The sequence below is a fragment of the Amphiprion ocellaris genome, chromosome 1 (genome assembly GCF_022539595.1).
Source record: "Amphiprion ocellaris isolate individual 3 ecotype Okinawa chromosome 1, ASM2253959v1, whole genome shotgun sequence".
NCBI lineage: Eukaryota > Metazoa > Chordata > Actinopteri > Pomacentridae > Amphiprion > Amphiprion ocellaris.
This window is the reverse complement of record NC_072766.1, coordinates 9,307,810-9,416,148: the sequence shown is the minus strand read 5'-3', so window position 1 is coordinate 9,416,148 and position 108,339 is coordinate 9,307,810. Positions and strand designations below refer to the sequence as shown.

Genomic DNA, 108,339 nt, shown 5'->3' with positions numbered 1-108,339 from the left:
GACTTCTAGTCTGTCACACACCACAACATCCATCCGTCCATTAGCTATACACCACTTAATCCTCATTAAGGTTGCTGGGGAGCTGGAGCCTATCCCAGCCCAGGCTGGTACACGAACCATGGATCTTCTATAGCTATAAGACAACAGAGTTAACCACCAAGCCAATTTGCAGCCCACACCACAACATTGCAAAGAAATATGACAAAATAACACTAATAAGCTAATACATGTTAAAATATTTGAATCAATGCCAAAATAAACAGAATCCTGAGCATTTCTGATGGCAAAACATGAATATAATCATTTTTTTCACAAACAGCTTTTTGTATTTACAATAAAAGTATTGGTTTTATTTCAAAATGATATGTGTCACCAAGTTTTATAGGTGAGAAACAAATTCCAAACCTGTAGTTTGGTGCAGGCATCACACTCTGACCAGCTACCATAAGGCCCCCACTGACAATGAACCCTCTGGTGACAAAACCTAGTAATTCAATAAATGAAAACAAATAAATTTTGTGAAAGCAAGTAATCACAATATATGCGTGCTGCTAATGGTGAAAGAGCAAAGCAAAAATAGATTTACCCTTTTGTAGTGAACAGGAAGAGCAGCCATGGCAAGACTCCTGCACAGATTTGTGCAATATTCTGAGAAGAAGAAGAGAAGAGAAGAGAAGAGAAGAGAAGAGAAGAGAAGAGAAGAGAAGAGAAGAGAAGAGAAGAGAAGAGAAGAGAAGAGAAGAGAAGAAGAGAAGAGAAGAGAGAGAAGAGAAGAGAAGAGAAGAGAAGAGAAGAGAAGAGAAGAGAAGAGAAGAGAAGAGAAGAGAAGAGAAGAGAAGAGAAAAAGAGAAGAGAAGAGAAGAGAAGAGAAAGAAGAAAGAGAAGAGAAGAGAAGAGAAGAGAGAAGAGAGAGAAGAGAAGAGAAGAGAAGAGAAGAGAAGAGAAGAGAAAGAAGAAAGAAGAGAAGAGAAGAGAAGAGAAGAGAAGAGAAGAGAAGAGAAGAGAAGAGAAGAGAAGAGAAGAAAGAAGAGAAAAGAAAACTGCATGGTAACTAATTCTGATGCAACTAAGACAGAATAAATACAAAAACACTTTCTCACTGAAATCAGAAAATAACTATACTGCACTACATATGACATGTTATGCATAAATTAGTATTTTCCCTGTTAGTAAGTGCAAAATCTACTTGCCTTCATGGTGATCGAAGTGCAGCAAACAGAATTATAAGCAGGCTTTGCAAACGGATGATGTTAAGTTAGGGAGGGAAAACGTTGGAAGGACATCCCATAAATTTCTCTGGGTTCCATGTGGAAAATAAAATGATGTGTGTACGTGTGTGTGTGTGTGTGTGTGTGTGTGTGCGTGTGTGTGCGTGTGTGTTTATGCTTTGAAAGTTGTGAAATATTTTTGTAGCACCTCCTGCCAAAACGCTCCTCCATAAAGTCATTCTGAAACTAAAAGTTAAGATCCCTCTTGGAGAGAAACTCACCAGACAACATTCTGACCTTTTTCACAGCACAACATTTCCACACGTTTTTGCAGGAAAAAGCACAGCTGCTGCTGGTTCATGCCAAAGAATTAGTAAAGATGGGACATGATCCGGTCAGTGTAATACCTAGTTGGAATGCAGCCATTATTTTTTAGTTACACTCATGTTTGACAAGTTAAAATGTCTGCTGTGAGAAAGGACTGTTCCTAATCAAGGTGAAACTTTCCAGTTTGGGACCTTAAACTCTCAGTGTCGTCTGGATGTTTGGCAGGTTTGCATGTTGCTGTCCGCATCAAGAATAACTTTAACTTTCAAGCTCTTATCCTGATCACAAGAAGTAGGGGACTTCCAGTATATTCTTGGAGACTTTGAACTTTGAAGTGAAGCCTGTTTCCATATTTATGTGGATAAAAAAATAGCTTGTATCTGCAGAATTCAGCTACATCTGTCTTTTTATATGTACAAATGCCCCAGAATAAGAGAGTAATTGAAAAGTGCTATTTCTGGTTCATAAAACTGCCAAACCTTACTGAAATCGGTGTGGCTTGTATCTCCCTAACATCTCATTAAACATGTAAAACAGTTACAGGATAATACTTCTTCATATGTAGCTTTGCAACATTCTCAGCGCAGTCTTATTCAGTTACACATAGCTCTAATGGTTTGGGTCCGTGTATATTTTGGCAATTGGATTTTCCGTTCTGAAATGGATATTGAAAAACCAAAAACAAGTGGTTATTTCATTTTCGTTTTAGCATACAAAAATTAATATTGAAATACAGGGCGTTTTTCCCTTTCATGATCAAAAAGGGATATACGAATTTTTTAAAATGCTTTGATTTTCATTTTATATTGAGAATAACAAAAAAAAGTAAAATCAGTAAGAGCCAGAAACGGAAAAAGGTCCGTTTTTTCATTTTCTGAGACCGGAACTGGTCATCAGCATGTGTGGAGCCAAACACAACAAGATTCTCTGAGGGCGGAGCCAGAGAGCAGCGATTGGTCAGACCATAGAGCTACAGAGGAGACAGCGTGCTAGCGTATCTAGTCTTCTATCTGTAGCTGTGGTCGGCTCGTCTGGTAGCATCTCTGGTTGCTGTTGATCTTGTTTTTGGAGTAAAACACGGTAAGAAGATAAATACTTCTAATCAGTAGTGTCGTTTTGTTGTACGTTAAGTCAGCGACTTGTGAAGACTTGTGTTTGTCGTGTTTGAGCAGTTGGTCCGGACGCGTTAGATAGCTAAGCGGCTAAGTTAGCTAGCGGGCTAATCAACACAGGTGGCTAACTTACCGCTGAACACCTGTTAGTTGCTGCCTCAGCTGTCCGTCATTATTAGGCTGAACTTCTCAACCTGTATTTCTCTGCTGTGTATTTTAGCTTTTAAAAAAACTTGTTTTACTTTAAGGTTAACTGAAACCCGTTCAGCTGCACTGAAGTTTAACATTCAGCTGGTTTGAATTAAACCATGCTTAACTTAACATTGTGCAACATTACCTCTCTGAATCTCCATAATTTCATTAAATTCCTTCTCTCTTTCACTGCTCAAGTTCCATCCAGTATATAAAGTGACATTAATAGTGAATAAACTAACAACCAGCCATTGTATTTATTTATTATTGCATGTATTTGTAGTAAAAGATGAGATGAAACGTCCTACTTTCGGATCTAGAACTGCACAAGCCGTTCATTTTCAGTCACCTGACGAGTTAAACTCCCCTTTTTATGTGAGGTTGAAGCAGAAAGTCTGAGTTAACAAAGTTCTTTATAATTTGCGATACCTGCTATCTCTGACTGAGGCTTTAGTTTTTGTTGAGCCGATTTACATGTAGAAATTTTGTTCAGGAAGATTTCTCAGTAGCTCAGAGGACAGGCTGCTTTTTACACAACCTTGAAAGAGAATGTTTGTCAACGCTTTCAGCAGAATTTAGAAACACAACACTTCCTAAACAGATATTTTGAGGCTGTGAGGTTGAACGTTTGAGAGTATATCAGTGTGTTTGTTTGTGGTCTTTCTGTTTCTAGGTGGAAGCTGAATTAGTGAGGATGACTCCTGCTCCTGTCATCTCTAAGCTCCTCACACATCTTTACCTGCACATGAGGAAAATCACTCCTGTAGAATGCAGGTATGTTTGTCATTATTATAAAAAGATGTTGCCTGGTGACCTGTCAGAAACCCATTATACAGAGTCAGCCAAAATAATGTTTACACACATCAGGAAAAGAAAAACTTGCATAAATAGTTCAATACCAAATTTAATCAGACATCACAAGATTAGTAAAAGTTATCTTTGGCCTCTACAATTACAAGAGGTGCTCAAAGTGGTGGCCACTGGCTTCCAGACATTTCTGTTGTGTTGTAGACGTCAATTGTTGATTCTCCATTCATGAGGGTAGCGCCATCTGTTGGGAAAACATCATACAACAGGACACAGAGTTATCGTGATTTGATCAAACTTAGAAAGAGGAATCTATATGTATAGAAGTACTTCTACAAATGAAATATTTATAAAAGTTTTTCTTTTCCTGATGTGTGTATACATTATTTTAGCTGACTCTGACTCTGAGAACTTAATGAGAACAAAACTGTCATTTAATTGTTGCTCTGAAAGCTTCTTTAGTGAAAACTGGCTGGTGTTCTGCTTTGAAACAAACTGCTGTTGAGGTCTGTGTTTTTAGGTTTAACCCCACAGTTTCTGAATGAACTGATTGGGTTTTTTTTTCCTGATCAATGTGGACGTTATAATTGATGGTAACATTTACTGATCATATAATCTGCATGACAATATAACAGTATAACATTCTGACCACCTGACTAATACTGTGTTGGTCCCTTTATGCTGCTAAAACTCCTCTGACCCAGTGGTTCATCAGAACCTCTGGGGATGTCCTGTGGATTCTGTGGGTCCTGTGGGTTGCAGGGTGGGTCCTACCTAGACCAGGCTGATCCTGGACCATCCCACAGATGATCAATCAGATCTGGATGTGGGGAGTGTGGAACCCAGGTGAACAGCTTAGCTCTGTCGTGTTCCTCGGACCACTCCTGAGTAGTTTTAATTTGTCCTGCTGAGGGAGGCAGCTGGCATCAAGGACTGTTGTTGCCATGGGGACTAGGAGGTTGTTTGTCCTGCAGTTTTTAGGTGGTGGTACATGTCAAACATCCACATGAACATCAAGGTTTCCAAGCAGAACGTTGCATTAGAACAGTGGTTCTCAAATTTTTTCTGTCGGGCCCCCCTTCGGAGGACAAAAAACTTTCGTGCCCCCCCCAATAACTTTGTGTGTGTGTGTATATACACACACACACACACACACACACACACACACACACACACACACACACACACACACACACACACACACACATATATATATGAAACTGTGAAAACATGAATATGCAGGGCTGTGTTATTTTATCTGATTCCATTTTGTTGTTTTTCACAGTAAAGATCAGGGGTGTCAAACTCATTTTAGTCCAGGGGCCACATAAACCCCAATCTGATCTCCAGTGGGCCCGACCAGTAAAATCACAGCATAATAACCTATAAATAACCACAGCTCCAACTGTTCCCCTTTGTTTTAGTTAAAAAAAAGTACATTCTGAAAATGTTCACATTTAATGAACTAACTTTTTACAAAATATTATGAACCTGAAATTTCTTAAGGAAAACAAGTTCAATTTCAACAGTAGCCTATTATGCCTGAGTTCATCATTTACACATGCATGGTAACTGCCAGATAACAGTTTATCTACAAAAACAAAAACATTCAGTCACAGGTATCTGGAACTGAACAATCTAGTATTTTACTTCATGATCAGAACAACTTGTCAAGTTCTATAAATTATTTAAAATTTACAGTTTTACAAATTTACAATTTACAGTTAATGTTGTTGTAATTTTTATCATTTGTAAAGTCGTCCTGCGGGCCGAAATGGACCGTCTGGTGGGCCGGTTTTGGCCCACAGGCCGTATGTTTGACATTGCTGGTAAAAATAATCGGAGCAGATGAGCCGAGTACATGATGTGATCAAGTACGCTGGTGTTCCGACTGCACATTAACGATGCGTTCTCCCGTTCTCAGGAGTCTGTACTTCGGAGTCTCAACCGCCAGTGCATATACCATAGATATATATAGAAGATCATTATTATTAATATTTTTTTTATATCTATGGCATATACAGTCTATGGGCCAGCACAATTTCAGTATTGTTGTACGCCGCGAAAAACAGGCCGACGTTACAACAATAGTTCAGCTAATTAGTTCCGTGTTGAAGGACCTTTTCCTCCCGGTCGCCTGCGCCCCCCCGACATGCCTCTGCGCCCCCTAGGGGGGCGCGCCCCACTATTTGAGAAACACTGCATTAGAACAAGATGGTGGATGTTGTTCTCTTCAGCTGTCAGTGGTCAGAATGTTGTGGCTGATCATTGGATCTGTCTGCCTTTACTCTGACATCCAGAGTTACACAAAAGTGTAGTATGTGTGCAGTGCAGAAGACATTTACTTTATTGTATGCAGTTTTTTTGTTTTTTTAAGGAGAGCATTTTTTTTATCCACCTGAAGAAGACCTAATCTTTCCCTTCAAAGGATAGTTAATAATTACTACAGCTTCCATAGTGGTCCCATCAGAGAAAATCATATCCATATACAGATTTTTATTAATTCCAGGGCTGGTTCAGTAAAGATTATAATTATAACTACATCAGATAATTCTTTGTCACAGTTGGAGTTTTGCAGCCTGAGAGATGGTTGAGAAGGTTTCAGTTCTTGTTTTAGCAAATATGTTATAATAGAAGACCTTTATTGTCATTGTACATGAAATTATCTGCAAACCAGCAAAGTGCATCAGTCTGAGGTATCTAAAAATAAATAAGTAAAGAAAAATGCTTCTAAAGCCAATAATAAACAGAATATTTTGAGGAAATATTGTAAAAAGGAAAGAAAGGCTCCATTCTCACTCCTCTCACGATAAACTGTCATTAAAATTGACTTTAAATTTAGCTTCAACATGAGATAAAAATATTTACTTTCATTACTGATATTGTCAAGTTTTAATAAAGTTCATGCTACTTTTATAAAATGATGAAAGTGAATAAATTGTATTTCTGTGATCTGTGTTTGATTTCTGTCTTTTCTCCTGTAATCCAGATGTTCAGAGGGAGATGATGCCACATCTGGTCCAGCTGATGGAAGGTCTTGAAGTTCTCTGACTGGCCTCGACTGAAGATGGTCCTCTCACTGGATTTAAGGTTCAGATGCTCAGTAATAAACTCCACCAATGAGCCAACAGGGAAGCTTTAGGTTTATTAAATGTTGCTCTGAAGGTATCGCTGTTTTTCTTTGTGAATGCAATGTGCTCCAACTGAAACTTGAATTAGAACTTAGAAGTAAATCCTTCCATCTGAAAGGGTTTACTTGCATTAAAACCTCATAACATTCAAATTTTTATTCCAGTCTTGGTTGGAAATAGAATCTCTGTATTGATTCAGGTAAAAACTGAACTTCACAGCATGTTGGAGCAAAACAACCAGATGAAAACTGTGATGGTGTTGGATTGTCAGACCGTAATGTTGCAGCTCAAAGCAGCTTTTCTAGCTCAGTTCATTCTGAGATTCAGCTATGAATCAACACAGCAGATGGTGATCCATGCTGTGGAAGTCTCACATCTCCTGATTTAATGGAGCTGCTTTACACTTTTTACACTGTTTATTCACCAACACTTTATTTTATGAAAGTCCCATCTAGTTTTTATGAGGAATGTGATGTTTTAATTTCTCTGTGAATAACTGCAGTCTAATGTAACAGCTGGAATTGCAACATCTGTCCTGATATTGATCATGAAGTATTGATCAGAATACTTATGGTTAGCAGTCGTCCCTGAAGTTTTACATTAAAATCTTTACTTGTGTTGTGAACTTTAGTAAGAAGCAAAAACTTTAGCGTTGCCATGGACACGAGTGTTAAATTCTGTCCAAAATTTATGACTCTGCACTACAATATTATTTATTATTTAAATGTACATCATTATTACAATATTTAGGGTCAGACCTTACAGTATTGAGATTAAGAAATCAAATATTCTTTAAAATGTAATTACACTGAACTCATTTGGATATATTTAAGTGAGACTACAGTATTGTAGTAAATCTATCTAAATCAAAATTTTAATAATTTTCATGCCAAACATTTACTGGACTGATTTAAACATTAAAAGCACTCCTTTCTAATCCTCTGCTGTACGTTCAAACCTGAGGCCTTAAATCAAAACACAAGTATCTGATTGAAGGAACTTCTGCAGAGTCCTGGTTCCAGAACATGATGATAGAATTATAGACAAACTTTAACAAAAGCTTCCTGAGAGTTTACAGGTTTTTATGTTAGATTTCTTTAGTAATTTAATGAGTTATCAGCAAAAATCAAGTGTTCATTTGATGAACTTCATTTCCTAAAACATCCAGAATTGGAGCTCATATCTTTGGCAGCTGGAAAGTTTCTGCTCCTTCAAAGTTCACAACACAATGAATGAATTCCTAAAACACTCTCAATGCTGGAGAGCGTTTGTGATGCTGAAGCAGTGATCAGTTTTTCTGTTTCTTCTCTGGAGATGCACAATGAGGGACGTCTGCAACGACTGAGAAAGAGTCTCACCACATCCTGACATGAGGAAAAAGACTTTTTTGAAGACTACAATGAGAAAAACTATCAGACAGCAGACGGCTGCATTCAAGGTGAGCTCTGAACATTTGATCTGGAACAGGAATTCAATAACGGCAGCATGAGCTTCATTTCAGTCTGTAGCTGCTGAATTCATGGATGAATCATCTGGCACTAGAGAGGAAGACCATCAAACATCCACGTCAGCTGATGGAGGTCCAAGAGTCTCACCCAACAAACAACCTACAGAGTGAAGACCTCGAATCTGATTGGACGGCCTCCTATTCAGCCACGTGTGAACAAATGCCTCTAAGCTGATTTGTTTTCTAAAATAAATCTAGTTTGAGTCCTAATCTATGCCTGTGTGCAATGTTCCCTGTAATTTTTCCTGAGTGTGAGCAAACACACAAACTCCCTGAGCGTCCCTTGGACCACTGTGAGCAACATCAGACGTGTGCACTGTGGTCACACCAGCATCACATCCATTCAAGTTACATGGTTCATTAAAAGAATCAAATTACAGCATTTACATTTCTGTTAAAACACTTTGACAACAGGAGCCAGTTGAAGGCTGCAGTGATTTTAGTGACACTACAATGTATAACAGTGAAGTTATTGAATATTTGTCTCTCTTTACTGTTACAGCGGTTTTGCAAATTGCAGACGGACCCTGTTCACTCCACAGACACCAATGTTATTCCTGTAGCTTGAAAGACAGCTACTTTTGATAAAACTGGGCTTGTAGCACATTGTCTGCCTTGCAACAATGGGAAAGAGGCACCGTTTATGTTTTGACAACCTATATCTAATGAGTTATTGATGCTGGAAGTCCGAATCTGTGAATATCTTTCCAACTTTACTGAACTTGGGGCCACTACCACCTAAGGAGTAATATATTTAATTTTGAAAAAAGCATTTAGCCATACTTAAAGCTTTAAGTGCTTTATTAACACGGAACTAAAAATTTTGTATTGTTTTATTATCACAGGTTCTGTCTGAAAAGAGGTGGCATCATTTTAAACAGTGAAATCAAACTAATAAAATGTAATGACCAACCAGTGAGTAATACTGGATTCTGCAAAAACATAAACAACTTTTTTTTAAAAAAATCTAAATCTTATCTTAACACAGTTAATGTATTAACTTATTTTTGTGTGTATGCATGTATTTATTGATTTATTTAGTACTGTTAACATATCAGAGTTCTGAGTGAGTTTTTCTTAAGATAGACAAAGGCCATTTATTGATTACATATAGGCTGTTAAATGTTTATTAAAAACTGAAAAGCATTAAAAAAAAAAACAACTTAGGCATTTATTGAGTCACTAAAATACTGTAGAGTACAGACCACATCAGCATGATTCTAAGCATCCTCTGGTAAATTAACAACCAGATACTGATGTCTCTCACCATATGGACTTCAGGAGATGACTGGGGGATGATAAACTGTGACCTACTGGTTGGGTTCTCTCTGTTCTCATGTTTCTTACATGTTTGTCCCCTGATAGCCGGGTCCTAATGTTTTTTGAGCAACACACCATACTATGATGTTTTTACAATGATGGTTCTACTATGGAACCAGTTTGACATGTTCAGGTGTTCTTTGTGTGAAAACTCAGAGATTTCAGGGATCAGAAGGCGGTTTTCAACTTTCTTTGTTAACTTTCTGCTTCAACTTTAAATTAAATTTCCTTCACTAACCCAGCCCTCTGGACTCCCAGTAAGCTGTGTTCCTATTGGCTGTCCAGGTGGCTGCTTGGTGTTGTCAGGAACACCTGAGCAGCTTGGTGTTATCAGGAACACCTGAGCAGCTCAGTGTCTTCCTGCTTTATTTAGCTGCAGACAAACATTTCCTCTGCTTCTCTTCACCACAGAACCGGGTTTGGCTTCGTTACTTTAGTTTGTTCTTTAGGCGTTGGCTTGCAGCTTCCAGCAGTAAAATCGTCTTTAATGTGTTTCTTGCTGTGTTTTAGGGCTTTGTACTGGATAGTTGTCTTGGTAAATGTGGTTCTTTAGCCACAGTTAGCACATGGTGCTAATGTGTGCAGTGATTAGTGGATTTGGTACAACTGAGTTGTGTCTTTATCTTGGCTGTAGTGAGTCTTTAGAGGTTTTTGGTCAGACACATTCTGTATTCTTGTTTGTGAACCAATGTCGGTTGTCCAGAAGGTAAGAGTTCCTGTCCTGATTCTCTGTTCTCAGAGGTTCTCTGGTAGGCTGCAGGAGACTTTAGCATTTGGGTTGTGTTAGTTTGGTTTTTGTATGGTTTCATTTGGACGACTATCTTGAGGCCCCTCCATGTGGTTTAGTGAGGTTTTCTGCAACAGTTCTATAAAGCAACCTGCAGCAGAAGAGCCTTTGAGAGTTTTTAGGAAGTTCTGGAGACCAGACTTTAGAGCAGCAGAAACATTTGTCAGTAGTTTGAGCAGGAGAAGGTGAGCTTCAGAGTAGAAATGAGACGGAAACCTTCTTGACCCGTGTGGTGAGGTCCTTTACCAAGAGTTTGAGCAGGTTGTGAAGAGTCTGTAGTTCTTTGGTCTAAAAGCACAAGAAAAGTCGACTCATTAAAGGAGAAAACAGGAGATATTGTTGGTTCTTCAGTTGCTCTGCAGTTTCCTTAGACTGAATATCAAGTTTATATATTAAATGATTTCCCATGTGAGCCCAAGAAGACTTTCAATAAACTCCCTCCATCCCCTGGACACAACATATTTTATTACCATGTTAAATGTTTTTTTTTTTTTCATGTTTTTGAGTTTTAATCATAGTTTTTTCTCTTTGCTCGTTTAGTTTTGTCATCTGTGTAAAAGGTGCTAAACAAATAAAGTTGAATTGATAAACTGAATAATTGACTAACTCATGATTGTGACAACAGAAGTATTTTCATTGTGATTTAAGGGTTTATTTCATTTTTAAGGTTGAGGTTAAAATCTTGACAGAAAAAGAAGATTAAAGAAATAAACTACATAACAAAAAGCAATTAAATCAAACAAAAAAAAATTAATACAATAAAACTTTTAAAAAGTTTTATTGTTAAAAAGATTTAAGAAATTTAAGATGTAATTTTCTAATTAAACATTTAATTTTTTAATTAAATGTTTTGTCTTTTTAAAGGTTTAATAATCTAATTAAATGTTTTGCATTTTTAAAAATGTTTAACATTCTTCTTGTTTAATTGTATTTTTTAAATGTTTAATGATGGAAAATACTTTATCTGTAATTTCTAATATTTGTATTTTAAAAATTTTGTTTAATTTCATAATGACATGTATTGTATCTTGTTGAATTATCTAATTCAATATTTTGTCTGTTTAATAGAGTTAAACATTAAATACAATTAAATTATATGTACATATACCACCTTTTAATGTTTAATTTTCTTTTTAAATGCTTCATTGTATTTTCTGTTTAATTCCTATTTGAAGTTTTATTGTCTTTATGATGTAATTTTCTAATTAAACATTTAATTTTTTAATTAAATGTTTTGTCTTTTTAAAGGTTTAATAATCTAATTAAATGTTTTGCATTTTTAAAAATGTTTAACATTCTTCTTGTTTAATTGTATTTTTTAAATGTTTAATGATGGAAAATACTTTATCTGTAATTTCTAATATTTGTATTTGAAAAATTTTGTTTAATTTCATAATGACATGTATTGTATGTTGTCGAATTATCTCATTCAATATTTTTGTCTGTTTAATAGAGTTAAACATTAAATACAATTAAATTATATGTACATATACCACCTTTTAATGTTTAATTTTCTTTTTAAATGCTTCATTGTATTTTCTGTTTAATTCCTATTTGAAGTTTTATTGTCTTTATGATGTAATTTTCTAATTAAACATTTAATTTTTTAATTAAATGTTTTGTCTTTTTAAAGGTTTAATAATCTAATTAAATGTTTTGCATTTTTAAAAATGTTTAACATTCTTCTTGTTTAATTGTATTTTTTAAATGTTTAATGATGGAAAATACTTTATCTGTAATTTCTAATATTTGTATTTTAAAAATTTTGTTTAATTTCATAATGACATGTATTGTATCTTGTTGAATTATCTAATTCAATATTTTGTCTGTTTAATAGAGTTAAACATTAAATACAATTAAATTATATGTACATATACCACCTTTTAATGTTTAATTTTCTTTTTAAATGCTTCATTGTATTTTCTGTTTAATTCCTATTTGAAGTTTTATTGTCTTTATGATGTAATTTTCTAATTAAACATTTAATTTTTTAATTAAATGTTTTGTCTTTTTAAAGGTTTAATAATCTAATTAAATGTTTTGCATTTTTAAAAATGTTTAACATTCTTCTTGTTTAATTGTATTTTTTAAATGTTTAATGATGGAAAATACTTTATCTGTAATTTCTAATATTTGTATTTTAAAAATTTTGTTTAATTTCATAATGACATGTATTGTATCTTGTTGAATTATCTAATTCAATATTTTGTCTGTTTAATAGAGTTAAACATTAAATACAATTAAATTATATGTACATATACCACCTTTTAATGTTTAATTTTCTTTTTAAATGCTTCATTGTATTTTCTGTTTAATTCCTATTTGAAGTTTTATTGTCTTTATGATGTAATTTTCTAATTAAACATTTAATTTTTTAATTAAATGTTTTGTCTTTTTAAAGGTTTAATAATCTAATTAAATGTTTTGCATTTTTAAAAATGTTTAACATTCTTCTTGTTTAATTGTATTTTTTAAATGTTTAATGATGGAAAATACTTTATCTGTAATTTCTAATATTTGTATTTTAAAAATTTTGTTTAATTTCATAATGACATGTATTGTATCTTGTTGAATTATCTAATTCAATATTTTGTCTGTTTAATAGAGTTAAACATTAAATACAATTAAATTATATGTACATATACCACCTTTTAATGTTTAATTTTCTTTTTAAATGCTTCATTGTATTTTCTGTTTAATTCCTATTTGAAGTTTTATTGTCTTTATGATGTAATTTTCTAATTAAACATTTAATTTTTTAATTAAATGTTTTGTCTTTTTAAAGGTTTAATAATCTAATTAAATGTTTTGCATTTTTAAAAATGTTTAACATTCTTCTTGTTTAATTGTATTTTTTAAATGTTTAATGATGGAAAATACTTTATCTGTAATTTTCTAATATTTGTATTTGAAAAATTTTGTTTAATTTCATAATGACATGTATTGTATGTTGTCGAATTATCTCATTCAATATTTTTGTCTGTTTAATAGAGTTAAACATTAAATACAATTAAATTATATGTACATATACCACCTTTTAATGTTTAATTTTCTTTTTAAATGCTTCATTGTATTTTCTGTTTAATTCCTATTTGAAGTTTTATTGTCTTTATGATGTAATTTTCTAATTAAACATTTAATTTTTTAATTAAATGTTTTGTCTTTTTAAAGGTTTAATAATCTAATTAAATGTTTTGCATTTTTAAAAATGTTTAACATTCTTCTTGTTTAATTGTATTTTTTAAATGTTTAATGATGGAAAATACTTTATCTGTAATTTCTAATATTTGTATTTGAAAAATTTTGTTTAATTTCATAATGACATGTATTGTATGTTGTCGAATTATCTCATTCAATATTTTTGTCTGTTTAATAGAGTTAAACATTAAATTACATTAAATTATATTAAACAGACAAAATATTGAATGAGATAATTCGACAACATACAATACATGTCATTATGAAATTAAACAAAATTTTTCAAATACAAATATTAGAAATTACAGATAAAGTATTTTCCATCATTAAACATTTAAAAAATACAATTAAACAAGAAGAATGTTAAACATTTTTAAAAATGCAAAACATTTAATTAGATTATTAAACCTTTATAAAGACAAATCATTGGTACCTCTATAGCTCAACGGGTTAAGCGGGTGACCCATATACAGAGGCTGGTCCCCGACGCAGCGTCCCGGGTTCGAGTCTCGCTTGTGTCCCTTTGCTGCAATTCTTCTCCCTACTCTTTTCCCCTGTTTCCTGTCTGTCTCTCGCTACACCTATCTAATAAAAGGCCAAAAAAGACAAAACATTTAATTAAAAAATTAAATGTTTAATTGTTGTGTTTATTTTATTTACAATTTAGGTTGGATTTTTTTGTGCACAGCGCAAATTTTCTGTGCGCGGAGACCGTGTCAGCAGTGCGGAGGGAACAGTGGGTGACATGGAGTCAAGTTAGTGATATTGAAGTTGCAATCTATGAATGCTGACAATAATTAACAGAAATCAGACTGTTTGTAATCTTTAAATGAATGCCTTTACTGCCTTTAAACTTTTTCTCCTTTGGAGTTGCTGTAACGGGGACCTTTCCCCACTGTGGGTTCTGTAAAGTTTATCTTATGGTAATTCTTACATGAATACAGGAATGGGTTCTGAATCAGATTACAAGCCCCAAATGTAGCTTCCTGGTAGTATTTTTTTAAAATGACATGTTCGGTTTTAACCACGAAAACAAAACACAATTCATCTTCTTTTGTATACAGTGTATGGCAATACATGTTGAAAACTGAGATCTTTATTCCAACCACAGGCTGGACAGAGAACTGTAAAGTTTCCTCCCAGTAAGCCAGGAACTTCCCATATACAGGCAGTATTTATCAAAGTAATTCCACTTTGTGACGGATGATTGGTCACCGTTTAGCACATAAATATTTTTTTCTAAATTTGCCGCATAATTTGCTCATATCAAGCAAAGCTAAAAGCGATTCCGACGAGAGAGCTAATGTCATGCGTTCTTTGTGCCGTTAAAGGTGGACTCTTATTTTGAAATAAACTTGCGCATGTTCGGAAGCAGGGAGCGGCGTGTTTGCCGTTACCTTGATACGGCGCAGACCTGATGTTTGGTAGGCAGTGAATCGTGGACAGCGTGATACAAAACTCGCGTCCAGTGTTACCAGGATCCGGTTAGTTGTATTAGAAGGATTACATCCGTCCTCCGCAAGGAGAGGGAGACGCCACGTCAGTCTGACAGCAGCCGGTGATGTCCTCTCATCTCCGGCTGCTAGCTAGTGTGAGTGTGCGGCGGTTAGCTGGACGTTAATGCGAGCTAACACTAACGGCAGGTCAGAATCAAGATCATCATCGGAGCTCCCGTTTGACGGAGATTTTTGTGATTAGACGAGCTCCGGACTCCAGTGAGTGCAGGTCCTGGAGGATTTATGAGAGAAAAACAAAACAAGAAAAGCCTAGCTGAAGGCTAACATTAAATAGCGAGCTGTGGGGTTTATTAGCTGTGCTCAGTGCCACGGCGCCGTGTAGCTGTCCACGTCTCGCCTCGTCTGCTGTGTTTAACGCTGCCAGCTGAGCTAGGCCACGTCCCTGCGGGCGGATTTCACCCACTAACATTGGACGAACTGCGGAGAAGATGCCCAGTGTGCGGAAGGAGGAGGAAGGAGAGTGAAGCTGGGTGGAAATGTGAAAAAGCCTTTTTAACATTCATGACTGTCTGTGTGGCGTTTGATTTCGCGAACGGTTGCCGCATATCCACGGCATGTCACGTAGACGGATGTGTGTTACACCGAGAGAATCCTCTCACTGAGCTCAGTAGGTAACAACCTGAAGCAACGTTACACTCGGTTTCTGAAATGGTCGGGTTTGGTGCAAACCGACGGGGAGGCCGCCTCCCGTCCTTCATCCTCATCTTCTTGATGGTGATCATCGCCATACTGTCTTTCAACTACTGGACAGTGTCCAATAAGCACGGCCGCCTGCTGGATGAGCTGGCCGAGGTGCAGACGCAGGTGAAGCGGACGGACGCGGCGCGGAGTCGGCTGGAGAAGCGCAACTCGGAGCTGATCATGCAGGTGGACACGCACAGGAAGCAGATCGACCAGAAGGATGGAGACTACAGCGTCCTGGAGGGCAAGCTGCAGGCCCGGGAGACGCTCATCAAAAAGTGCACTGACGACAAGGTAGATGGAGTTTAGAGGTTTCAGTGGAGCTGGGAAATGTGAGAGTAGGAGAAATGCTCCAGTTATCCTGCTCATACAAACTAATCAAACAGTAGAGACCCTCTGACAAAATTATTCTTTATTAAAACTACACTGTACATTTTTAAAAGAAGTTTTTAAGCTGTATTTTTCTAAACATTGTCAAGATATTTTGTAGATTTCACACGTTTTGGTAAATGACTGACAATAACTAGTAAAATTACAGCAAAAAAAGAAAACAAAAAACACCATCATTTTACAGATATTTGCCGTATTTGGAAGCATTTTTTTCTTTTTTTGTTGCAGATTTTCCATGTTTTACAATTTTTCCCCCACTTTTACAAAATGGCTAAAATTGTTAAGTGTCCACATCAGAAACAAACAAAACAAAAAAATCAATGGTAATATGTTCTTTTACATTGTGTGACTGTAAAGTTGCTGTCAAAAAAGCTATTTTAAAGATATTTGCTTCCCTGTTTTACAAAATTACAAAATCACAATATGCTCTTTTAGTACTTTAGATTGTTTGCCATAAATATGGAAATATTCACATCATGAAGGTAGAACTCTGATCATTAATAAAGTTACTGGAGATGAAGAACCAGATGGTTCTGAGGAGATCAGGAAGGAACTTTAGTTCTGTTTGTTTTTTTGGGTTTTTTTGTGCCAAATTTGGGTTTTTGTCACAATTTCACCTGTTCTCTGGTAGTTTTGGTCCTTTTCATGGTAAATTTGGCCGTTTTTGTGCTGATTTTTCATGTTTTTGCTGGCATATTTAAATGTTTCAGGGTAATTTTGGCTCTTTGGGGTAATTTTGCATGTTTTTTGTGCCAAATATAAATTTTTGTTGCAATTACACCTGTTTTGTGGTAGTTTTGGTCCTTTTTATGGTATATTTGGCCATTTTTGTGGTGATTTTCCATGTTTTTGCTGGCATATTTAAATGTTTCAGGGTAATTTTGGCTCTTTGGGGTAATTTAGCAAATTTTTTGTGCTGAATTTGAGTTTTTGTCACAATTGCAGCTGTTTTGTCGTAGCTTTGGTACTTTTTGTGGTTATTTGGGGTATTTTTCCTGGCATATTTGAACTTTTCAGGGTAGTTTTGGCTCTTTTTGAGGTGGGTTTTTTAATTTTGGCCATTTTTGTGATTATTTCCCAGATTATTTCCCAGCTTTTTTAGTTATTCCCCCTCCCCAAATGTCATGAGTCCATCCGCTATTCCATTTGAGCATTACTGTATTCTACTGTTTTTAACAGTTTTCCTGGCACCCTTGCTGCCAGATGTTCACAATTTTTGAAGTGTAGCTCGACAAAGTCGAGTATCAGAGTTGTTTATGACTGCTGTATTAATCTTTGGTCCGTGTTATCGGTATGACTGACTCTCACACAATGTTTAACAAGGAGGTGGGTGTCACACTTTTCATGAGAACAAACAGTGATACGGATATTATGAGTATGAAGAAGGTTCTTTGTTCATTAATGCAAAGGTCGGCTTGGACACGTATCACTTACCACTAATCCAACTAGGAAAAGACAGTATTCCTATCTTACCACAATATTGCACAAGCTAAAATGATAGCACCCTATCTAGTCTAATCACGGGTATTCTATTGCTTTAATTTCCCCAGACTATGTCAGAGGGAGTATTATTATGTGTATCTTCCTTAAGGAGGCAATGTGACGAACAGGAGAACATGAATTGTCTTGTGTGAAGCGGAAGATGATGCATGCAACTTGTCCTTGACCGGAAACTCATTCACCCACACAGTTTCATCCATCTCAACTGCTTTCAACTGCTCCACCAACAATATTTTATAGTGCGTTTCAGCAGAAAATTATGTAATGATGGTGGCTGACAGTGCTGATGTCTATAAGCCACTTAAAATGCGTTTAGGTGTGGGTGACATTTGTTGGAGCATTAATCAGTGCTGGACTGAAACCATGTGCTGTCAGTGGATTCTCTTTTTTTTGCCATTAAATTTACTCAGGAAATCTACATTTACTCCACAAACAACTGACTTTTGGTCAACTAAAAATGACTCATTTTCAACTACCATTAGTCTTTAGTTCAGTGGCTTCAGATCCATGTCTCAAAATGACTCCCAGCTGCTCCCAAGAGCTAAAAGTGTAACTAACAGGCACAGTTGCAAACAAAAGCAAATTGAGCTCAATCTCCTCGTGTTACATTGCTATTTTATGTATTCATGTAATCGGCACATTTTCATACATTTGTGGGGATTTAAGTATTCACTGTGAGTGGCACATCAATATGCTCTACAAAGTTGTTCCCGTCTCTTGTCCTGTGCAGTGACCCAGCCAGCATTTCATTGGCTTTTGTGTCCCAGCACCCTCTGAACCTTGGTGTGCGTCCAGCTGCCCCGGGAGACGCTTAGACAACAGACAGGGTGAAGTTTTCCTCTAATTTGCATCCAGCATAACTTGCCCATTTTAAATGAAGAGGCACGCATTGGTTTAACTCGTGTTTATCCTGTGCGGGGTTTAATGTCATAGTCAAACCACTGCTGCTCTGAATCTGCACTGAACAGATGCAGTTTCCATCGAGTTCAGCTATACTGGGACGCATTAGACATGATGTCTCAGGAGTAGATGCAGAAGATGACTTTAAGAAATTTGAGATATCACTACCCTTCGACAGGGAATGGCTTTTACACTAAAAAGCTGTCTTTTCAAGGAAATATGCAGGAATATCAGGTTGGGGGAAAGACATGACTAACAATTTCTTGCTTTTCTGAGCATTTAGTGATAAGTTGCACTCAATCAGAAGGAATACAACTTTCTACAAGCTTCTTGAGTGGAGATACTAGTAGTCAATTAGTGACCAGCGAGATAGCACTGCCTGTAAAAGGCAGTATAAAGACACATACGCAAACAAGTAAATTAAAACCAGCCAGTCCTGTTTTACAAATGAGCACCTGTTAGAATAAAAGTGACATTAAATGGATAATTCAACAAGCGACAGCTGTCAGCCTAATGAGGAGACTTTTTCAAATGGTTCCCCATTCTGAAAACATTCCTCCTGCCGACAGTCGCGCACTGTTTGTGAATTCCCTGTTCTGCAGCCTAGTCAAATCATAGCAAAACAATGGCCCTGCAACACTTTGCCTTCTGTTTAGCTTCCTGTCGAGCTCACACTGTTTCATATTCTACAAACCAAACCTGTTTGTTTTTATTGCACATTTATTCATCATTTTTCACAGTAAAATACCTCCTGGCAGCAAAATTTCGTGACAGTCAGAAATTCAGCTTTGTTTGAGAGTAATAATGTGACTGGTGCTGAGATTGTTCTTCGAGTTGTTCTGTTTAGAATAGATAAAGAGTGGAATTATGAAGAATCCAAGCGTCCTCTTTTCTTGGTTGTTCTAAGTATCCAGGTCTATGTTCCTATAATCAAGATCAAAGCAGGTGTTGAGTAGCAGTTGTTCCACTCCTTTCTTCTCTCAACAGCCCAGCCCTGTTTGAACAGAAATGCAGGCTACACACAGTGAGAGGCCTACAATGCAGAGAAAATTGCGACAGTTGAGTTTTAAACGGCTTCCATGCATTATAATGTAGATACTCTTGTACACATAAAATGCAAGACTGAACCATGCAAGCTCAGTTAGCTCTTCGTTCAGTCAGTGAACAGTCTGGCTGTGTTGTCTTCCATAGAGTCGGTTTCTGCAGGCGGCACAGGGAAGCCATTAACCACTTGTGAGGGTGTAACAGGATAAAGCTTGAGCCTTGACAGCAGTTGACTCTGATGCTGTACTTCCTGTGAACTCTTAGTGCACTGACCGCTCTCTTCCTCGATTACGGCTCAATCAAGACTCGAAAAAAGATGACATGCTCCATAGAATTCTCTTGCAACATAATCAACTTTACCCGTTTATTGATCTCCTCTGTACATTAACATCGTCATTTTCCATAGATGGATAAATACATTTTCTTTTTCAAATCTATCCCCCAGATTGTGCACGTTTTCATCTGTTTTGACAGAACAATTTTGTAACTGAATAAAGCTGCAAGCTTTTGTGGACTTTTTGATGATTTTTGCTTTAAAAAAAAAAACAAAAAATAAAACACCACCACTTTGGGCTGTGAAGCAGAAAAACAAGACAAACCAGTTCCCTAGCTTTCCCTGCCTGTAGGGCTGGGCGATAAATCAATTGTATCGATTAATTCGACTTTGTACTTAATGTCGATTTGTTTTAATGAAAATCGATTTTCTCATCAGCATCCGCCATTAACGCCTGCCTGCTGGGCTCCCGTAGTTCAGAGTGCGCCCCCCCCCCTCCCTCCCGCGCATGATACACAAACAACATGGCGGCGAGCGGTGCAGATCTAAAGGCGCGTGTCCACTAGATGCGATTTTCCCGCTCGGCAACGCACCGCATCTGAAAATCGCACGGATGGCGGGCGGTCACTAGCGGACCACAACATGGTCACATGACAGCGCTGAGCAACAGCAGCCGCTACGTGGTGACGTCACCGAGCTTTCAGCTGGACAGTCCTGCAGATGAGTCAGATAAACACAGCGGCTCGGCCGCAAACTTTCCCTTTTATTTTAATAAACACATCAGCGAAAAGTATTTCTGAAAGCATTTGAAGCGAGAAATAATCTGCAGCAGCTGAATCTGTCCTCGTTTTATGTCACCGACGCCTAGTTTAGAAGTTTGAGGACAGTTTCACGATGCGTGGAATCTCCGCACGCCGCATGCAATTTGCATAAAGTAGAAGTCAGTCTGCTTTATGCAAATGAGCTGCAGCCCTCTCCGGGTAAACACACCGCAACCGGACCACCATGCCACATGCAGCGCATTTCCAGCTGCGATCCAGTGTGTTTACCTGGAGCTCATTTGCATAAAGTAGACTGATCTCCGGCGATTAGGTAGGGGGTAAAAAAATTGTAAAAAATCGGATAAATCGTGAATCGGGATTTTTTTGTGAAAAACTCAGAGATTTTTTTTTTAGGCCATATCGCCCAGCCCTACCTGCCTGTAATATTGACATTCTCTGCCAATTTAACAACCAGTTGCACAGTTTAGATGCTTACCTAAATACACTTTTGTTGAACAGTTTTTTTCAGTATGGGAGAGTTTCTCAGCTGTTTAGACTCCTGAATGTGTTTTTCTATCCTTACAGATGAAGCTGCAGAATGATGTCACAGCCCAGATGACAGAAATCCAGAGGCTGAAAGGTAAGACTGCAGCCTTTCCTGGCCAACAGAGGGCACTGTCGAGCAGCACACTGGAAAATCCCCCAAAAATGGATATTTAATGATGAAAGTCCATTTAGCGGATGAGAAGTGAACCTCTTGTTTTTGTGTTATTGTCCTTGCTGGTGCTACTGTAAACAGAGCAGCTAAAGGAGCTGAAGCAAGAATTCATGAAGCAGGAAGAGCAGCTAAAAGAAGTGAAGAAAAATAGCACTACCTTGGAAAGAAAACTGGAGTATGAAAGGTATGTCGGTGTCTTTCTCAGCCTCAATGACTGCCCTTGAGGCAATTACTTCACCTCAAAGAGCTTTGAAATGATACAAAAAGACCTTTCTCAATGTGAATTTTTGCTTTTCAAATAATTCATTATTATTACAGTCACTGAATATTCAATTGAATTTTCACAATAATCAGGTTAAACTAGGTCACTGAGTGTCTTTTTTTCCTAGTTCCTTGTCTGCTTCTCACTGGTATTTCAAGGTTTTTATATCAAGCTCTTTCTTTTTGCAGTTTTTAAGATTAATTTGTGCGAAATAAATCTCATATTACGCACCTGAAACTTATAATGAAATTATGTTAACTAGTTTACAGTGTGGACGACAGATTGCACAACTGAAAGACGAGTATGAAGAAACAAAAAAGACCCTGGAGGAAGAGGCATCCAAGCTAAGACAGGTTAGTATCGATGCATCTCTACCAACGGGATAGCAATTATTCTTGCGACTCATGCACATTGCATTTATTCATCATCACTGTAGAATATGTTCATTACTCTTGGATTTTTGACATAGATGTATTGACAACAGAAACTCAATTCATTTTCCCCGTGTTTATACTCCTTTTTGAAGCTTAGCTATTCATTAAACAGAGTGTCGTCTTCTCCTTTTCCCACCTGCTACTTGATAATTCTTCAGAGTGTAATGGATGGCCAAAAGGGTGTAGTAGCAGGTAGACATGCAGATGGAGCACCTGGTGTGGAGATGGGTGGAGAGCGCCATACAGTGGCCACTCACCGACATGACAGACAGTCGGATTTAAAAGGTACGGTTGATGTCAACCCAAGTATGTACTGTCCTGACCGTTCCATGTTGTGCCCTTGCATGCTGAATGTACGGTTTGTTAAATAGAACCAAATTTGCATTTATCAATTGCTTATATAGATTTATTCAGAATTTTATTTTAAACGGCATCAGGGTATCAGGGATCTCTCAGGAATTCACCTCCTATTCATTGTCCTCTGTTACAGAAGAGATGGGCAAGCCTGGCAGTGATGCTGGTATGCCTGGTATTGAAGACAGTGAGGTGGGGAAAATCGACGACATGCAATTTGGTAAGCACTGAGCATAAACTTTGGTGAGCAATTTTTAGTTTGGCTAACCCGGTGATTTATTTAAGAAGAGAAATTCTACAATTACAATGACATATGGACGTATTCATGGGGCAGTTTGAACTTATGGCTCATTGAGGTGACTACAAACAGATGGCTTGAGGTTGCTTCCTGCATGAAATTCAAAACTCCCAACACTTACATACAAAACTACAATGAAAACGCCTGTGAAAACTCCTGATACAAACACCACAACAGGGCCAAAGAGCGATAGCTGAACTCTTCATTCTCCTCTGTGGTTCCCCAGTGGTGGAACAAGTTACCAAACTCTGTTATATCTGCAGAATCCCTGTCAGTCTTTAAGAGAGCGCTAAAAAAATCCAGCTCTTCACTGAACACCTTTGACAGAGTTGACAGACTACAAAAAAAAAGAAAGAAAAAGAATTCCTATTACCTCCTGCACTGGCACCAAGGTCTTATCACACTTGAACTTTATGGCTCTTATCCAGGTTGTTTTCTCCTGACTAAACCCATGCTTGTGTTGCATCTGCTCGTATCTACTCTCAGATGTACGTCACTTTGGATGAAAGCGATAAAAGAAATAGTAGAATTGTAGATAACAGAATGTGTATGCCTCACAATCACTTACAGTGCTCTGGGAGGCTCAGGAAATGACACTTCCTTATGTCATGGAATGCGCTGTCTTACAACAACACCTTTTTCTGGAGTCATTGTTCAGAATTTCTTCAGCAAAATTCCCCCAAAATATCCTGCTTTGTGGCCTTTCTCTCGTTGCCCCTTGCTTACAGCCTTGAAGAAACCAGCCATCACTCAGAAGCATGATGAGGCCCCTGATTTGGTGGTCGGAGCTGGTGCCGGACCTGGACTCGGTGCAGCTGATGGACCCGGGGGCCTGTTGCTGGACCAGCCCAGACTCCAGCAGGACAGAGTGGACGGCCGAGTGGCAGTGATCGCACCCCCAGGCGCCAACAAGGCAGACAAACCAGTAGTGTTTGAAGAAGACAACAAGGCAGGTATCAAGGCAGACGAGCTGGGAGAGCAGCAAAGACAACTTCGAGGTATAGTATGCACCACATTGATATAATTCTATTTATTATATTGGTCTTTTTTTTTTTTTAGCCTTCAGGCATTTGATAATTGGATGTCAGGCTTCGTTGAAACACAGCTTTACTAATTTAAAGCTTTATGTTACTTTTGCTGAATTTTAAGTGAGGGAAACGGCAGGGAACTGGTATCTTGGTACATGATTTGTTGTCACTTTCTCAGTTTTTAATGAGTTTTCCCAGTCGTGTGTAACAGCCTTTCAGAACTTCAAATGAAGCATTAGAGAATACAAATGTAGTGTGGGCTTTGAGAACACCAGGTCGTAATAAGGAATGGTTAAAAGCCAATCATTTGTCCGCGATTGTGAAGCAGTCCTGTTGTAAGTGTCCTTGTTATTGTCAGCTCCCGATAATGTCAAAGGTGACAGCGAACACTTGAAGAGGATTCCTCTGCCGCCCAACCCTGCCCAGGTGCCCAATCCCATCCAGCCTCACCACGCCAAAGACCAAGCAGAGCCAGTACACCACCGCCAAAGTGAGTTCCTCTTGCACATTTTGAATAATACCATAAATGGACATGGAAATAGTGGTTGGAACTGTGCGTTTTTCTAACTCATGGGTAATAGCAGTTCTTGTTAGCCCTTTCTTTGTGCTTCCAGCTCTCTGTGATGTGTTTACACAGAGAGTATAATACAATGTGCTGTGGGGCCATCTGTGTGAATTTTGCCCATTGTTAAGTGGATACACCCCTACCCTCAACATAACACCTTTTCATGAAATTTAAAATTTCTGAGCATGTGAATCTAAGTCATGTCTGAATCTGAGTAGGAGCACAGTCAGGGAGCAGAGAGGCGGCTCAGTTACAGAGGAGAGGAGACAAATGACACACACCTGGCTCCCAGATGATCCTTTCCTGCTGCCTGGCTTCTGCTCTGCTCTGCTGCCTTTTCTCCCTCCTTCTCCACCGTTCTGTAAATGTTCCATTCCTTCATCTCTCCTTCGCATCCACCTCACCGTCTACAGTCCCGCTGCATAAAAAACACCTCACTGTACTCAGTTCATGTCTTAATTTTGTTTTTCCTCTAATCTTCTGCCTCTGATTGTTTTCTACTTGTGTCTTATTACGGCAAATTACCACCCGGCACCCACAGAATGTGTCATTTTTGCCTAGTGTCTGGTGCTCACTAGACTCTATCAGATTAAAGACTGGCTGCCTGGCTCAGTGCATCTCGAGGCCCACCCAGTCACGTTATAATTTCAAATCTGAACATGAACTGCCTCAGACGTTTGTGTAAAAGAGATTGCAGCAATGAAAAACACAATTTGAGTTAAGTTTATTTTTACAGCGTGTATATTTTATGAGTGTTTTTTCTAATTGACAAGTTTAGAAATGTTGATTCAAGTAATTTACTCATCGCAAATAGAACTACTGTTATCTCCTAACATCTAAAATTAAAATGACCAATCCAAACAGGCTTGTGAAGCTGGAGTGGATTGGGGATTTATAATACTCTTCACATAAGTTACAAGATTTAGCAGCACAGTGGAAACCGTATGTTTACTGTATTTGTAGCTTTTTAAAACAATCTGCAAACAAAAACTAAACAGAAGACAGGATTTATGTAGGGCTGTTGCATTTGATTAATTTATCCATTCAGATGATCCAACCGGTAACCCAATTAGTGCTCAGTCCTTTCCAGACTTTAAACAATTCCTATTTATCTCCTATTGGCTCTTTCTGCTTTCAAGTCCACAATTGACTTTTCTTTCCTTTTCAGAAACACTCATCTTTAAATTAAAATCTGTCACCTTGTATTCACCTCATCTTTTGTCATCTTCGTCATGCAATGACTTCCTCCTTCATGCATTCATGGTGCAGTATTTCACCTCCCTGTCTCCTTACAACTGCCTCCGCTTCCCTCCCTTCCTGATGAGGCCCTTCTCTGCCTCCTGCAGGCCGGTTCTTTGATGAGAACGAGTCCCCAGTAGATCCGCAACACGGCTCTAAGCTAGCGGACTACAATGGGGATGATGGGAACGTGGGTGAGTATGAGGCCGACAAGCAGGCCGAGCTGGCCTACAATGAGGAAGAGGATGGTGATGGTGGGGAGGAAGACGTTCAAGGTGAGCCAGGCCGGGGGGCTGGACAGCTTGTCCAGATGTGTATCCACCATTCCTCCCTTGCTCCCACCCTCCACCCCTGTCCTGCCTCTGCCCCACTGCATTTGTCCCAAGTAGCTCACAGTACCCTGAGTTTGGTCCTTGAACCCACCACAAATACAGATATTCAAGAATTCTGACAAAAAATACCTTCAGGGTCAAAGCAGGACTGCTGTGTATGCAGTTCAGGATGAGTAACTGTTATTGTTAAACTTGCTTGGAATGGTTACAATCTTTGGAGCCTTTTCTCCTATGTATTAGGACAACTTGACCTAGGAACTTACGGTTCTGTGAGAGTAATTCAGTTGCCATCTAGTATTTTCTGTCCTGCCTGTGCTTCGTTTTAGATAACCACCTGTCTGTGCCCACCAAGCATCTGACCCACATCTAGACCAGTAGATATATATAGCTCACTGTGTTCCTAAATGTGTCTGTGTTCTCCTTGAAATATTGAAATGCATGTTTTTTTTCCTTTGTTGTGATTGTTTCCTGCCATCAGTTCTGACTGCCTGTTAGACTTGAATGTTCATGTTTTATACATGTGCTACAATGCTGCATTTAGAGAAAAAATTTTGTTTTAATCAAAGAAAAATAATTTCAGCCACTACAGATCAGTGATCAGAGTATGGCTCTGGTTGTCCTTTTTATATATTATATCCATCATATTCATATACATATGTGGTAGTTTGCTTGTTTATAACTCTGATTTCAGTTTTAAAATAGGATGTATTTGTTATTTAAAATATTCAAATAGGGAATTTAATATGCTATATAAATGTAGGAAATGTTACCTCTCATAATGTATTAATCCATACACTGTTGCTGAATCAAGGGACATAAGGAGAATTCTGTCTGACACTGTTTACATGTTTCAGCATGTAATTATGGTGCCATTGCTTCCTTTCAAATCCTTTTATGCCGAAGAATATCCAAAATAATGGTAAAATGCATTAAATCTTGATATTTAGTGCCCTGTATGTGACCATTTCCTTTAAGCATGTAGTAGAAGTAGCATAAGGCAAAAAATATCAGTTTCCTTCTGTGGTAATAGAGTATGGCTGCAGCACAACATTAGGTATGTTACCAGTTTCATAATCACTCATATTTGTGTTGATTTCCTTTTTTCCCAGATGACGATGATCGGGACATGCAGGGAGATCGGGCCGTGGATTATGGGAAAAGACATCAACCCAATGACATTCTTTGAATGGGAACTCACTCAGCCCGTAACTCATTAAAAAACATTCAGACCTTCCTCTACAATCGAAGTCATTCTTGACAACATAGTTTGAAAGATTCCGTATGTCTAAGAATTTCTAGGGGGCATCCTCAATGTCATGGACTATTTTGAAGAACAGACATTGCAACTAATAAATTAATTCTGAATAATATAACATAATACAAAGAAAAAACATGATGGCATTCTTTTCTGAGCTGCTGTTGATTTGCTAATGGTTGTAAGTTATGACAGTAGACATAATATACTGTACATTGACTGTTTTGTTTTTTGATAACTGCCTCAGTTCATAACGGAGTGGTCTGAAAGAGCCCTGTTGATCACATCTGAACTTCAAGGTCAAACCGTGATTTTCTTTGTTTGTTTTTGCTACTTTTCTGTTCACTTTGCTGTTGCTTGATATAAACAAACTCTTTGCTTGAGATGTTTATGAAAGAGACTAATTCGGCATTCTGCCTTTCTAACATCATTCTGGGACTCTTAATGGAACACTACTTTTTTTGTTTACAGGAGCGGGAATACATTACAAATGCCAAGGACTTTGCTTATGGCCTATTAAATCTGCTTCTTTTCTTTTGTGACAAGACACTCCAAGTGCTCCTCATTCAGTTTTTTTTTTACGCGATGCCATTGCATGCATTTGAAACTTTTTATTAATCAAATTCAGCAAAATACTGATGCTTAAGCAATACTTAGAGCAATGTTAGTATCCTCCGCAGTGTGCAACGATTAACCGAGCACACATGGGACTGACATACTGTACACATGCTTCCATTAATGAGCTCTCTTGTATATACTGTAGTTGAACTGTTACCATTTGTACCGAGGACACCTGATTCCTCACCTTTAGGGAAATCTGTGAACATGAAATCAGTTCTGTTTGTGCAACCAGGAAAAATTGATTTCTCATGGAAAGGCACATTGAATGTAATTTAATTTTATTAAAGGTGATGCTTCGTGTCATTTGTCACTTGTTATAGTGCTTTAGTGTAGATGCCTAAATGATAGCTTGTCACAAGTAGTGAGTAGTTTAATCTGGGTTATTCTAGCGCCTGAATGGCTACAATTGATAATTGCGATTGCCGTCGCTTTTCATTAGTGGTAAAACATATACAGCAAGAATTGATCATCAGAATACGCAGTTATTTACTGTCAGCTTGTATATGAGGAGCCATTAAGACGCACAGTCTACCTTTATGAACGCGCGCAGAAGAAAGAGGTGAGGGGAGGCAGTGTTGTTCGCGGTAGACTGGCTGGTGTTTTTGAGAGGTAAGGGGGTGTGTCTGTGTCCCATACGGGTATCTGCTTCGGAGAGACCGAGCAGAGGCGGGAAATGGCGCCTGGTAACACAACGGTGTGTCATTTCGAAGACGGCCCTTGAGTAGATACACAGAAAAAGTCGGACCGTATCACGAAAACAACCAGCGCCTCTGTTGTGATGGTTAATCGGACCTGAGTCGTTGTGTTCAGACACTGCGGATCACTGTAAAGTAAGTCGGCTACGTTAACCAAACCCTGTCCGTGCGTTTTTCTTCTCGGGGGCTTGCGTTTATGTAATGTTGTGCTAACGACAGGATAAATATTTTCCTTCCCTGCCTATGCACATCTGTTAGCCCGGGGCAGTTTTCAAGAAGGCTAGGTAGGGTCAACGCTAACCTAGGCGCTGCTAGGCTAGGTTACATAGCTAAGGGCAGCTAAAACACGGCCTACCGCGGACCAGGCTAATTCCTGGTCGGCCTCGAGATTTTATTATAATGTAAGCTTTCATCTACACCTTGTGCAAAGCAGTTTAATAAACGCTTGCTAGGACGTTCAGCGTACAAAGTGTAACCGTTTACACCTATATTAAATCAATGGACAGTTCACGTAAAGTGTCGCCAGGTTAGGTCTGCTAGCTTGCTTCGAGGCTACCGTCGTCCAAATTTGGCATTCCACAGCTGAAGTTTGCTAGGTTCGCATTAGCACGTTACCCCCGTCTTTTCCATTTAATATCATTTTAAAGGGTGTTGAGCTTGACATACTCGCATACCTCAGCTGATAAATCAAATCACATCGAGTGTGTAGTTAGCTAGAGATAACGTTAACTAGATTAGCAGATAAGTTGGGTAGCGCTACTGTTTTGGCTGTTTTGATTAACGATGTTTGACGAGTTTCTCTGTCAGACAACGCAAACACTAACGTTGTTCATAATGCACTCTAACAGTCGAGTCAAATCACTCACCACACTTCATTCCAGCTAGATAATTAATGCCTTTGCTGTGGCTAACTTGCCATTTTCACGTTATTTCGCGAAACTGGCGATGCCGCACTGGATTGCTAACGGTAAGTTAGCCGGTTTGGGCTTGGCTTCTTGAAATGCTAACGTTACCTTTAGCGAACTGCAGTGTCAGGTCCTGTTAACAATTTAACGTTACTTTGCAACTTGTGAAAATGGCAATGTGAAAACGATCTGCACTAAAACAAAGTTGTGTTGCATGCCGTCATAAACGGCAACACACGACCTGTTGTACTCTGTTTGGTTGGGTAGCTTAACCGAGTTAGCTGCTCGATTAGCCGCAAAGCTTGGAAATCAACACTATTTAGTGCCACTTACACAAACGTTTGTTTACGCATGATCGGGACACCTGGAGCAGATGTGCAACCTAGCCAAATGTTATTTATTTGCCGTCGATTCTGAATTATGCTTTGCCAACTTGATAAGCAACTTAGCTAACCTTAGCCTCGGGGTAAATTTTGCAGTGAACGGGCTGTCGGAGGGGCCTCACTCGTTTCTCCGCTGTGTTAGCGTTTGCTAGCTTGCTCATACAGTCTCGGTTGCATGCATGTTCTTATTTCCCGCTCACTTGCTCGTACCTAGCTATGTGCATGATCCTTGGTTAGTGGCTGATTGCCTAGAAACGTGGATGTTCACCAGCTATAGTGTTGCTGTCACTCGAGCTTTGGCGGGGTTTGATCATACAGTAATCAGAACGGGCATTTTATTTTATTTTCATTTAGAAAGGCCGATGTGTTGTACATACTAACGTGTTCAATGCGTACGACCAAGGAAAGATAGACGCGACACATGATATAGCAACAAAGTATAAATTATACACATTATGTAATGCATTCTCTATGAAAAATGTCCAGGTAAAATAGACTTTTAGTTATTGGCATTACAGGAGAAATCCTGTGCAGTAGAGAATGAGACTGAATGCCAATTTGCAGCATCTGTCAGTTCTCACTCCTAACATTATAGGACGGAATGAGAGCTTAGAAAAGTGTCATAAATGTGAGGTTATTTATCAGAAATTGCACAAGGACAGCATCGGCAAACTAAGTTAAGACAACTAGTGGGATTTTGGGATGAACAACACTTAATGCTGTTGCTTCTAATATCCACGTCACTGAAATGCTGTCTCTGATTATCTGAACAACAACAAAACAAGCTTCTCCAAGATATTTACTGCAAGGCTTTGAAAAACATTTATCCTATTATGCCAGTCTATTGTGTTTAGTGAAAGGATTTTCTGTTATCATTGCTTAATCTAATAGAAATGAGAAAACAACAGGGTCAGTGGTTGTAGTAGTTTGAGACAATTCAGATTGCAGTCAAGCTTCTTCCTTCTGTTTTAATAGTTTAAGAAATCGTATAATCTTCCCAGACTTACTTTATACAGCCATATTAAGCATAATTCGTTACTACGGATCTTGTAAATGCTATGATGTTTGATATCCAAATAGTATTGGATAGTTGTATGTAAAGGGGCCAGTGGTTTTGAGAGGTCATCTCCTACACTGAAGTGCTACAGATAAGAAAACACTATGTAACATATGCAAGAGTTGTTCACTGGATATTTAAGAACATTTAAAAACACTTAAAGGCATATAGCTAATAAAGGATAACTGCTGAATGATTTAATGCATTCATTGTTAAGAGAGTTTTCTATACAGCAATTTCAGATGGACCAAAGCACATCAGCAGACTCTGACCTAATCACATTTGTAAGTCTCAAAAGTACATGAGCTGTTTGTTTTTTTCAGTGTTATCAGCGAATCTTCAATATTGAGTCTTGTGAAATTGGATTACAACCTTCACTTCAAGTTGTATTATAAAGTCCCTCTTCATAGATGTTCTACTTCATCTGACATTTTTTAAAAGCACACAGGTTTAAAAAAAAAAAAAAAAAAGAAAGATTTGAGGGCTTTTTGAATGCTTTGATAAATCACTGAGTGCATCCATCCTTATCTAGCACATTTACACTGATGTAATTCCACTGTCTGCATCTGCTGTTATTTGATCCTCTGAACAGTCAAAGCTTTCAGGCTTGTCCCACTTTTCCTGCTAGCCTGTGACTTTAATTTTACCATGTACTCTGACACTGCTTGTGTGTGTGTGTGTGTGTGTGTGTGTGTGTGTGTGTGTGTGTGTGTGTGTGTGTGTGTGTGTGTGTGTGTGTGTGTGTGTGTGTGTGTTTTCTGTGCGTGGGATTGGGCAACAGCACTTACACTTCTGGTGTGTTCATGGATACACCCCTTTTGTAAATGTAAAGCAGATGTAGTGAAGGACATTTACAGTATGTGAGATGTACAGTATGTAATGAGAAGGCCCTGGTGTGTGTTGAGGGTTCCTGACAGTCTGTGGATATGTCCAGACACATTTTTAGTTATGTAAGCGCGAGCGGCTGGCATGCTCCACAGACAATTTATGTTCACTGTTCACAATTGTTTTTAGTTTTGACTGTGCATTCTCAAGAACAATGGCAGCAAATTAGATAACTTTAGATCATGAGCCTTTTTTTAAAAACAATTTTTTAGATATGCTTAAGGTCAGATCAGATATATTTACTTATTTGTCTAAGTCTTTGTCAGTGGCTCCATTTTTTTCAGGTTGTGTGTTTTGTTGTCATATCACTCATGAAATAGCCAGTGTTTGGGAGTGCTTGAGTGTGTGCATGTATTGTCAGGTCCTGGGTAATGCTTTTTTAAAAATGTACAAATAGAAGTAAAGCCAGCTGTGGCTGCCGCTGTCCACTGATGTAAGTGAAATGGGATCTTGAATGCATCCAGATGTTGGCACAAAATGCACCAGTATTACTCCTCTACACACAGATACACTCCACAGACTTATCCATTTTAAAAGTTACACAGAGTGTTAGGGCAACCTGTTTGTCCAGTATTTGAATTCATTTCCTTGACTGTAAAGCCGTACACTTGTTTCCCCATTTCCCCCCTGTGTCTTATATATTTCCTTATGTCTGTTTTTTTCTGAAACAGCCTTACATGTGACTGCTAAAACAATGAGGCTGAGAATGCGTAAGGCGTCTCAGCAACCGAACCCCACTCTGGCAAGCCGCCCGTCCAGAACCAAGCGGAGGCATTCAGAAGTAGAAGAGGACACTCCTACCAGTGGAGGGAGGGGATTGTTCTCAACCATCAAGAAGTTCATCAGAGGAAATGCTGTTAAGGTAACTACCCCTTGTGATCACATCAACCCTACCTTTTAACTATCTTCAGTGCAAATATGAGCGTGGTGTCCCATCTAGGAACTCTGAAAATACTGTAGCTGGAGTAGACGTTGTCCTCCTCCTTCTCTATGTTTGCTTTAACAGTGTTAAACCAAAGCTTTTTGGCACTTTGCAGTGTTAAGGCTGTATTTAACAATGTGCTCTCCAGGTCTCAGAGTTAAATACAGTGTTTCTTCATGTGGAGTGTCATGTTTCCCAAGAAATGTCTGGTGGAATGCAACAGCTTGTCTGAGAACTCGGACTCTCGTCTAATTTTAGCATCTGGCTCACGGAGTTGGTGTGCAGGGACAGGAGGTAGTAACAAGTGGAAAAGTCAACTCGGCTAAAACAAGTTTTTCCTGTGGAAAGGCAAGGGGACTTTCTGATAGTTTTGCATATTGGCAGTTCCTGTTTTCTGTATTTTCTCATTAAACAGTATGCATAAATTGGGGCTTAAAGTTTCATCAGAATTAATTTAATTCCTTTATGAGTTTAGTGACAAAATGAGTACTTAAATTACTGCCCTTCTGGCTATTAACACCCAGTGGTCTCTATTTGCTGGTTTTGTAAATTTATTGCATATCACACTAGTCAAGATGGGTGTCATCGAATGTTGTTGAAGGCAGTGTGAAGCTGTATGGCATCAGTGTTAAGGTTGTGCAGATTGCCCAGTGTGTCTGGAGAATTGTTTTGCTATGATACAAACCATATAAAAGACCAGTCAAATGTTTTCAATGTGTTGGAAAACAGAAAAACACTTTTTGACAATATTATTAAATTATTAGTTGCTGGCTTAAAATGACAACACACTGGTTGTAAAGGATTTTCCTTTACAACCAGTGTGTTGTTATTTTAAGCCATGTTCTTATTGAATGGTTTGTAGGCATTGATCATAGCAGCCTGTCTTTAACCACTGAAGTTTTACATCAGCCATTTGTAGATGTGTCTCACAGTGTAATGCATTTTGGATTCCGGCGTCAATACGAGTTGCGGCCTCTTCAATAGCTCCGTCCATGTCAGAGTTTTTTTTAAGTGTTTTTCCTATCATTTTACTCTTTTCGATTTTTTTTTTTTAACACACGTTAGACCTTTAATGCATTTAATATTTCTATAGATTTTAAAATTAGAAGTGTTTTCTATAGAATTCTACAGCAGGTTTTTCGAAGTATATACAAACTTGATGTTAATGTTACTAACCTGCCTGTCTTGTCTGTTTATTTCTGTTATATGTAAACTGCTGAACACTTGAATTTCCCTCGGGATTAATATAGTATCTATCTATCTGCTTTGGTTGGAGAACACAAATGCAGATACCTTTTATTTTATTTTAAAGTTCATTTAAAACTGTTTTGTTTTTTATTACACCTGTTTATTGTATGACGTCTTATCAGGTGCAGCAGGAAAGCCCAGCCAAGAAGACACGCCTCCACTGTGATGTGGACAACAACCTGATCACCTCCACACCCTCAAACACCAACACCCCTCGAAAGACTATAAGCAGAGTCGGCAGAAGAGGCTCCGTCAATGGACGTGAGTGGACGAATTATTAGTCTCTGTTTTCCACTTGTCACTGTCACCTCTCTTAAGTCTGTCTAATCTCCTCCACAGAGGCAACTAATCATGACAGGAGTAAGGAGAAACCCAATGGTAGTCTGGAGGAGACGACAGCCGTTGAGGTGACCACCAGCCCCCCCAGAACGACCCTTCTTGGGACCATCTTCTCTCCTGTTTTCAACTTCTTCTCACCAGCTAAGAATGGTAAGCAGACGATAAAGTAGCCTGTTTGCTCTGAGGCTAGAATTGTAAAGCAAGACCATGTTTAACTTTTAGTTTTATTCATTAAGTGCAGTTTTTAAAGACTTTTTTAAAAACTTTTTTTTTAATACCAAATAAAGTTAGAATGCATTTCTTAGCGATTTATGGGAACAAAATGTCGTGAGGCTGCTTGTTTTACATTTTTTGGATGCAATTAAGACCACATACATGACAGATTCACTGCAGTTATAAATTGTGTTTTGTTGCTGTTTGATGACATTCATACTATTAATTAGATGCTGTACCACCGTAATATAGTGTAGTATGCTAGGCTTTATTTTTTAACCTTATAGAGGTGGTGTACAGTATGTGCTTTTTGTCAGTTATGTCAGGATAGAACACATCTTAATTGCCTCTTTGTTGTATTTGTTTTCAGCCTCTTCTGGTTCAGACTCTCCAGACCAGGCATTGGAGGCCGAGGAGATAGTCAAGCAGCTGGACATGGAGCAAGCGGTGGAGACTCCCACCAGCACAGCTACATCCACACAGGAAATGTGTGTTCCCACCAACTTCTACTCTAGTGTATCACAGCTGCCATCTCTGCGGCCTCCCCACATCCTCGAGGCATCTCCTACAACAGAGGAGGGAGAGCTTGATGCTGATGCTGACCTTCCCCCTCTCACAGGTAGATAACTAAGAACACATGCTTCTGAAACATTAAGATTTTCGTTTTGTGCTGATGTAATAATGACGTATGTGCTCCTGTGTTCCATCTTGTTTTTTTCAAATGCTTTCGCTGTGATCCAAGCTCCAGGCTCCAGTCCAGAGATGGCATATGTGGACGCTCCTCCCACCGCAGTACCACCAGAGGCATCCTATGAGGAAGACTGGGAGGTCTTTGACCCGTAAGTAAAACCACAGGCATATAATACTTTAGCCTACAGGCACACCTCACTAAATGGAACAGATATGTGGAAAACATGGAGAAGTCGGATTGGAAGTAAAAACTAGTGGTCAAGGTAACTGATATCCAGACCACCAACCTGGCATCCTCACCCACAGTTTGACCTGTTGCTCAGGTTTCCAGTTTGACCAAACATAAGTAGGACATTGGTTGGTAACAGCAGGCAAAATCCAAGGTGACTGAATTTGACGTGGGTGAAATTTTAAAAATATATCAGTTTCCTAACAGCAACAGTTGTCATACATCATTGATAGTTACATGCAACCTTATTCTTAGCAGATGCTTACCTGAACTGCATGTTAGATTATATTTACCTAATGAGAAGGACAGCAGATGTATTTCTTGGTGAACAAAATCAGAATATTGTTATTGATTGGTTGAATGGCTTTTGACACGTTTTGGACGTGGTCTCCTGCATATGTTTTAACTGCTACATCTGTTTATCATGATCTGTTAGTCTGGCTGAAGCCGTCAGTATTCCACTTTGCTCAGAATATTGTTCACTGTGAATGTTGGTATTTTAATTTGCTCAAAGTATTTGTGATGTTTTGATCTGTAGGTACTTCTTCATCAAACATGTCCCTCCACTGACAGAGGAGCAGCTCACTCGTAAGCCAGCCTTGCCATTGAAGACACGCAGCACGCCTGAATTCTCTCTCGTCCTAGACCTGGTCAGTTACTGACTTAGAAAGTATATTTTTATTAATTAGGAGTTTTTTGAATTACTGGAACTGTCTGGACACTTTGAAGCAAGTCTTAAGATTCTCGTATTTTCTCATTGCATTGATTAGGATGAAACGTTGGTCCACTGCAGTTTAAATGAGCTGGAGGACGCAGCACTTACCTTCCCTGTCCTCTTTCAGGATGTCATTTATCAGGTATGTCCTTCCCTTACAGGATTGCTTCCTTTTTTCCATGATGCCACTAGAGGGTAGCAAAGTCATACTTCAAAAGAGCCTCATGGAGGAACTGTTGTACTTGAAAGAGGAAACAACTCATACATTTGGACAACTGTCCGACTAACAAATTGACCAACACCAATACTGTTTCGAGTATTATATGACATTGGTTTTGGATGTATGTTATAAAGTTGATGTGCTTCTACTCTCTCAGTGATGATCTGCATTTCTCCTTTCATATCCTGCCATGTGTCGATGAGAAAGTTTTGCTAACCCACGGTGTGTTGTCTTGTGCAGGTGTATGTGCGATTGAGGCCGTTCTTTAGAGAGTTTCTGGAACGCATGTCTCAAATATATGAGGTAAATATAACCTTACTACTCCTGTTAATTGATCCAAGTGCATCAGATTTGAAAACACTGACCTTTATTCATCTCTCTTTCCTAGATCATCCTTTTTACAGCCTCTAAAAAGGTGTATGCAGATAAACTGCTCAACATCTTGGACCCTAAAAAGCAGCTAGTGAGGTACGATGTGTTTTGTGTCATTGCACAACGAAACATGAAAGCTGATGCGTGCATGAATGAGTAGAACCCAGAAAGCACCATTGATGTTGCCGTGTGCTGCTGTTCAGGTGTCAGTGTTGTGGTTTTTCTGAATTATTGATTTTGCTGACCTTGTCACTGATTGATTTTTTTCTTTTCTCCCCCCTCTTTCCTTTCATCCCTTACTGTAACTGTAGACACAGGTTGTTTCGTGAGCATTGTGTCTGTGTCCAGGGAAACTACATCAAGGACCTCAACATCTTAGGCAGAGATCTGTCCAAGACCATCATCATCGACAATTCACCGCAAGCCTTTGCATATCAGGTATTGTGACTAAATACACAGAAAATGCTGTGGGGAATAAAATGAGAACAAAATCCCTTTTTTGTGTTTGTGTCGCTAGTTTTTTGTAATGCAAATTGTGGCCACAGGATGAGGCTGATGTCTTTTTCAAAATAATCCATCCGTTGTCCCACACATAACAAAAAAACATACGGGGATACAGACTTATAACAAAAATGAAGTAAAGCAAAGACAACGACAAATTAATGCTGACTAGGTTAAACCTACTCTAAAGTGCTACTGTTTTAGAAAAATACTTTCTAGGCATAGCCTGTCATAAAATGCATGTAGTTAAAGAGCCTGTTTTTAAAATGCCTGATTTTAAAGTGCCTGAATTCCTGAATGTTCACACAGACTGTTCATGATCACAGCAAGATTCAAATTAGCTCTATCATCAGTATGGTGCATGACTGGGAAAACTCCTAGTCTGCAACAGAGCAGGTTGATTTTTTTCTAGACAAAGTCCAAAACCAAATATTTTCCTTTTTCTCCATGTCCTTGTGCCTCTCTGACTAGTTATTGCCAAGTAAACAAAGGTTGTTACTGATTAAATGATAAATTTACTCACTTGATGACTCTCCTGTCACTGATAACATATGTGGTAGATATGTATGTGTTGAGCTTGTTTTTTACTTTTCCTGAAACTTAATACTTTATTTCATAAAAGTGCAGCAGTATCTTCAAACAATAACAGAGGTGTTCTTCTTTTCACTTTCTGTTTGTACATACCAAAGATGTCACTCAGGTTCTCACAGTCAACTCACTTTTGTGTCTCTACAGTTGTCCAATGGGATTCCCATAGAGAGCTGGTTCATGGACAAGAATGACAATGAGCTGCTGAAGCTGGTGCCCTTCCTGGAGAAGTTGGTTGAGATGGTAAGGTGTCCTACTGTTCCCGTTACAAGAGCAGAATAACAATGGACCATTTCTGTAAATGTAGTCTAACCTGTTCATTACTTTCCTCTTGTCATGGCTGTCCCACCTGCTGCGCCTGTCAGAATGAGGATGTGCGGCCGCATGTTCGGGAGAGGTTCCGGCTTCACGACCTGTTACCTCCCGATTGAACTCGGCCGCGGGTCTCTCTGAACGGGACAACATGAAAAGACTGAAAACAACATGCGTGTAAAAAGCCTCTCTTTGGATTACAAACTACAACATTGCCATTACTTTTAAAATTTTAGCCTTTTTTTTTCTTTTTTTGTTTTTAAATACACCATTGCTTTTTAAAAACTTCAAAAGAAAAAAACATTTTTAAAGATCTGGGTGAAATTTTCTAAAAATCTAAATGGATAGATAAAATCACACTTACTGTGCACAAGCCCAGGCAGACTTGTCTTTTTGAGTGACTCTCCAGCTGTGGAGCTAGATGCTGGCTCCACGCTAAATTCTGAAGTCTTGGTGCTGGTTTAGTGGATATGAAAATGCCACCTGGTAAAAAGGAACTCCACCCTGCAGAGTCCCTGAACCCAAACCGACCCCCTGGTGCTCACGCTGTTGACACTGACGAATAACGACACTCTGCGGCTACAGACCATTTTAACAGGAATGACTGGCCTGTAAATCAATCTGTGCATGTGTGTATGTTTACTTCTAGCCACACACACACTCACTGATTTGGTGTTTGGGCAAAAACCTACAATCTGTAGCCTTTAAAAATCATATGCATTCCTCTGTAGCGCTGTCAAGTTTTTATTGTTGGTTGCAGTTTTTTTCTGGTAAAACTGGTGTTTCATTGTTTATAAAAAGAAAAGATAGCCTTTCCAAAATGTTTTACTTCTGTTTGTAAGATATGATATTTTAAAAGGGGTCATGTAAGTTTTATTGTAAGCCTTTTTCCAATTAGGAGAACATGGGTGCGTATGAATGACAGTCCACCGCATAGTCAAATGAAATGGAGTGAATCCAGGACAAGTATAGTTTGTTCTCATTCTGACAAAATCAGTGTGTTGGCTTCACTGTGGACACATCATGGCTCCTTAATTAATGTTAGGATTAAGAATCTTCTTACCTGTAAATCTGACATATTGTAATGGTTTGAGGGCATTCATTTTCAAAGTGACATGTCAACATTAACCTTTCTTTATTAATAGTATTTGATTTGTCATTCATGTGTAATCAGTATTGTCTCTTACTCCTAATCAAGTATTCTGGCTAAATCAGAGCTGTTTCTTTTAGTTGTAATGTGTAATTCGATGGCTATATCAGTAGCATTATGACTAATGTAGCACATCTCTACCAGTGTGTCATGAAGTCTACCCATGGTAGAAGTCTATGACTAGACCCTGGACCAGCCATATCTGGAACCAGCAACGTACTATTTCTGTCAGCTTCACTGACTGCCCCTCTACCTGTCTGTTTCATACATTTTTACTTAGTACTTTTAAACATTTGTTCTTTCTTTTTGCTTAGCACAGTTTAAGGTATCGTGTTTCAAGAATGGTAACTATATGAATGTGTTGTTGCCCAACTGCAGGCTGGACTCTCAAGCCAAACTTGACATTTTCCTCCTCTGTTGTTTCAACTTAATTTATTTGGTAGTGAGACACAGCAGGCCGAAGTGTAGATGTGTTGGCCTGAACACAGGAGGTAAAGCGAGAAAACTCTTAATGCCTGTTTTTTGGTCAGCACCCAAACCCTCGAGAGTTAACTTGAATCTCTGTGACAATTTGGCATGCATTGTTGAACTTTTTCTTTTCAGTTCTTGTTTGAAAGTGCATTTTATGTTAAAGCAAAAAGTGAGTGTTTGGGTTGCCTGTACAGTGCCATATGATTCCTCTCCTCACAAGTTCCTCCCTGTGGCATCTCCTATGCTCTCACCCTTAAAATGTTTCGATGGAAAGAGACAATCAGACCTCAAAGCTCTGCAGATATAAAAACATGGAGACACCCAGCTTTCCCCTGTTTTTTTTATTTTTTTTATTTCCGTGCGTGTTGTGTAGTGTGACTCTAATGAGTTGTACCCCTCCCCATGTGTAAACTACGCCAGGTGAATCCTGCTCTGCCCAAACAATCCCTGCTGCTCACTTAGCACAGGTTCTGTTCAGTGGTGGTTTCTATCTGTTCAGCGCTGGCCCGTCTTTTTGCCTTTTCTCACCAGAAGTTAGTAGCTCTCCAGAAATTAGAATTTGTTTTTATTCAAGTGAAATCGTTCAAGGGCACAATGGTGTTTACTCGGACGTAATGTCACTAGTACACATGTCCAGACTATGAATGTAAATTGTACATGGGGTGAAGGCTCAAGTGTCTTTCCAAACTCCATGTTCTGTCTTCATCTAGAACAAAAGAAGATGAGGGATGGTGGTTCATGCCTGCCGTTCAGATGTCTAAAAGAAGGCAAGAAAACAATACATGTGGAATTGGGAGCACGTCTTGAGGTCCCACCATGGTAGCCCCCCCCCCCCCTGTCCTCCATGACCTCTCACCATCCTGACTGCCATCTTTTAGTATGCAAGCCTCGCTCCGAGTGTGCGCTCGTCTCCTCGGTGGGCTGTGTGATTATGTAAAATTATCAGTCATGGCTGTTTTCTGAAGGATCAGTGGGAGACATTTGATACTTTTCATCCTGCTCATCTTTATGTGCATTACCAGTCTATTGTACACTGAGTGTTGTACAATACATGCAGCTTCATGTTTAAAAAAATCCTTAAAGTAAGGAAAATCTTTTGTATTTTTGATTTCAAAAGGCATGTCATATCTACTTTTTAAATGTATTAATGAAGATTTAACTTTACATCAGATGGAGTGTTTTTTGTTTTTTTTCTTACAAATATCTGTATGTTTAGTTTAGCGCAATGTCACTGAACTGTTAAACTTAGCATGTAGAGAATACAGCTTGCTTTGTGGGAAAGTCCTGAATTAAATTTTAATCATGGCACTTTTTCTGCAGAAAAACAGCAGTCGTGTTAATGACTTAGTTTTTTATTTTATTTTTTTCAAATATCCGTTAAGCCATTTTACTTGCAAGAATTGCTATTTGTGCTGAAGATGTATTTAAAAATGTTTTAAGACATCTTTGTTATCTGTCAGGCTGTATGCTATTGTAAAGTGTATATACAGTTACATTGAATTTCTGAAACAAAGTTTTAAAGTTAAAAACATTGCATGCCCGTTTGTTTTTTATTCTTTGCTGTCTGAGATGATTCTGAAGATGTGGGACTAATCAAAGAACAGAGGAATGAATGGCACAGTGAAATTACACTGAAGTGCTAGGAATAGATTCACCTGAGTGATTGTAGTAATATTTAAAGTAGACGTATAAATGTTGTACTTATTTTTTGCTTATTTTTCTGTTGGAGCTGTGTACTGTTAATTCATTGTATTTAGGAATTTGCCTAATAACAGTAATTGTCACAATAGCAAAATTTTACTTTATCTCTTTTCCAGATGTTTACAAAAGAGTATCCTGTTATTTTTTTTGATAATGGTTAAAATTTCTAAATTTTTACAATGATTTCACAATGAATGGATTGCATTTGAGGGCTCTCTGTAGGCTTTTAAAGGAAGAAGACATAAGCTTTAGTCAGATTATATTTAAACCACCCCTGATTTTATAACTTAAAGTGTTTGTGTTTTCGCTGTTTACCCTTTTAAAAATGAAGGAGCAGCAAATGTATTTAACATAAACAATAATGTGCCATGATATATTTACCCACATTTATGATAAAGGTGTGTTTACAGGGGCTAACTAATGCCAACTTCCTCGTCTGAATGCATCTTTTACGTCATGTAGGTTGTATTCGGCTGTTAAAAGCCGACTGCCGGAATATTTGAAGCACGTCATGTAAATCCTCCAGCATTCAGTCTGGTGTCTTCTGTCTCCTCTAACAGGACTCAGGTTTCAGGCGAAGGAGTTAATCAACACACCCGATTAATTATTTAGCACCCGTGGCCGTGCTTGTTGCTGAAATCCCTTCTGCGTTTCACAGCCTTCATTTCGCACCTACTTTTTTCCCCTTTTACCGGTGTCCTTAATTACGCTGCTTCCAGACCAGGTGTAGAGTTGCAGGTCGGCACAGAGGTGAGCAGCCTGTTTGAGACCAGCGGCATGTAAGAGAGATCATCACCTCGGCCTGATGGGCAAAGATGAAGTGTGAAGGGAGCAGGATGACTTTTTCTGTCAAGGACTGACTTTGAAGTGGTGACAAACATGAAGCCTGATCTGAATCCGGTTCGTCTGCCTCACCTGAATGTTTCCTCTACAGCAACAGGATAAAGTGGATTATTGTAAAAAAAAAAAAACATCTTGATATTATCCGGAGTGGTCACCTGCTTGTATTTAAGGACGCTTAAAATGTGGTCAGCACCAGCTGTTTTCATGATGTGCATCTTTTTTGGTAAGTACAAATGTGAAACTATTTCACTGTAAAAAGTTGTACTTAACCTACTAAGACCTGAGCTTTGGTTGGGCTTGCATTTTAGATTTATTCTAGTTATTTCAGATAAGGAGTAACCAATAAATATAGTAATCAGGTAATATCTAATATCTGATTATTATATTTATTGTGTTAATATTAGATTTATATTATTGCTGTTTTTATTATCATAATTATGATTTATTGTTTTTATTATCATTATTATGAACAATACACTCTTTTTGAAAAATAAAATGTCCCCATATGTGGACCCCAGGTCCTAGGAAGTTAAGAAAATATTGAAGTGCTCTTAGCAAATTTTACCTAATATCAAAAGTTAAAGTATTTATTTTGGAGAATAACATTTCAAATCAGTGTTTTATCATTTTATCTGATGTTTCTGGACTAATGTCATTGCTGCATATGTTGCATTGTACTGTTGAAGATGTTAAAGGTTGACCTCATTTTAACTATTTTCTAAACTTTTATGTAGTTCAGGTCCTACCGCTGCATTATATTTAAGATCATTATATAATTGTAATATTGCTGTCCTCTCAGAATAACTTACCTCTAGAAGTCAATTTTTCTTGAGCTACAAAAAACAGCCCTCTTTTCAGCTTTAAGATAATCCTAGAGTTTTTTGTTGTTTTTTTTTAATTTATCTTGAGCATTATGTTCTCAGCGCATTAAGGAACACTGAAATTTTAGTTTCTAACTCGAAATCACCACATTTGGAATTGGATGGTTTTCACTGGATAGGAAGGATAAGAGGAAATTATAATGTATGAAGTAACTAAGGCTCAGACAATTATAGTGGAGCAAAAGGAGCAATGTTTGCCTTTGTGATTAGTGGAGTTAAAGTACAATATTGCACAACACTGAAATACTTTTGTAGCACATAGCTAAATTCCACTAATAAAAATATGATTTCAGAAAGCTTTTAGGCAGGTATTAATTAAAAATCAATTCAGTGATGTGATTTCAGTGTTTGATAAGGAAAGCTAAATTCATGAGGATAAACTGTTGAGTCTTGCACATAATAACCTACAGAATAGAAACATCTCACGTAATACTTGTCAGTTCAAATGATCCTTTTTTATTCCTTATTTTTTGTAAAAGTCTTTTTTCTTTGTCCCAGCTGTAAAACACATTTTTTGCCACTTGAATTAAGATTTAAAGTTTTCTTTCTTTCTTTAACAGAAATAATACTTGATGGTTTTTTTTTTTTTCCTCACTTTCTACAGGGATCATACTTGATGTCAATCGGGTGTCGTCACAACCCATATCTATACACAGAAAGACGACACAGACTCCTGGTGAGGTGTCCAAGTTAGAGGACGACATCCACCAAGTCATTGACCAGATCCACTCTCTGTCTGATAGAAACTCACGTAGCATCGGTGTTGGTTCAACAAGAGATGGTTTTAATTTAAATGCATATTATGAGCTTCTGAATCGCTTGTATGGTGTTTTTCAACCTCTGCTGAGAGAAAGATTCATAGAAGACCTTCCAAAGACGTTAGTTTGCATTCTGTCTGGCAGAGAGGACTGTGGACTGGAGGCTGAACTAACAAAGACAGTGTCTCTGGAGTTGGGGAAGCCACTACTGACGTTTCTGTCATCTTTGAGGTCCCAGACATGCACCCCGCTGAGCACACATGAGGAGACAAACAGCTTTTTCAGTGCCTATCTCAGGACTGGGGAATCAATGACCGCAGCGTTTAGTAGCTTTCAGCAGCTGTTTTTAAATTTAATGTCAAGTCTCTCGGTTTCTGAGAAGTTGATGAATGTTGCTGGAGGCATCATGGATGGAGCTGTGAAATACGGCTTACAGTTCATGGCAATGTTGCTCGAGCTTCCAATGGACTACATCAGAATAGCTTTACAGTTTGGAATCAGAGTCCCAAATTTGGATGAACAAGGGACCTGTGGACAAGGTAAAACATTCCTTTTATCACTATCAGCATTTGATCAGAGCTATGAAATTTTCCAAACTGTATTGTTTGTTACGTAACATAATGTGTGATACAGTTCATTACAAATCATTTTATTGATACTTAAATTGTTTTGCCACTTTGCAGGAGATCTCAAGCAGCTCATTTTGTGGTGAGTCATCAGTTAAATTCACATTTTTTCATATTAAAGCTGCCCTGTGGAGTTTTTGAGCACTAGTGTCTCTGTGAGAAAATGTTTTGAAGAGAGAGCCCCTGGCCTTGTTTGTAAATTAGTGCCTGTACACAAGTTGCAAATGAATCATTATTCGTTCCTGATGCTATTTTTTTTTTTTTTTTTACACTACCCCTGTTCTAGAAACAATAGCTCCATTCATTTTTCTCATAGAAATGTTACATGACAGTTGGAGCACTTCTATGGCTTTGAGACAAACAATTAGCAAACATGTTGGAAAATGAAAAGCAAAAGGTACTTACAAACTTCAGAGGGTATTTCAGCAGGAAGCATCCAATTATTGAGCCTAAAATTCAGTTGATGCTGAGTAGAAGCTAAAGATGCTGATTTACTGCAGTCTAATTAACAATCGCTATCAGATTCTACATTCATTTTGAATGAATTCAACAACTTTGCTGCTCTATTTCATTCACACCTGAAACAGTAAGTCATTAGTTCACTTTGCATTGCCAAAATTAGAGATAAAATGTGACCAATAACTGACTGTCACAACATAAACCCATACAGTGGTTTCATTATGCAAGAGAGTAACAACAATGATAAAATCTTGAATTAGGAAATGTGAATACAGAGTCAGGAAAAACACACTGATCAGCAGCTGGTGTCAGAAACACATGAAGACAAATAGCAATCTGCCAACATAGGCAGAGAACAAACAGATTAACACAGTAAATGTAAACAATGCAGGATTTTGAAAATTCACCACAATGCATAATAAAGGGAATACATTCAAAAATATTGTTAGACATTACATACAATGCATTTTTATAATTAACAAAGAATCTAAACATAACTTTATGTGGTTGCAAGAAAACTCAACAGCGCAACTTAAATATTGCTGTAATGTTACACATATAATCTCTAATAACTATTAAATTCCTGTTTTGTTTAGGGGAATAAAGCACAACGTGAGCTGGTCTTTTGGTGTCCCACTCATTGACATCTTCCTGGATATCTTCCTGCCTCCACAAGAGTCACCCTTCACACATCCAGAGCCGGAGTGCCAGAATCTTCCCAACGTCCCCTTCCAACGCAGCGGCTCAGAAACCAAAAACTACACCGATAGCAGCTACAAGATCCAGTGTGACCGCCGTGAACTGGCCAAGCTCAATGACACTATGTGTGCTGACATCCTTGCAGTTTCGGGAAAGGGATTTTCCACAGCTGTGTTCACCTTTTGCCAGGCGCTGAGTTCCCTCAACCCCGACCAGATGGAGAGGATGTGGAGCAACATGTGTTATGTTGTTCAAGCACTGATGTCTCCACTCATGAGCAGGTCACCTGACTGCAGTGATGAGGAGACACAGGCTTTCACTGCCGTCACCCCTCTCTCCCAGGCTCGACCCGTCTCTCACTCTGCACCTCATCGAGTAGCCAGAGAAGCCTCCAACCTCCGACAGCTCGCATGCAACTACAACAGCTGGTTGGAGAGCAGTGCGGTGGATCCCGTCCTGGTGTCCCTGTGCAGTGATAATGAGCGTGTGGAGTTTGTGAGGCAGGTGTGCAACAATGCTTTGTTGATGAGGAAGCTGCTCTCAGACAGGATGAACAGCTGGATGTATGGATACTGTGCTAACTCCTCTGCAGATCCTGGCTACATGGTGAGTCAGTTCTGTGTGTATCAGCAGTGGCTCCAGCAGCCAGAGGTGCCTCTGGACCACTATCTGTTTGAGTTCTGCATGAACCTGGATGGTCCCAGACTGACCCAACTCATCTGTGAGCACACTGGATTCCTCATGATTTTGATCTCCAACCCTGACAACTGGCCACTCATGCCCAACTGCACCAGCGCGCCCCCTCCATCCCCACTCCATCACGAAGATACCTTACAGTTAGAGTCTTGTCGTTACTCGGAGTGGCATGACGTGATGCAAGTCACCACAGATCTTCTGTCCCAGTGCATCCTCTTCGATCAGAGTGGTTTTACTAGGGATGTTTGTTCTAACAAAACCTTTCTTGACAGCCTTTTACAGAATGCTGAAAATGCCTGGCTTGAGGGACACTGCGACAGCTCTTTGCAGTTTGCACCCACTGAGCCAACTCCGTCCTTTAACATTGCAGGATGGTGTGATTACCACACATGGGGAGAACGACAGGTGGACGATTCAGTGGTCGGCCTCTGCTGGCAGCATGATCAGCTTGCTTTTCAGAAGAATGTCTGCTGCAAAGCACCGGTGTTTGAAAAGCTGTTAGAAAACCCTAAGAACCAGTGGCTCACATCAGTCTGCACGGACATTGAGGATATAACTGTGATGCCACAGGTGGGTATTTTACTTGGATGACATCAGTCTCAGAATACAAAGTCTAATTAACAAGCACCAAAAATACCAATAAATGTTACTCTCAGTAAGATTGGATAGGACGATGCTAAAAGAATGAGCGTGTGTGTGTGTTGATCTCTCTATCCACTAATGTACTATGTATACACAATGACAAACTAGATGGTTGGCAATAAAGTGTTGCAGGAAATTTGTTGAAATGTTCATTGAATAGGGTTAGGGTTAGAGTTAGGGTAGCTAACTGCTCAATAGCACAGATACTGTATCCTGTTATATTCACCATCATCTGTACTTTAGGTGTGCAAGTACTCTGAGTGGACCCGTCCCATCGTCGTGGACATGACCGAGCTGGCTCTCTGCGCTGAGATCGACTCACTTAACTTCACCTCCAAAGTCTGCGCCAATGAAACAGTCCTCCAGAACCTGCTGACCAATCAGGACAACACCTGGTTAATACAACACTGCTTCAACCATACTGGTCCTGGGGTGTCTCCTGGTGGAGGTGGAGGAGGAGGAGGAGGAGGAGGAGGAGGAGGAGGAGGAGGCCTGACTGGATTCGACCCTGCTGAGCAGTGTCAGTACTCCACCTGGACCATAGCTCCTCCAGATGCAGCACTTCTGACTCTGTGCTGGGAGCACGACCAGACCAATTTTGTCTCATCCATCTGCCCTAATGCTCCCCTTCTCCTTTTTCTGTCAGGGGAGCCGTCTAGCGCTTGGGTGGGCAGCATGTGCACCACCTACACCAACTATACCACCCCTAACAATGGCACCACTACAGACCCAGTTACTTGTCCTGCAGTAAATCTGATGAAACAGCTCAACTGGAACTGTTCTTCCTACTTTGCCTCAGCCTGCAAACCTTGTGCCACTCAGAACATGGCCATGCAGATGATCGTGCGCTGCTGGGTGGAGAATCTGAGGTTCAGATTGGAGGATCTGCTGACACTCCCTGTGGCTAGAGTGTTGGACCAGGCAGTTAGCACAACGGTTGTAGTCCTGTTGATCCTGGAAGATGTCCAGAGTAGCACGTGGCATGTTTCTGAGACCATCAGGGAGAGTGTGTTGAACTCTGTAGTTGAGTTTTTCAAGAGGGAGACCAACACTGAGAAAAAGAGGGTCTTGCTGCAGTGTTTTGGGGTAGGTTGTGAAAATGTGCAGGTATCGAAAGATATCTTGCTATCAATGGTGGGCTAGGCATTCAGATTCTATAAAATATTCACATCAACATATTCTAAAAGTAGCAAAAGTGAATGTACCCATTATGCAAAATTACCATTTCAGAATTACGTTATTGTGTTGAAATTATTGATGCATCAGTATGTAACTTTGCTGATGCAGCTGGTAAATGTGGAGATCATCTTAACTATGAAACTGTTTTAGATAATTATATGTTGTAATGGTGGACTGTAAAGCTACTTAAGCTGTCCATTGATTACAGTGGAGTTTAACTGATGTTGGGTTAAATGGAATGAAAGTACAAGAATTAAAAAAAAAAAAACTGTCCTTCAGTACAGTACATGAGCATATATGCTGTACTGTTTTCCGCCACTGACTCTAATATTACATTACTGGATTATCATGACTGATTCAGTGTCAACATAGGATTTAAGTATTTTCTTGGCAGAGGTTTAGGGTTTTACTGAATCTGTTGGTCAATGACAACCAATCAAGTATACACCGACCAGGCATAACATTATGACCACCTGCCTAATATTGTGTTGGTCTGCCTTATATCGTCAAAAATGCTCTGGAGCATTGGGCCTGGACAAGAGGACCTCTCAGGGTGTCCTATGGTGTCTCGCATCAGGATGTTGGCAGTGGATCCTTTGGGTGCTCTGGGTTGTGCAGTGGGACATCGGGGAATCACACTTATTTCACTGCATCCTGTTGATGCTTAATCAGAATAGGGTCTAGGAAAATTGGAGTGATTGTCATGTTTCTCAAGATCTTTCTGATTGTTTGATGTTTTTGCAATATGGTGGGGTGCATTTTCCTACCAGTGACATTTGGGATTTTTATTTGCATGAAGGAGTGTGCTTGTTCTGGGATAATGTTTATTTTGGTGTCTAAGTCTCATCAACATGGATGCCAAAACCCAAGGTTTCCAGCAGAACACCACATAGTACCAATATGCTCAATGTTATTCACTTTACCTGTCAGTGGTCATAATGTTGTGGCTGATCAGTGTATAGTAGCAGCTTGCTTGCACATTAAATCTGTATGTTTATCAGACTATAGTGTGAACAGCAATTCTCCCTCATCTTTTATTCAGATACACTCAACTGGTTTCTGTGTAGAACAGTTAATTGACTTTATATTCATCTAATTATTTGTCCTATCAGTTAGCATTAGCGTCGCTGTATAGCCGTTGGCCTCCAGTGTACATACAGCCTACAGCTGGTTTCCAGTTACACTCCTGTCATTGATATCGACATGATGAATCTCTTCCTCTGGGTGTAATCTCCACTGGCTCACACCAGTGATTTGACGATTACAATAATGAGTAGAAACAGACACCCAGATTACACGTTGGAAGTTATCCCTCTATAAACAGTGTTACAACTGTGTCTTTCTGTGTGTTTCCCTTCTGTAGACTGCACTAACCAACCTGTTGCTGTCGACAAGGGAAGCAAACAACGATGAATTTCCTCTCATTACGGTAAGATATAACACACCCTAAAATCTTAATGAAAAATTGCAGAATGCATGTCTGTTTATTTGCTCTGTAGGCCTATGTGCAGGAGTATTTCAATATACAGCTGAGCAACCTGAGGCCAGTGCTCGGTGCAGCTCACATCAGCACCGTCAGACTGATCCTTCGCTACTACAGCAGAATCATGGATACAGTGCAGGTAAATAAGTAGACCATCACAAATCCATCTGAAATTTATACACATTTAGCAGCATTTTCATGTTTTCTCCTGGAATAAGTAGTTCATTGTTTACTCTTGGTTGTTTGCACAGTCCACAGCATTACATTCTTCTGACACTGTTTACTTGTGTTTGGCAGCTGTCTGATGAGTACCTGTCCACCATGGTGTCAGTGTTACTCAAAACCCACTTGGAAGCTGATGTTAACCTTTTCTCTGAGCTGGTTCCCCTGCTGACTGCAGCCAACCCCGCTGACATCCAAGCTTTGCCCTCCCTGCAGAACAACATCAATGTGTGAGTAATGGCATCAGCTCTTTATCTCTAATGACACTATTCTCTTTACTAAACAACCCAATACTCATATTATGACGTATGTTTATTATGTAACCTTTTCTAACCACAGTATCATATCTGTGGTGCACTAAAGTATGAATGAGAACTGTTTCCTCGTTCCTGGAAGGTTGCCCTTGTCATTTTACAGGGATTTTTTTAGTTAGTAATCTAGAATAATTTGCATGATTTTGTCAGCACGGCAACATGTTATGCTGGTTATAACATGTTGAAATTGGTTGTTTTTCTGTTGGTGGAGTTTTCATCTCCAATGTTGCCCTCTTTTTCCATACTCTTTATCAGTAGAAGAACTTGTGCTTGAATCCTCAGATAGAGAATCAGTTGTTAGATACAATATTTAATTTATACAAATGGGAAATTGCTAAATACATCTTTAAAGGTGCTCATTCATAATAGCATGCTACTGCATATTTTAAGTGTACAATGTCACACACCTTCCAAAAATGCATTTAGTATATTTTCACATCTAAGATCATATAACTTAGTTAACTTTGGGATCAGGCATTTTAAACTGTTGGCTTCCAGGCAAGAATACTTCAATATACAACTGAGTTAGTACTGTAGAGCTACTATCATTGCAGAACAGATTCTGCATAGTCATAACATGTAGTGAACATTATGATTCATTTCAGTGCTGCACAATCATGCAATCTCACCGTCTTCCTTACATCATGCTTCCATTTGAACACACCTCTGGTTTCAGGGATTTGTGAGAAGTGATGTGTCATTGCATCATAGGGTGCCAGGAACATTCATTATACATAGGAAGTAAAGGAGACTAGTTCACAGACTAGATTTCAGTGTAGAAAAGGCTTAAATTCTTTACCACGTTCAACTTAGAGAAATAATTTTGCAATTTGTAAAACAGATTTATTCACAGTTTTCCTGCAAGTCAGAAGAGACCACTTTTACATCTGAAAATATGAAATAATAACCCGAAGACAGTTAGCTTAGCCAAACGTTAAGAGGATAAAAACGGGGAACAGCTTACCTGCCTCTGTCCACAGGTGAAAAAATCTACAGCTGAAAGTCCAACACATAACCCCCACAAAACAGATAGGTACAGTTTGGTTTAATAAAGAGATATAAAGTATTCATTAGAGACTTTTAAACCACTGGGCAGACTGATTTATATTTGTTTACCTTCACCAATCTTTATGATTTGCTAAGTTTATTGATTCATGTTTAATAGATGCCCCTGAGAGATTGTTATCAATCTTCTCCTCTAACTCTGCACAAAAAAGCCAATTATAAGCATATTTCCCAAAATGTCACACAATTCAACTGAAGACTGCATTTGTACCTTGTTTATGGTCGAATATTTCCCTAACCTCACACTATATTTAATTTGCTTGATGGTAATCTTTCAAAGCAGGCTAAAAGATGAGCAACATCTGGCACAAGAATTTTTGGGGGGATTAATTAAGTTCTATCTTGTCATATCTTATTTCCTTTTCTAGGCGGGAAACCGTTAATGAAAACTTGGGCAGCATGACGTTTGCCCAGCGGCAGGCATTTGGCTTGTGGTACAGCAAAATTATGCCCCCCTCCGAAATCACCAGAGGTCATCAGTCGCTCATCAGGGACACTGGCAACCTGATCGCCTACCTGCCCTTCCAGAACTTCCAACACCTCTCAGCTGCTCAGGTAACAGCCCTCTGAGCTCTGACACCTGGCTGGGAAACCTGAGAAGCCTGGACTCAGTTCGATTAGCCCCGGAGCACAGCAGCGCTACCTGTCACATACTGGTCATAAGAAAACACAGACTGTTCTTTCTCTGTCACCACCAATGTGTGTCATATGCATGTGGCTAATGTTCAATAAGTAAAGGTGGGAACACATGAATTAAGAATGACCACAAGATACATGGTTACTGACCTTTGAGCACTCAACTATGAAGGCTTTAAAGGATTAGTTGAACATTTTGGGAAATACATTTTTTTGCCATATGTGAGTGCTCAGTAAATATGAAGCTACAGCCATCAGCCAATTAGCTTAGTGCAAATGTCCTGAAAAAAGCACAAATTGGCGATCTTGCACTGCTTTGTATTGATTAGATAAAAAAGGCAATGCAGGTTAACAGATGAGATTTAGAGGTGATTTCCCCAAATGTCTAACTATTACTTGAGAAACTTTATCTGTATTTGATCAATTTAATTCAATCCAAACTTACCAAAGTTGAGCATGGTGTTAAAATGCATATTTATGTTTCAGCTTTGCCTTATCCAGAGTGCAATGTATGCCCCCTAAACTCAACCAAGTGAGCATATTGATCCTAACATTGCAGTATCTCTGTCGTCATGTTTGTCCGCAGCTGTTAGATGGACTGGATGTGTTGCAGAGAAACACTCTCACACCTCTAAAGCAGGAATTCATTGCTCGTAGCCTCATCGGCACCTACAGGAACCTGACAGCTCAGGATTTTGCCAGGTTGGGAAAGATTGTGTGGAGGCACCTCCAGTCTTTCTGTCCATGTAAACAGTTTTTTAGACATCAGTTCAGTGGGTGCAACTTAAAAATCTGATAAGACCCGCTGATATTTAGTTCAGATCTCACTTTGCTTGATTATTTTTCAGGTACAGATTGATGGTTTGATACCCCCAGTATCCCCTTGGAGGTTTTCCTTTTACATTGCTTTTCAACATTGAATCGCCATCAGTTCAGTTTAGAGAGGAGAAGAATCTACTAAAGAACTTCTATTTGAAGTGCAAATAGATTATTACGAAGTAATGTCAATTAACTAAAAAAAATCTAATCTGACCCCTTAAAATCAGTATTTAGCAGATACACATTTGGTTGCAATTGCTGTTTTGAGCCTGTGTAGATGGGTCTTAACCAGCTTTGCAAATCTGGACACTGCAATTTTACCCCATTTTCTTTTGCAAAACCGCTCAAGCTTTGTCAGGTTGCATGGGGATGGTATGAAGAGCCCTGAAGTCCAGTCACAAATTCTCAGTTGGATTGAGGTTTGGACTCTGATTCTACCACTCTCCAGCATTCACCTTGTTGGCTTTAAGACATCTCTGCCTTGCTTTAGCTGGATGCTTTGGGCCATTGTTTTGGTAGAAATCAAATCTTCTTGAGTTGCAGTTTTCTTGCAGACTGCAACAGGTGGTCCTCTGGGAATTCCCTGCATTTTTCTGCATTTATTTAACCCTCTATCTTTACAAGTATTCCAGTTCTGTTGCTGAGAAACATCCCCTCATCATGATGCTGCCACCACCATGCTTCACAGTGGATATGGTGTGATTGTGATGATGTGCAGTGTTTGGCGTCTGCCAAATGTAGCTTTTAATCTGATGAGACCAAAATTAAGCTTTTTGGTCTCATCCGACCAAACATAAATCTTCAAGTTGACTTCAGAGTCACGTCACATCACGCCTTCTGGCAAAGTCTAGCCTAAATTTAATATTAGTTTTTTTCAACACTGACTTTCTCTTTGCTACTCTCCCATAAAGCTTTGACTGTTAAAGAACCTGGGCACCAGCTTCGTGCACAGTCCCTTGCTTGTAGTCTGTAGGCTCTAACTCCTTCAGAAGAGTCCTAGGTGTCTTGGTGACCTCCCTCATTTGTCTCTTTCTTGCAGGGTGTGTGTCAGTTTCTGTGGACAGCCTGTTCTATGCAAATGTCTGCATGTGCTGTGTTCCATCAATGTCTTACTGATGGATTTAACTGGACTCCAAGAGATATTCAGTGACTGAATACTTTTTACAGGCCCTTTGTTTGAAGAAAACAACACAGTGTGCAATTTTAAATTTCAGGGACTTCTGTTAAATATTATGAAATTGGACATTAAAAATATGTAGTGATAAATTACAGTCTCTCATCTTTATGGTCGTATTAGTAAATCTTAAGGTTATGCCTCTTTAGAACTGAGCCCATAAATGCCTCTTTTATTTCTTTTTTACAAACCATTTAAGCTTATTGGAGGGTGTGTTCCAGGTGTGTGTTGTTAAGCAGTGTTTGTAATTTTAGGCTGGGTAATATCGCATGTCTGGCAGAACCTGAGGACCTCCTTCTATATAAAAACACTGAGGCCTTCAGTGTCATCCGTGACAGCGTTATAAACTGCACACATCAGGGACTCAGACTGCCCAGCCACCTGGTAGGAACAGAAACATTAACGCATGGTTTCTTTGTTGTCTTACAAATGTGTACTTCCATGTAAGAATTGTATTTGGGGAGTATTTATGATGCTGTTTCTGTGTCTAATTGTGCTTGTTCTGAACCTTGTTTCCAGCTTTCCAATTTGTTACTGAACAGCACAGAATTTCGCACCCCATCTACTCTCTCTACTGAGCGACTGACAGAACTCGCCCCAGTGCTGCCTGCACTGGGTGTAACTTTCCTGCAGAGCCTCACAACGTCGCAGCTTCTTGATGTCCTCCCTGTCCTCAACTCTGTCTCCTTCAGTTCTGCACAGGTAGAGGAGTGATTGCAGCCTGTGATGTACAATAGAAGATGGCTGGCAGTCATCATGTATAACTTGATCAACTTTATTTTGATCTGTTGACATTGAATATACAGTCTTTTTTGTCTTACAAACCAATTTCTAGAAAATAAAGCTCAGGTGTCGGTGAGTGTGGGTTTAGTCGGTCCATTTCACTGCACAACACTCTATTTGTTATATGTCGATGGTTGGGTTTCCTAGCAGCTGGTGGGGCTTGTATGTCTGAGCAACAGCTGACAGGCAGTTTGTCTTCCGCCCACTGACCCCTGGTGCAGTGGATCTTGAGATAGAGATCTGAGCTTAACTTTACCATCGGAACTGGAGCCTTTTACTTTTACCTCAGCCTCACAGCTGTTGTCTTGGTTTTATATGTTTCTAAGGAGTCTTGAGCAGAAGTAACATCATGAAACCCACAGGTGGTTTGGTTGGTCCAGCATGGCAAAAGTATTGGGTGCACCAGGGCTTTTCAAGCAAGCAGAACTATATTTTACATTCTAATAAATGTTGAAGGAATGTTGAAGACAGGATATCTGAGGATACAGAGATGTAACAGATAAAATGACCGCATAGAACTTTGATTTTATTCTCTTGCTAACATTATGTATATTTTCCAGGCTTCTATAATTGTAGACCAGCTGTCCTCAAGTGGCAGAGTGAGTAATTCAGTAAACACATCACAGTTTGACGTTAATTAAAAGGGGCATTTTGCAGTCTGAATTTTACGCCTTTTCCCCCTTTTGCTCAGCTGAATCCAGCCCAGCTGCAGCAGCTCGGCTCCCTCACTGTGGGGGTGAAGACGGAGCATTTGCTGAGCCTCACATCTGACCGGCTGCTGTCGTCCCTTCGTGCTGTTGCCCACCACACACCAGTCCTCTGCCCACCACACAAACAAGGCCTCCGCCCGGCACAAGCCAACGCTATCGCCACCAAACTATGGGTACGACACACATTTGGAGCAATACACATTAAGAACTTCTTGGAAAAATCTTGATTTTTTGGTTTTTAGCAGTTAACCTGTCTTTGAGTCCAAAATTTTGAAACAAAATTAAAATAATAATGTAATAATATTAATATAAATCTAAATTTTGTTGTTTTCATAATTTCACTTACTTAGAACCTGGAATGCTATATATAATATATTTTAAACACAAAAGCTTTTCACTTAGTTGTCTCTGAGAGCTGCAACAATTTTGCTGGTATCTTTCCTCTGTTTGGATCAGGGCTTTCCAGAGGTGGTTAACTGGAACAATGTGGAGCCTTTGCTTGATTGCACACCACTGCTGAGTGTAATGCCCAGGATTCGTGTGCTTGTCAACAATGAAAAACTCTCCAGTACATCCACAAAAGCCTGGAACACACAGCAGGTAGCACATCTCATCTTGTAGAAGTAGTGATATTCAAAAAAGAAAGTAATCAGCAAGGACAATATACATTAAATCTAATTTGCCAACCTGTTCTGTAGCATTAATGGTTGGATTTTGAAATTTAAGTATGTTACCGTAAGCAGAACAGATGCAAAACTCTAGTTATATTTATACAATAACACTAAGTCTGTGACTTTTACTTTGTACTATGATCTCCTTATGCTTCCTCTAATTAAATATGCTTCCTCTCTTTGTCGTGTGAAGGTGTGTATGACAATATCTCAATTAGCTGCTAAATTATTAAATTGAGAAGCAAAAGCCAAGACGTCATCATCACTGACACTATGAATGGACCAGCATGAGACAAAAACTGTCCTCATATCAGATTCCCTTTGTGATGCGATGATCATGAAAACTGAGGAAGAAAGCAGCACAGAACTACTATGTAAACACAATTACATAACACAACATTTTTCTATTGTCTTCCTCAGGCTGAAGCAATTTTCAAAGAGATGCTTGACAAGAATCCAAATTTGAGCAAACAAGATTTCCTGTAAGTTTAATTCATTTCTGTATACATTCAGTGCATTTATTAGCCGATACTATAATTTTCTCACTCTGTTTGAACTGTGTAGGTTATTTTTAGCATTATTTTGCAGCTTCACTGATTAGATTGAGGCATTTATTGACACTCCCCTCTTTGCGTGAGCAGGAGACTGGGAACACTGGGCAAGGGTGTGAGCTGCAAGTTCTTACAGAAACAGTTTAAGGATGATCCGTCGCCTTCCTCAGTGAGAGACTTCCTGGCCTTCCTCAGACAGCAGCCTGGTCTTCTTCACACCTCACTGGTAAGTTGAACTGGTTGACTGATGCAATATGAGATATGTCACTTCACTGAAGATTTTCTGCATCTAACATATATCTGTACAACCACTGTTATGTGCCTTTTGTATTCTGTGGACAGAAAAAGTGCATCATCGAGGAGCTGTATAAGTTTGAGTTTTTCTCTGAGCTGCTTGAAGATTTTGGAGCTGAGCTTGCTCTGTCCATGCCGTAAGTCAAAATTTAGCATGGTACACTCAATTTCAACTCATAGGTTGATAAGAAATGCATCTTGAAAACCTTCATGTCTGCTCTCTCTATTTGAAAAGAGAATATATGAGCCAGACTTCACTAAAAGACTGATCAACACATTGTTTGATTCATGCCTTGACCAAAAGAGATTTTTAAACAGCAATTTATGATGAGCTATTTAAAGATTTATTGACTATAAAATGAAAAACAATCTTTATTATTTTCTTGCTGTGTATTTGTGCCATTGCCCCTGCAGGGTGAGCACCATTAAGAAGTTTCCTACTGAAATGATGGACATTCTGAGGAAGATGATTATTGAGGACTCTGATCACTTTCTCTTGCTGTCTCGAGCAAAGCAGCAGCTGTTGGTGGACAAAATAGTGCAAAGAATGGTAAGAACAGCTATACTTCTCCTTTGTCTTTTTTCTATTTTAAAGTTAAATGCAACAAAACAAGAAGATTGAAATCCACACTTAACATGTTTATTGATTATTGAAATCCCCCGTTACAAGTCTGAAGTACCTGGCTATCTGTTTTAGACCTAGACTGTGCAAGTAGTTCCCTGTCTGTTGTAATATTTCAGGAGGATGGCCACTGCAACTCTGATTCGTGGTACTATGGGTTGTTCTTTACCTGCTGATAACTGCTGCAGCTGTGTTTGAACTCATTTTTAGTTGATCTTTCTGTGTTTTTTCTCATCTTTGTGAATACGAACAATCGGATTGTTCAGTTTGTCTGACCATTCTTTTCTATGTGAAGCCATGATGTGGGCATGCAGATAAATACAGCCCATAGTGCCAAAATAGAGTGAATTCTGCCTTTGACAGCTCCTTTAATAACCATGTTCATGCAGTTAGCCGTAAAATCACAGATACTTTTAATTTGGTTTCAGTGATCACAGGTTTCCTAACTTATTTTCCAGTATCCACAGATGTATTCACTTTAATGATGTAGAGTTTCTACCTTGTTGCCTGTGTTTTTAGTATAGAAATTCTGAAGTGTTTATTTTGGATTGTTTGTGGGAGCAAGACCCTACCGCTTAACTCAGAAGTAATGCAGTTATTGTAAAGTGATGCAGTTTTAAATCATTTGACACTGAAGTGATATTACATATTGCTGTATACTGTATCTTTGCTGTGTGATCAGAGCTCTGTGGGCTCTGTCTCTGCAGGGCATGTACACAGGGGTGTTCACTGAGGAGGAGTTCCGTTCACTGGGCATTATGGCACCGTTTGTGGTGGATGAGGTTTTCATTCAGGTGGACCGCAACTTCTTTATTGAAAATCTGGATTTCCTCAAAGAGCTCTGCTACAGCAGCAGCAAGATGACAATAGTGGCTCGTATCCTGGAAGAACCTGCTCTCTTTGGGTAACATTATCATAAACTTAAAGCTTGGACTGTTCAATGCAAGAAAATACTATAGTAACTGACAGCTAGTTTCTTGTCAGGTCCCTAACACCAGCAACCAAAGTTTTTATGTTGCGGTGCAGCGCCTCTTTTATAATGCTGCTTGGTCTACTCAAACAATTTAACTTCAGTTCCAAAAGTCCACCTAATGTTTCCACAGTGGTGCTGTTTAGTGTCAAGGCGCTCTTTGGCAAACTTCAAGCACACAGTAATGTTTTATTTGGAGAGAACCAAACACCATGATTTGTGTGTGGTGGGCCGATGAAGAGAAACATCATCCAGCATCAGTGATTCCTTTATGAGTTCATTCAAATCAGAAATTCTTGATGCCATGCATTCTGAGATATTTTCTTAGAGGGACATGACTTTAGCTCTTGTACATTTCAATATTAGAATGTTTGAATATTTTTATGAGTCAAAATGCTCCAATCCACAACTCTAAGTTTGCTAACTCCTCACTTCACTTGCCTATTGTTGATGCCACTAGCATTGAAGTCCACATAGTTTTTCCAACCTACGCTGTTAATGTTAAATATAAACAGAAATAATACAACAATTTGAGTGTTACTAGTTAAAATGTTTTATGTTTGTTTGTAATTGGAACTCTGATGAAGATCCGATCATTGAAAGGGCTCACCTACTTTTTCTTGTCATATTCCGCATCTCAAAACTACATGTGCAGCTTTTAAAGTCACACATTGCAGGTATTTGTAGTGCAGACAGATTTCTCTATTAAAATTGGGTAGATTTTTTGATAAATCTGGTATCACACATATGATACTTTGCCATTTTGAGACTTGAATTATTCAGCAAACTTTCAAGCTTCTCTCAGAAAAAAAATTCAGCTAAGCAAAACTAAGGTAGCAGCATTTTGAAGATGTAAATTGTAGAGTTTTGTAGGGACTGTGAGGAAAACATGAAAATTATTACAATAATTATCTGGAAGAAGTTTGACATGACAAAAGCTCTTTGTATACCAGCTATTCACACAACTGGAAACCATGGAAAGATGATAAAGTGATCTAATGTTTCCTCACAGCCCAGTCACAAACTGGAATCAGACAACACTCAGTCAGGTGGACCGGTTTCTCTTCTTTCTACCTGAAAGCAAACTGCAGGAGATTTCTCAGGTGAGTATATTTTTATTCTAAGCAGTAATTCATCTTAGTTGCCCCTGAAATTGGACAGTTTTCTCCTCAAATTGAAGAAAATGTAAAATATCTTTTTGTAACAGCCTTAGTGGGGCTTTGTGATTGGAACTTGATCCCTTGACACATTAAGCTAACAAGAGATGCAAAGAAATCCCTCAGGTATCACATCTCCAGCGGGTGTCAGGATCAGGTGCTGAGGTCCCTGTTTTCCTGCGTATATGTGTGTTGTTGTTTGTGTTTCCACAGGCGTTGATGACTGTGGGCCGCATAGAGAAGCTGTTCATGAGCCAGCGTCAGTGGGAAAGTGGGGATGTGGGGATCCACTGTTTGAACGAGAACGAGACGGAGAAAATGTTTGAAAAGAAGCGGTTTGTTCTGCAGTTTTTCCTGGGCTTCCTCAAAATGCGTCCCAATTCACGTAAGCATCACTTTGATTTCTAAAATCTCTGATTTGATGGAACACAATAGTGCGCCGTTTGTGTTAATATGCCACACATCCTTTAAACAAACACAAAATATTAACCAAACAATCACTGAAGGAACAGTCTCTATTTTAGGATACAAGCTTATTCTCCTTTTTGCCAAGAGTTAGGTGAGAAGATTGATATCAGATAACAGCTGGCCTGCCTCTGTCCAAAACGTAACAAAATACACACATAATGAGTGTTAGACAGCATGTCTAAAACTCATCAGTTAACACATTTTGACTTGTTCCTTTGTCTTAAGGTGGAAAATCAACATATTGTGATTGTGTGTGAACTTCCATGTATAGAACTGTTTCTTGGTAGGGCACAGGTACTAAATGGATTCTGTGATGTTGCTCAGCAACCAATGAATGTCCAATGTCAAACCAATCTTAATGTATAACAATCATCAGCCAAAATTGTTGTTTAAACACAGTATATGAAATAAATGCAAAGAGGTTCAACTTTAGTAATTTTATGTAAATGTGTGTGTGAATGAGTGAATAAGAAACACATTGTAAAGGGCTTTGTAGAACCTAGCTTAGGTTAAAAGGCACTAGATAAGAGCAAACCATTTAACATTTAATGATGTAGTCTGGTATTTTTTTATATGCTACTATTATATACATACATATATCTATACATAGACTGTGTAAATCCCATTAAAGCAAATTTGACCCTGTAGCAACAATTGAAATATAAATAGGTAGCATTCTCGTACACATTGCCTGCTGATTTTTAAAAAAAAAAAATTTCATCATGAATTGAGCAGGTTACTGTTTATTGAGTGTTGATATCCCCTTGATTACAATATATGGTGTAGCAAAAGATATACATATGAGTTTATTGCTGCTGTAGTTGTGTTTGCACTCACTAGATGATGTGGAAAATGACATCTACTCAATGCAACCCTTGAACACGTTACCAATAAATGAACAAACAAACATGGTATAGGGCTGCATCTCCACTGTGGCTATAAGACTCTGTTACCCTCATCATTAAACTTAGACAATGCTCCGTGGTTGAATCTAACTGTTGGCTCCTGCTGTATGTCAGCAGCGTCTCCTGATCAGATATTTGTGCCTGTGTCTTCTGCCAGCGGCTCCTATGGTTCCTACCTGTGAGATTCTGCACACAACAGCTCCCTCTGCCTGGACCCCCAGCAGCCTGATGAACATGCCTTCATCAGCCTTCTCCAGCTGTCTGGAGCTGATGGGGCAGGACCTGTTCCTCGCATCCTACCAGCGCAGGGAGGTGCTCAGGAGGGTCAAAGAGGTGCAGTTAATTTGTTGTTTACTTATTGAGGCCGTACATGAAAGTTAACCTCCTTAGTTCAGGTCTTAATATTGTTTGTCTGCTCTGTCTTGACTGTAGATACACGGTCCTGTCTCCTCCTTCTCCCAGTCTCTGATCTTTCAGCTGGGTGTAGTAGTGACGGAGATGTCCTTAGAGGAGCTGGGTGCCCTCCGACTGACAGAGAGAAGGAGCATCGCTACTATGGGTGCTGTCAGTAGCTGGAACAGTAGACAGGTAGCGGTTTTGGCCACAGCAACCACATGCAGCACACATGCAGTTACCACTCTGAATGCATTAAACACTGTGCATGTTTGGTCAAAATTAAGAAAAAATCTAATGTTACATGTTCTGTTGTATGCTTTAGAGTAGACTGAATGTCATAAAGCACTTCTCAGTATAACCTCATGTAGCTCAACAGGACAACAAACTAGAGCTTTAAAAATAACCATGTAATTGGATATTTAAAAAAAGTATTAAGTTTTAACTGGGGGTTCCTCATAACCTGAGTGTATGATAAGCATATCCGAGTCCATCCATCCATTATCTATACACTGCTTAATCCTCATTAGGGTCGCGGGGGGCTGGAATCTATCCCAGCTGACTTAGGGTGAAGGCAGGGGACACCTGGACAGGTCACCAGTCTATCACAGGACTACACATAGAGACAAATAAACCAAGCATGCTCACATTCACACCTATTTAGAATCACCAGTTTATCTCAGCTTGTCTTTGTACTGTGGGAGGAAGCTGGAGAACTGGGTAAAAACCCACGCATGCACAAGGAAAACATGCAAACTCCATGAAGAAAGATCCCGGACCAGGAATCAAAGCTGGACCTTGTAGCTGCGACCGTCACCGTGTCGGCCATACCTAAATCTTAACTTTTGTTTTCATCCTAGCTGCCTGTATTATTTTCCAACGTGCTGAACTCCACCAGGCAGAGTCCAAGCCAGCTTGACTCCAGCACGCTGGTGGCAATGGGATACATTGTGTGTGGTGCTACAACAGCAGAGATAAAGTCTTTCAATGATGTAGAGTTCAGGTGAGCAAAATGACCACAGATACTCTTAATAAAAATGCTTCTTTTCCAGCTCAGCTTGATGCTTGAATTTTGCTCTCTGCTTGTGCTGTGTCTCCCCCTGATGGCTGCAGTAAGGCGGTGCTCTGGCTGGGTCGGCTCAGGCTGTCCTGCTCAGAGGAGCAGCTGATGGCTCTTGTTCAACTGCTGACCCACAGTCTTGCTTTCGGAGACATGAGTTCATGGGGGACCGATGTGTTCATTGAGATCGGAGTCCTGGCAGGTATTGGTTATTTCGTGTATCCACCACATGGTCATTTACTAATACATTTTAAATTCCACATCCTGCCTTGAACTGGACGTATTTATGTTCAATCCACCTGCAGTTTAAATTACAGCTCTTGTAAATACTGTAATTCCCTTCCTTATTTAACCATACTGCTCAATTCATGTACAGTCACTTTGAACCTTTGAACCATTTTAGCATCATATATACATTATTTGTTGTCAATGCAATATTTTTCTTTGTTTTTTTTAATCACAGCACATTTCATTGATAATTTTTAAATTTAATTTTATTCATTTCATTTTAACTACCACATGGCTGCTGCTGCTATTGCTACCATTCTGTGTCCAACTGCTCTACTGGCCATGAATTGCCCCCAGGGGTCAAATTTTGAATTGAATTGAATTGAATTGAATGCCATGTATACTAATATTTGTTCTGTAGCTTTATGCATTGTAGAGAACTGCACTAAATGACCTGGGACTAGAAGAAAAAGTGTCGATTCTCAGTAGAGTTGAGACATCTGATTTAATAGCTTTCACAAATACCTCATTTGCGTTGCTTAGTCAATGCTATGGCGCTCACTAATTCAAATGAAAGCCGTCTTGTTACTGTAAAAGTTCTCTGCAGCTACTTTATTGCTAGATCCCAGAGTTTCTGACTCATGCAAATGCTGCTCTACATCACTCTGCTTGCTTTACAGCTGCCCTTCCAGACATGGCCATGTCAGCTTTGGTGAAAGAGCAAATTGAAGGAATCTCACCTTTGGCTATCTCAATGATACCACCTCAAAAGCTTGCTGTAAGTCAAAGTAACTATTCCATTTCACATTTTTATAAGCTCATAGGATTTGTACTTTAAAAAGATGCTAAAAATACGGTAATCCGTCCCTTCTTTATCACACCTTAAATCTGTCTCTCTTTTCCTCTATTTTTGCATCCATTTCGTCATTTCTCAAGGTGACATTTGACTCTACAAAGATCTCCATGCTATCCTATGATCAGGCCGTTGCAGTAACTGACGAGCAGCTTACTGGTCTATCCTCTGTTCAGAGAACAGCTCTTGCTCTGGTACTGACACCCTGGGAAGATCGGCCTGTGAACTTCAGAGGTAAACCACAGAAACTTTTGAAACTCAGTTGTCTTCTGATAAATGTAAACAACGGTATTTTCTTTAGAGACATACTTTGTTTTCTTGTGTTTAAACAAAATTCTGTTTATCAACATAAACTAATCCATATCAGAGCTTTAACCAAAGTCCATCTCCAGTGCTAATATCATACAGTGCAGCAAGTTGTATATCAGTATTAATAATATGTTGTCTTGGAAGTTAGTATGCAATGAATAAAGTACTTGATGGTTGCTCTAAAGGGAAATATTGTATATAAGATGTGCATGAGGAGACACCAAGCTAACTACAGCTTTAGAACACTACTGGCAAAGTAAACTTTACAAAGAGAAATCAAAATGTATTTTGCTGTCTGAGATCATTCTGGAGCTGCAGTTTATTTTCCTTTTCCCAGCTACTGTCTACTCAATTTCCTTTGTCTATCAGCAGCATAGTAAGATCAAGCAAACTTAGAATGCATACAAACTATTTTAAATGTACCTAAACCTTTTTGTATTTGTATTTTGTAGAATTGTTGTGTGATTGTAGAATCTCTTTGTGATGGCAAAGCATTTGGAGTAAGTTTTAGTTCACATAAATGTGAAACAATCCTGGTGACAGCTGGTTCCGTCTGTTTATTTCAGCACTTTGTGCTCACAGTACCTCTATAAGTTTCCAAAGCTGGATCTTTTTATATCATGCATGTTTTTATTTTCATATCAAAAATTCTATATATACTCAAAAATCCAGAGAGAGCAGCATGTAGCGAGGAATTGGGACACAGTGCACACTGACTCTTGCTTTCATTATTAAATCTCAGTTACTTATATCTGTTTAAAGACTGAGTTTGTGGAATTTGTTTTATTTTAAAGCAGTGTGTGAGTAACACTCATCTTGAGAGTAATCCTATGTGCCTTCTTGGGCTTCATCATTATGGATTTTATAAAAAGGAAACAGAAGTTAACAACAAAGCAAAGTACCACTTATGCACAATCCCTCTAGGCGCTGTGACAGTCAATGCATTGTCATTGTATTTACAGTGTTTAGTGGTGATAATCCACAGCAGTTCTATTTTGCATGGCTCTACATTTGTACCATTTGACTGTGTCCCTGCAGGGAGGTTACTGGGGCTGGCACCGAGCCACGGTCCTGGGTGTCTCATATTGGTACTGCTGATGCTGCTGACCGTCCTGCTCTGCCATGACACATGACCCCACTTACCCCAACTGGATCAGGAAACCTCCTCATCCACATAAATTAGCTCATTTATCTGTGCAATACCAACTGTTTTTGAAATAGGCAGCACTTCAGGTTTTCTGTATTGTGTATTCAATGCGTTCATTTTCATATCAACAAACGGCACTGAAGAAACCAAATAAATAGTTTAATTTATAGAATAAGGAAATGTGTAGGCTATATTTTAAGCAACAAATTATTCTAATACCAGCAGAATTGTTTTTATTGCACTTTGTGTATTTATTTTTTTTATAAACTTTTGTGAACCCCTATTTTCCTGATGTGTCCTTCTCAGGGATGTGAAACCATATCCAGAAAAACAGTCCAAAAATATAAAGATTTAAATATAGTTCGTATACAATTATTATTGCAAACCCACAAACCTGTTGACTTCTGTGAAATATTTGTCAGAGTAACAACTTCAATACTTGCTATATTTATAAATCCATTGTGAGTCATCTTGATTACAAAACATGGACATAAAGCTCAGACAGACCTGGTTGTATTAGTATTGATTAACTTCAGTGTTTTGTTGCTGTGAGTTTCGTATTGTTGTGCGCACTTTCCAGTGTGATTAATATGGATCCAAATTATTAAATTGAGCAAATCTGCCTCTGATTGACTCTTTATTTATTTTTTAGTATTTTTGTCGGAGTTGTCCCCCTAGAATACAGCCTTGTACAGTATTCCACCCCTTCATCTGTTCACTATAGTCACTAAGACATACCTATTCATGTTCTTCACCAATAAATAAAAAAATAAAAATAAATACATATATATAATATAATTATCTATCTATCTATCTATCTATCTATCTATCTATCTATCTATCTATCTATCTATCTATCTATCTATCTATCTATCTATCTATCTATCTATCTATCTATCTATCTATCTATCTATCTATCTATCTATCTGTGTCTGTCTGTTGTCTGTGTGTATATATATATATATATATATATATATATATATATATATATATATATATATAAACTGATAAATATAATGGACTTATTTTAGTCTAAGTTGAAATACTGGTTTATTTTACTTTCTGTCATATGAGCAATATCAAATGGATAATTTTTTTTTTTTTTAAAGTACAAACTTCTTTGCTCAGTCACAATATTCTACTATGCTGTGTTGCATTTTGACTTCAATGAAAAAAATACTGATTAAAATAAATACAGCACTGTTTAATGAGTTTTGCAATAGAATGTGGTGCTAGAATCTCTCGTCCTGCTTGTGTTTACTATTTAAATAATTTTAAAAAATACCCGGGCGCTAGCAGGATCATGTTGCTGCGAGCAGTCAGGGAGCAGTGGGGACATTAGATAAGGCCGGAATGACGTCCAGAAGGTGGGAGCAGTTTCTGAACGTGGCCAACGGGCTGCAGCAGTGATTCTACAGCGAGCCTGTCAAACACAAGCAACACAGCCAACATGGCGGACTGGGGTGAGAAACTAAGTTGGGAAGGATAGCTTTCTGTACATCATCCGCTTCTTCTAGCTTTTGTTTTACGAGCCTATCACTACGTTATTGCCAGACTCGGTCTTTAGATGTGGATTGGCCTAACAAATTTCATGTTGTCGTTTTTACAGACGCTGACACCTTCGAGCCGGAGGAGCCGATTAAAAAGGCGGCAGTGCAGGACAAATGGGAAGGCGAAGACGAAGATGAAGATGTTAAGGTAAATTCTCGTGACTAACGCTGCTACGGTGTTAGCTGTGTGTTTGTTCTGTCGCCGTTTGTGAGCTGTTAGCCGGTAAGTTTCGAGCTAACGCCGGGCTGAACCGTTGTCGGCTCGGCTGTGATGCCATGCTTCACCGCGGTTTCTGGCTGCCTGTCAACCCCCGAGACCGTGTTAGCTCCAGGCTAGCAGTCGGCTAACTCATGTGGCTCCGTTGGGCAGCCTGTAGTAACTCCAGCTCAGCTAGCGGGAGGCTACTATTCAGGCTTCAACAGTCGCAGCAGACAGTTAATAGATTAAATGTTAACGTGCCAGCTGATGGCAGTGGATTAGGCATAATTTCTGTGCGCGAATATTCTGTGTTGTTATTTGGGAGTTCACATTTAGCGATGTAATTAATGAACAGTCGAGCTAAATTTTCACAACGTAGCTTGAAGCTAACCTCTTGCCGGCCCACTTAGCTAGCAAACTTGCTAGCTCCGGTGTCAGCTTACGTCTGAAAATGAGCTTTAACGTTGGGTAACCCCGACGATCGCGTCGTTAAGTGGCTTGGAAGTGTGTGGTTAATGTCGATTGCAGCCTATCCCGTGGTTGCCCAAAGTTGGCTGCATTAGATGATAGATTATGGGAGATTAGCGTTCGTGTCTAGCCTTGAATTCCCTCAGCTTGAGTCACATTCAACATGAGGCGGCGTTAGCTTGCTAACCAACTTTAGCCTCAGTCAGATGAAATCATCATCTGGGTTGATGACTCAACTCAGCCAAGAGCTAGGCCTAGAACTTTCCGACTTTACAACAGGCGTGTTTCAGTAGGAATCTGCTGCTCAGTTGATATTGCAGTACAGGTGGCTACTGCGTGAATGTCGACCGGTTTCTGCCCAGAAACCTCAGATAATTGACCCGTGGAAAGTGCTGGCAGAGGCCTCTTCAATTGTCCAGCTTTCTGTCACATATGTTGTTCTAACCAAAGACAGGAATGGTTTCACATCCTGTATCTACTAACACGTCTCATTTAGGAATCAGGGTTAATGTTTTGTTGTAAATCAGAAACTAACACAGTTAATTACTGCCCAGAATAAGGATTAAATTTGTAATGTTAAGCGGTTTGTATTGAGTTATTGTTGTTTTTACAACAGGCTGCTTGTCAAAGTTTACTGAATAGCTAGGTGTTTAACATTTAGTTATTCCCTGTACAGTTTAAGTATTGGATTTTCCAGTTGAGAGGTGTGTGTGGGAAAAACGTCAGCTGTTAAATGAATGAAAAGTATGGTGTGTATGGTATATGATTATCAGTGACCAGAGTGCAGTATGCCACTGCCTACTTGACAGACCTTGATTTGCTTGTTTGAGCTTTGTTTTTGGGTCAGTCCCCAGTACTAGTGGTGCTTTTTTTTTTTTTTTAAAGCAATATTCAGTAGGGCAGGTGTAATTGAAATAAATCTCTCTATCAACATTAATATTACACTAAAACAACATACAGTGTATCACAGTATGGAAGATCTAACCAAAACCGCACATAAAACAATCAAACTGATGTTCCAAGCCATAAAGAAATGCAGTGTAAATGCTTTTTATTAAAAAAATGATATCTAGCTCTGATTCATTTATTTTAGAACAAGCATTTATAATATAGTCACACCATTTAAGTCAAACAGAATTGGGAAAAAATGAAGTTGTCATTATTTCCCATGCCGAGTATGAAGGTATTTGATAATGTAGATAGTCACGCCCAGCATTGCTCACGTGTAATAACTGTATGTGTTGTGGAACTGTATTGGCTTAGACTGTAAACCTGTCCAAACCCTGTATTATTCAAATCAGGATGTATTTGTAGCTGATGTGCTAGAATTCTTAAGATTAGAAATACAACAATTAGAAGATGGCTGCCCAAAAATGATTTGGCAAATATGTTTCTAGTATTGTTTTCAAATTTTAAAAAATGTAATGCTTTTCTTAAGCATTGATTGATTGTACACAGAATATGTTAGGATAATGATTGGTCAAAACAACACATTTAAGGATATGTGCCTTTTTATTTATTTTGTTTGTTTAATCAAAGCAAATAATTGAGTACAAGAGAAATGTTTTTTACAGCTGTGTGTATGGTCTACCCTGCATAATACAACTTTTCTGTCTTTTTGTTGTTGTTTTTTATTAATAGGACAACTGGGATGATGAGGATGAAGAGGAGGAGAAAAAAACAGACGAGAAAAAAACAGGTATGTATTCACTTTTCATCTGTTTTTCAAGCACATAATACATGGTGTGTTAATCAGTGCCTGTTTTTTTTTTTTTTTCAAATTCAAATATTTTATTTTTCAGAGACAAAAGTTTCTGAAAAGAAAAAGTTGAGTGAAAAAATCAAAGAGAAAGAAAACCGGTTAAAGAAAAAACAACAGGAGCTACAGGAGAGGGAGACAGCGGTGAGTTTTTAAAATTTATTCTTCTGTGTCTTTAACTGTTTTTCAATTCACAAAATCATTGTTTTTTTTTTCCACCTCTAATTACGATGCAATTCTGGTATTTATTATCACAGCAACAAGCGCTCACTCCTGAAGAACAACAAGCAGAAAAGTTAAGAGTGAAGAAATTACAGGAAGACTCAGACTTGGAGCTAGCAAAAGAGGCATTCGGTAAGATGTGATCAGTTTGCAAATTTAAGAACTTTCAAATGTGAAACTGAACTACAAATGAAACTTTTATTTTTCCGACACTACTCGATACTTACAAAACAATATATAAAATCAATACTGCGTGCTTGAGAAATATTAAAATTGCCACTTTCTTTGCTTGTTGAGAAATTCTAAGTAGCATCACGCAGCTTTTGTTGGAAATGTATGTTTCTCTTACTAGAGAGTGAATGGCTATTTAACCAGAACAGCATGTTCCAAGAGTTGGTCATAAATTAAATGTGTGATAACCTTATGTGGTCTAGAGTCCAAGTGATACTGGATTTCTGAGACTGATCGGTCTGTGTTTTGGAGTGTGACCTGCCAGTGCTCTCTGGTGGACAAACTATATAATGCTAAAGCTGTTTTCAAAAGAACCTCTAACCTGTTTTGGCATTTCTAGATTGTAATTTCTTGGTGACTGTTGGCCAACATTGACATCATTGTGAGCATAATAATCTGCAATAAGCTAATAAGGCACTTGAAGTTCAGCCATGTTTTTACCAAAAAGCTAGGTCACTGGTATACTCAACAGCACCAAACTGGAGTTGTAATATAAACAACAGATCTTTGCCTCTGACCCTGTTTGTCCTGAGAAGAGACATCCAACTGCCTTTTCTTTATATTTTTCAGGTGTCAGCAGCACTTCAAATAGTGTCACTGGGATTGATGCCATGTGTCCATCTTCCAAAGAAGACTTCACAGAGTTTGAGAAATTGCTGAAAGAAAAGATAACCCAATTTGAAAAATCTGTGCATTATTCAAGTTTCTTGGATTCGTTGTTTCGGGAACTTTGTATTTCATGTAAGAACAGCATCTTGAACAGCTTTTACTGAAGAATATTATTACACCTTATTGTTATTAGTACTTTAAATTTGCCATCAGTAGCTTCAATAACAGTTTTTCTTCTTCTTTGCAGTGGAAGTAGATGACTTGAAGAAAGTCAGTAATTCTCTGTCAGTTCTACTTAGTGAAAAACAGAAACAAGAAAAAGTGAGTAACTGTACCCTTGTATTTTCTCGTAGATAAATTAGTATTTTTTGTGCAGTAGGGGGTGCCCTTCTCCTAATCCAAGCGACCAATGTGTGTTCAGAGTGAAAATCTTGTGTTAAAGTCTGGTAGTCTGTGGTTACACTAACTAGTCAACAGTCATATATTTGTAATATGGCAGTTTACCGGCAAGATTAGTAATGTGGTTTGTTGCATAGTTCCTTAAGAGAACTGAGATCGAATTGGGAAGCTGCTTTGCTGTACTTGTGTAGTCATATACGATGCGTTTCTAATCGCTTTTTTGCCTTTACAGCAAAACAAAGGAAAGAAGAAGAAGAAAGGGGTCTTACCTGGAGGTGGTTTGAAAGCACAGATGAGAGATGACCTTGACTATGCAGCGTTTGATGGTGGCTACGCCCAAGACTATGAGGACTTCATGTGACACTGGCTCCATCACCACCGCCCTTTTCCCCTCCCAATCCTCAGAAATGCAGCTGTACATTCTAATGCTGTCCAGTGCCATCCTGGAAAATCTGAACTGTATGTTGCCCCCTTAATTTTGCTTCAGTGACCAGAGGGACTATACCAGGGAGCATCCAGTCTCACCACTCTTTATGTTCTTACATATTGAATTGCCTTTTCTCTGTCTCATTCAGTCTCAACTCTCTCTCACACACACACACACACACACACACACACATACACAATCATGATCTTGATCTGTTGGGTAACCCGGCTCCAATGGAAAATACATTGTAACTGCTATTGTCTGAGTTTTGCGGGGCTAATTTTTTATTAAATGTTGCTCCTGTCAAAATAGCAGATGCAGTATTGCAGTTGTAAGTGTAGTGACATAGAAACACAAGGTTCTATGCAAATTCTATAACCAGAATGTCATGTATATATTACAGGTCTCACTTACCTGTGGAGGGTTCTCTCACAGGAAAGTGTATATAGTATCTATAACTTCGGTTGCCAAATGCAGAACAATTATTCAGTACATCGTTCATCTTTATCTCTGGAAAGGTTGCATTTTAGGTGATTTGAGACTGACTCAACATGTAAGTAGTAGTTGTAATTTTACAGAGAGAACATGACATTCACTGTAAGATAAAAGGGATAGACAAGTATAATGTGACTTTAAAACCTCACAGCCATTCTCTTGATACATCTCTGGAATATCCTTGAAAATACGGAGCAAAGAGTGCTTATAGGTATTTTTTGTGCATGACAAAAATGTAATTTACTAATTTGATTTCTACTAATGCAGAAAAAATATGGATCAGGCAAGTGAAATAACTTGCTACAACTGGTCTCCTAATCATTGCTTCTGCAGGCTTGTATCAAGTGTGATGAGGAGCGGGGGCTTATGGGCTTCACCCCACCATGTCTGCATATGGGCTACAGTTAGTCGAAAGGGGCATATTTCTCCTTTTTCTTCTCTAGCAATTGACCGGTTTCAATGTTACATGGACAATTGGATACATAAAATGTGGAAGATACAGCATCTGCAGTGTTTTATAAGCATCTAATTTAATAAATCACTGGTCAAAAGGACAAGTTGTGCTGTTGTTCTTGTTTACAGCATTGATTACAGCGACTAATAAAAGAGCTCAGATTTGTAAGACCTGTGTAATAAATACTCTATTTACAGTTTCAAGTAAATATTTACCACAGTAAATTTGAAAATGTAAAGTAGGAGAAAAACAATGCAAATATTCATTTGAAACAAGATGCAAGAAGCCTAATTTTGTTTTATGTATTCACTTAATTTGAAGGAAAAAAAGTCAATATAAAATGTTTGAACCAAGACGTTAGGTTAACACCATGCAGTCCCTTCTCAATTGTAGGTGTTCATTTGGTCTCCATATAGAGCCTTGATCTTCAATTTTGTTTAGCTCCTAGCCTCTGCACGTCTTCCTGCAGGATTTCTGGTGCTGCGTCTACGACTGTTGCGGGGTGTGTTGGCCCGCTGCCGGCGTCTGTTCTGCCTGCCTTCTCCTCTCACCACGCTTGTCACTGTCTGACCTTGAGAACCTTGCAAGGCTTGGAAGACACTCTGGCGAGTCACCTCACGGTCTCCACAAGTGAACGTCAGCGCTATTCCCTCGTTGCTCTTCATGACCCTAGATGTACCATCAGAAGTGCCATCAAAGCAGCGCCCAAGTGCAATCTCTTTTGCTGTGCGGGGATCCTGGTCAGTCACCGTATAAATTCCATAGTTATGGCCCAGAGGGTCAAGAGGTGCCAGCATGGTGAACTCATTGGTGTCATTGTTGACAGCAAGAGGCAAGTGGTTGACCAGATACTCCTGGAGCATTGCGTTGACAAAATCTCTCTTACAGCTTCCTTGTGGGATCACCTTCACCAGGGTGCGATCTACACGTTCCTGATCATACAACATCCCACTGCATTTGAACTCCAGGCACACGGCTGAAACAGTTGCCTGGTCCATGTCACGGATGCTGCGAGTGTCTCGGAGGCCGTACAGCTGGCCTACTGTCTTGGGATGGGTGCCACCCATGTTGCGGGAGCGCACATTGATCTCATGAGGGCTGTTGACTTTGATCTTGATGTAGCATGCCCGGTATTCCATAGGCTTGGGCCACCAACTCAGGTAATCCTCTGTCCAGCTCATTGGATCATCTTCATTGAATGGCACTGTGTTGTAATCGTAGCGGTCACCTTCAACTCTTGAGAAGCGGAAGTGTGCTGCACTGAATGGGGCCTCCTCGCATTCTTTTAAGTTCTCAAATGCGTACACTGGTCCGTTGCTTTCCTCAGCTGCGTTTGGACTTGGTTTTGCCACATTGATACTGAATGCTGTCTTCTTCACTCTGGGGTCCTCATGGTCAGTCCTCCTGTAGTTCAGCTTACCCAGATAAGGCTGAGGCACTCCAACGAGGTTGGGATTGAGTTTGGGAGCAGAAGGGACAGCCTCCAGTTCCTCACCTCCGAGGTTGGCCATGACGTAGGCAGAGTAGGCATCAGCTTTTTGTTCATCGCAGAAGGCAGGAAGACAGGCTCCATTGGGGCCCGTGACGACACTATCAAATCGGCCCCAGGCACGTGGGTTGGAGGAGTAACCAGCTGTGGGCTCCATGTTTATGAGACTCACCACAACTCCTTCCACCTGCTCACTGGGCATGAAGCGTTCACTGCGGAAGGCCCTCACTTTCACATAACACCTGCGGTTCTCCGGGACATCCAGGTTAAACAGACGTCTCTCTCTGATCTCCATGTTACCAATCAAAAAGGTTCTCTCCTCCCTCTTGCCTCTTTTCTTCCTCTCCACCTGCAGACTTCCCTCCTCTTCCCACAGGCCAGTTTCAGGATTCAGTGACCAAAGCTTCATGGTGTTGAGATGCTCAGACATCCTCACCTGAGCAGAATCCAGGAACACTTTAACTTCACCTGCATTCAGGGGCTCATTGTTTTCCTCTCCTCTGAAGTCAACTGAAAACATGCCATAGGTTCTCAGTGGCAGGGTATCACCTTCATCTCCAACAAAATTGAGATCACTTTGAGCTGCAGCAGCTGTGGAGACGTCTCTGGGGTCAAGAAATGTCACACTAGCATTAACTTTACCTGTGAAGACTTCTCCATTCTCCTTGTAGAAGGAATGGGGAGGAATCTCAATTTCAACCATTGCCTCCTCACCTTCTACCTCACCAAGCTCCAGAGTGTTGGTCTCTGTTGAGCTGATGGTCACAGGAGCTTTCTTTCTTAAAAGTTTGATCTCATGGTAAACAGCTCCTCCTTTAGTGTTAAACGGAAGAACCTTTGTGGTGTTGACAAACTTTTGCATGTTGTCCACAAAAGTTAGAACAAGCCTCTCTGTGTCTGGAGGGACTTGGATGGAAAAAGTACCTTTGTAGCCTGTGCGGCTGATTCTGACTCCATTCATGAAGATATGGCCAAATCTCATTGGTTCACCATTGTCTGCAGCAATGGCCCTGCCGTGAACTATGATCTTGGTGTCTACGCATTTCTGGCAGCCACATTCAGTCACCACCATGGTGGGCAGCTGGTACCCTTGGCATGTTAGCTGTCTCTCTTCCATCTTTGCCACACCACAGCAGTAAGCCACTTTGTCTTTGCACCTGATACCACTGTCCAGCTGTCCTGCACATGTACTTGAGGGGCATTTGCCTACATCGTAGTAGTATGAGTTTGTGCTGTTTTGGTAGCAGTCATGTGGAAGACGGGTGAGATGGGATTCAGGCTTCAGGTTGCAAGAAGGCTCATCTCTACCTGTGGTTGAAATGAAAAATTAAAGTTTTTTTTGACATTTTTCAAAGTTAAATATACCATGTACCACACTCATAACACTCAGTGTCAGCATGTGTTCACACCTAAGATTTTGAGGGTAGCTGGTTTGGTCTTAATAGCTCCAGATGGACCACTTGCTCTGCAGTAGTACTCTCCGGCCTGCTCAGAACGAAGATCTTTTAGGACCAATGTGCTCTCAGACTGTTTCTCCATGAGACTGTTGTTGTGAAACCTGTCAGTTTCCACACAAGAACACACAAATAGCAGATTCAAAGGCATGAAGAATGCTGTATTTTTGAAAGTAGACATGAAATGACTCGATGGGATTTTAAAATCGTATTGTCTGTGAGCTAAAATTTCAATACAACAAGTCTTACCATTGATACTTGTCTGGCTGTGGTGTTCCTGCCACTTTACAGCAGAAGGCAGCACTTTTTCCTTCCCTCCTGGTCTTACTCTCAGGGTTACTCAACACATGAAGTTTCTCTAGCAACAGAAATAAAATAACATGTTACCGCTATGTTTCCCAGCAAGCTTAACACATTTCCTGTCTGTAAATATGAGGCTGAAATCTTGAAGCAGACATTTACTGTACCAGTTCTTTTCAGCTGGACACTGAGGACTGAGGTGCGTTCAGTGCTGCTGGGCACAACAACGTTAAGGGTGGTGTGACCCCGCAGGCTGATGGTCATGGTTGTGTTGCCATCAGGGCAGATACCAGGGATGCGGAAATGTCCGTTGTGGTCTGTGAGGGTAAGGAGTTTGCCAGAACGAAGGATGGTGGCCCCCTCAGCAGTGAGACCTCCAGCACTGCGTACTGAACCCAACAGGGTGTGCTCTTCGCACATGCAAGCATCACAATCAGCGTTCACCTTCCCCATTACACAGTGCAGGGAACAATCTGAAGAGTAGAATATAACAAACACAAAGTTTTGTGGCTTTTGGGGTTAGCAATTCCTTTTGCAAATATGACACGTTTATGTTAATTCAGGGCTTGACCAAAAGAAGTGCAGAAGAACCTGTCCAGCTAAACCAAAGCTAACTCACCGATCTTTGGGCACTCAGGTCCATTGCATGCTTTCCCTTCTACTTTAGGCCCACTGCAAGGCATTGAGCGAGACTGGCAATTTCGATGGCGAAGCTGCACCCCCACTTGACCACAGACGGCAGGGCAGGAACTCCAGTCTGACCATGGACCCCAAGCACCCTGAATATTCACACTGGTTTCTGATGGGAAAAAGTATAAACAACAGGATGGAGTCAACCTTTTAATGAATAGGACTTGAGTGTTTGGCATCTGAATGAATAGTAAAGTTGCTGATTACCAAACCTTTTGGGCAGAGGAAACGGACTGCATAGTTGGAGCAGTTGCGTCCGGGACTTTGCTCCTCATTGAGGCACCAGAAGCCCACGGTTGGGTCAGCATGGACAGTCTCCCCAGTTTCACGAGCTGGAACCCATTCAGTGGTTCTGGCTTCGATCGCTCGTGGAGTCTCACACACTCGGGCACGGTAGTAGAACCGTATGGCTTCAAGCTGCTCATAGTCTCCACGGCCTCCAGGATGATCAACGTTGAACCATGTGGTCCACTCGTAGTTGTCTAGACAGAGTTCAGAGTACAGAAGCACATATGACCTGAATGGCAGCTTATGCTTACTGTGTTCAGCATATCTACCATAATTTAGAATTACAACTAAACCAACCAGATGCTTTATGCACGTTTCAAAATGTATTTGATTTAACATTTTATAGCAGTTACCCTCAGAGTGGTAGACAGCAGGACTAGACTCTTTGTTGTCTCTTCTCCATGATCCTACAAAAAACATCAACCAACAAAACCCCAAATGAGTGACTGATGCTATAACCACATCTCAAATGAGTAGTGTATTATTATTTATATGCATATATTCATTTTAGCAAATACATGTCATGCAACTAGCTTTAGTAACTACTCCATATGATACTAGCTCGAAAACAGTGAACATCCATAAATTGCATTTTACTTCATCGAACACTGATGACTGGCCAACTTTGGTACATATTGTAGTTTTAACTATAATATATGAGTGCCGAGTGAGATGAACTTTACGCAAATTTTCCATTGCAAAAAAGGTTAATGAAGTGCAGTGTCTATAGTGCTGTTAATTATGACCATACTGTGTATTGGTGGAATGTGAGAGTTGTGGTTTTGAAAGCCACATAGCTTGAGAAAAAATTTTAAAAACCTAATTCAGTTGTTGCGGCAATGCTGCCAGTTTGGAATATAGATTTTACCCTGTCTTCACACTAAGAAAACTGAGTCAGGGATAAGGAAAAATACAGTACTAAGTAGCAGTGATTTAGAAAACATGACACACTCAAAAGAGTTTAGTTTAGCTGTAGAATAATTAAACAAATAAGAACATGATCTCATCTGATGTTTATATGAAAAACAATTAGATCATGTTTATATTTAGACATTGTTTGACTTTGTGCTCTAAATGTTGAGATTTCAGTGTAAATTTTCCATTTTATCAGCCTGTCTCTTGCATTATTTACTGACATACTTATTTACTTTAGTTATTGTGTATCGAAATGCAGGTGACGCCATGACATTTCAGTTCAATAAAATGATTGTGTTGCTGTAGGAAGGGTCCAGCACTTTTCAATACATGACCCAGTAAAACACTGAAAACAAGTGTTTGCATCTTCATGACAGACCCACCTTGAGCCGTAACAACAGTGACTGCAGTGATTCCCAGGAACAGCAGATGAGGCCTCAGCGACATTCTCACACTCTGGCGCCACATCTGACCCCTGAACTTTCACCCCTGGTAATATGTGTTTCACACTGGGACCTCCAAAGAAGACAAAGCCTAGCAGCAGAAACTTCTGGTGGGAAGATGAAGTTGAAACATGTTCCATGTTACAAACTTTCAACACACATACCACACATACCTGTAGATGAGCCAAATAGACAATAGTGTGGTCAAAAAAGAAAAATCAAACATTTAAAAGCAACTTGTAGAGTAAATGCAACAATAGTTCATATCTAGAATAAAGAATGTGCCTTTAGGTGAGTGTCTTTTAGGTTTAAGGGTGAAAAAAACATGGCTGGACAGAAACCCCCACTCAGATTACACATCTGTGTTTGCTATCACCATTTGTCAAGGGAACCCTCAAACATTTCTGCATCCACTGTTGAAAAGCTGGCTACACAATCCAAACACCCACACACAAGGTTTGCATTTGTACAGTTTATATGAGAAAAAAAATCGCTGACAAAGTCGGACACAATAGGGTGATTTTTCACCGTTGTTTTCAAGCTACAAAAACAGGAGGGATACTAATAAAATAATTGCAACACTGTTTAGGATTAAGCAGGACAAGTTCAATGAAAGAAATAACAGAAAACTATTGGCAGAGATGCACACTATTAATAATAATCTCAACTTTGGATTCATGTGAGGCACATGCAAGGTTTTAAATTACAAATAACTATTCAAATTAGAAGCACTGGAATTAAGATAAACTATTCACTTTTGTATCATAGTTTGACTTAAACCACTAAGGCAACTCACTATTTCACGTTTTTAGACATACTTGTAACTACGATCAAGTTGCACTTAAATTGAAATGCTACCACCTCTCTATACAAATGTAACTACATAGTTAGCAGATTTTTAAGGACACATGAACTTGTGTAATAATTTTGTTTTTTCTTACCTCTTTGTTGAGCAAACTATCTCAGTCCTGAGTTTGTGCCTTTATATTTGTTGCAAGGAATGTCCTCAGATTTCTGTCTCACATTTCTCCTCTCCCCCTCTGTTCTTCACTCTGGTTCAACACAGTCCTTCATGTGTCTTTTATACCTCTATGCAACCCTCCCTCCTCTCTCGGCAGCGTGCCACATTGTCATTTGATTACACTATTATCTTTATAATTTGTCACCTCCCTTGTACAACCGTGACATCCAATGGCTATTAGATAGTGCTACATATGAAAGAGGGACAGTCGGGGGGGTCTGAGGAACAAATGCTGGTGTTCATAGACTGACCCTGTGTGTGCAGGATCAATGCTGATTGAGTCAGATTGAGCATTTGTCCTGTTCTGTCTGCACGTTTCTGTTTCATCGCTCTGCATGCAGAGTGTGCATTCTGATGACAGAAGAACACGTTGTGTGTGATTATGATGCTGCATACTAAGTTTCTACTGTGTTTTAAATACAGCAGCTTAAAGCACAAAACATTTGTAGCAATAAAAATGCTGAATGCTGCTAGGCAAATGCACTCAAATGCAAACCATTTCAAATTTTCCCTTAAATAGACCTTGAGTTAAGTTTTTTTGAAGATTGTCACTGTGAAGCCGATTTAAGCCCATGTCCTGAGTTCCAGATGGATTAATAACGTTCTGTACCTGTTTTTTACATCTCATACATGTCTACATTTTGTTATGTAATGACCAGATGGTTTGATCAGAGGCCATTCTTTACCTCAGTCACAGAGCGAGTCTATAAAAAGGAATTTAAAATGGAAGCTTTTAACTAAAGAATGCCGAGTGAAACATTATGTCATTGGAGGCATGACGTCAGTTATCAGACAACTGCTTATTTACACATTTAGCAATTACAAAGCAACGTTCATTTAGTGTTTCTGTCCTAGCAAATCCAATCCTTTTTTTGGCCTGTTTACTTAGTTTAATGAGGGAAATATCTGGCCATTTTGCTGCTAAATTCTTCAGTGTGTTCACCAGTTTTATCTGGTGTTGAGCAAATTGGGCATAGTTGGTTTTTAGAACTTTTTCATTTAATCCAGCTGGTTATTTTGACTAATTCCCACATCATGAAAACAGTGAGTAAACCAAAAAACAACAAAACACTGAGCTAAAAGACACTGTAAAGCTTCAACTTTCAATTCTCATAAATGTGAGTGACCCTTCTCACATTCCACGTTTGATTCATTGTCATTATCAAAAACATTGATTACGGCCACTTTTAGTGCTTTTTCCCCTCGTCGTCTTTAATCCAGACAGAGGCAAAGTCACAGACGGAGAGAGGATGTGGAACACTGTCTGTCACGCCTGTTACAGATCCTGTAAAGTCGCCAGTATCTGTTGTTTTTCCACACAACATTCATTAGCTGACCTCATCGAGTGAATTACAAGGCAAAGAACACCCAGTAAGGGAAGCAAACAATGTGGTACCAGGCCAGGTAAAGAGACAAATGACTGGTGTTAATGGTAAAGTTTGGTCAACTAGTTGATACATTTAAAAAAAAGAAAAAATACACTTGTAGTGCATATATGCTACTAAGGATGAGGACATAGTTCATCACAGAGGAAAAAACAATCATGTTCAACAATTATTAGGCTTACGTCATTTTTACCTTCCACCAATGATTCTGTTTTCCCAGATGAGGTTGTTTGCTTTGGTGTGAGGAAATAAATGTCAGTTTGGTGAAGTTCAGAGACAGTTTAAGATGCTCCATGGAAATCATCCTTACTTTTTTTTCAGCACAGTGGTAGCAAAATTGTTGGAAAAAACTACTTTTTTGCAATGGTCATACTACATGGTTGTGTGGGAGGCACACAAGCTTTCATTATTATGGTCAAGTAACCACAAACACCAAAACTAACTAGAATCCTTTTTATTAAAACAGATTTATGTCCTAATTCATGTGAATGATTTGTGGAAATACATTAATCACATTTACCAAAAACATTTATCCACTAGCATTAATTGCACCAACTCCAAATGTCAGGTTGATCCTTTCATGTCCGATTATGTCCGTCCAGAGTAGACGGTAGTTTTCTACGTCACAAACAGCTTAGTGAAGACAACTTTATGGTGCTCTTCAGACCTCAAAGGACTTTATGTCTTTGTAAACAAGGAGGAAAGAGGTTGATGGTAATGATGTCAGAGTAGGAAAGTGAGAGACCCACAAAGTTTGGTTTCTAGGCAACAGAAGAAGACAGCCCATGTTTTGCCAAACAACATGTAAAACTGGACCCCAAACACTTAAATCATGTTGGGCAAAGTCTGTGGAATTACATCAAATAAGACAGGCGATTTTTATGAAAGTGAACGTGATGCTGATTCTAACATGATGCACTGTGTCATGCAGCAGGTTCGTTGCCCATCAGGTTTTAAATCACTCAACGTCTGGCAACATCTGCCATCAACAGTCAATTAAATACCTGCTTCACCTAATAGCAAACAAATGGAAAGTTGTTTCAAAAGCGTTCTCCTTTATGGTGTATGTTCGTGCCTAGATTGTGAATCAGTTTTAGTCTAGGATCATCATTTATTTCATTTTAGTCCTTTTTCTCAGACATGAATCTATAAAATAAGCACATTTATTTAAGTATCTTACTTGACTTTGTCTATTTGACTTTTGTCTCGTCACTACTACATTTTAGAGATTTCAACTTGGATTACATTGATTGGATAGCTATCAATCCTGTTCAGATTTTAGGAAAATTTACATATAAAGCTTGATCCTCATATACAATCCGATGCACTGTCACAGACTAAACTTGCCCAAGTAATAAATCAGAGAAAAAAAACAACAACATTGCGATATTATATATGATCACACTCTCCGTTCTGCTTTACAGTTGACTGAAGGTATGCTTTTGCTGACACAACTGCAGTCTTACTTGAGCAAGATTTAAAGTGCAGTCCTAACAGTGTGGTTATATTTCTATGGCAGTGCTTTTACTTTGAAAAACAACCTGAATACTGTGCTTTGTGGGTTATATTTGAATACATGGCTGTTGCAAAACAGGTTATTGCTTGTTTGTAACTTAATGATCAGTTACCACAGTATTGTATGCTGAGAATAATTAATTTATCAAGTGCCAAATTCCTGCAATGTTTGTGGTTAACAATGTTTCATCACATGACGGATACCTGCCAATCACATTAACAGACGGCTTGCATTCTTTCATGATAATTAACATTTAGGCTCTTATGGGCAGCTCCTCATTGTTATATGAGCTCAGAACATTCCGAACTGACACACCGTCAATTACAAAGCTGAAGTCAATCTCAGGAAAGAGACTGTAAAGCGAGATACATAGACAAAAGAATACAGTGTTGAAGTTTTAATTTTACAACCTAAAGATATGATGACAGCATTTAGATCGAGCTAGAACCCAGACGTGGTCACACTTCAGACACACCAGAACCATCAAGGTAAGGTCAAAGGTTTCAGACTTTTAGTTCTCTACTATAATTTTTTTCAGCCATGTCACACTGACTGTTTAAACACATGACATTTGCAAGACTAATTTGAACTTTATATCAAATACAGCTAATCTCTCTAGCTAAATAATGCGGCATTGTTCAGAAAACTGGCTGTAAATACTGGCAAAGTAATACTCTGTGGTTGAATAAACGTCAAGCCATAGAAGAACTTAAAGTTATTCAACTGGCCGAGTACACTAATGAAATACATGTTTAGCTGCCATAATTGTTATTATTGTTAAGAAATGCATTTGATATGATTTGTATATTTTATTTTGTCAAGTAATTATTTTTATTTTGTTAACTGCTCAAGGGAAGCACTTTCTGTTTCATGTTGCAAGGGGGACACTTTTACGTGTGACACATGTGATTTGGTTTATGGATGTATTCTAAAGTTGTTCAAGACGCACATCCAGCCATAAGAAAGGCATAACATCATACAAGGACTGAAAGGTGACGTTTGCAAAGGTAAACTCTTTTTGTTTGAAGGAACATTCTTCTTTTTGATCATTTTTGTGTTTGTGACGAAGCGGACTCATTCCCTCTTTGCGTAAATGCGGCCAGCGAGGTATGTGTCAAATGTTTACCTTGTTTACTTACTTTAAGTTTAGTCTCACCGCTAATATGCATTTATGTATGTTTTGTATAAATTTGTGTATGTTTGACAGTTCGACGGTGGGATTGTATGGAGTTAACTGAAGTCAATAAACCCGTCAGTGCTACAAGAACCATGGTCTCGTCTAATTCCTGGAGGGAGTGATAGTCGAACACGGACCTGCTCGGACTTCTCGTGCCCGCCAGCTCATCAAGACGGAGTTACAGATAAGCCACTGCTTAGCGTTAACCCTTTGATGCATAACCTGGGTCAAAATTGACCCAAATCCAATGGAAAATGGGTATCCCCTCATGTGGTCTACGCATCAAAGGGTTACGGACACACACGCTCATCCGTTTTTCATGAAGACGTCTATAAGTCAGACACGGAAGTTTGTGATCTGAAAAGTGAAACAAGAACTGAAAAACGTAAAGGGACTGTGTAAAGCCTGATACGTGCAACAGTGTTTTCAAGATATAAAGGGGCATTGATGCAATTGATATTCTGCAAAAACCGATTCATGGTCATAAGGTTATTGTATAAGTAAGAAGATAAAGGTGTGTCTTGTTGATTTTGTAAAGTAAGAAAGTATGTGCACATTTAATTAAGTTTCATTTAGAGGAAAGTTTTGAGTTAAATAAGGAAATTGTTTTTCTTTACTAATAGTTCAAGATTTGAAATAAGGAGTAATTAATGGGTGATTGAAATATATGATTTAATTTAGTTTGCCAATTTAAGTAAGTATTCTGTGTAGGTTTTGTATTTACCTTTAAGATAAGGCTCATTGTGTTGAAATGTTTAGGAACTAATTTAAGATGTGGCAAAATTGTGAAGAAACCCAGAATGAAGTAGCTGCTTGTGAGCAAATTGTAGAGCCAGAGCAGATAGATGAGCCTAAGACTGTGCAAGAAGTACAGTCTGAAGAACCTCGTAGGGGTGAAAGATTTTGCACACTAACTGAAAAGGGAAAAGAACTACAAAAGGAAAAAATTAGTGGCCTTCTACTCCGCTTTGACAACATTTCCGAGTGCTGGAAAGCCCTGACTAAGTTGGCTAAAAAGGCTGTAGTAAGACAAGATCCCAGTAATCTACTGTAGGAACATATCACCACTATTGAAAGGGAATTATCTGATCTAAATGTTGCTTATGATGAATACAGAAGGATTGATAGCCCATCTCATGACATGTGTCGCAAGCTTGACAACTGTACTTCAGTCACAAGGATTGTTGTGCAAAACGCTCAGTATCAAATCCAAGGAAGAGAGGAGGAGATGCTTTGGCCCGACGCTGGCTCTGTATTCGCATCTTCAACCTCCAGTGTTTCAGTTTCTCATTGCTCCATGGTAAACTCTGTTCACTCTAATGCATCATCAAGCAAGAGACAAGAAGCAGCTGCAGAGTATGCAGCCACACAAGCTGTATTAAAGATTGTGACTGAGCAAAAATGCTACCAAGACAAACTGCAAACACTTGAAGCCGAGGACAGGCTAATAGTTGTAGATGCCCGAAGGTTTCATGTTTTCGTGGCTAACCGAATCCAAAGAATTAAGTCCACCTCTGATCCCAAACAGTGGTATTTTGTCAACTCAGATGATAATCCAGCAGATCTTGCTTCAAGAGGTCTAACAGCAGATCAGCTGGTCATGTCAAAATGGTTCAGTGGACCAGATTTTCTGTGGAAAAGTGAGTTACCCACAAGAGATGCTAAAGTCGAAGAGGTCGCAGACAACGATCCAGAACTTCGAAAGGTCCAGGTGCTCAACACCAAGGCAAAGGAAGAAAGGACGTTGCTAGATCGCTTGTCAAAGTTCTCTGATTGGAAGAGAGCCATCAAGGCAATTGTTTATCTTAAGCGCCATGCTCAACGGATCAAAGGTCTCAAGCAAACAACAAAGAAGACAACAAATGTTGAAGAAAGACAGGAAGCAGAACTGTTCATAATCAAACTGGTCCAAGAGGAGGCGTTCAAGGGTGAAATTAAAAACATTAAGGAATGCAAAGAAGCGCAGCTGAAAGACAAGACGTAAACTGCACCAACTGAGCCCGTTCATAGATGAGAATGGTGTGCTTAGGGTGGGAGGGCGTTTGGGAAGATCTGGACTTCACCCACATATCAAACACCCAGCTATCCTTCCAAGATCAAGTCACGTGTCTTCATTACTCATTAAACACTACCACGAAAGAGTATCATCAAGGAAGAGGACTGACTGTAAATGAACTGAGGTCTAAATGCTTTAACCCCGGTCTAAATGCAGTTCATCCTGCCTCACTCCAACACAGACCAGTGTCTTCACTCAGACTTTGTGAGAAAATTAAAACTTGAGGCTTAATCTTTAAATTATTATCACCATTGTAGGCAAGTTACGTTTATTTATAAAGCATATTCAAACCCTGCTTAAGCTGATAAAAGTGAAATAAAAAGTTTCACACGCACGCGCACACACGTGCCCTATCACTGTCATTAATCAGCTAACAAACAAACACTAGCATCAGGAGAGCTACCAGAGAGACTAATGTTACGTTTCCTCACTTAAAAACAGAACAAACCTAGGGTAATGTAGTGACTTACCTGCTGTTGAGCTGTCATCGGCGACTCCAACGTGTTTCCATTTCAGGTGCTGCATCATCATTGTGGTGCTCCCATACATCATATCACTTTTGTAAAGCTTGCATGTTACGCATGTTTTTTGTTTTTTGAAGCGTGAAATGCTGCCACACTTTTGAGGATTTCGGTCTGACTGTTTTCTCCGTGTCGGTCATGTTTGGTTGAAATTACTCTGAATTTACTTTCGCTTTGCCGCCACCTCGCTCTGTTTAACTTGCTCTACAGGTGGAGTTATTTAAAAAAAAAACAAACAAACAAAAAAAACTTTATTTCCATTAGCCAGCATTGACAAAGCTCTGCAGGTGAAGTAGACGCTCCGCGACATGGCGAGTGACGCACTAATCGCGCGACACAACGAATCGATAATGAAATTCGTTGCCAACGCTTTTAATAATCGATTATTATCGATTTTATCGATTCGTTGTTGCAGCCCTAGATGCAGCAGAGCAGTTGCTTTTCACACCTACAACTGCACAACATGCAGAAAATACAGGAGAAGCCCTCAAGATCCAAAGATGGCAGATATGCCTGAGGACAGGATGGAAATGACACCGCCATTCACATATTGTGGTATCGATTGTTTTGGTCCATTCTATATAAAAGAAGCAAGGAAAGATTTGAAAAAATATGGTCTCCTCTTCACGTGTATGTGCTCAAGAGCTGTACATATTGAAATGTTGGATGATCTTACAACAGATGCTTTCATCAATGCATTGCGTGTGTTCATTGCAATACGTGGAAATGTGAGACAGATGAGGTGTGATCAAGGCACAAACTTTGTAGGTGCAAAAGGAGAGTTCATGAATGCAATGAAGGATCTGGATCATGAGAAGGTCAAAGAACATGGCTGTGAGTTTGTAATGAACACCCCATCATCAAGCCATATGGGAGGTGTATGGGAAAGACAAATCAGAACAATTCGAAGTGTTCTCACAGCAATCTTAGATCACTCTGGCAAAAGACTTGACACTGCGTCGCTTAGAATGTTTTTGTATGAAGTGATGGCTATTATAAATAGCAGACCTTTGACAATAGAACACTTGCATGATCCAACAAGTCTCGAACCACTCACACCAAACCACATACCAATGATGAAATCCAAGATTATTTCTCCACCACCAGGACAGTTTGCGAATGAAGATCTGTATCTGTGCAAAAGATGGCGTCAAGTTCAGTTCTTAGCAAATGAATTCTGGATGTGATGGAAGAAAGAATATCTTCTCAATCTTCAGGAAAGACAAAAATGGCAAAGGGATAAGAGAAACATCAAAGTTAATGACATTGTCATACTTCAGGAAGATGGTGCTCCACGAAACCAGTGGAAGTTGGCAAGAGTAACTGAGGTTTATCCTAGTGCAGATGGAAGAGTCAGAAAGGTAAAACTGCTACTGAGTGACTCACTCAGAGACAATCAAGGAAAACACACAACTAAGCAGATTTATTTAGTTAGGCCAGTACATAAGACAGTCTTACTGCTCGAAGCAGAATGAGTTTGAAATGTTTCCTTTATAAATTGTGTGTTTTAATCTAAGATGTAATTTGAAATCAGTAAGTTGTGATTTGGTGGTAGTTTAGCTGCCATAATTGTTATTATTGTTAAGAAATGCATTTGATATGATTTGCATATTTTATTTTGTCAAGTAATTATTTTTATTTTGTTAACTGCTCAAGGGAAGCACTTTCTGTTTCATGTTGCAAGGGGGACACTTTTACGTGTGACACATATGATTTGGTTTATGGATGTATTCTAAAGTTGTTCAAGACGCACATCCAGCCATAAGAAAGGCATAACGTCATACAAGGACTGAAAGGTGACGTTTGCAAAGGTAAACTCTTTTTGTTTGAAGGAACATTCTTCTTTTTGATCATTTTTGTGTTTGTGACGAAGCGGACTCATTCCCTCTTTGTGTAAATGCGGCCAGCGAGGTTTGTGTCAAATGTTTACCTTGTTTACTTACTTTAAGTTTAGTCTCACCGCTAATATGCATTTATGTATGTTTTGTATAAATTTGTGTATGTTTGACAGTTCGACAGTGGGTTTGTATGGAGTTAACTGATGTCAATAAACCCGTCAGTGCTACAAGAACCATGGTCTCGTCTAATTCCTGGAGGGAGTGATAACATGGAAAGCTGAAGTGTGGGATTTTTACCAGACATGTTTATTCAGTGCTGAATAAGCCTATTGCTGTCAATTAAATCCCTCTGTATTTGCCAGTATACTAAAATTAATTAACTGGAACTAGTATCAATTAGTGTTGCGTGAACAAGCAATGACTGGTCAGCAATTAGGACTATGGTGGAACCTTTAGAGGAAAACCCTAGGAAGGCTCTGTGATGTGCATTCAGAAGAAATATTACAGCCTTAAAAATGCCTCCTTCATAAGCACACATCAGCAATGTTAGTGTAATTACTGTTGTTACCAGAAGGGGAAGACAAACGTTTCATACTGCCTATCTAGGTGCAATTAAAGTTTGTCGTACCTAAATCTTGCAATCGCAAGTCAATGTTGTACTTTTTACTCCCCTACATTAATGTGAAAACTTCAGATACAGGAAAAAGAAAATCCATTATAATGTATTATGGTAGGCTAAGATTTGACAAGACTTGATTAATATTATTGTTAGTATAACAAGTACTTTAGTAGCTGATTCACTGAAGTGATTATGACATTAATGTATCACTAACTGTATTAATATAATTTACATTAAGCTAACGTTGACAATTTTGCTCAGTGAGTACTTTCACTTCCGCTACTATTTTGATGCCAATACTATATTTCCTCATTTAATACAGGTTTTTCCTAAAAATCCACAAAATATCTACAAAATATGGTATAAAAATGTAATGATTATTAATAAAAAATTAATAGCATAGTTGCATTATTGCACAACATTTAACGTGCACTTGCATAATTTTGGATCCAAGACTTGTAATAAAGAATATCGTTTAAACCTGACAATGGCAACATGCTGTATTTAGTCATGATAAATGAGGTGATCTGATTCATATCAGTCTAATCTTAGCAACAATCTGTCAGTGTTGGGATGTAATGCTCAAGATTGTTCTCCTGCGATTCAAACGATTTCCTGCCTTAATGAGGAAACCTAGCCTCGCAATAGAAACCGTCAGTTTTCATCAGAGATTTTTGTGCACTGAAAGACGACTGATTTGTCCAAAGCGTTATTGTGTTGACTTCTAAATGTCTTGACAGTTTCCTCAAATCTGAACCTTTTTTTTTTTTTCCTGAAAAGACCTAAAGGAAGTAGAGTGGGCTTCCTCCCCCTGAGTGATGCTGGGCCCCTAATGACAGAAGCAGAAGCTACTCTGCATATTTTCACTGGTAGAGTCATTAAAGGCACCAACAGAAGCCCCCCTCAGCTTAACCTCCGTCTCCTTGCTGTCCTGTCTGCTGCTCTGGAGGAACATTTCAAGAAGCACAGTTACTGTCTGCAGTTACGAGAGTCTTCTCTCTTTAACCAGCAGTCAGCAAAACACTAAACTATTGTACGCCAAAAAGCATAAACATGCATTTTTAAGCCTGTCTTAAAGCAATACTCATATGCCTACTTTTGCTTTGAAGAGAGATGCACTAAATCCACAGTTCTCTTTTTATGTTAAAAGACGCTTTGAAGTTCAGTAAAGCTGAAATGATGCTTCAGCAGTTTGAAAATGTGGCGATTATCATGTAAAGTGCCTTTTTCTATTGTCACTTAAAATGGCTAACTCTGAAATAATTTCAGCTAAAGCTTGGGACATATTTTTTGGGGGGGAAGTGAGGCTTTGTCTTTCATCTCTTACATTGCAGTTGTAATATTCAGGGATCACTTCACCAGTGATGAAGAGAGGAGCAATTACAGCTACCAATAGCTCTTTGTATTATACAAAGAACTGGGAGGAAATTTGGCACAGCGCCTAATAATTATTTTCATTATCAACTAATCTGGCAATCATTTTCTCAATTAATGGACCATTTACTTGGAAATAATGAAACATGCACAATGCAATTTCCTGAGGGGATGTCGTCCAACCAACAGAGGCAGAAATCACCAAATTACTGGCATGATTAATTAAGTTATTTTGTTTGTAGAAATCCAGCGTTATCACTCGGCAACAGAAGAGTCTTTTTTCTCCTTTTAGAGTGTTTTTGTATCAAACTTGATCACAAACGGTCATAAAAGGTTTTGGTCTGGATCAAAATAGCTCTTAGAACACAGCCTGTTGTAATATGTTTAGTTGTCATGTATTACTATTAGACTGGGACACATTACTCACAGTCAAAAGCCTAAAAATAAAAACAGTTGTGTCTGTGTCTCAACAGTGGGAATGTAATTGCTGATTAAAGATGGCAGTATGCTGGTTTGGGAGAGAGGTGCTTGTTTAAAGTATGAGTAGGTAAACCACAGAGGAAGTCAGCAGTACAAACGGCTAAAAGTTGACAGACTGGAACCTCCACATCTAATAGTTAAAATATCTCAGGTTGTATTTCATTGAAGTAAGTGAGAACAGTTGTTGGAGCTTAATGTGTAGAATTTGTCAGCAAACTGTTTGTTTCTAAATCTAATTTCAGCTTGTGGGTAAAGGCAAAAGCCTACAGACAGCTTTTTCACTGGAATAATTTGGTTAACTTTAATGACCACCATAAAAGTTGGACAACAGAGCTCTGACAGCAGACTTAAAACATCGAGTCTTTCAATTAGGATATATCACCTTATTGGCCGAAGAATTACCAGCAACTTTAGTTTTAGTTGAATTATGTAAAATTCCAACATTGTACAGTGAACTCTGCAATTATCTGTCTCTGCCCCATTAAATAACAAACATGCATTTAATCTTAAATGTGTAGGACTAAAAGATAAGCTTTATTTTATCTGTAAATACCCCAAAAACTCCCTTTCATGCTGCTGTTTAACCCCATTAATGACACTCTTATAGCAGTGTTTTTGAATGGATGTTTATGTTTATAACTGATATGGCATTCATGCAAAATCTCAACACTGCTTATCTCACATATCCCAGATTATCAGCCGAATGACTCAGAGTCAGAGAAAGAAGAAAGCTCAGAGGGAGCGAACACCTGCATGATGTTAGGACCGACCCATTACCGTTACCACACATTGCTAAAGTGCAAACGTATTTCCACTTATACGACTGTAAAGACACGTTAACCTGGATACAAGCAAAGGAGAGACACATTATGGAGAGCACATGTAAAGGTTATGGCACCTCCTTCATGTTTTCTGGCTGGCTCCAGCTCTCTAAAGCACAAAGACATGCAGAATTAAGGGCTAGATTAGAAACATGTGGGGCTGACCTGGAAGACAGATGATATGTGTTCGTCGAGGTCGTCCATTTTCCTCTTGGACCGTAGTATGGAGACCTCTGGAGACCCTCGGTACTAAAGGTCTGCAGGAGGAGGATCATATTTGACTCAGGAGAAGAAAAACAGAAAAGTCTTCACAAACAGCGTTTTGTCGTCACATGATTGTAGCTTTAAATTTACTCAGGGAGGCTCTGTGGGAAAAAGACTAAGTCACATCTCAGTTTCAAATCTAAAAACAAATCTGTATTTGTTCAGTAAATCTCTTCTTTCGAAAGGCAGAAAACTACAGACACTGCTCTACAAATAACTCAGTCATGCTGCAGCTGCCTTTTTAATTCTCTGATCTGTTTGAGTATCAGAAAGTTTCTGATAGGGGATGCTTAACGTGAGAAGACTGAGGTTTACTTTGTTTAAACCAGAGGTCAGCAGAGGTAAACGCATCCAAAAATGAGCCTGGAGGCAGGAAAGAAAGAACAGTGATGCAGCACAGCAGACAGAGGCCTGGAGCTCGCAAGAAGATGTATATACACAGAAAAGCAGATTAAGGGGAATGAGAGGCATGTGTGTTTGCAGGTAAAATCTGTTGACTGAGGGCTACTGCTGGACAGGAATGAACTCACACAGCCTGACATGACAGTACTGATCAAAAGTGGCAGATATGGATAGAGAAGGATCATAAATTAGCATTTAAACTAATCAGAAGGCCTTTGAGTCAGCAAGTTGTTTGGGAGCAGATGTTGAAGAGAAAAATTCAGATTTCAGAAGCTGCCCTTCTCTGACGTTACCCCAGCTGCAGAGACCTCTAAGATGTCTTTAATCCTAAAGAAACTTGGCTTGGTGTTCTTCCTAAAATGTTTTATTACTTACACTACAATCAGTGTTGTTGTGACTGTTGGTTTTGATATTTTAATGAACTGATGAACGGACCAATGACAGTTTAGCATCTTGTACTGCAGTCTTGTCTGTGGTAGAAAGGAAAATACATTTTTCTTCACCTTCTTCTTCTTCTTCTTGACTTTCTTCTTCTTCTTCTTTGCCACCTTCTTCTCCTTTGGCCTTCTTTTTCTTCTTCTTGGCCTCCTTTTTTGTCTTCTTGGCCTTTTTCTTCTTCTTCTTGGCCTTCTTTTTCTTCCTCTTCTTGGTCTTCTTCTTGGCTTTCTTCTTCTTCTTGGCCTTCTTTTTCTTCCTCTTCTTGGTCTTCTTCTTGGCTTTCTTCTTCTTCTTGGCCTTCTTTTTCTTCCTCTTCTTGGTCTTCTTCTTGGCCTTCTTCCTCTTCATGACCTTCTTCTTCTTCTTGGCTTTCTTCTTGTATCCAGGTGGTAAACAGGCTTCTGGTTTTGGTGTCAGCATTCTTCTTGGTCTTCTTCTAGGCTTTCTTTTTCTTCCTCTTGGCCTTCTTCTTAATAACTTTCTTCATTTATTTGTTAATACACTGTCTGATGGCATGAATATTTCATAGTGCTCCAAATCTGCACCTAAATACTCCCCAACACATAGAGGATTTACTTATTTACTCCATTTGAATTACATTCTCTTAAAAAATTACAGTAATTAGGCTTTTGAAAAATATTTATCATTTAAAGTATATATTTTGATTTGTTTTGATCTTAGTGACAGAGAAATGAATAATAAACCGACAATAAGAATAAATAGATTCACCAGCCTGTCTTTGATATAAATGAAGACAAATGTTCAAAGCAGATGAACAGCACTGGATTTATTTTCGTCATAGAGGATAAAAGTCATATGGAAATACAATAGAGAGAATTACGGACTTTGATCCAGATCATGTAGGAGAACATTTATGTGAAGATAATCCTTTATTCATGCTTTCTGTCCCAAGATACGTAAAATACGGGAAACTCAACAGCTGGGAGAAACACACGGGATCACAAGTTTTCATGTGGTTCAAGTTATTTAAAATCTGGCCTGATTCAGCTGCAACTTAACGGTAGAAGGGAAGAAGCTGTACAAAAACAGACCAACGTATTCCCAAATCACATGACTCACTCAGAGGCACAAAGTGATAATGCTTCCCATGAAAACTCTGAGCATCTGTGCAGCTTTACTGTATGTCCTGCCCAGAGTCTGACTCACTTTTTGTCACCACTGATTACTTTTTTTTATATTTATATGCATGTATAAACACATATATATGATTATTAGAATTAAAATACTCTGATCGTTCTGCATTCTTTGTTGTCTGTTCTGCAAGAAACACTGGAAAAACAATAATAGGGAAATTTGTTTATTCCGGTGTGGTTGAGATTTAATTTGTGTTTGTTGACAGTAATATTGTTATCATTAATTAAAGATGGGGAAAGTTGTTGCTAGTAGCAATAATACAAATGACATGTGGATATTGGAGATTTAAAATGTGGCTTCAGATAATTGGAAAATTAATTTATTTCTCTTGTTTACCTATTTGTTCAGTCACAGCAGTACACTGTTGATGCATAAATTGTGCTAAAAGCAGGAAAGCATTGAAAGCACACCGGTGTGAGGTGAATGTAAATCCACTTGCAGCTTTTAAGACAAGGCTCCCCAAATGGATATTAGCAAAAGTGCTGTCGAAGAAAAGCTAGCTTATCCGGTGAGAGAACCTCATCATCAAGAAAGAACAATACTTTTACTGGACAGGAATTCAGTCCTGCATAATGAGGAAAACTGTTGCAGGCTGTAAAGAAGGAAAAAAAACAGTTTGTTCACGTTCCAGCCAAGAGCAACAGAGGACGAAGAAGCTCTGAGCCAGAGCTGTGGAAGTGCTTAATGTGGTGAAGCTACAGAGTCGTCCTGGGAACTTTTACTCAAGTACAGTGATGCATTTTTGCTGTACTTTGGCCGTTTATGCCAATCAAACCCATCAGAAATGTTCTTGGAAGTGAAAACAGCAGTTAGAAGTTGTAAATGTGGCGTTGGGATGGACGTTTCAGGAACCATACAGCTCAGAAATGGTGCAGTTCACAGTTACTGACTTGAACATCTTTTTAAATGTAAATACTTCTTGGATACTGTTCTGCCCAACCTTCATAGTGGTAACTGTTTCTGATTCTTTCTCTTTCTGCTCCTCTCCCCCCAGCTGATTTAGGCAGTCCACCACCCACCCTAAGTCTGGTTCTGTCTGATGTCTGAGGAATCAAGTTTTTCCTCACCATCGTCACCAAGTGCTGCTCAGAGGGGAAATGGATTTCTTTCTACAATACTGTAAGTTCTTGAACTCACCATGTAATGTGCCCTGAGATGACTTATTCTGTGCAATATATAAAAAAATATGACCTGATTGTTCAAAAGATTAATGAACATAGAAACAATAGTGTGAAATGTATGTGTAATCAAGAATGTCCAAGTAAAGTTACAGTCAAAGAAGCATCACGTAAAACTAAACCACAGGGAAATTTGAAATGACCGTAGTTCAGTAATAATCAGGCTGGTATCTGGTAATACAAAAAAAAATACTCTGAATAATATCTAACTTGAGTTTCTTCAGTAAATGCAATCAGTTCAATCATCTAAAGATAATGATAATTAGACTTTGTACTTGGTCCAACCAAGTACAAAAGTGGAGTAATTTACAAAATAAATTAGCAAAGCAAGATATAAATAATAAAAACACCAAGAAGCCAAAATAAATTAGGAGAAAGATCAAGTAGAATAAAGTAAACCATTGAAAAAGACCAAGGATGAAATTATATTATTATTAATAATAATAATAATAATAATAATAATAATAATAATAATAATAATAATAATAATAATAATAATAATAATAATAGTAAATGTAAATACAATAAATAGTAAAGGAATAAGATGAACAAATAAAATACGTTAACTAACAAAACAGACAACACAACACAGTATAGTATAGAAATATAGTAGAGAAACATTATGACAGGAATCTATTCGTTTATGATTAGAGCTCACTGGTAAAATCAGAATAGAATAAGTTGTCAGTGCTCCCAGAAAGCTCAGTGTGAAAACAATTGTGCAACCACCCCTGGTGCTGATGTTTTTCTGAAATGTATGACATCACTGTCTGGGAGCTCCTTCAGTTCCTTCCCTCATCAGGCTCACTGCTTATCAAACACAGTGGAAAACCGTTATTGCCTGTTGGACGGTGATTGTTTTATTCACTTTCACAGCGCAAACAACAGCTCAGCTTTGGGTGCTTGAGATCCTTAAAGGCAGCTAGGATGTTTAGACCTGGGAGTGTTTAAAGTCTGCTGCTCGGCTTTCATCTGTAGGAGTCAGGACATATTTCCCTCTGATAAAACGGTTATGTCATCTGATTTTCTGCTTGTAATTACTGTGTCGAACCTGCTTTGAATTAAGGTATTTTGGAAAATTGCAGGATGTAATATTGGCACGCCGATCTGCGTGACCAAACATGAAAGATTATCTAAGTGTTACATACTGTAGCAAAGTGCTAATCATTGATCTGAAACAACAGGCTGCACAGATACAGTCAAATGTCCTCCTGGAATCGACATCTGTTTGCAATCTGACAGTCTTCGCTACTAGAAAAAGAAGTGTACTTTTTAAAAAATGTTCTAACAAAATCGGTTTTACAATGTTACATATGTCATACTTTGATTTAATGGAAGAAAAGTCAATATAAAAAAAGTTCTGTGAGTTTCCAAATGTCTCTCATGCTGACAAAACCTCTAAACTCAGATTTGACGGACGATATATTGTCTGTCTTCCTGACAAACATTTATTGCAATCAGTTGTAATGATTTATGAGCTTTGGCATGTAAGAGAACATTATAAAAATGAGCAGATGAGGACTCATTTCCATGTCTTTCACACAATGATCACTGAGCCAAAAGAGAAATCTAGGACCAAAAACATGCACTTATTCTTTTGTCCTGTTTGTTATGCATTTATTCATCATTTATCAACTCCTAGCTGCTAAGTCACTGTATATGCTCTAAAATTTCAGTCTGCTGAAATGTTTGGTCCAAACTTAAATATTTTGATCTTGAAATTTGTCCAATTTATTAATTTTTTTGAGCAGTGAGTGATTATAGTAGAAACTGATTCCTCAGTGTCACTTAGTTTATGATTTGAACTTCTGTAATTCATCCAAAAGTTCAAGACCTTGTCCGTGTAGAGGAAAACATGAAAAGCTTCCCCTAACAGACAGTGACAGTCTGCAAGCAGGAAACCTTGAGGCTGGGAAAGACATCAATCCTAAATGTTCCAACAAACATGTACTGACTGACGTTTCCGTTACTTCAGAGGACATCACATTGACTTACCTAAGCCTCAACACAAACCAAACCTCTAACTTTAAACTAAGTCTTCTTGAATATAAACTGACCCATCAGCTAGATAATTAAGCAAGATAATTAGTCAGAATTAGCTACCGTAGTACTGTTTGTGTACCTGTGTTCAGGCAGCCAAACTGAATTCTCTGTTTCTGTATTTTTCCCTTTTTCCCTCTTTATGCAGGTTGCAGTCTACAACACAAGTTTTCTAAGTGACTTTGCAAGTTGTTTAAATAAAACACGCACAATATATATCATCCCGTGTTTTATCAATGTATCCTTTAGGTCACAAATGACGTTGCTGCACTCTAGTGGCGGCCCGATTTAGATCTCCTAAAAAGACCTAAAAAATGAGTCTGAGTTTAACACGTCAGGTTGTAAAGATTTGCCCATCAGTTACTTGATGTTGTGACAAGTGAAGGAATGGAAAAACAGTTCTGGAGGTGACGACTTTTCAGTCAGAAAGGAAACAATATGACAATTTGAATTTATTGCTTTTGAAAAAAGGACGCGATGAGTTCAAACTTAGTTTTATTTTATGCACAAAGAAGTTATTTTAATGTGAAAGTCTGCATTTCATTTTGATGCAACGCCCATGAGGTGGACATATTCTGATTATATCCACATCATTTTACTTTAAATGTAGAATATGGATAACGAGACTGACTTTAAAATATGATAAAAACTTATTCTAACGTGCAGTATTTGGTTGACAAAGGAAGGAACCAACATTTGGGGATTTAAAGAAGCACTTTACTTTCTGATTAAGAAATATTTTGCAAACAATGCTGTGAGAAAAGTGAAGGCCCAGTGTGCTCCCTATATGCCACATAACTCATTCTCCCTGCAAAATATTTATTTCTATATTAAAAATATACTTAGACGGAATTACAACTAAAATACTGTAATTGCAAACTGACATGTCAGACTCTTTTTTTTCCAGTAGATGTCACTGTTTGGCAGTGGATTTTCACCACAACGTTAACAACACCTCCATGCCAACACCATACGATGTGACTAATGAGAGTTTGTATGAGATCCATCAGTCAAGCAAAAAAAAAATAAAAAATCACTTAATTCCCAGCAGAGCTCAAATCTGGAGCTCTGGTGAAAACAAAAGGTTGTGTAGAGGGAATGCACACAGCCGGCCAGCTGTTCTGTTAAGAGACCAGATTCACATTAAACATGATGGCTTTTAAAGGTTAGGACAGATGACTTTAAAGGTCAAAACTAGCATACCCTATGAGTGGAAATGTTTTGTTGAGGGAGAAATGTCTTTGCTTCTTTAAAAATTCAGCAAAATGGTGTTTCTCTGTCAGCTAATCAATTGTTCTTTTCTGAAAATGGCTACAATAAACAGTCTGCGAGGCTCCGGAAAATAAGAAACGACTGGGAACAGCCACTTCCAAGTGTAAACACATGTAGACTGCTTATCCCTGTATGTATGTGCTGATGCCAACTGAAACATGATTGTGAGTCCTTCTCTATGTGTGTGTGTGTGTGTGTGTGTGTGTGTGTGTGTGTGTGTGTGTGTGTGTGTGTGTGTGTGTGTGTGTGTGTGTGTGTGTTTCCCCCAGAACTTGCCACACAGTCCTGAGTAATGGATGTAATTAACTGGTCACTGTAGCACAGAGCCTTTACATACCATAAGTAATAGTCATGCTCGAGAAAATCACCAGGTAATGGCCAATTCTCCTCCCAGCAGAGACACTGAATGTCTCATCTCACTTTTCCTAATTACCCAATTAAAGCTTATGTGGCACATTTGTTTTTCCTTATTGTCTTCTGCTTTAGCTTGATGGTCTGGGTATCCTTTCAGCAGTCACATGTTTAACGGCACAGAGACGAGAACACCGTCTCTGTGCAGCCCAATTTGCAAACCACATGTCAATCTGTGTGAAGCTTTTTCTACATATGTGATGACAAGAACTCAACATACTGTACATCAAAAAGTGTGTATGTTGAGAACATTGTGCTGGACCTAACATGTGAGAATCTTTTGAAAGGGACAAATATAATGTGTGGATGAATGTCATCCATGGCACTTGTAGACTATAGTTAGCTCCCTTTGATGGGCCTTTATAAAAACAGAGATTTCAAAAATACAAAACATAAAAACAAGAACACACTTGAACACATTGTTGTGGCCAAAATGGTTATGAAAGCAGTGAACGTGAATCATATTTATGGGCTGAACAGCTAAACAACTCGCTGAAACTCAGGTTCTGTCTACATGTACAAGGGTATTATTGAAAACTTAGATTTTTCTATGTGTTTTGGACTTTTGTCCCTGAAAACGTCTTCTCGTGTTGGTAAGAAGACAAGGTTTTTTGGCTTGTGCAGAGTTGTGGCTTTTGAGACTGTGCTGTTACCTCATTTGCTGACAGGAGCCTACTTTGAACAGCTGCGAACATGGCCAAAATAATTTTGTTTTCTAACCAGGCTAGCAGGAATTTGTACATATTAACACCTAAATGTAACATTACCCATCTACTATGAGGAACAGAGTTGCCAGAATTGATCCACAAAATGATCCCCCTGTCCCTTATGCACCATTGTTCAGGTTTCTGAATGGCCAACATGGTTTTAAAGTTTAGGTTTTATCTCCATCTGATGATAGGGCATTTTCTTGACAGTGCTATGAGTGTGTTTTTGCATTTTCATGTGGTTTTGACAACAAAGGAGAATTGCACTATTCCTCACTCTGTAAAACTGATGGTAGCTTCCACATTCGCTGGAAGTTAATTGCCACAAGCAACCCCTCTCACAATGTCAGTAGCATATTGCTGTTGTAAAAATATAGATTTTTCAGCATTATTACTTAATGCTGAGCGTTAGACAAACCCGCTGCTATGAACTGTAAGTGCTACAGTGAAGACAGAACACTTTACATTCATGCATGTCAGCATTGTCAGTACAACTGAAAACCTATAAAAAGTTATTTGTCCATGTTCTCTGGAATGACACATTTTCTGGTCAGAGGTTAAAAAAAATCAGCTTTATAATGTGACAACTTCAGGCTGAGGTTTGCACAGGCACATAAAACAAGTAAACAACAACTAAACTATGACATTTTTTCAAAATTTTGGACCACATACTAAACCATGACAATTTTTTCCATATGTTGGACGACTTACTAAATTATGACGTTTTTGTCACATTTTCAACCAAATACTAAACTATGACGTTTCGGACAACATACTAAACTATGACATTTTATTCTAAATTGTTTTTTGGGCCCGTTTGTCGGTCTTATTCAACAGGTAAGTAGAGAGGAAGACAGTAGTAGAGAACACTGCAGTAAAGGGCCATGAGCTGCAATCGAACCTGGGTCTGGGACGCAGTCCTATTTATGAGTCCCCCTCTCAACCAGTTGAGCTACCAGGTGACATTTATTCCACTCGTTGGGCGACATACTAAACTATGACGTTTTTACCCCATTTTGGACCACACCCTAAACTATGACATTTCAATGACATTTTGGACAACATACTAAACTATGACGTTTTTGGTCACATTTTGGACGACATACTAAACTATGACGTTTTGGTCACATTTTGGACGACATACTAAACTATGCCGTTTTCTAAGTGGTTTTGGGGCCCTTTTGTTGGTTTCATTCAATCGGTAAGTAGAAAGAAGACAAGACCTACAGTCAAGGGCCATCAGCAAGAATCAAACCTGTGTCTCTGACAAAGTTTTGTTTATGAGTTGCCCTCTCAACCAGTTGAGCTACGTGGGCACCTTTTTCTTCACTTGTTGGACGACATACTAAACGATGACATTTTTGTCATATTTTGGACGACATACTAAAATGACGTTTTTGTGATATTTTGGACGACATACTAAACTATGACGTTTTTGGTCATATTTTGGACGACATACTAAACTATGACGTTTTTGTGATATTTTGGACGACATACTAAACTATGACGTTTTAGTGACATTTTGGACGACATACTAAACTATGACGTTTTTGTCACATTTTGAATGACATACTAAACTATGACGTTTTTGTGATATTTTGGATGACATACTAAACTATGACGCTTTTGGTCATATTTTGGATGACATACTAAACTATGACATTTTTGGTCACATTTTGGACGACATACTAAACTATGACGTTTTAGTGACATTTTGGACGACATACTAAACTATGACATTTTTGTCATATTTTGGACGACATACTAAAATGACGTTTTTGTGATATTTTGGACGACATACTAAACTATGATGTTTTTGGTCATATTTTGGACGACATACTAAACTATGACATTTTTGGTCACATTTTGGACAACATACTAAACTATGACGTTTTTGGACATATTTTGGACGACATACTAAACTATGACGTTTTTGTGATATTTTGGACCACATACTAAACTATGACGTTTTAGTGACATTTTGGACGACATACTAAACTATGACGTTTTTGGTCACATTTTGGACGACATACTGTTGTGAAAACATGCCATATGATGAAATAATGTAAAGCAGGCTGCGAAAAACACTCCAGAAAGGTTTTCTTTGAAAAAAAAAATCATCATGAATTTTGGTGCAAAAAAAACGCAATAGTACTATGTCGAACAAAAAATGTGATTTTTCAACATGTAAAAACGTGCCATATGATGAAATAATGTAAAGGAGGCCATGAAAAACACTATGGTAAGGTTTTCTTTGAAAAAAAAACATTAATTTTGGCGCAAAAAAACGCCATAGTATACTGTTGAAAAAAAATGCCATCTTTCAACATGTTGTAAAAACGTGCCATATGATGAAATAATGTAAAGGAGGCCGTGAAAAACACTCCAGAAAAGTTTTCTTTGAAAAAAAATCATGAATTTTGGTGGCCTAACCCCCTGGAAACCAGCGTTTGTGTTGCTCATCAGCGACCCTAGACAGCCGGGTCATAATGTTTTTTGAGCAACACACCATACTATGACGTTTTTACAATGAGGGTTCTACTATGGAACCAGTTTGACATGTTCAGGCATTCTTTGTGTGAAAACTCAGAGATTTCAGGTATCAGAAGGTGGTTTTCAACTTTCTTTGTTAACTTTCTGCTTCAACTTTAAATTAAATTTCCTTCACTAAGCCAGCCCTCTGGACTTCCAGTAAGCTGTGTTCCTATTGGCTGTCCAGGTGGCTGCTTGGTGCTATCAGGAACACCTGAGCAGCTCAGTGTCTTCCTGCTTTATTTAGCTCCAGTCAAACATTTCCTCTGTTTCTCTTCACCAGTGAACCGAGTTTGGCTCCATTGCTTTAGTTTGTGCTTTAGGCGTTTGCTTGCAGATTCCAGCAGTAAAATCGTCTTTAATGTGTTTCTTGGTGTGTTTTAGGGCTTTGTACTGGATAGTTGTCTTGGTAAATGTGGTTCTTTAGCCACAGTTAGCACATGGTGCAATGTGTGCAGTGATTAGTGGATTTGCTCCAGCTGAGTTGTGTCTTTATCTTGGTTGTAGTGAGTCTTTAGAGGTTTTTGGTCAGACATATTCTGTATTCTTGTTTGAGAACCAACGTTGGTTGTCCAGAAGGTAAGAATTCCTGTCCTGATTCTCTGTTCTCAGAGTTTCTCTGGTAGGCTGCAGGAGACTTTAGTGTTTGGGTTGTACTAGTTTGGTTTTTGTATGGTTTCATTTGGACGACTATCTTGAGGCCCCTCCATGTGGTTTAGTGAGGATTTCTGGAACAGTTCTACATAGCAACCTGCAACAGAAGAGACTTTGAGAGTTTTTAGGAAGTTCTGGAGGCCAGACTTTAGAGCAGCAGGAACATTGTCAGCAGCTTGAGCAGGAGAAGGTGAGCTTCAGAGTAGAAATGAGACAGAAACCTTCTTGACCCGTGTGGTGAGGTCCTGTACCAAGAGTTTGAGCAGGTTGTGAAGAGTCTGTAGTTCTTTGGTCTGAAAGCACAAGAAGAGTCGACTCATTAAAGGAGAAAACAGGAGATATTGTTGGTTCTTCTGTCGCTCTGCAGTTTCCAGTTTCCTTAGACTGAATGTCAAGTTTATATTTTAAATGATTTCCCATGTGAGCCCAAGAAGACTTCAATAAACTCCCTCCATCCCCTGGACACAACAAATTTTATTAACATGTTAAATCTTTTTTTTTTTTTTTTAAATATGTTTCTGAGTTTTGATCATAGTTCTAGCATAGTTTTTTTTTCTCTTTGCTTGTTTAGTTTTGTCATCTGTGTGAAAGGTGCTAAACAAATAAAGTTGAATTGATAAACTGAATAATTAACAAACTCATGACTGTGAGAACAGAATTATTTTCATTGTGATTTAAGGGTTTGTTTCATTTTTAAGGTTGGGGTTAAAATCTTGAGAGAAAAAAAATTAAAGAAACAAACTACATAAAAACAATTAAAGGAAAAAACATTTAATACAATAAAACTTTCAAAAAGAAAATTAAACATGAAATACAATTAAATTATATTAAACAGACAAAATATTTAATTAGATAATTAAACAGAAGATACAAAACATGTAATTATAAAATTAAATAAAATTTTTAAAACAAAAATATTAAACATTAAAGATGAAATATTTTTGATAATTAAAGATTTAAGAAATACAATTAAACAAGAAAAATATTAAACATTTAGAAAAATGCAAAACATTTAATTGGATTATTAAACCTTTAAAAAGACAAAACATTTAATTAAAAAATTAAATGTTTAATTAGAAAATTAAATCTTAAAGACTAAACTTTAAATGGGAATTAAACAGAAAATACAATGAAGCATTTAAAAAGAAAATTAAACATTAAAAGGTGGTAAAACATTTACCAAGAAAAACCTTAAAGATTTAATCGAAAAATTTAACTTTGGGAAAGAAAAGGAAATTTTTCAAACAAGCTGAAAAAACATTTGCAAAAACAACAAACATTAAAAAGACAAAACATTTCGAAATCAAATCAGACATTAGAAAAGAATAAAAGGTGAGAAAAGAGCAAAACTAAACATTTAAGAAGAATTAAACTAAAGACAAAACATTTGAAAAGACACCAGTTAAACTTTAGAAGATCAAATTAAACAGAAGAGACAATTAAATGATCAAAAAGAGCAAAAAGACATAAAAGTCTTAAAGCGTTTTCTAGTCTGAAATGAAAACATCAAGTTGTTTCTTCAAACATTTCCTCTTTCTATGTTCTTGGTTTGATTGTGGACAGATTTACTAAGTGCTCATTTCAGAAAACTGCTTTCCAGATAAAGTCTACTAGAGGTTGAAGGCATCGATCAAACTAATGTTAACTTCTGATCTCCACAAACTTTACTGTTCAGTGAAGAGAATCAAAGTTTGTTGAGGATTTCTAAAAAACCCACAGGTGAAGGTCTGAGAAGAACTCAGATGGATGGTCTAAATGTGAAATCAAGACTCATGGTCACAAGTTTTAAGGCTTCTGTTAACAGGAAAGTTCAAACTAACAGAGAAGTACTGAGAAACTTTTAAAATTTCAGTCCTCAGACTGTGGAAAGGTTCAAACTAACAGAGAACTACTCAAGAACTTTCAGGATTTCAGTCCTCAGACTGTCTAAAGGTTCAAACAAACAGAGAACTACTCAGGAACTTAGAAGATATCAGTCCTTGGACTGTCTGAAAGTTAAATCTAACAGAGAACGACTGTGGGACTTAGAAAATTTCAGCCCTCAGACTGTGTGAAAGTTCAGGTCCTGAGGACTCGGGAGGTCTGGAGGCTTTGGAAAGTCTTGGAACTGAGGGTTCCACCCTCCAGCACAAAGGCTGAAGTCCAGCCTCCTGAGAAAAATGGTCGAGACGAGACTCGAGTTAAAAAAAAACTCAAAAATGACAAAAAATAGATGATAAATGCGCAAAAAAAAGACAAATTAGTATCTGAGCGAGTAGCTCAGGGGGATAAGAAGAGGACTACCAAGTGGAAGGTCGCAGGTTCAAGACCCACCACTGGCAATTTTCTTTGTTTGTCTTTGTCAGGATTTTGAGAAAACTTAAGAAGGGTCTGGTCTTGAACCAGCGACCTGCAGCTCCGTAGGTAAACCCTTAACTCACTGAGCTACAGATCAGATGAAAAGAAGTAATTTCGTCGTCCCTTTGTCATCGTAGTTTCCAAGTGACCACATGGGTGGAGCCAAGGCGGAGTCTGGGTGGAGTCAGGGCGGAGAGTAGGCGGGGAGGTGGGTGGCGGCCTCCCCCCTCTACTCCCCCACCTCCCTCCACCGCCCACCACACCTTCCCCCGCCCGACGAGTTCTTCGAGTCTCCACGAGTTCTTCGAGTCTCCACAGGTTTTCCCGAGTTTCTGGAGTTTCCACGAGGTCGGAGGCAGAACAAGTTGTCATGAAGAGGTGTTGAAGTCGGCCAGGATGGACTGAATTTTTACAGCGACTAGAAGGAAGACAACTAGAAGAGCAGGTCTTTAACCACCATCCATAAAATCCATGGAGTCGGCTCCAGAGAAATGAAGGGAGGTCAACTTTTATCAACCTCCATCCAACCTCCATCCAGATGTATCAACTTGATATACTTTGACAGTTTTAGCACCACAAACCTTTCGTATCACACTTTATTATCCTATATTAGGACTTTAATGGAATCCACCAGCAGATTTAGTTTTTGTTGAGAAACTTTATTCTTGTTGTCGTGGGACTGCGGTATTTAAAACTGTTCCTTCTAGTTGACCTCATGTTTCTTAGTTTTAGTGGAGAAAGTTATTTTAATTGTCGATTAGTCTCTTAAAAACCAAATAATAAATTGGATTAGTCAAGAGGTTTAAATTTCTTACTTTGTCATATTTTAAATATGACAAAAAAAATAAAGTGTCTTCAGACAATTTGACCTGTAATTGGTGTTATATCAATAAAATTTAATTAAAATTATATGTATCTTGTAATGTTGGAGTAATTCAGCCATATATGTTGGAAAACACATTTTCTTTGTCCATTAATCTGTTGATTGTTTTCTCCAGTAATTCATTTCTTGTTTTGGTTTATAAAATGTCAAACCCAAATATATTCAGTTTACGGTCATAAAAAAACAAAAAGATTTACATTCATGATGCAAGAATCAGGCAGTTTTTCACTTTTTATCTTAGTTTAGCCAAAAAGATAGTTGATAATGTGTGAATTGTTGCAGCTTGTGAGCCATAAAAGGTTTTAATCTTTGGGGCAGAGTGTCAAAAAACATTTAGAAACCAACATCAACAAAACACCCAACAAAGATTTGAACATCATTAAAGTGAAATCCAACTTTTGCATGACAATGTCTAATTAAAGGACATTTATTTCCAATATAAATGTGTGATATTCATCCTCTGGAGCTTTCTCTTCACATCGTCTTCCACCTGGACTGGTTTAGTCGGGAGCATGTGCAACAAACTTTTGAAAAACTGCACTTTAACATCAATGAATGACACTGAAGTTTAATCTCTACATAAATGAGACTGAGCCTGGATGTGCTGCTCGGTCATTAACTCCTAAGTTTAGGGAAAGTTCAAACAAAAGAGGACAGTTCAGATAAGATTTGAGAATGAGCTTATTTTGAACAAACATCTCAGACTTTCTGAGCTTCAGCACCTCTAGCAAGATATTTTAACAACAAGCAACTCAAGAGATCCAGAAGTTGGCGAGAGTTAGCTTTAGCTGAGCCAAAGAACATGTGGGACGCTAACCTAGCAAACATTTCAGACTTTTCTCAGTGAATTCTGAGAAATAATTTCCTATTTAATGACAGAGCTACACATCTTAACTCAGTCTCATTAAAACAGACTCTAATTCAGTGTCATCCATCCATATTAAAGTGCAGTTACCCAAAATGTTTGTTGCATGAGCTCCAACAAAACCTGTCCAGGTAGAAGGCCACTTTGACAAACAGGAAGTGGACGATTCCAAGCAGATTTATAGAAGGGGGAACCGGACTGTACTAAGTGTGGTCGAGTATAGAGGGGTGTTTTGTGGGTTTTTAAGGCTGATAATGATTATTAGTGAGACATTTGGAGTAGATATTCATTTGCAGTAAATCAAAGTATTTAAAACCTTGGAGTTAAACTTAGAAGAACACAAACTCTAACAGAAAACTTTGTTGATACGTTTTTGTTTTGTTTACAGATGTTAAGTTAAAGAAGTTTTATTCATGACGTATAACCAATCAAATCACTCCAGAAGACAGAGTGACCACAGGTAGATAAAGGTTCACAGCCAAAGTAGCGCCATTTTTAAATGTATTTATTACCGTAAATCAGTAAAAAAATAAAATACTGATAATCAGTAAATCAGTCAGCCCACAATTACTACAATTCTACAATGTATGTCTCTTTGCCTTGACTTATTTGTACAGTATATGATGGCGTTTTCTTTTTCATACCAAAGGCTATACTATGATGTTTTCTAAGAGACATACTATGTTACTCTGTTTGTTCTGGCCCTGGGATGCTGCACTCCTCCTCTGTTGTTTTCTGGATTGTACTCAGCTGCATGCCTTCGTCCACCCGGCCTCCGTTGACTCGTCCCGCCTGCCGTCTCTGGAGCTGAAGCTGGATTGGAACAGACCAAAGTACAGTCCAATCACGATGCCAGCTGCCTCTCAAAAGGCTCCTTCATCTGGCAGGTGGCGGCACTTCTTCTGAGGGGAAGCTGAGCTGGCCCGGCAGAACTTTGGAGATGTGTTCCAGTGGTTGGTGGATGTGTGGGGAGATAGAGAGGGACCTTTGAATTGTTCAGAAAGGAAAACAGGGAACCCATTGGTAGTTTTAGTTTAGGGTGCTACTGCAGTGTGTTTTTGAGCTTTAAGAGGTGAACAGGAAGAGGATTTTTTTCTATTGATTATCTTTTACTTTGTTCCTGGTTGGAATGTCCATCAATGTCAATGTGAAGTTCACTTTTAGTTCTGTTTATTTATTCTTGTTTTACTAACAACCATTTGCTTTTAACCCTCTCACATGTTGTGTTGTTGTAAACTTACTCTTTCAAACAAATACTCGTCTAACCCTCTGGTAACCAGTGTTTGGACTGTTTTTGTGTTGCTCCTCACCTACTTCAGACAGCCGGGACATAAGAACATTTTGTGGACTAAAGGCTATTCTATGACGTTTTTTGGACCAAAAATGACATTTTAAGAGCGACATGCTATATTATGAAGTTTTTTGGACGATATGCTATACTATGACTTTTTTGGACCAAAGGCAATACTCTGACATTTTTGGAGCGACAAAAAAATCATCATGAATTTTGGCGCAAAAAAAACGCCTTACTATACTATGTCGAAAAAAATAGCGATTTTTCAAACATGTTGTAAAAACGTGCCATATGATGAAATAATGTAAAGGAGGGCGTGAAAAACACTCCAGAAGGGTTTTCTTTGAAAAAAAAATCATCATGAATTTTGGCGCAAAAAAAACGCCTTACTATACTATGTCGAAAAAAATAGCGATTTTTCAAACATGTTGTAAAAACGTGCCATATGATGAAATAATGTAAAGGAGGGCGTGAAAAACACTCCAGAAAGGTTTTCTTTGAAAAAAAAATCATCATGAATTTTGGCGCAAAAAAAAACGCCTTACTATACTATGTCGAAAAAAAAAGCGATTTTTCAAACATGTTGTAAAAACGTGCCATATGATGAAATAATGTAAAGGAGGGCGTGAAAAACACTCCAGAAAGGTTTTCTTTGAAAAAAAAAATCATCATGAATTTTGGCGCAAAAAAAACGCCTTACTATACTATGTCGAAAAAAATAGCGATTTTTCAAACATGTTGTAAAAACGTGCCATATGATGAAATAATGTAAAGGAGGGCGTGAAAAACACTCCAGAAAGGTTTTCTTTGAAAAAAAAATCATCATGAATTTTGGCGCAAAAAAAACGCCTTACTATACTATGTCGAAAAAAAAAGCGATTTTTCAAACATGTTGTAAAAACGTGCCATATGATGAAATAATGTAAAGGAGGGCATGAAAAACACTCCAGAAAGGTTTTCTTTGAAAAAAAAATCATCATGAATTTTGGCGCAAAAAAAACGCCTTACTATACTATGTCGAAAAAAAAAGCGATTTTTCAAACATGTTGTAAAAACGTGCCATATGATGAAATAATGTAAAGGAGGGCGTGAAAAACACTCCAGAAAGGTTTTCTTTGAAAAAAAAATCATCATGAATTTTGGCGCAAAAAAAACGCCTTACTATACTATGTCGAAAAAAAAAGCGATTTTTCAAACATGTTGTAAAAACATGCCATATGATGAAATAATGTAAAGGAGGGCATGAAAAACACTCCAGAAAGGTTTTCTTTGAAAAAAAAATCATCATGAATTTTGGCGCAAAAAAAACGCCTTACTATACTATGTCGAAAAAAAAAGCGATTTTTCAAACATGTTGTAAAAACGTGCCATATGATGAAATAATGTAAAGGAGGGCGTGAAAAACACTCCAGAAAGGTTTTCTTTGAAAAAAAAATCATCATGAATTTTGGCGCAAAAAAAACGCCTTACTATACTATGTCGAAAAAAAAAGCGATTTTTCAAACATGTTGTAAAAACGTGCCATATGATGAAATAATGTAAAGGAGGGCGTGAAAAACACTCCAGAAAGGTTTTCTTTGAAAAAAAAATCATCATGAATTTTGGCGCAAAAAAAACGCCTTACTATACTATGTCGAAAAAAAAAGCGATTTTTCAAACATGTTGTAAAAACGTGCCATATGATGAAATAATGTAAAGGAGGGCGTGAAAAACACTCCAGAAAGGTTTTCTT

At 38.7% G+C, this 108,339-nt stretch overlaps 5 protein-coding genes and 3 long non-coding RNA genes across 14 annotated transcripts; 6 read left to right on the top strand and 2 right to left on the bottom strand.

The window, feature by feature from the left end:
- Nucleotides 1-3: 3 nt before the first annotated feature.
- LOC129349045 (uncharacterized) lies at nucleotides 4-650 on the bottom strand. Its single transcript, XR_008601868.1, has 3 exons — nucleotides 587-650; nucleotides 406-484; nucleotides 4-133 (listed from the first exon to the last, which is right to left on the bottom strand). It is a non-coding gene; the product is annotated as an uncharacterized LOC129349045 (long non-coding RNA).
- Nucleotides 651-2,487: 1,837 nt separating this feature from the next.
- Nucleotides 2,488-8,494, top strand: LOC129350682 (uncharacterized). 2 transcript variants are annotated; one of them, XR_008604170.1, is made up of 4 exons: nucleotides 2,488-2,615; nucleotides 3,513-3,613; nucleotides 6,636-6,736; nucleotides 8,092-8,494. It is a non-coding gene; the product is annotated as an uncharacterized LOC129350682 (long non-coding RNA). The 2 variants fall into 2 exon arrangements; XR_008604164.1 differs by having other exon boundaries at nucleotides 6,636-8,494.
- Nucleotides 8,495-14,977: 6,483 nt separating this feature from the next.
- Nucleotides 14,978-28,065, top strand: golm2 (golgi membrane protein 2). Of its 4 annotated transcripts, none has more exons than XM_035951192.2 (10): nucleotides 14,978-16,081; nucleotides 21,242-21,296; nucleotides 21,456-21,558; nucleotides 21,899-21,989; nucleotides 22,229-22,355; nucleotides 22,564-22,644; nucleotides 23,451-23,720; nucleotides 24,109-24,240; nucleotides 25,662-25,829; nucleotides 26,996-28,065. In XM_035951192.2, the coding sequence occupies exons 1-10, from the start codon at nucleotides 15,755-15,757 to the stop codon at nucleotides 27,070-27,072; spliced, it is 1,431 nt and encodes a 476-aa protein (XP_035807085.1). In that variant the 5' UTR covers nucleotides 14,978-15,754; the 3' UTR covers nucleotides 27,073-28,065. The 4 variants fall into 4 exon arrangements, with proteins under 4 accessions (XP_035807085.1, XP_023132452.1, XP_035807086.1 ...); XM_023276684.3 differs by having other exon boundaries at nucleotides 14,979-16,081; nucleotides 22,561-22,644; XM_035951193.2 differs by lacking the exon at nucleotides 25,662-25,829 and having other exon boundaries at nucleotides 14,979-16,081.
- A 334-nt stretch (nucleotides 28,066-28,399) lies between these two features.
- On the top strand, nucleotides 28,400-41,191 carry ctdspl2b (CTD (carboxy-terminal domain, RNA polymerase II, polypeptide A) small phosphatase like 2b). Its single transcript, XM_023276695.3, has 13 exons — nucleotides 28,400-28,592; nucleotides 32,359-32,549; nucleotides 33,980-34,118; nucleotides 34,197-34,346; nucleotides 34,780-35,028; nucleotides 35,152-35,248; nucleotides 35,867-35,978; nucleotides 36,099-36,185; nucleotides 36,504-36,566; nucleotides 36,652-36,731; nucleotides 36,947-37,073; nucleotides 37,872-37,967; nucleotides 38,090-41,191. The coding sequence occupies exons 2-13, from the start codon at nucleotides 32,382-32,384 to the stop codon at nucleotides 38,153-38,155; spliced, it is 1,434 nt and encodes a 477-aa protein (XP_023132463.1). The 5' UTR covers nucleotides 28,400-28,592; nucleotides 32,359-32,381; the 3' UTR covers nucleotides 38,156-41,191.
- Nucleotides 41,192-41,341: 150 nt separating this feature from the next.
- Nucleotides 41,342-65,598, top strand: strc1 (stereocilin 1). Its single transcript, XM_055011626.1, has 30 exons — nucleotides 41,342-42,424; nucleotides 43,687-44,379; nucleotides 44,524-44,548; nucleotides 45,522-46,890; nucleotides 47,206-47,404; nucleotides 47,435-48,048; nucleotides 49,505-49,570; nucleotides 49,641-49,763; nucleotides 49,922-50,076; nucleotides 51,594-51,780; nucleotides 52,448-52,563; nucleotides 54,109-54,238; nucleotides 54,374-54,556; nucleotides 55,198-55,236; nucleotides 55,329-55,520; nucleotides 55,804-55,947; nucleotides 56,439-56,500; nucleotides 56,660-56,795; nucleotides 56,912-57,000; nucleotides 57,278-57,413; nucleotides 58,193-58,389; nucleotides 59,468-59,558; nucleotides 59,826-59,997; nucleotides 61,143-61,318; nucleotides 61,418-61,573; nucleotides 62,239-62,381; nucleotides 62,492-62,640; nucleotides 63,347-63,444; nucleotides 63,603-63,753; nucleotides 64,867-65,598. Exons 1-30 carry the CDS (start codon nucleotides 42,382-42,384, stop codon nucleotides 64,959-64,961), a joined length of 6,129 nt encoding a protein of 2,042 aa, XP_054867601.1. The 5' UTR covers nucleotides 41,342-42,381; the 3' UTR covers nucleotides 64,962-65,598.
- A 704-nt stretch (nucleotides 65,599-66,302) lies between these two features.
- eif3jb (eukaryotic translation initiation factor 3, subunit Jb) lies at nucleotides 66,303-71,891 on the top strand. Its single transcript, XM_023276694.3, has 8 exons — nucleotides 66,303-66,438; nucleotides 66,585-66,673; nucleotides 68,834-68,891; nucleotides 68,995-69,095; nucleotides 69,209-69,305; nucleotides 69,975-70,145; nucleotides 70,261-70,334; nucleotides 70,645-71,891. The coding sequence occupies exons 1-8, from the start codon at nucleotides 66,426-66,428 to the stop codon at nucleotides 70,771-70,773; spliced, it is 732 nt and encodes a 243-aa protein (XP_023132462.1). The 5' UTR covers nucleotides 66,303-66,425; the 3' UTR covers nucleotides 70,774-71,891.
- On the bottom strand, nucleotides 71,841-78,460 carry cilp (cartilage intermediate layer protein, nucleotide pyrophosphohydrolase). 2 transcript variants are annotated; one of them, XM_023276693.3, is made up of 9 exons: nucleotides 78,309-78,460; nucleotides 77,308-77,474; nucleotides 76,363-76,416; nucleotides 75,934-76,203; nucleotides 75,651-75,830; nucleotides 75,199-75,504; nucleotides 74,981-75,089; nucleotides 74,687-74,835; nucleotides 71,841-74,585 (listed from the first exon to the last, which is right to left on the bottom strand). In XM_023276693.3, exons 2-9 carry the CDS (start codon nucleotides 77,390-77,392, stop codon nucleotides 72,226-72,228), a joined length of 3,513 nt encoding a protein of 1,170 aa, XP_023132461.2. In that variant the 5' UTR covers nucleotides 77,393-77,474; nucleotides 78,309-78,460; the 3' UTR covers nucleotides 71,841-72,225. The 2 variants fall into 2 exon arrangements, with proteins under 2 accessions (XP_023132461.2, XP_035807081.2); XM_035951188.2 differs by having other exon boundaries at nucleotides 77,308-77,471; nucleotides 78,309-78,427.
- A 3,639-nt stretch (nucleotides 78,461-82,099) lies between these two features.
- LOC129349470 (uncharacterized) lies at nucleotides 82,100-106,589 on the top strand. 2 transcript variants are annotated; one of them, XR_008602486.1, is made up of 4 exons: nucleotides 82,101-82,396; nucleotides 82,497-93,303; nucleotides 93,429-93,553; nucleotides 103,703-106,589. It is a non-coding gene; the product is annotated as an uncharacterized LOC129349470 (long non-coding RNA). The 2 variants fall into 2 exon arrangements; XR_008602483.1 differs by having other exon boundaries at nucleotides 82,100-82,396; nucleotides 82,497-93,553.
- Nucleotides 106,590-108,339: the final 1,750 nt, after the last annotated feature.

What these genes read in the sequence shown, in the direction of transcription:
- golm2 (XM_023276684.3), top strand. Translation starts at nt 15,755, where the DNA reads ATGGTCGGGTTTGGTGCAAACCGACGGGGAGGCCGCCTCCCGTCCTTC. An exon ending in AAAAGTGCACTGACGACAAG is followed by an intron (nt 16,082 to 21,241) that starts GTAGATGGAGTT and finishes CTATCCTTACAG; the next exon opens with ATGAAGCTGCAGAATGATGT. An exon ending in AGAAAACTGGAGTATGAAAG is followed by an intron (nt 21,559 to 21,898) that starts GTATGTCGGTGT and finishes TATGTTAACTAG; the next exon opens with TTTACAGTGTGGACGACAGA.
- ctdspl2b (XM_023276695.3), top strand. Translation starts at nt 32,382, where the DNA reads ATGAGGCTGAGAATGCGTAAGGCGTCTCAGCAACCGAACCCCACTCTG. An exon ending in CGCAAGCCTTTGCATATCAG is followed by an intron (nt 37,074 to 37,871) that starts GTATTGTGACTA and finishes GTGTCTCTACAG; the next exon opens with TTGTCCAATGGGATTCCCAT. An exon ending in TGGAGAAGTTGGTTGAGATG is followed by an intron (nt 37,968 to 38,089) that starts GTAAGGTGTCCT and finishes TGCGCCTGTCAG; the next exon opens with AATGAGGATGTGCGGCCGCA.
- strc1 (XM_055011626.1), top strand. Translation starts at nt 42,382, where the DNA reads ATGTGGTCAGCACCAGCTGTTTTCATGATGTGCATCTTTTTTG. An exon ending in CATGATGTGCATCTTTTTTG is followed by an intron (nt 42,425 to 43,686) that starts GTAAGTACAAAT and finishes CACTTTCTACAG; the next exon opens with GGATCATACTTGATGTCAAT. An exon ending in GTCTTCTTCACACCTCACTG is followed by an intron (nt 56,796 to 56,911) that starts GTAAGTTGAACT and finishes TTCTGTGGACAG; the next exon opens with AAAAAGTGCATCATCGAGGA.
- eif3jb (XM_023276694.3), top strand. An exon ending in AACAGACGAGAAAAAAACAG is followed by an intron (nt 68,892 to 68,994) that starts GTATGTATTCAC and finishes TTTATTTTTCAG; the next exon opens with AGACAAAAGTTTCTGAAAAG. An exon ending in GCTAGCAAAAGAGGCATTCG is followed by an intron (nt 69,306 to 69,974) that starts GTAAGATGTGAT and finishes TATATTTTTCAG; the next exon opens with GTGTCAGCAGCACTTCAAAT.
- cilp (XM_023276693.3), bottom strand. Translation starts at nt 77,392, where the DNA reads ATGTGGCGCCAGAGTGTGAGAATGTCGCTGAGGCCTCATCTGCTGTTC. An exon ending in ACCTGAGTGCCCAAAGATCG is followed by an intron (nt 75,505 to 75,650) that starts GTGAGTTAGCTT and finishes TCTACTCTTCAG; the next exon opens with ATTGTTCCCTGCACTGTGTA. An exon ending in TGTCCAGCTGAAAAGAACTG is followed by an intron (nt 75,090 to 75,198) that starts GTACAGTAAATG and finishes TTCTGTTGCTAG; the next exon opens with AGAAACTTCATGTGTTGAGT.